The 121,896-nt window shown below is 36.7% G+C and overlaps 21 protein-coding genes and 1 long non-coding RNA gene across 23 annotated transcripts in view; 14 read left to right on the top strand and 8 right to left on the bottom strand.

Moving 5' to 3' along the window:
• Positions 1-4,344: 4,344 nt before the first annotated feature.
• Positions 4,345-19,600, bottom strand: LOC135936247 (Golgi resident protein GCP60). The gene is made up of 10 exons (XM_065479002.1): positions 19,378-19,600; positions 19,100-19,241; positions 18,254-18,394; positions 18,087-18,191; positions 10,792-10,879; positions 9,794-9,992; positions 9,615-9,736; positions 7,994-8,174; positions 7,854-7,874; positions 4,345-5,637 (listed from the first exon to the last, which is right to left on the bottom strand). The coding sequence occupies exons 1-10, from the start codon at positions 19,562-19,564 to the stop codon at positions 5,381-5,383; spliced, it is 1,443 nt and encodes a 480-aa protein (XP_065335074.1). The 5' UTR covers positions 19,565-19,600; the 3' UTR covers positions 4,345-5,380.
• Positions 19,601-20,278: 678 nt separating this feature from the next.
• LOC135936928 (beta-1,4-glucuronyltransferase 1-like) lies at positions 20,279-22,682 on the bottom strand. The gene is made up of 6 exons (XM_065479938.1): positions 22,628-22,682; positions 22,149-22,372; positions 21,571-21,972; positions 20,923-21,246; positions 20,681-20,851; positions 20,279-20,619 (listed from the first exon to the last, which is right to left on the bottom strand). The coding sequence occupies exons 2-6, from the start codon at positions 22,326-22,328 to the stop codon at positions 20,425-20,427; spliced, it is 1,272 nt and encodes a 423-aa protein (XP_065336010.1). The 5' UTR covers positions 22,329-22,372; positions 22,628-22,682; the 3' UTR covers positions 20,279-20,424.
• Positions 22,683-23,232: 550 nt separating this feature from the next.
• On the bottom strand, positions 23,233-25,425 carry Prp38 (pre-mRNA processing factor 38). Its single transcript, XM_065479939.1, has 7 exons — positions 25,183-25,425; positions 24,965-25,124; positions 24,788-24,909; positions 24,552-24,637; positions 24,093-24,277; positions 23,620-23,720; positions 23,233-23,562 (listed from the first exon to the last, which is right to left on the bottom strand). The coding sequence occupies exons 1-7, from the start codon at positions 25,310-25,312 to the stop codon at positions 23,351-23,353; spliced, it is 996 nt and encodes a 331-aa protein (XP_065336011.1). The 5' UTR covers positions 25,313-25,425; the 3' UTR covers positions 23,233-23,350.
• A 341-nt stretch (positions 25,426-25,766) lies between these two features.
• Positions 25,767-32,690, bottom strand: LOC135936371 (cyclin-dependent kinase 9-like). The gene is made up of 8 exons (XM_065479162.1): positions 32,596-32,690; positions 30,541-30,939; positions 30,402-30,486; positions 29,978-30,068; positions 29,753-29,916; positions 29,425-29,543; positions 29,230-29,368; positions 25,767-26,816 (listed from the first exon to the last, which is right to left on the bottom strand). The coding sequence occupies exons 2-8, from the start codon at positions 30,828-30,830 to the stop codon at positions 26,391-26,393; spliced, it is 1,314 nt and encodes a 437-aa protein (XP_065335234.1). The 5' UTR covers positions 30,831-30,939; positions 32,596-32,690; the 3' UTR covers positions 25,767-26,390.
• A 7,962-nt stretch (positions 32,691-40,652) lies between these two features.
• LOC135936249 (uncharacterized) lies at positions 40,653-48,485 on the top strand. Of its 2 annotated transcripts, XM_065479005.1 has the most exons (29): positions 40,653-40,733; positions 40,794-40,874; positions 40,932-40,959; positions 41,022-41,045; positions 41,124-41,212; positions 42,277-42,412; positions 42,473-42,687; positions 43,196-43,246; positions 43,311-43,350; positions 43,421-43,512; positions 43,571-43,694; positions 44,096-44,409; positions 44,510-44,569; positions 44,638-44,683; positions 44,742-44,806; positions 45,028-45,188; positions 45,245-45,324; positions 45,391-45,503; positions 45,562-45,634; positions 45,690-45,745; positions 45,802-45,837; positions 45,885-45,963; positions 46,015-46,182; positions 46,273-46,476; positions 46,535-46,607; positions 46,657-46,724; positions 46,778-46,842; positions 46,900-47,050; positions 47,702-48,485. In XM_065479005.1, the coding sequence occupies exons 1-29, from the start codon at positions 40,686-40,688 to the stop codon at positions 47,953-47,955; spliced, it is 2,994 nt and encodes a 997-aa protein (XP_065335077.1). In that variant the 5' UTR covers positions 40,653-40,685; the 3' UTR covers positions 47,956-48,485. The 2 variants fall into 2 exon arrangements, with proteins under 2 accessions (XP_065335077.1, XP_065335076.1); XM_065479004.1 differs by having other exon boundaries at positions 46,015-46,476.
• A 6,431-nt stretch (positions 48,486-54,916) lies between these two features.
• LOC135937433 (uncharacterized) lies at positions 54,917-55,493 on the top strand. The gene is made up of 2 exons (XM_065480584.1): positions 54,917-55,019; positions 55,120-55,493. Exons 1-2 carry the CDS (start codon positions 54,917-54,919, stop codon positions 55,491-55,493), a joined length of 477 nt encoding a protein of 158 aa, XP_065336656.1.
• Positions 55,494-55,939: 446 nt separating this feature from the next.
• Positions 55,940-58,707, top strand: LOC135937670 (uncharacterized). Its single transcript, XM_065480852.1, has 13 exons — positions 55,940-55,957; positions 56,078-56,238; positions 56,300-56,367; positions 56,416-56,519; positions 56,580-56,652; positions 56,704-56,759; positions 56,819-56,992; positions 57,042-57,209; positions 57,264-57,589; positions 57,975-58,042; positions 58,105-58,166; positions 58,219-58,363; positions 58,413-58,707. The coding sequence occupies exons 2-7, from the start codon at positions 56,120-56,122 to the stop codon at positions 56,873-56,875; spliced, it is 477 nt and encodes a 158-aa protein (XP_065336924.1). The 5' UTR covers positions 55,940-55,957; positions 56,078-56,119; the 3' UTR covers positions 56,876-56,992; positions 57,042-57,209; positions 57,264-57,589; positions 57,975-58,042; positions 58,105-58,166; positions 58,219-58,363; positions 58,413-58,707.
• A 1,628-nt stretch (positions 58,708-60,335) lies between these two features.
• LOC135935925 (uncharacterized) lies at positions 60,336-67,235 on the top strand. The gene is made up of 30 exons (XM_065478556.1): positions 60,336-60,426; positions 60,480-60,566; positions 60,623-60,650; positions 60,709-60,732; positions 60,790-60,878; positions 60,933-61,068; positions 61,125-61,339; positions 61,387-61,437; positions 61,498-61,531; positions 61,596-61,687; positions 61,750-61,870; positions 62,672-62,991; positions 63,045-63,101; positions 63,157-63,205; positions 63,258-63,322; positions 63,381-63,541; positions 63,597-63,652; positions 63,712-63,818; positions 63,878-63,950; positions 64,002-64,060; positions 64,115-64,150; positions 64,203-64,284; positions 64,347-64,514; positions 65,034-65,243; positions 65,300-65,372; positions 65,423-65,490; positions 65,556-65,620; positions 65,671-65,818; positions 65,873-65,989; positions 66,050-67,235. Exons 1-30 carry the CDS (start codon positions 60,367-60,369, stop codon positions 66,301-66,303), a joined length of 3,105 nt encoding a protein of 1,034 aa, XP_065334628.1. The 5' UTR covers positions 60,336-60,366; the 3' UTR covers positions 66,304-67,235.
• A 598-nt stretch (positions 67,236-67,833) lies between these two features.
• LOC135935310 (uncharacterized) lies at positions 67,834-68,529 on the top strand. The gene is made up of 5 exons (XR_010574199.1): positions 67,834-68,015; positions 68,072-68,099; positions 68,159-68,182; positions 68,249-68,325; positions 68,403-68,529. It is a non-coding gene; the product is annotated as an uncharacterized LOC135935310 (long non-coding RNA).
• Positions 68,530-68,584: 55 nt separating this feature from the next.
• Positions 68,585-69,321, top strand: LOC135937432 (uncharacterized). Its single transcript, XM_065480583.1, has 5 exons — positions 68,585-68,794; positions 68,851-68,904; positions 68,960-68,993; positions 69,045-69,136; positions 69,193-69,321. The coding sequence occupies exons 1-5, from the start codon at positions 68,585-68,587 to the stop codon at positions 69,319-69,321; spliced, it is 519 nt and encodes a 172-aa protein (XP_065336655.1).
• An 827-nt stretch (positions 69,322-70,148) lies between these two features.
• On the top strand, positions 70,149-72,784 carry LOC135936695 (uncharacterized). The gene is made up of 16 exons (XM_065479607.1): positions 70,149-70,188; positions 70,251-70,315; positions 70,374-70,537; positions 70,587-70,654; positions 70,705-70,805; positions 70,857-70,929; positions 70,986-71,041; positions 71,094-71,129; positions 71,180-71,258; positions 71,313-71,468; positions 71,532-71,735; positions 71,796-71,868; positions 71,978-72,045; positions 72,098-72,162; positions 72,215-72,374; positions 72,435-72,784. Exons 3-16 carry the CDS (start codon positions 70,416-70,418, stop codon positions 72,701-72,703), a joined length of 1,530 nt encoding a protein of 509 aa, XP_065335679.1. The 5' UTR covers positions 70,149-70,188; positions 70,251-70,315; positions 70,374-70,415; the 3' UTR covers positions 72,704-72,784.
• A 257-nt stretch (positions 72,785-73,041) lies between these two features.
• LOC135937431 (uncharacterized) lies at positions 73,042-76,157 on the bottom strand. Its single transcript, XM_065480581.1, has 5 exons — positions 76,091-76,157; positions 75,004-75,200; positions 74,382-74,951; positions 73,569-73,894; positions 73,042-73,508 (listed from the first exon to the last, which is right to left on the bottom strand). The coding sequence occupies exons 1-5, from the start codon at positions 76,155-76,157 to the stop codon at positions 73,058-73,060; spliced, it is 1,611 nt and encodes a 536-aa protein (XP_065336653.1). The 3' UTR covers positions 73,042-73,057.
• A 2,188-nt stretch (positions 76,158-78,345) lies between these two features.
• On the top strand, positions 78,346-80,673 carry LOC135937430 (putative autophagy-related protein 11). The gene is made up of 3 exons (XM_065480580.1): positions 78,346-80,314; positions 80,406-80,476; positions 80,539-80,673. Exons 1-3 carry the CDS (start codon positions 78,346-78,348, stop codon positions 80,644-80,646), a joined length of 2,148 nt encoding a protein of 715 aa, XP_065336652.1. The 3' UTR covers positions 80,647-80,673.
• Positions 80,674-83,434: 2,761 nt separating this feature from the next.
• On the top strand, positions 83,435-86,316 carry LOC135937229 (serine/threonine-protein kinase 10-like). The gene is made up of 8 exons (XM_065480339.1): positions 83,435-83,956; positions 84,013-84,047; positions 84,153-84,233; positions 84,296-85,250; positions 85,505-85,572; positions 85,625-85,689; positions 85,747-85,906; positions 85,967-86,316. The coding sequence occupies exons 1-4, from the start codon at positions 83,481-83,483 to the stop codon at positions 84,412-84,414; spliced, it is 711 nt and encodes a 236-aa protein (XP_065336411.1). The 5' UTR covers positions 83,435-83,480; the 3' UTR covers positions 84,415-85,250; positions 85,505-85,572; positions 85,625-85,689; positions 85,747-85,906; positions 85,967-86,316.
• A 211-nt stretch (positions 86,317-86,527) lies between these two features.
• On the bottom strand, positions 86,528-89,695 carry LOC135937429 (uncharacterized). The gene is made up of 5 exons (XM_065480579.1): positions 89,629-89,695; positions 88,537-88,733; positions 87,915-88,484; positions 87,101-87,426; positions 86,528-87,040 (listed from the first exon to the last, which is right to left on the bottom strand). The coding sequence occupies exons 1-5, from the start codon at positions 89,693-89,695 to the stop codon at positions 86,590-86,592; spliced, it is 1,611 nt and encodes a 536-aa protein (XP_065336651.1). The 3' UTR covers positions 86,528-86,589.
• Positions 89,696-91,998: 2,303 nt separating this feature from the next.
• LOC135937427 (C-type lectin domain family 4 member F-like) lies at positions 91,999-94,701 on the top strand. The gene is made up of 4 exons (XM_065480578.1): positions 91,999-93,847; positions 93,939-94,009; positions 94,072-94,171; positions 94,223-94,701. Exons 1-4 carry the CDS (start codon positions 91,999-92,001, stop codon positions 94,492-94,494), a joined length of 2,292 nt encoding a protein of 763 aa, XP_065336650.1. The 3' UTR covers positions 94,495-94,701.
• A 2,266-nt stretch (positions 94,702-96,967) lies between these two features.
• LOC135936755 (serine/threonine-protein kinase 10-like) lies at positions 96,968-99,849 on the top strand. The gene is made up of 8 exons (XM_065479693.1): positions 96,968-97,489; positions 97,546-97,580; positions 97,686-97,766; positions 97,829-98,783; positions 99,038-99,105; positions 99,158-99,222; positions 99,280-99,439; positions 99,500-99,849. The coding sequence occupies exons 1-4, from the start codon at positions 97,014-97,016 to the stop codon at positions 97,945-97,947; spliced, it is 711 nt and encodes a 236-aa protein (XP_065335765.1). The 5' UTR covers positions 96,968-97,013; the 3' UTR covers positions 97,948-98,783; positions 99,038-99,105; positions 99,158-99,222; positions 99,280-99,439; positions 99,500-99,849.
• Positions 99,850-100,060: 211 nt separating this feature from the next.
• LOC135937426 (uncharacterized) lies at positions 100,061-103,228 on the bottom strand. Its single transcript, XM_065480577.1, has 5 exons — positions 103,162-103,228; positions 102,070-102,266; positions 101,448-102,017; positions 100,634-100,959; positions 100,061-100,573 (listed from the first exon to the last, which is right to left on the bottom strand). Exons 1-5 carry the CDS (start codon positions 103,226-103,228, stop codon positions 100,123-100,125), a joined length of 1,611 nt encoding a protein of 536 aa, XP_065336649.1. The 3' UTR covers positions 100,061-100,122.
• A 1,736-nt stretch (positions 103,229-104,964) lies between these two features.
• Positions 104,965-108,234, top strand: LOC135937425 (interaptin-like). Its single transcript, XM_065480576.1, has 4 exons — positions 104,965-107,380; positions 107,472-107,542; positions 107,605-107,704; positions 107,756-108,234. The coding sequence occupies exons 1-4, from the start codon at positions 105,310-105,312 to the stop codon at positions 108,025-108,027; spliced, it is 2,514 nt and encodes an 837-aa protein (XP_065336648.1). The 5' UTR covers positions 104,965-105,309; the 3' UTR covers positions 108,028-108,234.
• Positions 108,235-110,500: 2,266 nt separating this feature from the next.
• LOC135936480 (serine/threonine-protein kinase 10-like) lies at positions 110,501-112,756 on the top strand. The gene is made up of 6 exons (XM_065479308.1): positions 110,501-111,022; positions 111,079-111,113; positions 111,219-111,299; positions 111,362-112,316; positions 112,571-112,638; positions 112,691-112,756. The coding sequence occupies exons 1-4, from the start codon at positions 110,547-110,549 to the stop codon at positions 111,478-111,480; spliced, it is 711 nt and encodes a 236-aa protein (XP_065335380.1). The 5' UTR covers positions 110,501-110,546; the 3' UTR covers positions 111,481-112,316; positions 112,571-112,638; positions 112,691-112,756.
• Positions 112,757-113,593: 837 nt separating this feature from the next.
• Positions 113,594-115,735, bottom strand: LOC135936479 (uncharacterized). The gene is made up of 4 exons (XM_065479307.1): positions 115,609-115,735; positions 114,981-115,550; positions 114,167-114,492; positions 113,594-114,106 (listed from the first exon to the last, which is right to left on the bottom strand). Exons 1-4 carry the CDS (start codon positions 115,726-115,728, stop codon positions 113,656-113,658), a joined length of 1,467 nt encoding a protein of 488 aa, XP_065335379.1. The 5' UTR covers positions 115,729-115,735; the 3' UTR covers positions 113,594-113,655.
• A 2,413-nt stretch (positions 115,736-118,148) lies between these two features.
• LOC135937424 (putative leucine-rich repeat-containing protein DDB_G0290503) overlaps positions 118,149-121,896 on the top strand; it is an 8,020-nt gene continuing 4,272 nt past the window's right edge. Inside the window, exons 1-4 of the mRNA XM_065480575.1 lie at positions 118,149-120,819; positions 120,923-120,993; positions 121,057-121,156; positions 121,208-121,478. Of these exons, the coding sequence (XP_065336647.1) occupies positions 119,064-120,819; positions 120,923-120,993; positions 121,057-121,156; positions 121,208-121,478 (2,198 nt within the window). The 5' untranslated portion in view covers positions 118,149-119,063. The remainder of the gene's footprint in view (positions 120,820-120,922; positions 120,994-121,056; positions 121,157-121,207; positions 121,479-121,896) is intronic.

Here is a 121,896-nt window from a genome sequence, read left to right as displayed (position 1 = left end):
CGCTTTTATCTCTCAAAGGGACTTATGCGCCCTCATAGAGCCCGATAAATATCTCTTCGACCTAATCGAGAGCCATGCTCCAATCTTCCAGCCTCCTCCGTGCTCGTCACACAACTCTCACAACGCGGGTCATGCTGATCAGGATTGCAGCAGGTTAAATGACAAACCTTGATGTAGACCCTGTAATGAATCCAATAAAATGTAAAACAGAGAGTAAAACTGACAAGGATGAAACTAACCTGAAATAGAAGCTGCAGATGAGGCAAATTTTTTTCGGATCTTGTGGCTCTTTTAGGTATTTTTTGACAGGGCTACCCTTTGAGAAGTGCATTGAGCACAAATAGGGAATCTTCTTCACCTCTTCTTCTTCCAAGAAGCAGTCAAATTTCTCCAGCTCATTATTGCCGCAGTAGACGCATTTTGGTACGTCTTGTTGGAGCTCAGGCTGAGTCTTACAGGAGGGACCTGGCTGGGATTCAACACAGGGTTCTGGCTGAGCAGGTTGTGTAGAGAATTTAGATTGTCCAGAGACTCCATGATGAATACTGTCAATAAATGTCCTTGGCTGAAATTGCGAATTTTGTCCTGGTTGAGGTTGCCAATAAAATCTTGGCTGAGTAATGCCATTTGGTTGGATTCTAGGTTGAGGTTGGGATCCAGGCCTAAATGGCCTAGAATAGCATCCAGGCTGAGGTTTACCGGGTCGAAACAGAGGATGACCATAAGACCCAAGCCGAAATTGGTGCCCAGACTTAGGATGCGAAGAAAAACCTGACCGAGTCATGCCAGGTTGAACATAAGCAGAAGGCCTGTGCTGAGGCTGTCGAGAGGGTCCTGGCAGAGACGTGCCAGAGGGTCCTTGTTGAGGTTGATCGGAAGCAGAAGGTCTGTGCTGAGGCAGTCCATAGGGCTTAAATGGCCTCGAATAGCGTCGAGACTGCAATTGACCATAAGATCCAAGCCGAAATTGGTGCCCAGCAGACTTAGGATGCGAAGAAAAACCTGGCCGAGTCACGCCAGGTTGAACATAAGCAGAAGGCCTGTGATGAGCCGATTGAGATGGTCCTGTCGGCCGAGTCATGCTAGAGAGTCCTGGCTGATGCGGTTTTTAACTTTTAAAATATGAAACAGAAAAACTAAAATGGAAAGTCAAGATTTCTTTTAGTTTTAATGCTGCGAAACTACTTGACGATGACACCGAGAGGACTATTTTAGTGCTGCTCTTCCCGACGGTTTCCTGTAGAGAAATGATCAGATTCAGAAGCAAATATAATCATGCGGCGTTACATTGTCAACAAAATTTGAACTTTGTAGTGTGTGTATGTTTGTTTGGAACAAACCAATAAAAAGGCCAATTTTTATCTTGACTATATGCCTGAGTTAATACTTTCTAGTACAAAGTTCCTTTTTATATAAATACTAATAAAATTATTTTGTTTTACATAGTGTGCGATGTGCAGATTGCAATCTTTGAATCAGTTTAATTAGTTTTTATATCTCAGGGATTGCTATTCAGTAATAAATCTTGGATTCAATAACGTTTACATTATATTTTATTTTAATAGAACATTTAGTATGTCAATCTTCTCATTCCTCCGTAGTAACTCTGGTTCCATCCACTCAAACAATTCTGTGGCTTCAGCGCACGCTTTTATTTTTCAGAGAACTTGTCCACAGTCTCTGATAACAATCTCGTGAACATAATTAGAAGAGCGACATGCTCCTATCTTCCAGCCTCTACCATGCTCGTCACGCATCTCTCACAATTCGGGTTATCATGATGCTCACCAGGATCGCAGCCGGTGAAATGGCACGCCTTGATGTAGGTTCTGGAATAAATCCAAAAATGTAAAACTAAGATAGTTAAACTAAGAAGGATGAATAAACTCTAACCTTAAATAAACGGTGCAGAACAGGCAAATATTTTTCGGATCTTGAGGCTCTTTTAGGTATTTTTTCTCAGGCGGGCTACCCATTTGGAAGTGTACTGGGCACAAATAGGGAATCTTCTTTGCCTCTTCTTCATCTAAGAAGCAGCCAAAATCCTCCAGCACAATGCTGCAGTAGACGCATTTTGGTACGTCTTGCTGGAGCTCAGGCTCAGTCCTACTGGAGGGACCTGGCCGGGATTCAACACAGGGTTCTTGCTGAGCAGGTTGCGCAGATGAGTTTCTAGACTGTCCAGAGACTCCAGGCTGAGTAGTGTCAAAGGGCCCTGGTTGAGAGCGATCAATGGGTCCAGGCTGGAATCGTGGATAATGTTGAAGCTGCCAAGGAAATCTTGGCTGAATTATGCCAGATGGTCCTAATAATTGAGGTTGGAATCCAGGGCGTTCAGGCAGAAATGGCCAAAAGTATACAGGATGAGGTAGACAAGAGGGTGCGAACAGAGGCTGACCATAGGGTCCAAGCCAAGGAGGGTGCAAGGAAAATCCTGGCCGAGTCATGCCGGATGGTCCTGGCTGAGGTTGATAAGAAGGTCCATGCTGAGTTTGTCCAGAGGGCTGTGGCCTGATCACAAATCTTATCTCCTCACTTGGAAATTCAGAATAAAAATTTATTACAAAATATGAATTTCTAAAATTAGTTTAAAGCTGCGTTTTACATACATGCAGATGGTGCACGGAACTTCATTGTGTTCTTCTCTCGCTTCCATTGTCGACTTAAATTATTGATCAATTTCAACCTTTAAATTTGTGAAACACTAAATATTAGATTGAAATTCAAGCTTTCCTTTTGTTAGATTATACTTAATACTGCTGCGGAACTATACACTTGACGATGACAACGCGAGGAGCGTGTTAATGTGTGCGGCTCTATTCCCGACGGTTTCCTCTATAGAAATGATCAGATTCAGAAGAAACTTTAGGAGTGGGACGTGTTATATTATTTCAACAAAATTTGATCTTTGAAGCCTGTGACAGTGCATTTGTTTGTTTGGAACAAACCAAAAAGGCCGATTTTCGACCTCTGGACTGCCTGATTTAAAAATCTCAAATATATTTATAGTTCCTTTATTATAAAAAAGTGACCTTATGGCTTTATAATTGACAAATTTTATTTAAATGTGCTTCAACCAAAAATCGGTCCAGCCAATTACCGTAGTAACGCGGAAAACAAATTTTCAAAGTAAAAAAATCTTTGCTCACGTTTCTACCGTGATTATAGCTTCTACTGATTTTTGTTTCAAACTCTTAAAAATAAATCATTTTATTATATAGGTATTGAATGAACCGTTACATGATTGAGTTGGAAATCGTAAATAGAGGAATAGGTGTCTTATTTAAATTGTAAAATAATTAAAGCCCTGCATGGTTCTAACTAATATATTATAATTGGTGGCTTTGAAAACTGAAGGCTTTCGCATTCGCAACTGAATTACGAGAAATATTTGAATATTTGAACTTACAAAATCCAGCGGGCCGCATGGAAAACGATGTGTAAAAAGCTCCAGTTTCCACGTTTTGCGATTCTCGTGATCTTTAATTTTACGTTTTCTGCCCTGATACCTTGTTTTGTTTGATCTACCAATGTTTACATTATAATATTTTATTCCAAAGAAGCAAAAGGTTCAAACTTTTCTGTCAAGTTCCCATCGGATCAATCAATTTTGTTTAAACTTGACTGTGATTTTTTCTAAACCTTCAACATTGATTCATTTTTAGTGCTGATCGTAAGCTGTTTATAATAATTGACCGAATTTTGGTGGCTGGCGCAGCTGAAAATATTTTAAACGTGACGTTTGATTCGGCTTAACACGGCCCTAAACGCCGGCAGAAATTTTTTCTCCTGCATTTTTTAATTTTTGATTTTTTCCTCCGGCGACTGGCGGCTGCCCATGAAATCCGAAATTTTCTGGCTGGCGCGGCGCAGCGCGACTGGCTGAGACCTCTAGATATCAATCATGTTGGCGCACCTCTCGAGTTATTGAAATCACCAATATTACATTATTTATGCAAAGAGAATCGCTGTATAAACCGTTTTCTACGCAGAAAATACGTTTAATCAATTTAAGACGGTTTTCAGTGTTGTTCATTAGGAGAAAAATTGAGGGATTCATACCTCCCACCAAAAGTAAGCTAGATAAAGACTAAAAAATTAGTCGAATTTAATTCACAACCTTTTTTGCTAATAACAAGACACAACGCAAGCTAATTTTCTATCATTTTTGGTAATATCATATTTTCAAATGCACTTAATTATTTTGATAATAAAATAAAAACAAAAATTCACCTGATTATTGGTTAATAAGACCTTTTAAAATCCTGTATCAGTTTTTAAGCATCATTCCTCTTTTTTTCTTGTTGAATGAATGTAATGATTTTCCATAAAAAAACACAGCAGTTTTACTTTTGTCCACTTTTTAACTTTTATTTTCACTGAATTTTGCTCGATTTACAGCGAATAATACGAGAGGGAGCATGCGATTTGCGATTAGCATGCTCTGCGCAAATGCAGACACTTATCACACACCTGCGAGTGGGTCAATCGCGCGCGCTCCTCACTTCTTCCTCTTCAGTCTGTCACTCGACACACACCACGAAACACATTTCACGGCTACACAAGTCCACAGTAGCGGCACGGAACCTTTCTAATATCGTTATCTCCGTATATTCTATTATATATGTTATTTTTATATCGCTGAAAGGAGAGATCTAAAACAGGTGCGGGGCGAACACATTTCGACAGGGAATATTATTTTTTCTAAATATATAAAATATCCGGAATAAAATCAACAACGTGAACGAGGTTCAAAAACGGAGAGAAGAGACGCGTTAGGCGTTGGGAAATTTAATATATTTTTGTCGTGAGACTAGTTTTTACGCAACCATGGAACGTTCGATTTGTATTTGATTTTATTTAAAAACCAAGAACGCAAAGCAACAGAATTAAATCTGAAACGGAGGCAGATAAAAATTCCTAAAATATAAATTTAACGGTGGCAACTGCAAACACTTTCAACGATTGGATTTTCAGCAACTTTAAATACTTGCTACGTCAAAAAGCGAAATAATGACCAATTTTAATTCAAATTAATATTTTTAAAGACTATCTTTGACATAGGGAATTAAAAGATCTGCTAAAAATATAAATTTTCAGTGACAAATTTTTTCCTTCTCAAAATCACAACAGTAACTTCCAACCCCAACGAGTTTCAACTCCCAATTGATCAAAAACAAAACAAGTGCAACCGTTCGGACAATTGCAAAGCTTTCTATTCATCTCCTATAGCGTCCACTCAACAGGAAAACGGCAAATAAATATTACACAAAACAGTCAACAGCAGGCAGGGGTTTGCTTCGACGCAAGAAGGGGGTTGAAATGCAGCAGCAGAGGCCGGCGACTCTCTCTAGGTACCCTTGGCGAGCTGGTACTGGCATCATCTGGTGTAGTAGACGCGGTAGTAGAGCGTTTTCGAGCGCCACAGGCTGTACGAGTTGTCGAACTTGAGCAGGTAGACGCCGGCGCCAGGGTACGTGTGGCTGCCGGCGTAAACCTCCTCCTGGCAGTCGCGCCGGTACACCGGCACCACGATCGACATCGGCGCCCGGCTCACGGAGCTTCGGCCGCCGCCGCCGCCAACGCCGACGGTCCCGTCCTGACCGCTGCCGCGCTCCAGGTCGTCGCCCAGCGTCTCTGAAAGGGCGGAATAAAGTGGATTAATGACTGGATGTGCAGAGTGGGCGGATACACATGCGGATCGCGGGCAGCACGGCTCAAATCACCAGAATTTTTAATTTAGTTTTAAAGTGAATAGGTACAGGGTGACAATAATTGTAAGCTATTTAAATTTTTGAGCAGTTATCGAATAAATTATTTGTTCTACAATTTACTACAGTAAAAATTCAAATTTTACAGTGCTTGACCACATTTTCTGGGCAGATTTCGATTCCTCTTGTCAAGATCTATTCAACAGCGTATGAAACCTTTTAGGAAAACTCTTTGTTGTGAAATAAAATAGGATTTCAAGTAGGGAGACTGCAGTCCTCACTGTGTGAAAGGCAAGCTAACTTTACAGACAAATATTATACTCAAATATTAACACTGCTCCTTTGGTCAATTTTGAATTTCACTGAATCCTAAGGAATGATTTCATGCATTGGCAACAACGATTTTCCAGGATAGAGGATGCGCTATCATTCCTCTTTAATTAGAGCTATTTTTTACCGTTCTATCCATTATTTTTAAGAGAATTTTAAACAGGAACACATTTCAAAAGAACAATTTCGGCTCATTTTTAGAAAGAACAACACAAAATTTTCAAACAGATTTTCAGTCTGTATGTACGAGTCGGGGAAAAATGAATAAATTTGCTTGTTTTGCAGAACATTTTTGAGAATTTTTCATCTTGTCACGGAGGAATTTTTTACAGGCGTGCTTTTAATTCTTCTTGTCACGATTAAACGACAAATTAAAGCGGGGCATTTTCTTTAAATTTTATCCTTTTTGTTAATTGCAATTTATATAAAATTTGAAACTATTATCAAAAGGTATACCAAGCAGGCAACTTGTGTTCGATTTTACTAACGAGACATTTCATTAAATTCAAGTTAAGAAAAAATTAACAAAATATGGATATTTTCAAATTCAATTGGTTAACTTCCATTAGTCACAATTTTATTAAGTAATTTTTTATGGATTTTCTAAATGAAAACGACTGCTCAGCAATTTATAAGAAGTGGTGACTTGAGTCGCTGCTTCATGCCTCAAAGCAGGGGTTGCAACTGCAAGGCCTCAGCCAGTGGTATTTTTTTGCGGTTGGCTGAGGCCTCTAGATTGGATGAATAAGCGTTCAGTTGTTTGTATTTGTGAAATTTTGCGTTTGGAACTTTTATCGGAAGCAAATAAGCATGCAATAAATTTGGTTATAACAAAATCTGGTGCCAGTGTAAGCAAAGTCAAAATTACTAAAGAGTCCTTCACGTTTGGAGCCCGCATCAGATGGTGCCAAGTTTCATTTATAATTTTCAGTTAATTTCAGATTCAAGTTATTGCGAATTCACGGTGGCGCCATATGTTTGCGGACTCACCAATTAACGAAATAACCAAAAAATAGTTATTGGTGCTAATTAATCCCTAATAAACCAGTTGCATAAGCCCTTACTTAGTGTTCGAAGCCGGCAACAGATGGCGCCACCGTATGTTTCCGTAATAAATTTAATTTTGAGGCACTTCCGCTGCGATTTCAGACTCAATCCCTGGCACTGTGCATTCTTCACTTGATATGTTTTCTTTTGACGTGCTGAAAACCAAATTCGGTTCAGCCTTTCGCCGTAGAAACGATGGGAAACTATTTTTGATTTAAAAAAAAGTTTTTCGCGATTCTACGGCGCTTGGCTGAACCGATTTTGGTTTTCAGCACGTCAAAATTGTACATATTAAAGGAAGAATGAACAATAGCAGGATTGAGTATGAAATCGTAGCGGAAGTGCCTTAAAATTTAATTTATTACAAAAGTATCCGGTGGCGTCATCTGTTGGCGGCTTCGAACACTAACGGCTAATGCAACTGGTAGATTATTTTACATTAAACTCAGATTATGATAATTAAGTAATGGAACTAAATCGGTATAGTGACTGGCTAGAAATGCGCAAATTCATGCTGAGTGTTGATGAATCTTTCGGCTCGTTCACTGCTCTACGTTGTCGTCGTTTATATATATTATTTTTTCAATAAGAATAATGACAATCAAGAAAGCTGCAGAGGAGATGCAAGATGTGGGCCAGACAGGGCGAATAATGAATGCTCGACAAAGAGAAAGAGAAAACTAATATCTATAAGAGGTGAGTGAAAGAGAGAGAAAGAGATATAGAGAGAAAGAGCAGTGGAACGCTTTGAAGTGGTTATTTTACCTCTCAACAATGCAGAAAAGTCTGCCGCAAACGCAAAAACGGTTTCCAACGGGTTAATCACACACAATTATCAATTCAACCGGCAGCCCCTGCCACACTGACACACAGATCAGTCTGCAGAGGTGCGGAGAAGGGCTCACCCTCGTCATCGTCCTCTTCGTCCTCCTCCTCGTCGTCATCCTCGCTCTCAGAAATGTGCACCGACACCTGGCTGCTCTCGGGTTTGCTCCACTCGAAGAAGACGCCGAATCCGAGGTCGTAGCTGTCCGTCGCGAACTCCCAGAATAGACACGTGCCGTCCTCGTGCGTTGGAACTCGAACCTGATTGGAGAAAATTCAAATTTTGAATAGTTTTCGGCAATATTCAACGGGTTTTAGCCAGAAAAATTGGTTAAATTTAGGGAAGTAACAAAATAAAATAATTCAAGCATAAAACACAATACATTTCTCCACCTTGAATTTAAAAATTCGAGACTTTTCAATTTAAAAATTATAAATTCAACACCAAAAATAAAGTTTCAGCAGTAAACAATTTATTTAAGCCATAAATTTGAACCGATTTTTAAAATAGCCAATTTATTCTGGAAAAAAATCCCTGGTTCAAACCGGTTTTTAACACCCTGGCTAAAACTGAATGATAAAAATCCGGACCATGCAACACGGCAACCTGGGAAATTTAAGCTCTTTTGCAATTTTTGTAAAAAGGTGAAGCGCATTTTACATTCCTTTTTCAGTACAACTTTCATTGAATTAGTGAACTTTTGGGTTTTGCTCCCACTTTCACAAATAAGTGTTTATTTTTCGGGCCAATGCCTGCTTCAAAATACAGTTTTTAAACCAAATTAAATAATAATTTTTTATTTTCCAAGCTTTGAATTTAATTTTTTTTTTTAAGTTCCGTGAGCTATACAAAAATTTATTTTACACTTAACTTTTCTTCCTGGTTTTCCACAACAACAACAAAAAAGGAAAAAGCCGTGGAACAGTACACACTAGACCAGAAAGATAGCAAAATCTAGATTTAAGTGCTTTGAAAAAGCATAAAAAATTGAAAAACCTGGTTGAAATTCGGCTACAAAAGTTGCAGCAAAAAAATGGAATGTGAAGTTGGGAAAAATTAGAAATATTAAGCAATATTACTCTCTCTTTGCAGGTTATTGAAAAATGAAATTTTCCTTGAAAAAAGAAACTTTCTCAACTTTTTCTATCATTAAAAAATAAAATTTTCAAACACAACCAGTTTAATTAGTGCACTGCAATTTACTTAAATTGTCTATTTCGAAAATTGTATAACACAAGCGAGGCTCAGCATTTAGTTCCATTATTTAGTCAGCCTTTTCCCGTTAAAAGGTTAGCTTTTTTCCTTCTAAAAATGTAATTCTCGGTAGTAAAGAGTAAGTATTTGGGCAATTAATTCTTAGGAACGAAAATTTGGCCACACGGGCATATTATGAAGCTTCTAGATTTTGCTTAAATCCACATGAATTGGGAGTGTTCCAAGGAAAGTAATTAGTAATGGATTTTAGTCTATTTAAAGAACAAGAGATCAAAGACCTTGATTCAGTTTTAAAATCCTACTAGAAAGAAATTATAAAATCAGTAAGATAAACGCTATCAAAAACCTTAAAATAAAATTCAAGAGCATATTTTTAACTCTCCCGACTTCCAGTCATGAAACAATTATCGTTATCAGTCCTGGCTAGCTTCAATTTCCTCCACAAAAAATAATCCATTTTCATGCTCAATTAAATCTGAACTCACTGTGACTGTTTCCCCGTGTCCGACTTTGATTATCGAGTCGCCGCCTTCTCGCCTGATGGCGTCTTTGAACTCGCGGATGTCCTTCCGCGTCCACATGTTGGCCGGAGAAATCGGCGAATACTCTGCAATGCCACAAATGCTAGCAACCGAATCCGATTTAAAACCAAATTAACGCGAACCTTGCGAATCCTCGCTCTCGTCAGCGTCCGCGCTTGTCCCGTTCGAGAGGAGCTGGCTCTTCTCGTTGTCGTCGGCGGTGGCCAGGTCGGTGGTCGTTCGGTGGTTTGGCATGTTGTTGTTGGGTGGCGGCCGCTGCAACAGCTGCTGCATGTACTGGTGGTAGTGCTGGTCCTGTAGCTGTCGGATCAGCACGCCCTGCTGTAAACCAAATACACGACCTCAGTTAATTAACAACAAAAACCTCCGGCAACAAATAAAGCATTTAACAGTATTTTTTTGGAGATAAGTAATTTAAATATGGATTAAGTTTAAAATATTTATGGAAAATTGCAAAAAGCACGTTCTCGAACTGCACTGCCGCTGTTTTGACCCTGTGGGCCTCATCAGCAGTAATTGTTTCCTCAAACTATTTAATAATAAGTGGATGATTTTGCCTCTACGGCTCTAATGCACCTTCTAGACACTTTTGGGCGTATTAAGAGGCCAAGACTACTCTAACGATGTGAATTTTATGCATTTCTGACAGTTAGAACACAAGATTTGGCGACGAAAAAAATTAAAAAATAAATTTTTGTGCATATTTTGGATTCCAAAGAGGAATTTCTATAAAAAGAAAGCTAAAGTCTGTAATTTTCACGAAAATTCTTACGAGCCTTGGGACTGTTGCTGAAGGTCTTTAAAGACTTTTAAAAATGACTTTTGGTTCAAAAATTAGGAAAAAACCACCAAAAAGTTTCCAAAAATGCCCCGGAAAAAAACAAGAATTTTCATATTTTTGACTAATTAAATTTCTTAATTCGCTAAAAATAGGCCAAACTGTTGTAAACCTAATTTATGATAATTTATTTTTTAATTTTTGGATGAAACAAAAGAAACCCCACTTTTTCTTATCAGAAAAAAATTGCGGTTCACATTTTGATTTGCATTAACTCAAAAACGCCAGAGTTAACTGGGACCGCAACAGGTTCTGGAGCGTTTTATAAACATAGACACTAACCTGGTCAGGGTTGTCAGGGTACTGCTGCTCGGCGTACGCCTTGAACTGCGTGAACGTCTGCTGGTTCAAAGCGTCCTGGATTTGCCTCCTGAAACAGTCCAATCCACACCCTTTTCAGCACAAGTTTAAAACGCGGCACTTGATTTGTTTTACTGTTGCCGTTTCCTGATATGCGTTATCTCCCTCAAAACAAATTTTGTTGGTTTGTGTGTATATATATAGACGATATAACAAGCGCAACATGAGTTTAGCATCATGCTTCACACGGATAAATATAGACGAAAAATATCAGACATAACAGGAAATGATCGAGTTGTATGTGTTTTCAAATTGAATTTTTGGACGTTATCGGAAAGTTTGGCTTTGTTTTTTGTGATGTGAATTTGAGACGATTTCAAAATTGAATTTAGACTAGGTTTTTCATTGAATTGGTAATTGTTGCTAATAAACCTCACACATTGTTTTTTTTGTATTTATGGTTTCTTTTTCTCCAAATAATTATTCTTATTTCCAATTTTTTTTACATTTTTGAAATAATTTTACTTTATAGCACGGGTGGGCCCACTGAGGTGAACTCTAGATAGTCAGCACTTTAAAGTTAGACAAAACTATTTTTAGTTTTCAACTGTCAGTGATCGTCAATAATTTTTTCACTCAACAATTCATCCCAGTAACAGTCATTCTGTTTTTAGGCGCTTTAGAGGTTTATACGATTTCGGGTATTGATTTAAATTTTCTTATGGTCCCGTGACGGTTGAAAGCTCAGAAAAATATGCTCAATCATCTTATTAAAGCCCTGATGAGATTTTGTAAAAAATGAACGGCATTTTATTTTTTATTTTTACCAATATCTTGCACAGGAGGTGAATTTTAACTCAAATTTACTATGATTTGAGGTTTTTGCATATGTAGCACAACATTTGCTATGGTTAATGCCGAAATTGTGGGAAAGAATTGAGTTTTTAAGTTACAAATTTACAAAGGAGCGCAGGACTTTTCACGTGTATTTTGGATTTCTAGCATTTCTTGCGCAGGAAATTGGTAAAAAAATAGTGGTGGAAAACCCAGATGTATGAAAATTCAAGCCTGTCTTTAATTCAACCCCCTAACAAATTTTTAAATTCTTTTGCGAGTTCTAATTGTTAGGAATTTCCATTGTTTTTTTTTTTTTTTTTTTTTTTTGATTACTGTCCGTCAGTGTCCGTAATTTGCCTTAAAACAATTCAGCAAGGGAAGAGAAGATATTTTGGGACAAAAATTGTTTTTTTTGCAGATTAAAACATTTTTAAAGAGGATAGATACCGCAAACCCTTGGAAAATAATTGTTTCCAATGCATAAACTTGACCCTATAAGGAAACTGACCCTGGTCGCTAGCACTGTATTTTTTTAATCTGCGAGATTGACATTTTTATCAAATGGCGAGGACTGTCTCCATACTTTGAATCTTATTATATTTCGCGACAAATCGAATTTCACCAAAAAGTTTCATGCGCCGTTGGATAGATCACGACGAGAGGGTTCAAAATCTGGTCAAGGAAAAAATTAGTTCTCTTTTAATTATTGCACATTGTAGAGCTAACTGTTATAAACGGTCCATTAGTTACCAAAAAATTCTAATAATTTCCAACCATCCATTTAAAGTGGAATGATACAGGGCAACAGTTGAAATTTATTTGAATTGTTGGATGCCATAAACAATTGATCTATAAACAATTTGTCCCAAAATTTGCAATAGTAAAAAAGGACCTTCCTGCAGTAAAAATTCAAATTTTGCCAATTTTCTACAAAATTTACAGTGCTTGAACATATTTTCTTGGCATATTCCGATTCCTCTCGTCGAGATCTGTCCAACGGTGTATGCCACTTATTGGGGAAACTCTTGGTTTTGAAATAAAATCGGATTTCAAGTAAGGAGACAGCCATTACCATTTGAAAAGCACGCAAACTTTCCAGCCAATTTTCTCAAAAAATTACAGTGCTTCTTAGGTCAATTTAGGCTTTAACTGAATCCTAAGAGATGAGTTCATGCATTGGCAACAAGCATTTTCCGTGATTTTGCAGCATTAATCCTCGTTAAAAGGGTTAAAAATTAAACCAGTAAAAAATAATACGAAAATGCAACCCTGCTGCGATTGCATAGCTGTAATAAGCAAAGATCGATTTAATATATAAATAAACATTTCTGCGTATATATTCCCGACACCCAGGAAGGTCATATCCCTGTGCGCAACTAGATTACAGAGCTAGCTAACCGCTTATATGTATGTATAGTGCACCGTGAAGCAAACAAAAGCGCAAGAGCAAAGTTTAAGCCGCGAGCGTGGCGGCCGGACCGATTTTAATTACCTGCAGCCGCGAGCGCCCTTGACTCTTCACGCACCACCTGCTCGGCGATAACAAAGCGACGAGCGAGCGAGCGACAAGCTCGACGAGACCAAACACTCTGCCAGCGCGCGACTTTTTTCTTTCAGTAGTGAGAGAAAAAAAAGGGAGGAAGTCACTGCTGCCCAACCCAATAAAGCTGCGAGGCGCACGTGACCAAATTTCCATAAGCACCGCACACACCTGATGCTCGCCAGGCTAAGCCATGGAAAACAAAACAATCCACCGCCGCCCCCCCCTCCCGCCCCCTCGCCAGCCGGCGACGCGACCCACATGCGTGATTGAATATTAGATCAGCGTCAATGATTTTACGGCCGACTCTCTGACGTGAATGAAAATCATGCTTGAATTTTTTATTCATTCTTCATGCCCGCCAAGCAGGAGCCTGAATGTTTAATAAAATTTTATGACTGGGAGGGAGCAGATTGGGAGGAAAATCGCCTTTCAGCAACGGAAATCTGGTTTAGATTTTTTTTAGAGTATGGTTTTGAATAATTCAATGCGAGATCTTTTTTTTTTTTAAAAAAAAGAAACCATTCTAGGGAAAAATTTCCGTATTTATGCATGTCAATCTAAAATGACGTAACAATGATAATGCAACAATCGCTGGTACAAGCTTGTTGGTTTGTGATTTTGGAACGTTGAATAACTTAAAGAGGAATGATACTGGAAAAGCCTGGAAAATGCTTGTTGCCAATGTATAAACTCGTCCCTTAGGATTCAGTTAAAGCCTAAATTGATCTAAGAAGCATTGTAATTTTTTTTTTTTTTTTGAGAAAATTAGCTGGAAAGTTAGCGTGCTTTTCAAATGGTAATGGCTGTCTCCTTACTTGAAATCCGATTTAATTTCAAAACCAAGAGTTTTCCCAATAAGTGGCATACACAATTGGACAGATCTCGACCAGAGGAATCGAAATATGCCAAGAAAATATGTTCGAGCAATGTAAATTTTGGAGAAAATTGGAATTTATTCTGTAGTAAGGTCCCGTTTTATTATTGCAAATTGTTGAAAAAATTGTGTCTCGATCTTGCTTGTGGCATCCAACAATTCAAATAATTTTCAATTGTTGTCCTGTATCATACCACTTTAAGACTTAAACAATCAAAACTAACTTTAAAAGAAAAAGAGGGAAAAATATTTTTTAAAGTGAAGAGGAAATCCAAAAATAATATCGGTTCATCTTCCGATTTGTTTTTAAAAGGTATAAATAAGGAAAAGATGAAAAATGATAAAGAAAATATGCCATTAACATAATTTTAAAAATGTAAATTGTAATGATTTGAGGAAATACACTATTAATTGTGTTGTGAAAACTCTATATATGTTATGTTAAACTTAAAATTTAATTTCTTTTAATAAAATAACAAAAATAATTATTTATTATAACTATTCACTTACTGTAAAATTTATTATTTATAAGATGTATTTTCATGTATTTTTTTCTTTGCATTAATTTAGTTTGTATAAAAATCAAATATATAGAACAGCGTATTTTTCATCAAGCGACAGTTACTCATATAGGAAATAATCAATCCATGGTTTGCTCGATCGAATTTTAAGCAAGATAACAAATTTTGATGAAGCATTTGAGAAAATTAAGAAATCTACAAACAACAACATTGTAATTCGTGCTGAATATTTTTTCAACTTGACAGTTACTTGGATTTTTTATTAATTTTTTTAGTTTAATTTGTTATTATAACAGATTAAACAAAAATAGTTTAATTGAAAATAACTACTAGAAACTATATTGGTATAGCTGTAATTTTATTTTTAAAAGGCAACGGTTTAGTAAATATTTGGACGGTTTTTAGACATTTTAACAAGGCAAACAAATAAAATTTCACGTTTTTTCTTTGGTGAATGGTTTTCCATTAATATGATTAAAGTAAATCCAAAATTGACTTTCCCGTGGTGAACAACATTGGAAATGATACCAAAGAACGGAAAGTTCTGACGAAGTTACTTTAATTCAAAAATTCCCCCCGGGGGACAGGGGGTGGGTCTCAGCCCCTGAACATGACCTCCAAAATTCACATAATAAATTATTTTCAATCATATTAGAGTCAACAATCAAAATCTACACGAAAAGTTTGCCTTGCTTAAAAAATTTTGAATATTCAAGATTAATTTGTTTAAACTTTGATTAAAATTTTCTCGAAAAAAACTTTAAACTAAAAATTTATGGATTAAATATGTTATGCCACATATGTGAGCCACCTAATGGTAAACATGATTTTTTTAAACATTTTTTGACTACAAATTTTAACTTTTAATAGCAGAACAATAAAATTTAAATTTAATTAAATGCTAAAAATTCTTAAATATTTGAGATTTTAAAATATATTTAGTCTGTTAAAATTATTTAACAAATTAATAAAATCATAATCTCTAAAACTATAGTCAAGCATCAAATGAAATGCAAATAAGCAAACAATTAATATTATTATTATTATTTCAGCGCCTAATCCGTTGAAAAGACATAAAAAATCAAACATCCTGTGTTAAAACAAAAACTAACAAATTTAATTTGGTCGGTTTCCAGCAGACACGTTTTCCAACGCATGAAGAATATTAAATTTTCAGCATTCTCGTCCCCCTGGCTTATGAAACGTGATACGCGGATTTTTGACTCGCACAGCGAGAGCGTTAGAACGAACAGGCAATAAAGCCGCGTGCGTGTGACATCTGATACATATATGCATGCACATTATTTGAGTGTGGCTTGTCCCCCTCCTCGCGGCACCAATAAACACCCTTTTTGTCACTCTATCTCGCGCACTCTCTGTCTCTGCCAGATAATGTTTTCAACAGCAGTGATAACAACGCTGACCGGAACGATTGTCCCACCGAGAATGTCATTGCGAAAAAACAGTCATCTCCCCAACAGTTTCAGTTCGTTAACTAGAAAAATGTACTGACCAGAAGGAAGCGATGTTTTATTTTTTAATTTTAAAAAGGGTCTTACAAAGAAACTCTCTAGGATTGGACGTAAAGATGTTTAGAGAAAAAAACCAAATAATGAAACCATTTGATTCAACAGAGTTTGAGTTATGGAACTCCGAACTCCAAAGATAAATAATCCAGATGTTATTTAATATACTGAAATAATTCAAAATCGAACTGTGAGGCCACTTTTCAATCAATCGAGATGGTATTTTACAGTTAGACTATATATTTATGTACTTCTGAAGATAAAGATTGATAGGTCATTTTTTCTTTCCAGAAAGTCCCCAATTGTAAGTATTTTACCAGGAAATTGGCTAATCGCAACGGTTTGGAAGAATGTTTTAAAAATTTCTGAGCCGACTTCCAGGTCACTTTTGACGTTAAAAAATACTAATAATGGTATTTCAATTTCCTAAATTTATACGTTTTAACTAATATAATATATTTCGGAAGCAGGGTTGGATTTGCTTAAAATTCGGTTTTTCTCTCAACTGGTTTTACCGCTCAATTTTTACTAATTTCTTGCGCAAAAAATGAATTTATTTCATTTTTCCCTTGGGAAAATCTAAAATTTGCGGTCGTAGTGGTCAAAATTTCCTGTACTTTGCAGATTTTTTCTTTTAAATTGCCATTTGCTGCCTCAATTTCTCCAAAATTTTCTATCAGACAAGTTTTTCAAGTCGAGGGCATCAGCATATATTTAGAAAATCATTGAAAACTGAGGTGCAAACATTGCCTGCATTTTAAAAACTGGTTAAAATAAAAAACGCTTTTTACCACTGCACTGTATTAAAAAAACGAGTTACTTTGGAAGTAACGATGAACCAAGCTTACTTAAATCATCATCATCTTGCAGAATATTTTTAATTTTCGTTAAATTTTAAAAACTTACAAAGCCTGGAATTAATTCTCATGGGAAATCTTTATTTTTTGTGGAACGTAAAAATTTAGCCACAGATCGATTTATCTCATTGATCACTATCTTCGGTACGAAATTCAGCAAAATTGAGCCAAAACTGTTATTTTAAAGCAATTTTAAAATTTGGGGCCATTTTCGTAAAAATCTTGATTGGTGATTTGCATCAGGAAAGACAAAATAAATACAATGGTTTCGCCAACAATTGAAACGTCTAAACCTTAGAGTTTCATCCTTAGATAAAAGATGAGAAAAACCAAAAAATACTTTCAGGACATTTTGTTTCGAAAATAAAACGGAATATTTAAATTTGTTAAGAAAGAGCAACAAATTTCATAATTTAACAGATTTAGCCCAGCTCAACTTGAATTTCTGAACCTGACTGTTTGAAGACAGGTTAACAGGAAAACAGAGAAAGAGAAAATTGATGAAATTAAAATGCCCGAGTTTGAAATTCCTTCGATAATATGGTTTATCCAGGCAGGGAAACATTATTCGAAACAATGTGAACAAAATAAAACATTTATCTCTCCAATATTAAATTTTCTTTGAAATTTAGACGGCATAAGTGTAATAATATCGAAACGAATCAAGAAATTAAAAAATAATGAGACGTTTATTTTTTGTAGCAACCTAATAGCCAAACTTCTGACCATAAATCGGAAATTTACTTTAAAATTTTGATTTTCCTCTAAAGCTGTCAGTAATTATTTTCTTGGCAAATTTATACAGTTAAAATTTCCTGACAGTCCTGGACGTTAACTTTTTTAATCTCGGACCCTCGGAGTCCGGCGTTTGAAAAGCTCGAAACACTTGAGGTTTTGGTTTTAGGAATGTTTTTAAGTCCAAAATAAAAATAATGCCAAAACCTGTGTGTCAGGTTAATTTCTGTTTTATAAAATACTTGATTACACGAAAAAATTATTAACTGTCACCATTTTCATCCCCGAGAATGACAATTTTTAACCGGTAAAAATGACACTTTTGCTATTTATATGCCAAATGAGACTTAAATCCATAAATAGTCGTAAAAAAACGTTGCTAACCTTTGGTATTCCTGCCTGGCCTGCTCCGCCTGCTGCTGCTTGAGTAGTTCCTCCTCGAGAGCCTTGCGCTCCGCCTCGACGATTTGCCGCTCTCGCTCGTTTTGTCTGCGAGGGAGAATACACAGATTGTGATGGATGGTCTAAACACAGAGATAAAGCACACTTACAACTGCCGTTTTTTCTCCTCGCAGTCGCGCTTGTTGGCCTCGACGAACGAGTCAAAGAGCGGACACAGCTCCTGCAGCCGGTTGACGAAAGCCAGCTGCGCGTCCACTTGGGACATGCTGCCCAACGCCTGCCATGCCACTCTGCAACAGACACATACATTTATTTTCATGTAGGGTAAAAAGATTTGAAAAAAAATGTATGAAATTAAAAAAAATAGAAATTAAAAAAAAACAAAATTTTAGAGGATTTTAATTAAGATAAAAATTTGTATGTTTAGTTTAATTTTTGAATATTTTTTAGCTAAACGTTTCTCTTGGATTTTGAGACGCTAAATTTGACCAAATTGAAGACAAGCAAAATTTTTCAGTTCCAAAATTTTTAAAAATGCTTTGGAAATTAAAAAATATTTAAATTTTTTGCTTAAAAATAAGAAATAAATTTTGACAGTAAAACCAGCCGAGATTTTTTTTTTTTCAAAATTTGCAATCTCAAATAATATTTTTTTAAATTTGCGAGAGTTAGAAAACCCGGAAAACCTAATAAGCATTGAATTAATTTAATTTATACGGCAAGAATAAGGCAATTTAACTTAATTTTTAAATTAGTATCTCTTCAAAATTATTAATCAACTGGAAACCACTTCAGAAATAATTTTGATTAATTTTGAAAACATCTGACAAGCCCTTCTTCCTTTTTAGAATCTTGTTATTCTTCAAATTAGTTTTTAAAACAAATGAACAGAAAAAAACAATCACAAAAATATGACTTTGAGTTTTGAATCGCTACGTAAATAAGCAATATCAACTTAAAAAATACAGATGTAAACAAAAAACATAAACAAATACCTCCGATCTCGGCCGATGACGTCTAAGACTCCGAGCTCAGGCTGTTTGTCCGGATTGAACGGACCCTGCACGACCTGCTGGGTGTACGCCACCAGCTTCAACTTGTCGTCATACGATAGATGGACAGCTTTGCCCTCCTTCTCTGTGAAACGCAAATTTCCAACAAAATTTCAAACCCATGTACTCGAAAAAGGTGATATGTATCAGGGGGTCATTGCCCTGGCCAAGGTCGTGTGAGGAGAACCGGCTAAAGGAACATTGAGCAACGTAGCGTTTACCTTTGTAAAACTTGAGGGCCAGTTTGTAGAGGTCGCGGACCTTGAAGCCCCATTTCTGCACGCTGTGTTTGTCCTCGATGCTCAGCTCGTCCTCAGCCTCAATTTTCATGCTTCCAACGTCGGAGATAAAGCTAGTTCGCGACAATTTTCGGTCTATCAATTCGACGTTTTCTCCGTCGACTGCCATTACAGACACGACAATAATGTCAAAATTTTGCTGGCCAGCTGGGAGGGGGCGTGACTACTCCTACTACCGCCCGACAGAGAAGGCGGCAAACGGGAGAATAAAAAATTCTCATGAGGTAGAGGAACAATAAGAATTTAATTTTGTTTGTTTTAAAATCGCTAAGTTTATTTATGCAAAATTATTCGACAATGTTTGAATGTTTGCGTGTATGTGTGTATGCAGTTGAAATTTGACAGTCAGTTTCAGTGCCGGGCCGTTTAAATTTCCGAGAAAATCAGCTCTAAAATTCCTATTTAATCAAGCGGGAGCCTGTCTCTCTATTTAAATTAATGATTTGTTTCCGTCAGAAGGGAAATTTATCTCATTCAACAGATCGTGACGAGAGGAATTAAATTCGTCCTGGTCCCGGCAAAATTGCGCAACTTTCAACAACCAAACGCTAATTTCCTTGTTGCAAGAAAAGGGCAACAATCAATTTGACAATGAAAATTTGGGTGTTTGTTGAACGTTGCGCAATTTTTCCGGGACCAGGACGAATTCATGAATGGCAAGCCAATTTAAAATTTTTCTAAAATTATGTGCCTTTTACTAAATATTTAATTGCTCTACTGATTTTTAAGCTAAATTAAATGTTTTTTAAAGCGATATTTTATGAATATTAAGTTTTAAATATATAAAAACGATTAAACAAACCACATTTTTTACTGTTTTTGTTAGATTAGATTTTTATTATTTTCTAAAATTTAATATCAGTTTGACTAGATATCAATTTTGTTTTGGTATAATTATTTTTCTTATCAAAATTGCATACAATAATATAAGCATATATTTAATGTCGCACACTTTTGGTTAAATTGAAGTTAATAGCATCTTCTTGATGATTCTGGGTAGCGGTCTTTCAGCTCAGATTTAAACTGTCTGAACAAAACTCTGTTTAATTCTTGCTCAGTCTCCTTTGTGTTGTGAAAAGTGGCAGCCGTTTTGAAGCCGTCGTGTACCAGGAAAGCGTTGTCTAGCACAGAAAATTTAAAACCAGCAACGTGAAGTTCACAAACCTAGCAAAGAGTTAATTTATTTTATGATCTATATGCTATTTTAGAATAGTTGCAAAAGTACCTGGCTAATCCGATTAAATCCATACTGTTTGAAGCGCTCGTCATAGAGAGGCGCGGAATTTCTGGATATGAAAAATGGCTCCCACGGATCTTTCCATAGAACTTCAAAAAATGGAGCCAAGTGTTGTTGATTAGTTGATTCCTTCTGCCAGGCCTCATAGTCAGTGTGCATCTGAAGCAAGTTTAAATTATTAAATAAATTTTTTTGAGAAAAATGTAAAATTAAATTAATTTAGAAATTACCTGGCACTTCCAGCACAGTTCGAAATAAAAGGGTCGAATGAAGCCTTCCTTGGCCATCTGCAGGAGCTGCTTTTTTGTCGACGGGGCTTCAGTTCCTTCTTTTGCCTCAAAAGCCGGCACGACATACACAGTCTTGTCATCCCGCTGAGATTTGTCGAATAATTTAGCCTGGGCTGCGAAGGCAAGAAACATTTCCCGCAGCTTGGCAGAGGGCAGCATGTCGACATCGACCACAAACACAAACTCAGTCTGCACGGCCCTGCGAGCAACGTTGCGCGCCAGGTTGACAGGATATGGCACTCTGGAGCGGGCGTAATTTTTGTCCTATCGATAGAGAATTTGATTTTAGTAAAAAGTTACCACGAATAATAATTTTATTTTATTCTACAAGCACTTGCGTGTCTATTGGTGTGGGTTTTGAAAGGAATAAAGTAGGGAAAGCGCCAAAAGGGGCGACGGAGTTGGTTTTTTTCTGGAAAAATGCGAGTTTTTACGAATCCTGTCCAAGGGTTCATCGCCAAAAACCTTCTAGACTTGGTTTAACACCAGGGTATGGGTTCAGAAACCGTCTATTTTTTACTATAACTTTTCCAAAAATACACTCCACCACGCAATGCGTTTTAGTATTTGAAAGAGTTTATTAAATACCTGTCGATGGTCGGTGTCGTCAGGGTGGCAGCCGGCGTCGGCGCCTGGCGGCAGGATGGGCGTTCGATGAACAGCCGCGCCAAGCGGACTGACTAGATGAAATGCCACGTGCTGCCTGATGGCAGGTCGGCAAACCCTGAGACGCGCAATCCCCCAGAGGACGCGTCCCAGGTCCTGCTCCTCGGCGAAGACGGCCACAGAGAGCGGGCCCTGCCAGCGCTCGGCCAGGCGCGCGACCTTGCTCAGGTGCTGCACCGAACACTGCGTGACCAGCGTCAGGTCCAGGGCGGTCGCGTGGCCGTTGGCCGCCGCCAGGGCCGGCACCACGCGGTACTGGCCGCTCGTGTCCAGGACTCCACCCCGCTGGAGCATTCTTAGCAAGTCCGAGAACTCGGATTCAACCTGAAAATGGTTTTTATTTATTTAATTAAGTATGGAATTAATGAAATAAATGTCCTCGACTATTATTAGGGGGAAAAAGCAATGGGACACAGGCTTTGATTTGGTTAATTATATTTTAAGTGAATGAGTAGAAATAAACAAATTATCAAGCGTGCAAAAAAATTAAAATTCGCTACCGTAATAACAGGCCGTTCTTCAAATTCCGCCTGGTAACTTTGGACATTGTTGACGATCTCCACCTCTTGCTGCTGGTGGCCCTCAAGCCGGCTCAGCATAATTAAATGCAAAACTTGAAGCCCAGCAATTATGACGATCAACCCGAGGATCGTACGGCTCCATGCCGACGAAGCATGCATTCTCTTTCACATCATCTCGTCGGTTCAACACGATTCATTATCTCCTGTTTCAAAATTATGAATGATTAAAAACTAGAAATTTTTTCATTATACTGCACCTCATTTTTTGGCTAAGAGGCAGGAAGAATATTCCTTCTCTTAACCATTTATTTTATAAATGAATGTCACATTTCAGCCAACGCTAAATTGTACTGAATTTCTATAAATTCAAGAAATTTAATGCGAAATTTTAGTTCCGGTACTTTTGGTTCTTTTTTAAACTAACCAAAAACTATAAATAATGATCAGAAGGTTCTCACCTGTTTGTTTTTGTTGTGAGACTTTTCTGCTTGTTTGCTTTAAAAGTGGGCGTGGATCTAGCATTCGTGTCTGGCAGGTAAGGTACGGAGTTATCGCTTTGGTGAATTCTCGACTATTTTTACAGTGAAAATATAAGAATTTATGCAAAGCTTTGATGTAATTATATAAATAAGGTAATTATAGGTCAAAACGTTTTCATTTTCATCTTATTTAAGGTGAAGTTCGCCGATAGGCCTCTGCTCCGTTTGTTACTAGCCTTTTTCTGATTGCAATTAAAATCTTTCGAATTTTGCGAAATTTCTCCAAACTTTTGAGTGTTTAACCATATTTTCTTGGCAGTTTTCGAATCCTCTCGTCAAGGTCTATTGATAGGTGTATGAAACCTTTGGAGGCAAACACTTTGTTGAGAAATAAAATCAGATTTCAAGTAGGGAGACAGTTCTGTTCTCTCATCATTTGAAAAGTATGAGAGCTTCACAGCTGAACACTCGTTTTGGCTCTAATTAGCATGAAAATTACATTTCACCGTCAAAAATGAATCAAAATATATTTTGTGCTTCCATTGAAAAAAACATACATGGAAAACAGGAATAAAACCTTTGAGTTCTTCTGAAAATTCAGGACCAAACATTTTATTACAGGTAATTAACTTGCTTGATTTAATCACTAATTATGAGAGGAAATTAAATTTAAAGTTAAAAGATGCACACCCAGGCCCCAGATCATTTCAAGGGAGGCAGGCCGAGCTTGGCCCTGAGTGCGTTCGCCTCGGCAACCTCTTGGTCCACGTTCGTGCTATCCTTGTCTCTGCGGCTGTCCTTGTGCCTACGATCCCGATCCTTTTCCCTGTCCCTGTCTCGGTCGCGCTCCTTGTCCCGCTTCGACTTTTCACTCTTCCTCCTGTGATCAATCTCACGCTGGCTGCGGTGCCGACCTGTGGAGTTAAATGAATTGTTATTTCCAGGAGATTTAATTGGATTTTAGGTCTTACCTGAAGGGGAGGTCGACCTGGATCGCCTTTTGCTCCTTTCTGGACTGCGCCGCCGCTTGTCTCGGTTGTCCCTTTCCCGATCTCTCTCTTTATCCCGACGTCTGGAAATAGATAATTATGTTTTTAAAATTGGTTTTAATTTAATTTAGAAACACATACTTTCATTATGAGACTGTTAAGTGGTGAATTTATTTGATTTAAGACGTTTTCTACAGTTAAATTTTTTTATCAGGGGTAATTAAATATTTTGAACGTTTTTTTTAGTAGAGGAGCTCTTCCGACCCTGATGGACGTTTCTGTCTCTCAAGAAAATACTTAGTTTTTGTCTCGAATTAAATTTTTCAAACTAAAAACGTCGATTTAGGAAAATTTTGAACATAACTCTACATTTGTCAGGTGCATTAATTTCTTTCCCATTACAAAAAGGAACCTTGCGTGTTTGGCCACACAAAAATATGGGTTAGGTCGCTCACCTTCTATCCAATTCTCTGTCTTTTTTGGGTCTTGGTGAGCGAGACCTTGATCTCCTCCGTTCAGCCTCCCTGGCTGGCTTTTTTGGCTTCTCTTCTTCCTCACTCGAGTCGCTGGCTTCCAGGTCCTCGTCCAGGACGCACACCCGCGGATCAAGCTCATTGCTCTCTTCAAGAACGTGGCGTTTCTGTCAAACAGAAAAATATTTGAAATTGTTTAAAATATAAGCCGGTAATAAGACTGCAAGTTGCCTTGGTGCCGTAAAAATTGCGCATGGCTCAACAAACAAACACAACAATTTTCACTGTCGAATTTATTGTTGCCCTATTCTTGCAGCAAGAAAATTGCGTTTGGTTGTTGAGCTATGCTCAATTTTTGTGGCACAAATTTTTGAGGAAAAAAAATATAAAATCTTGAATGAGATAAAAATGCAGCTTTGGCTCAAACAACTAAATTATTACCTGTATTCTAGGCAAAATTACGTCCAGGTATCTCTCCTCACGCAGCAAATTGTCTATGAATTCGTCCATGGTGATCACCACGTATTCTGAGGAATTAGGAAGACATTTTTTTAAATAACATAAGGTTAAATAACCCTGCATAATTTATTATCCGAATTTTTAGGTTTAAATTAGGCTCGTCTGCCGTTCAGCTTAATCATGATTTAATTATTGGAAATAATTTCATGCCAACTCACGGCCTTCTCGGTTCATCATCCGAAGTTTGCGGTAATCATTCAGAAGAGGTTCCATGTACTTGTAAATGTCCTGAGAAGTTCCGGTCAAACGCATGTAATAGGCTCCCAAGGCCCTCACATATCTAAAATAAAAACAAATCAGTCTTCGGTCAACATTCAGATGTTTCTAATCCGTACTTAAACTCCTCGTTCTTTATGAACTCTATGATTATGTCCTTCTCTGGCTGTATCTGCAGCATTTTAAGGACTAGGCAGATGAAGTTGGTTGGCTGAATGTTGCCTCCGAAAACGCCTCCGATGGCCCGCAGCTCAATCGCCTTGTCCACCAGCAGCTCGGCTGAAAACCAAAATTATCATATTATAATTTTTCTTCGAGCGTGCTAAACAAGCCTTACCCGTCAGGGCAAAACATTCTTCCTTCCAATACCGGCAGTCGTAAACCCTCGACCTGATGATTTTTTCGATCAAGTGCTGCGGGTTTTGCCCCTTGATGGACTTGGCGTCTTTTACCGTCCTGTTTGCCATTACGCCGAATAACTGACTCTATTTTCGTTCGTTCTAAAACATTTGCGGTGTTTAAAACACAAACTTTGACTTAGCCAAGAAGAAATAATAATTACTACAGATTGTTTGCGGCAGCTTCTTACTGAATGTAAACAAAATCAAATCGTGCATGGAAGCCACGCCCCCTTTATGAGCGGTAGCCGGTTTCGGCGCGAAAACTGTGTCTATTATATTATCTGTCTGCTGCGACCTACTGCCAGATAATATTATAAGCTAAATTAGTTTTTCATTAATTAAAAAATAATGGTAGTTGAAGTGAAGAATTTTAGTAAAAATTAAAAAAATGGTAAAATTACGGTCAGTGATTTTAGCAATGAAACTAAAACATAATTAATAAACATTTTATATTTCATTCTTTATTAATATAATCTACATAACACATCCTAAAAATATGTTCCAGCTGTGTCTAGTTAACTTGGTGAATTCCCAGTTCATTATCACATAATAAATTGAGGAATACGTTGTATATTTTGAGCTTCAATTACTTTCACCAAGATCAAAAATGCTTTAACAAAGCTTCACAATTAGTACCATGGCATCGAGTAGTGCATAGTTTTAAGCTCAAAATTTGTCTCTTGAAGTCTTGAAATCAAAATCTATCAGGCACATGAGGTAGTTAAATATATATAGTGACAATTCAACAACACCCAATCAGACATTAGCGTGAGCAAATCCATGCACATTTTGTTATATATTAACTGTTTTGTAAGGAAGTGTAAAAGAGTATACAGATAAAAAATCCTATTCAGTTCTTGTACATGAAAGACACGTTTTAAAAATTATGGATAAAATCTCGGACATGGCGAACACATGATTATGCCAGAGATTTATAGAGAAACTATATAAAATCAATAAAAATATTAAAACTAAGTTTATACTGAAAGCAAATTTTCATAATTTGATATCTAATTAATTTTTCTAAGAGAGGGAGGCCAGAGCGCCATGTTCCGTAACGCAAGGACGTCACTTAAAAATCTGGCGCTCTATGTTAAACTATAATTCTTTTCGAGAACATAAAATCTTTTTAGTCACTGCACCATCAATAATGGTGCTTTAATTCCTTAAGGTTCTCAGCCTGGGCGTCTTGCTGCGAATGGGAAGCCCCCCTTTTCCCACGCCTTTGACGTCTAGGTGGCACTTTGCATTCGAACAAGCTCTGCGTGTAATTAGCTAGCATTTTGGACAAGCCAGTTGGCATCGGGTTGGTCGAAAAGAAACCGTGATCCAAAGCAGTTTCAGTGTCTATTCGGTTCTTTGGATCTAGCACCAATAGCTTGTCTATTAAGTCCAATGCGCAAGAGTCCTTTAAGTAAGGTTGTAGGCGTTCAGTGACCTTGCGCTTTTGGTTTCGAGGCAGGTCAAAATTGCCGAACAATTCAAGTTTGTCAACACCAGGCCAGACATCAGGTGTGATGGAGCCGCAGAGAATAGAGATGAGAGTGAGTTGATTTATTTCGGAATGACCCTGTGAATTGAACACCAGAATATTAATGAATATTGAGTACGAAAGACTGTCGATTATATTTTGTGTATGTAAATCTATGCTTATGGTGACACTTTTTTGCCAGAAATTATTTAAAAAAAGTGTTTGTTATCATATCAATTTTATTGTTCAACATGTTTGGATCTCCAAGATGTTTTAAATTGGAATTAAAAAATCTATTCCACAGTCTCTATAGTTTTCACTGCAGTAGTGGAGGCTTTGTGGCCCTTAAGTTGTCACAATGATCCCGCGTAGAAAAATTTAGTCCAGGATTGTTCTAGGATTATACCTCTTTGTTCGAGGATTAATCCTCAGGAACAATTATGGGCTGATATTGGTGACGCTTTTTCGTGTTTTTCGATTAATCCGAGGAACATCCCAAAAAGATAATCCTAGAATGTCCCAGGGATGTTCTTAGGGGGATGTCAGAAAACTCTTGCGTTCCTCCTAAGAATATTCCTGGAACATTCTTCGGTCTTTCTTAGGAACTTCCTCAAATTAATCCAGGATCAATTTCAAACGTGAAAAAAATTAGTCCTTGGCTCTTTATTTTCATAAAATTTAATTTATTATTGTCTTGAATTTTAATTGGGATTTACACAATAATTAAACATATATATTTATTCCAAGAATAATTATTTTATTTTTAATTTCACATACAGGCAGTAGAGCATAATAATTATGGTTTCACAATGACAGAGTGCATAATATACATCCAAACATTTTGGGCACTACACAAATATCAGTATTTAAGATTAAACACAAATCAAAATACTGCTTTTGACTAAATTAATCATACAGTTCATGTCAATAAGAACAAGAATGAAGGACAGGCTGTGCAACAAAATGATTTGGTTCTGGCAAAGGCAGCATGACAAGAACAGATCCAGAAATGCCACCGCGATTTACATAGAAAAATTACACATTTTTCATCACCGACTTACAGTTTCCGCCACCCAAACTTATTTATGGGGTTCTAATTAATAACTTAAGGACTTGCGAGAAGCCCATATCAAAATATTGGTGGCGAAAACTGCATAAGTAGCAGCAAAAAGTTAAATTTTACCATAAAACCGTTGGATTTGAAAGTTGCGCGATCTTTACTAATTTCTTTGGACGCTAATCTATAAAATGAGACTTACCCTGTTAACCGCAAGATCCAGGCCATCCGTCCGAGTCCGCGGGACGTCCGTGTTGTCCCATACTGGCGGCGTCCGGCGTCCTGCGTCCGTTAATAACTTTAACTTTGAACGGCGGTTGACCGTTGACGCGTTAGACAAAGAGAGCGAAGCAGGATTTTGTAAGTCTCTTGCTGCTGCTGCTCGCGAGTCCTGCTGCCAGCGCCCGTCGCCCCTCCCCCGCTCCACAACACAGGCAGGCAGGCAGCAGGCATTCCATGCAAGTGCGTGCATGCATGTGCAGCCGCCGCTACCACGCGCACACTAAAATCGCCCTTTTAACCCTTGTTTGGTCTTCTGACCTTTATTTTCAAATTTGCCCGTTTGTCGGTAGCATTAATTTAAGACTCTTTGTGTTAAGAAATTAATTTATTTAATCGAATTTATGATTTTTACCTTTTTTAATCTGGGCAGATTCTTTGAAAAATAAAGGCATCATAATTTTTTGTTAAGATAATGAAAAATTTGTTAGGTTTTAATATAAAAATTTAATCCATCGCATTAATTAAAAAAAATTGCGAGAAATTTTTTTTTGTGATAATGATTTCAAAATATTTAACAGTATGGCAGTTAATTTTCTTGATTAAATTATGTTTCATATTTAATTTTGTGTTTTTAATTGTAAGAAAAATATCTAAGTTCTTCTCTTTTAGGGTTTTTTAAAGAATATTCTAGGAACATTAAAAAAATATTTTGAATTAATCTCAGAATGATCCATGGAATAATCTGGGGATATTCTATTTAACTTTATTCAAATTTCCCCCTTGGGATTATTCTAGGGATATTCTTGTAGATTAATCTCTAGATTGACTTTAGAACATTTTAAGGTTAATCAGGATTCATTCCAGGAACATTCCAGAAATTATTTTTTTGGATTAATCTTAGATAGATCCAAAGAATAATCAGAGGATATTTCCTGTAGATTGATCTCTAGATTGATCTTAAACTATCTTAGGTTAATCTTGATTAATCCAGGATTAATCCTGGAACATTTTTTTGGATTAATTTTTTCAGATAAATTTAGATTAATCTAGGATTAATCAGGATATTCCTGGGTTATATTTTTTTATGCGGGATATTGATAGTTGGCCTCATTAAGGAATTAAAACAATTTTGGGCACTATTTTTTGTTACCTATCATTGTTCATGACGTAGAAACATATGATGAATAAAGAACCAAAAATTAATAATTTTAATGGCACACATGCATGTTTTACCTGCATTATGGAACTCCTGGTCCACATTTCCGCCATGACACATCCAACTCCCCACATATCCACAGAAGAAGCGTAATTTTGTTCTCCAAGCAGCAGTTCAGGTGGACGATACCAAAGAGTCACAAAAGGATTCTTGTAACTGTAAGTGAAGTTAAGTTTAGAGAGAATTAATTGCTAGGGATAAAGGAATTTTACCTATTTGATTCCATAGGTTCTAGGACACTGAAAGCTCTGGACAAACCAAAATCGGACACTTTGATGCATCCACTTTTGCTCACAAGAATGTTAGACGTCTTCATGTCTCTATGAAGTATCTGAAAAAATAATTTGAGTTTTTCTGTTCTTTAGAATACATATATACTGGAAAAATTGCGCATAATTATAGCTCTCGTACCCTAAACTCGTTTTTCTTCACTAAGAAAAGGGCAACAAAACAATTTAAAATAATGTTTTTTTAAGCGCGCGTCGCGTAATTTCTGCGCTACCAGAAGGAGCACAAAGTGTGGAAATTTGTGATTTATACCTTGTTTAGGTGGAGGTAATGGGTTCCAGTCAGCAATTGTTGCATCACATTTTTAATCTCGCCCAATGTTAACTGGGCATTGGCATTTGAGAGTAGATCGGCAAGGTTGTGCTCGCAGAAGTCAAACACCAAGTAGGTGGATATAAAAGGCGTATTTGGGTGTGCTGAAAGAAAAAAACAAAAAATGACAACAAATAGAAAATATATTATTGTTGAGTAATTTACGTTTCGAGCAACAGATATCGATGAGATTCCCAATATTTTCATGCTTGAGATGTCGCAGAAAAGTCAGCTCTCTCAAGAATGACGTTGGGAACTGCAAGAATAACAATAAGATTAGTAAGAATTACCTTTTTTTTTCAAGAATATGTAAGGCATTATGATATTATTTGTCCAAATGGCAGAAATTGCGCATTGCTCAGCAACCAAACTCAAATTTACCTCCATATTACATGGATCGAGATAATAATCTATTCAACAATTGTGTATATATACATATATTTGTTGGGCAATGTACAAATTTGCCACGACCAGGACGTGTATTGCCAAAAATTTAAAAGGCTAAGTATTATATGTGCATAAAAAGTAAGGACTATATGCGAGAGCAAAATGTCCACAAATGAAGAAATGTACGATAATAATTCCTTACGCCTTCCCCCTCTTTTTCAATCAGCACTCGTTTTATGGCCACATATTTTGTCCAGTCTTTCCAGTCTCTCGCTTTGAAGACCTCACTGAAAGAAAATTTATTTCAACTCTCATGAAATTCGAAAAATTACGCGATTTACCCGAATGTGCCCACTCCGATTTTGGCGATTTTTTTGTACTTCCCCACGTCCATACAAATAGCAGGAGGAAAGTTGTCGATCTCTTGATGGGGGATCAATTTGCTGGGTTGAGTTTGACAAGAGCGAAAAGTTGCCAGCTGATGACCCAAGCTTAAGGTAAGAGTGTCCAAGTAATTTACCATGTTTTCCATGATTTCCGTTGGAAGGCACAATCCCGATATTGGAGGGTCAATATTAATTCTGGACGAGCCGAATGGGAGTTCACTGCTGATAGTACTTGAAGTGGTCATATCAAAAATTTGAAATACGCCTTCTCCTTTCGTCAGTCTTAGTGATTTTCCTCTCAGTCACTTAAGCGATTCTTGGAGCTCAGCAGTTAGTGTGAAAGGCTCTTGCTTCCTGTGTACAGACGCATATAAATAAATAAATGTATATATAGACGATTGACGTTAGCATAAGAGGATATGCATACAATCATTTATGGTATAGTTGGAAAAATTTTGGTCTGAATTATTAAAGAGGCATCATTATTAAGGTAACGTGCGTAACGTGTATGTTAATGAATAGCGGCCATATTGTCTCACGGATAGCACTACTAGGCGCACTTAATGGCTCGCGCGCAGATGCGCAGGCTCGCGTCTCTTCAACTATATAAATGGCATTCACTGTCATACAACGATGCAGTTAATAAAACCCCGAGATTTACCAATAAACCCATATTAAATTTTGGGACCAAAAACCCGGCAAACTCTAAACCTGCCTTTTCAGATTTTCAAAAAACAGGCCAGGCCACTATCCGCGGCAGGGTAAAGTAGTCTTAAGTCCCAAACCCGGAGATATATTTATATCCGATTAAAACCCGAGAGCAGCCCGAACTAGCACAGCGCACAACATTAATTATTTAAAAAAAAACTATATAAGCTGGGGCGAAAGGTTTATAGCTACATAAAACAACGTAAAGACGCCTGACGCCAGTTGCTTACTGCTTAATAATTATTGAGAGCTGTAGACTGCATCACTGCAGGTAGCCAGGTGCAGAGCAGACGCGCACACTGACGCAGAGCAGAGCTGCGTTGACTATGAGTTAGGACTCGTATAACTAGGAACTAGAACTGGCAGACACCGCCATTTTTACAGACGATGAATTCTTTTCCCCTCTCTCGGCTATTTGGCTATCGCACTCTGCGCCGCAGGCCGCATAGCCGTGGCGAGAGGGGAAAATATTCCCGTCTGTAAAAATGGCGGTGTCCGCCAGTCCTCTAGTTTTATCGTCATTAACAATGAGCTTCACTACTACGTGACTCATTTTACGGATTAGGGAGTGCGACTTCCGCTACGAACATTAAGGGATTATTTTCTTCGAATTTTTGCACCGGGATTTTTTTGTATTAAACAAAGATTTTTTATGCGTAAGGAACCGAAATGTCAGGCGTGAAAACGGCTGAAATAGAAATATGACGCCGAAGAGGGGGGCGTAACCAAGATAAACAATAAATATGGCGGCGCTCAATAAATCGGCTTAAAAGTTTATTTAGTATTTTTTCCAGAGCCCGCCTGCCACCTCATCCTTCTTTGGCGTGGACGTGATGTCCAAGAATCGTTTGCTTCATTTGAAACCCATGATCATTGCTGCTGCTACACGAATCTGTTTGGCGACCACTCTCGCTTTTTAATCCGCCACCCGGTGGTTGTCTGTGCTTAAATTGGCAGTGGTCAGGTTTTAACTATTAAAATTTGGATTACTCCCAGATGAACAGCATTAAATTTAATTTTCTTAATTTCAATATATTTATTAATTTTAAATTTACCATCTTAACTATAGTATGTATTGAAAAGTTATAGCAAAAAAGTTTGGCAAGAAAAGCAACACACATTTTACAATAATTATTGAATACCCTATTCCAAGCATTCAATTCTTGTAATATTCAATGTTCTGGTTTACACACAAAGTGTTCCAAGTTCCAATAAAGCTGGTAAAAAAATGTCTGGATTTTTTACTGTTCAAACTTGCAAAAATTGGCTTAAATGAGTAAATTTAATTGCATATAAAATTACCAATTTAAAGAGGCTGAATAGTCCAGTAGTTTTATATCCCATCCGAGAGTCCGAACTCCGAACACCGATCGACGTTCACTAAGCAGCGAAAATTTCCTACAAAAAATGATTTTCCTTAGGAAAAAGACACCTCTTGAAACGGGAAAACAACAGAAAGAGTACCATTCATGCGTTATACATTTGAGAAAAATTATTTCTTAATTATGCTCAAAATATTATGGGTTAGTGGGGTTTTTAAATATATATGTAGCCTAATTAAATTTTACCTACTTGGAAGACTTTCCAGGGAAAGTCTCGGCTCAGTTGCGAATGAAAACTTCCCACGCTGCGGGTTTCCATATCAAACTCTATAAAGAGTACTGAAAGAAAAAACGTGCTATCAGCGATAGTTTGCCAACATAAAACAGATGGACAACAGTTAATTTGACCGAAGAAATAAAAAATAATGTTAAGCAAAATCGGCGGCCACAGGCCTCACGCGCGCCTGGTACGCATAATTATGTATTATACATATATTTATTTACAAAGATTTCCAAGCAAAATTATTCAAATTTCATGTGTAACCAATGTAGTGTACATAATGTACATCATGTTAAAACATAATTTTCTATGAAAAGCTTTGCGATTGCACAATAAAACACTAGATACATACGCGATATTAATGAATGTTATGTAATAATTAATACATAAGGTATGTATGTACTTACATGTCCGATGTATGGTAGATAATCTGGAGATGCTGCATCGAGCCAAATCATTGTAAAATTCGATGAACGCAGGTACTCGAACCGCACTACACATATTCAAAAACGACTTATCCTCTATCAACTGGAACTAAGAATGCGAGCGAAATAGCGAAATGAGCAAAAATGCACTCGCACTCTGCTGTAGTGCTTTGCGCGGGTACAAATTTTCAACCCAAACCCGCACCGAACCCGCTTATTTCGTACCGCACCCAAACCGCACCCATATTTTTTTCAAAATTTGAACCCGCACCCGCACCAAACCGCACAACACCAACCCGCACCCGCAATCCGCCATATTGGATTTGCAAAATCTGGACCCGCACCCGCGGGTTTGGTGCGGGTTTTGCGGGTTCAACCCTCAAACCCGCGACCCGCGCAAAACAGTTGAGAAAACACCGACTTTCCAATTTTTGCGGGTTTTGCGGGAAAAATTTCAATATATTCATTTTCAAATTTGAGTTTAAAATCTAAAAATTAATTTTTTTACCTTGACCTTTGACCTACCACTTTGAGGTCACGATAAAAGTTGTTTGTCTTGTTAAGACGAGTTTACGGGGTTTTTAATTTTTGTTCTAGGACCACCCTGAGCAAAGTTATGAAATACTCAAAATTCCCAGATTTTGATCTTTGAACGCTCGCAAAACCCGCAAAAATTGAAAAGTCGGGTTTTTCTCAACTAATTTTTAGTTCAATTAGGGCAAATTTAAAGCAAAAAAATTCATCAAAATCCATCGACCCCTGGACAACAATTTGTTGAGTTCAGAGATTTGGCTCAATTCACCAGTTGCATAAACCCTAAGTGTTTGAAGCCACCAATAGATGGCGCCACCGTAGACTTTCGATTTTAAGGCACTTCCACTGCGATTTCAGACTCAATCTAGCTACCGTGCATTCTTCAATTAATTTGCTTTTTTTTGACGTGCTGAAAACCAAAATCAGTTCAGCCAATCGCCGTAGAATCGTGAAAAACTATTATTTGTAATAAAAAAATATGTTTCAACGTTTCTACGGCGAATGGCTGAAATGATTTTGGTTTTCAGCACGTCAAAAAAAGCAAATAATTTAAAAAAGCAAAATAGCTAGATTGTGTCTGAACTCGCAGCAAAAAAATGCCTTAAAACCGCTTATAACAAAATTTTTTTTAAAAAAAGTCTGTGGTTGCGCCATCTGTTGGCGGCTTCAATAACTAAAGGTTTATGCAACTGGTCAATTACATAAAAGTTGCGGGTTTGCCGAGTCAACCCGCACCCGCACCAAACCGCACAACACCAACCCGCACCCGCAATCCGCCATATTGGATTTGCAAAATCTGGACCCGCAACCGCGGGTTTGGTGCGGGTTTTGCGGGTTCAACCCTCAAACCCGCGACCCGCGCAAAGCACTACTCTGCTGCTGCGAGTGCCGAGTTCGTCCGCGCTGTTGCCATTTCACACTGTGCGCTTGTGGATTGGAATGAAGTGAAGCCAGCCTGCGCGCGAAGCTGGCAACTCTGGTTGAGCGGGTGTGGATGCGTTGTGTGCGGTTCGGTGCGGTTTCAGGACGAAAAATATTGCAGCTCATTCGCACGCGTTTCATGACTTTGAATTAAACGCGCTTTTGCGGCGTGTTGCTCTGAATGAGTCGCACGCGCTTATCTTAAAATTCTCTTTACTCTTTCTTCTCATTTCATTTGATTGGAAATATTATTTAAAAATATAGGAAACACGATAGTTAATATTATTATGATATAAAATGTATTAAAGGACAAAGGCAATTTTAATCAATTCAAAATAATATTATATAAATTATATAATTCTATTTTCCTGGAATTAAATAAAAATTTTAAATTGCATGAGAGATCCGTGTGTACTTGTATAGTATTATTTTTCATTTTAAATTCTTAATTTTAATAAGTTTTGTACTTTTCTTGAAAGAATAAGGAAATAATGTGTCATACAATTTTTTTGATCCAATTTTTCTAAGTTCATCGTCCGCCATTGGATATCCGATGGATATCCATCAGATATCCAATTTTGGATACAAATATTTTCGAATAAAAATATTAAAAATGACGTAATTAAGCATTTTTAATTTTGTGCAAAATGCTATCCAAAATTGGTCACAATTTGGACTTGATCGCTATTGGATATCCAATTGATATCCATCAGATATCCAATTTGGGATACAAATATTTTTGATTTAAAATACAACATGACGGAAAAAAGCATTTTTAAGGTTGTGCAAAATGCTATCCAAAATTAGTCCAATTTTGGATGACCGTAATTCGTCACTTATCTTCTGATGATATCCAAAAGATATGCAAAATTCTATCCGAATAGGATAAACGCGTTTTAAAGGGTGATCTGATAATTTGTGAGCATTGGGGGTTGAAGGGAATTAAAATGTACTTCATCAGGAAACTTAAATTAACTCTAACTCAAACTTTGAAATTTTGGACAGTTATCCGCGGATATCCGATTTCTTGGCGGGCTTATTCGGCTCAAAATCAGCCTCGACGACGTTCATCGCGGTTATGGCTCGAATGCGACCACCGGCGTTTTTTTCGGTGCCGCATTATTTTCGTTAATTTGCAGTGCAACATGTCTGCAAAGGCGATCTTCACTCATGAATCTGCAATTAAGGCGTTTTAATCAAGCCACTTGCTAGTCCGAAGAACACTGTGCGCGGAATTTGGTCCTTGCTGACGAGACGGTTGAAATACGGAGTCTGCATATGTTTCCAAAATCAATTTTGCTCGCATGGGCGCGAGAAAGGAGTCGAAAAACAACCACGCACAGTCATATTTCTCTCGTTTCGCCCTCAGGAGGCGGTTGCATTGCTCAGGGAGGATTTAGGGGTTGGCGGCAAACGTGCGTGCAGCCACACTGTTCGTAAAAACCTTAGATTTTGCTAAGGAATGCAATTTAATAAAAAAAATCATTTGATTTATTTTACTTAAAAACACAGTATTTATTAGTTTTCGGAACCCTTATTGCGTCAAGAATTAAATTTCAATGTGTTATTATTCCAAATTACGGAGAATACTGGACATCAGGGACTAGAACGAGAGTCGCTCTATGTATGTCGTGAAATTACTCGGCCCGAACTGCCCTAACATGCGCCTATGCAGACCTAAGGGGCTTTATTTTCAAAAGTTAGCACTTAATCTCATATGTTTTAACACGACACTGAAGGAAAAAATTTTTTTCTAGGTTACGCTACGCATCATTAAATCAAAACTCCGCATGAGGGATAACTTTTTTAACCTGGAATTTTGTGACTTTATTTTTTGCATTATAAATTGATATTAATTTTGAAAGGGATGAAATTGTTTTAACACCAATGACAGCTGAGTAAAAATAACATTTTTTACAATAAAGGAAATAAGATTTAATTTTGAAATGTTTTTAACAGCATGTGCGGTTGTTAAAAGATTAGTAGGTAATTAAGCCATTATTAAATACAACCTTCGGAAAGCACAATTGTAAACAATCAATTGCTTTACCGCAAATTGAAAAACAAAAAGGTGCAGCCCAATAAAAGTAATAATTATTGTTAGGATAAAAATTAAATTGCATATATCCATGAATATTTATTTGAGCTACAGTTTTGATCGCATTTAATCCATTAACATGGAATCAAATTGTTACCATTTGTTATGGCAAGTTGAATTAAAAAAAAAAACAGTCGGTGCATGCTTTATTGAGTTTGTGCATATTATATAAGAACAATTTTAATATGATTCATATATTTTAAGTTTAGTACAGTTCAGACCATTAACGCTGAGATAAAATATATAAAGATAATAAATGAGTAAAAATCGCGCTTTTGCCTCTCGGAATTGCGTAAAACTTTTTAATTTACGTGGATATTTAGTGGGTGATAAATTAGACAATGGGAAAAATAGCCATAAAACCACACCATATGATGTTATCACCGTTTTTGAGCGGTATATATATTAGGCGAGAGCTTCCACTACCAGGCACAATCACCTCAAAAGTCAGCGAGAGTCATGGCTAATCTCAAGTTCACCGCGGGTGTCCTTCTCCTTTGCATCGTCGCTTTTTCGTCCACAGAAAGGGTAAAATTTTTTTTTTATCTGTCGTTTATTGTCTGTTGTTTATTTGCATTTTATCTCATTTAATCTAATTCAAACAGAAGGAAAATTATTTTATTTTTTCATTGATGACAACTTTTATGTTTTTTTTTTTAATATAAGTCTTCATAATAGCCAATGTTTGTACCAATTTTATTTTAATCTTCAATTTTTATTTGATATCAGCGGGGGCCAGATGTGCGATTAAATTGGTTCGCACTGCGCAGATCCAAGGTGGCGTCTGAATGTGGGGAACAAAAAGCTCTCTTTGGATTGCCGTGCGAGTATCAAGAGTTTGTTTTTACGATCCAAAAGACAGTAATGCAAATTATGTCACAATATTGATCAAAACTTGGTTCTTTTCGCGTACCGTTTATTCACGCCATCCTCCACCGGACGCCATGACTGCGCGTCGCACGAATCTGGTCCCCGCTGGAAATTTATTTCATGATGTGACAGTTTCATTTTATAAATTGATGAAATTTGGTTGTATAGAATTACCGAAGTTACAGTTGTGAAAAACCTGCTTGGACAAAGTTAAAAATGCTTCTTGAATTTTTAAAAATAACAAGATCTCTAAACTGCACCACCGAGGGTGTGTTCCCACTGCCCGGCTGTGTTGGCTTTTACAAGTGCTACAAGACAGAGTTCGGTTTTGAGAGCGCTAATTTCTTCTGCGCCAGTGGATTCCTCTACCACGAACTCAGCCAAACGTGTGAGCCAGCCTCGAAGGTCACCCGGTGCTCCGTTCCGGGTAAGACAAATATATTTTTTTATTATAGCTTCTCGAATAAAATGTTTCTATTTTTTCAAGCCACCACCGAAGAAGTTTGTGAATCCCTTATTGCACCAATAAAGGATTGCATTCGAAAATGCTTAACGCTCTAGAGTAAGATTATTCTTCATTACACAAGTTATGTTTTGGGTAACAAAAGAAAAGCCCAAACTAATCTCTTAATAATCCTCGGCCCTCTGTATTTCATTTCGTTACTTGGCTTGGCTGATAAGAAAATGTAAGCTTCATATCGCTACGAAATGTTGTAGTTTAAAAATAAATTTGTTTACAATTTACAACAGTATCAAGTTTCAAATATTCTCGAAAAATAAAATTAAACCTGCGTTCTAAAATGATAATATTTTTGGTTAAATGACCCTCAACAAATAATTTTAAATTATTTTATCAATAGACAAAGCTGGGAAAATCCACGGCCATTGCAATCCAGATTGGATAATACGCAAAAAAATGTTCTCGTTATGAAAAATCATTTTAAAATTAAATTTTCTCACCCTTTAAACTACTAGAAAAATTTGCTTTTTAATGATATTTAAATTAAATTAGTTTTAAAAATACCTTGTTTAAACATATCATATGGCAGATACTGTGAGAAATAATTTATTAAATTAGTAAGAACTTTAATAAATAAATAAATACTAGGTTAAAGCAAAACTCAAAATTAGGCGACCCTTATTTTATAAAGTTCATCCGACAACTTTTTCATCACTCATTCTCAAATATACATATACTAATTTTAAGCTAGTTTTGCAGTTTAACTGAAGGTTTCTCACAGCGTTCTTTCTTTGGTTGGAAAAAAGAAGAGTGAGAAGTGAGAAAAGTCACTAAACAACATGTTAAATACAGAAAAATATGCAAACAAGTGTTCGCCTAGCAAAAGAAGGGAAACTGTGCCGCCGAACAAGACTACAGCGCGGGTTGCATAATTTCATTGTTTCATCTGCGGAGAATAATTTGTAGAATAATTTGTTCACCATAAAATTAGGGTTGTGAATTTTGGACAGTTGTATTTTTTTCTGACATTCCAATCGTCATTAGATGGTCAAATGAGCCCAAATTATGCAATTTAAAGAAATTATTAACTGTCAAAAAGCGTGAAATTATGAGAAAAAGTACAAAATTTCGTTTCAAATCAGCAATATTTTTTTAATTTTTGTAGAAATTTTGGATCAAGTTATTAATGATTGGATTTCAAGCCAGTTTTTTCATTTTCATTAGAGGATTAAATTTATATTTTTTAATAATTCGTACATCTCTCGAATATAAATTAAAAACCCATGCCTTTTGTTATTTCTGTTCCCTTCCACCTAATTAAATTTTGTTCTCCGTTTCCATAAAAATTAAAAATTGGTAGTTGAAGTGAAGAATTATCGAAAAATTGAAATACAATAACAAAAATCATTCGTAATTTATGAGTTCCGTGCAAAATGTTTCATTGCAACATCGTCTATGGCGGCGGTAGTTAATAATTACAGTAAAGCGTGCCACGCTTGAGGACGTTTCAACGAGAGACTGTACGGAAAATGGTTATTAACTAGACAATAGAGCAGACGAGGACGAGAACCAGTGCGACGTGCGCATTTTATGAAATGAAAATTATTTTGCTGACGCAAGTGGCGGTATATCAATTTTGCAATTTAACTCTACTGCTGAAACATAATTCAATGAAAGAATTGCAACATCTAAAATTCAAATGAAATTAAATGAAGAGTTTTAGTGCGAATAGATAGGTCTAACAATAAGAAATAAAATAAACTTCTTTGTTTTATTATAATCCTATTCAAGTTTTTAAATTCAAATCAAAATTTTGATTAAAAAATATGGTTCTTTGAGTTATAAAATGCCGCTTAAAATTATTAATATTTTAAGTGGACTGTGAATTTTAGACGACCATAGTTTTTCCAAGCTTATTCCTATCGTCAAGGAACCATAAAATGAGCTCACATCATGCAATTTGATTTACTTATAACATGGTTAAAATAATCTAAAACCTTCAACCGCTGGCCAAACAATCTAAATCTAAATTGGCAAAGAAATCCGTTCTAATTAAGGTGCAAAATTCAGGTCCAAGTGATTTTTTTTTAATTTATAAAACTGGAGGAATTATTTTCCATGACAAAAATATTATTTTTTCCTATTTTCCAGTTAAAAGTATTTTGGTTATTAGAAAAAGCTCCATTGCAAATTACAAGTTTTCTTTTTGGAGTATAAAAAGTGAATGTGACATCTGGGAAGTATATTTTCAGTTAAATTTTGTAACCCAAATCAACTGCAGATCCATGCTCGCATTTCAAAAGATGAACTGCCAGCGGTTTACGCTGCAAACTAGAATAATTAAAATTAAATTGCTCAATAAGCGAGTGACGCCACTTGGGTGGAATCAGCGGAAAACGGGGAAATGGCAAATACGCGGAGTTGAAATTAATGGAAAATACAAGTCATAGACGTGCGTTTGCTGAGTACAATATCACTCGCGATGATTCTCTTTGATTTGTTGATTGGTTTTTTCTTATTCTTACCAGTTGTAAATTCATATATATTATTTAAAAAAAATTGAAGAATTATGTCTTAATTTTTATACAAGGATGCATTGTCTACAACAAGAGCACCTAAATTGCAAGAATGCACGGCTGGAAATTGCGCTCTGCACGATATGAAGTTGAAGGTAATAAGTTATAATGGTATTTGTGCAGGAAAATTCTGCAAATACTTTAATTTTTAGAGTTTTTTAAGCACTGCGATTGAAACAGGTATTTTTTAAGGTGGAAATGGTGCATTTTAAATACTAAATTTTTGTATAAATATGTAACAGATTATACTTCATTTCTAAAAACCTGTGAGTTGAAAAAAATTATAAAATTCTACATAGTTTTATTTAATCAAACTACTTATTTTCCTCGTTTTTTTTCTTTAGCTTCATTATCTACATTTACCTCTGGAAACATGGAGCTAGGGGAGGTTATCAGCAAATGCGGACGACTTTTTTACAGAGGCCATTTCAAAGTATGTGCGCTATATAATAATAATAATATAATTTAACTAAGAGCTTTTTGGAATTGGAAATAATAATGGCCTCTTGAAAATCCCACATTAAGAATCTCTGATAAAATTAATCCATTTTTGAGCAAGTGTATTCAGATATAAGACAATTATGTAATTCAACTTTTTATAAACCTACGCGAACAATTTAAAGTAGAGCTAAATCCTTCCCAAAAGTTACGGAATTTTCCCGGAAATTTTTGATTTTACTTCTGGTCGCATCTGAGAGTGTTTAAATAAATTTAGGAATTGTTTGATACCAAACGTTGGCTTAACAATTAACTTTATTATTTTTTATGAAATAATGAAATCATTCCCAGCATTAGTAAGCCGATTTTGCAAATTTTAAAATATTTTTAAGCAAGAAGATAAAAAAGCTAATTTTAAAAAAACAAGAATTAAAATAAATTTTAGAAACAAATGCCAACACTGAAATAATACTTTATTACAGTAGAGTCAAACTTTGCAACATATGAAAGATTTAGAAAAAAAGGAAAATATTAAAGAGGAATGATACTGGAAAAGCCTGTAAAATGCTTGTTGCCAATGCGTAAACTCATCCCTTAGGATTCAGTTAAAGCCTAAATTGACCTAATGAGCGCTGTAATTTTTTGAGAAAATTGGCTGGAAAGTTACCGTGCTTTTTAAATGGCAATGGCTGTCTCCTTACTTGAAATCCGATTTAATTTCAAAACCAAGAGTTTCCCCAATAACACCGTTGGACAGATCTCGACGAGAGGAATCGGAATCTGCCAAGAAAATATGTTCAAGCACTGTAAATTTTGGAGAAAATTGGCAAAATTTGAATTTTTATTATTGCAAATTGTTGAACAAATTGTTTATCGGTCAATTGTTTAAGGCATCCAACAATTTAAATCATTTTCAATTGTTGCCCAGTATCATTCCACTTTAACTATTTTCCATCCAGGAGTTATTTTCAGTATTTCTTATTTAAACAGATATAAGTAAGGAATTTCAATACCTGCGGCTGATTTTATCAGGATTTTATTTATTTTTCGTTTAAAAAGGTAAAATATTCTGATGCTGTTCTCATTTGCGCCAAACGAAAAATGCAACTGGTAACAATTGACGGCGGAGGAAAAAACCTGAACTGTCTAGCCCCCCACTTTGACCAGATGACACTCGAGGAGCAAGAGAACATGAGTAAGCTGAAATTCTCTTTTCTTATACCCAGAATCAAATACAGGTGTATGTACCGATCAGAATATATTTTTATTTGGACGAGTGGCATTTCCGAGGGGAAGAACTGCAGCAACGTTGCGTATTCGTGGTGTGCGGGCAGCAGGGCCAACATCAGGCCCGCCGATTTTGATCTGCCCTTGGAGGTGAATCGCAAGGAGCGATGCCTGGCGCTGTCAATGATGACCAAGACGCTCGTCCGCATGAACTGCAATGACACCAATCATTTTTACTGCGAAGTACGCGTAATTTAGAAACGAACATTTCTGCAAGGACAATAAGGAGTAATACATATCTTTAAAAAGGTGTTCCCTAATTAAAAAAAAATCTAGGGGTTGGATATTTTTTGTTGATTGCTCAAAGGAGGCATTTTATAAATAGCTGATATTCCACCGTTTTATTGGAAAAATTGCTAATAACTTTAAAATTGATTTTAAAACAGAAATTTCTTAATTATTTTGAAATTTATTCCATGAACATAGTGTTTAAAGAGACAAATCTATTAGTTGGTAATTTTTAACAGTCTGAGAAAATCTTCTACTGGACTTTGAAAGTTTTTATTGGTTATAGAAAAAAGTACACATTTTCACATTCTGTAAGCTGATAAATTTCCTTTTTTTATTATCAGGTGTATTTATGAAGTCCAGAATTTGAGAAAAAAATTCCTAAGATATTAAACACACTCGATCCATTGCAAATGTTCACATATTGAGGTTTGTTAAAAAAACGCTTATAAATAATCTAAAGTTTAAGTGCAAGACTGCAATCTGCATGAAGAAAGAGGAGTGTATACAAAATGTATACTGATAAACTATCTAGAACGATCTAAAACTCCAGATTAATTTTTGAAAATGCATTATAGAAAATATATTTTGACAACAATGCCACAGCTAAATTGGACCGTAATATTCTGTTTTAATTTATTTATTTATAAAGAAATCAAATTAAGAAACTCATCCCTGCTTTAAAAAGGCGATAAGCTGATTGGTGTTTGGGCAGAATGGCAGAAAGACTTGGGAATCAACAGGATGTCTTACACGACGTACATATTTGGCTACAAAAAGGTAGCTAAATTATGAAAATCATACATGTAGAAATCAAAAAGATGATTCATTTTTTAAGATAACGTGGATGGAAAACACGAGGCTGTGTTGCAGCATTGGAATGAAGCCCGTCAAAGTCACAGATGCGCTTCTCGCTGCTCTCAATTCAAACAGCAGCTTTAGTATTATTTACAACAATCAAGGTTGGGGATAAATATTTCTCTTATACAATAATCGATTAAAAAATACCTGCTAAAATTAAAATATATTAGACAATAACTTCAAATACAATAATGTAAAAATTTGTGGTTCTTAGTGAGAAATTTTAACTTGCAAATTGAATTTTTAAATTAAAAATGTATTGTCTAATTTGTGGAAATTTACAATCAAGAAAATGATTCGACAGCCAACCCCGTCATTCTATTTTAAACAAATTTATTGCATTCTTCAAGAATAATTCTAAAAGGTGAAAAATAAAGATGTTTTGGTTAAAGCCTGAATGTTGCTATAAACTATTCCTAAATCACCCAAGAACACATTTAAACAGGACTAATTAGCCCAAAACATCTTAACTATCCTATTTCTTTTACTATGTTTCCTGTAGCAAATGCATCGGATGACCGCGAGCTGATTAAAACGAGTTTCTGGACGGCCGCGACTCGCCAAGGGTGCGCAGGCCAATTCCGATTCTGCTTGCACGACGAATTGGGTCCTTGGGACTCGACGGACGACTTCTGGGAGATGATAAACCCGCGGGACGACGGCTCGTGTTTGGTCGTCGATAGGCAGTACGCGAAGGAAGGGGCGCCTTTCGGGGTGCGGCAGGTGCAGTGCTCGGCGCCCACTGCAAATTTCGCCTGCCAAATGGAAAACAAAAGGATCGACGACTTGGTCAATGCGGGATCAAATAAAAATAATGTAAATATCCAAGATAAAAATTATTAGCCTTATATATATTTATTAGAAATAATCGACTACTTTCTTTCATTTTAATATTTTGATTTTTTTAATTTGACAGACTTCTCTGGCTTGTGAGCAGCCGCATTGTTCACTTGGGAGTGCGCTATGTGATATTAATGTATTTTTTTTGTACCGTTCTGGACATTTCAAATAATGCATTTTCATGCACTTATTTCAATTATACAGAAGGATGTCGCGTTAACAATGGAGAGAGGCGAAAGAGTATTGATAAGTACAGTTAAAATTCCCCTCATTAAAATTTTTTCTAAATAAATTAATCAAATTTAAAGAGCCATCTCGTTTGGGCGAGTGGAAGACCTCTTGCGGTGTCAGCTTTTTGATACATAACAAAGACGTAGGTTGTTGAAAATAAATTATTTGATGGTAAAGCCAAAAAGTCAGGAAATTTAATATCCATTCGATTTTTTTAAGCGCTGATCAAAAAGAGCTGGAATTTAATTAAATTGTTACGTTTTCAGTGCTGATAATATTATTTTCTCGACATTTGTCATTAAATTAAAAAACAAGAAAATAATTAGATTTAGAATTGACTCTGAAATAATTTTGATTTCGCAGATGGTCTGGGAAAAAGCTATCGAGTTTTGTTGTACTTTAGGAATGCGTCTGCTGTCGGTTCAGTCTTTTGAAAAACTAGCTTGCCTGGACAGAGTAATTCCAAAGCACGGATTTTACTGGACATCGGCTACCGACGATAAATGCCAGAATTATCGTTTCCGGTGATTTATAATTATAGAACTCAATCAATTGAATATTTTGTTACACAAACAATCAGGTGGTGCTCTCCCGAATTCAGAGATTTTGTGAAACCAAGCGTATTAAAAAATGACACCGCAGAGAAATACAAGAAATACAGTCAGACCCAATGCGGAAGGACTATAATTATATAATTTAATATTATTCAAATTTGACTGATTGTAGAGGATTCCCGTCGATACAAGTTCGAGGCTTGTTTGAAAATAAATAACTCGGTCGCTGACGGTCCCACTCTGGCCCCGGTTGAATGCTTTGAAAATTTTCAACCAATTTGTGAAGTAAATTAAAACAGTTAGCGACCTTTGACCTTTGATTAAATTTTGACTTTAAATAAAGGCTCGCGGTTTCGGCGGATCACATCTGCAGGAGGTTTTTAATGAATGCAAATCGACTCACCGCGTCTCGCAACGTATGATTTTATGTTTTTACGCAGTTCGTGTGATTCTGAAACTCAATAATTGTAGGGGAAATCGATAAATTTAACTCCGCTGGTATAAATAGTTTCACGGTCAAAATGAAAGTATAAAAATCCCACGAAAAATGGTTATCGAGAAATTTTAAACAATTTATTTTAAGTGCCTCTCAACATGCATGGCTGAACTTCTTGGATTTGTAATATTTTTAAATTTTTATTTTCTAAACTCAAGCAATTTTTACAGATGTATGATGGCGGGAAATTTTGGGAGGACGTTGTGGAAAAAACAATTAAAAAAGTTAAATCAGCTGAAGGCCTTGAAGGTTGAAAGCCATTCATTTGGAGATAAATTCAAATGTTAATTATTATTTTAGATTTCCGTTCCATTGTGAAAAAGTACCCCGCCAGTTTATTCAAGAAGGCAGCCGACAATATCGATGCTCTGAGAATGATGTTGCAAGAAGAAAGTCAGAAACGGGATTGGAAATCCACTCTTCTCGTGAATACGGCGCTGGACCGGTTCTGGGAATGCAACCGCATCGGTTTGCCATTTTTTCAAATTATTTCACTCAATCTAATAATTAATTCCATCATTGTAATTTTCAAAAAATATTTGCATTTCATGCTCACAGTTGAATTCAAACCTACAAAAACCGAGTGTTCTTTCATTTACGATTTCATCAAATGTTTCACGAATGGATCTACTTTGCTTGAAAAATTCTGGAACATGGACTTGCGCAACCTCTTCAATCCCAGAGATTATTCGAATAGCATGCGAATCGAGGTGGGATACTATGAGTTTCAAGATTTACAACGTTACATGAAGTTTGAAGGAGGTTAATATTATTTTAAATAATAAATAGACCAAGTAACACATAAATTAATCAATTTTAGAATATCTCAATCCCGACCCTCGTACTTACATAGACGTTGTGAATAAAGTGTCGTTTTTGAAGGAGATGGTCAGGTATTTCGCCAATTAAAACTTGAGTAATCTCTAATAATATGTAAAAAAGTTCACCTTGCACCTTTCCACACTTTCGCCCACAAAATTTGACCACAAAAGATGCTTGTTTTGAAATAGGTAATAAATTAATTATAAAATAAATCCCAAAGCTAGGAATTAAAAATTTTCAGTGGAGAAATTCGATCCAACTCCTGTGGCAGGTGTCTTTATGAGTAAAATCGTCGACTACAAAAAGGCAGTGAACGCAAAATAAATTAAATTCCTAGCTAATAATTATAATTTCATCTCGTAGCTTTATTCTCCTGCGCTTGCAGCGACCATGTGCGCCCGAGCAAACGGAAGTTTGCTTTCAGTAACGGAATCTAACGTCGCAGATTTAAAAATTTTGAACGCTATCCTGAAAAATATTACCCGCAATCTTGATCAAGTTACGCTTGCTGAATGTAAATTCCTCTATATTAGTGTTTAATAGCGCCACCGGTTACTTGCAATTCCTGACTTAATCGTGCCACTATGTGAATTTTAAATATATTTTTTAACGCGCTAGACACAAAAATCAGCCGGTGAAATTCCAAAGATTTTTAGTATTCAATGGCGCTTGGTTGAACCGATTATGTTTTTTCAACCCATCAAAATAAATAAAAGCAGGATTAAGACCGAATTCAAAGCGGAAAATTCCTAAATACACCAGTTGCATAAGCCACCTACAGATGGCGCCACCGAATACTTTGGTAATAAATTTAATTTTAAGGCACTTCCGCTGCGATTTCAGACTCAATCCTGCTGATGAGCATTCTTCACTACATGTGTTTTCTTTTGACGTGCTGAAAACCAAAATCAGTCCAGCAATTCGCCGTAGAAACGTTGGAAAAGATTTAATATTTCAAAAACTAGTTTTTCACGATTCTACGGCGAATGGCTAAACCGATTTTGGTTTTCAGCACGTCAAAAGACAGAAAATTAAGTGAAGAATGCACAGTGGCAGAATTGAGTCTAAAATCACAGCGGAAGTGCCTTAAAATGAAATTCATTAAGAAAGTATACGGTGGCTCCATCTGTTTGAACACAAAAAAAATGACTTATTGCTTTTTCAGTTCTTTTGGACGAAACGTATGTTGACTCTGAAGGAAAGTTTCGCTGGTGCAGCACCTCCCAAGAGGTGTACGCGCCCGACGGTTTGGACGAATATTCCCTTAATGCTCTTGATGCATTTTTTTACTACACCGAAGAAGAGGGAACACCCGGTTACATCTTCGGCAAATACATATCGAGTGAATTTTATAATGTGCCGCTGGTTTACTGTAAATTTGACATGGCCTTTATATCGATTTGCAAACAGAAATATTGAATATTGAGTTTTAAGTTTTATTAGTTTCATATAAGCATATTTGGCTTTTTTCTTTTCGCGGAATGTTTTGTTTCATCAGTTTTAATTTAGATTATTAAAAATTAATCAACATTTTTCTCTTTACGTTGTGGGATCACGACACAGAGATTTTTAGTTATGCGAGCGACCTAATCAACGGTTGCAGATTCAATATTCGCTGCAACTACACTTAGCTCTATTTTGATTTTTTTTTTGTTTTGCTAGCGAGGCTGAAACAGCTGCTGCACAGTTTGAGAGTGTGTGATTCTGCTGATTTTATTTAACTTTGAGAATTTGTCAATATCCATTAATAATGTTCTTTGCTGATATTGGAATATCCCTTTTGTTAAGTTCATTTTATAAAAAAACGTATAGTTTTATGTCTTAGTATATGATGTGCCACACTGGTATTTTGTGTATGAATATAAATTTAAATTTTAGTCACAATAGATAACAGTAAAAATTTATTGTTTAAATTAAATCGTTTTATGCCTTCTCTAAATAAAGGACATTCTAAATATTTCTGGATATTAATTTTTGGTAACGCATTCAGGTCGTCTTAACCTGAATTTTGGGTCTCCTGGTCCACATTTCAGCCATAATCCCCATAGATCCACAGAAGGACCGTGATCTTCTGATAGCTGATTTGTAGTTGATGCATTGACTTGCTGAAAGAGAAACAATCCATCAGCACCCTTTTTAGGGCCACAAATTTCCTCTCGGGTCTTTCCTGTCTCTTCCTTTAATATAGATCTCAATGAAAAAGGAGTAAATTTCAACTGTCATGAAATTCGAGAAACTACTCGACTTTCCCAAAGGTGCCCTATCCAATTTTTGCCATCTATAACTGAAAAAGGCAGCGGGAGCCAGATGTGCGATAAAATTGGTTCGCACTGCGCAGATCCAAGATGGCGTCTGATTGTGGGAAGCAAAAAGCTCTCTTTGGATTCCCGTACGAGTGTCAAGAGTTTGTTTTTACGATCCAAAAGATACAATTAGTTAAGAGTAATGCAAATAATGTCACAATATTGACCAAAACTTGGTTCTTTTCGCGCATTTTCAAGATACCGTTTTTCGCGCCATACTTCACTGGACGCCATATCTGCGCGTCGCACGAATCTGGCCCCCGCTGGTAAAAATATTTTATTTTGCTAAAAGGAATGCAATTTAACACACTTTGGGTACAACGTCATCTTTGTGTCGAGCGTTTTTTTTCTGAGAGCATCCCTTTTCCCGCACCGTTTTTACTTTAAAGCCTGCGAGAGTAATGGAAACACCCTGTCCGCCACCTGAAGGTTCGGGGAGGTAACTACACCACTGTTGTTTCCCTCCCATCAGCTGACATCAACTGCTGGATAGCCTCTCGTACGGTGTTGTGAATGACGTGCGTGATATATGTGTGCGAAGTGCGTGATGTGTATGAAGTGCGTGTGTGTTTCGTGAAACCTTTCCTTGATTTGAGTGAGAAAATACCGCGAATTTTACGCGTTACGAACGTAAACCCACGAAAATATTGTGGCCATGGACTTCAAACTGGATTTATTGAAAGTGGCCGAGCACCAGCGGCACAGAGAAATTGCCGCGGAAAAAATCAGACAAGTCGCGTGGCACTTTGGAGTTTCTCTCGAGCGCGGCTTTCAAGCCCATCATATTGTGGACTTGCGTGAGTATTTCTTCCAGTAAAAACATTTCCATTCAATTTTGTAATATCCTGAGAGGGAGGCAATATTAAAAACAAATTAGGCAATTTTTAGATGTGATTAGAGGTCTGAGCTGCCAATAATTTTTGCCGAATGCGCTGCATTTATAGATCTCGCGGCGACGGCGGCTCTCCTATCAGCTATTATAGGTTTCTGATGGCTCACGGCGCGGCTCGAGTCACTCACAAAATTCCCGTTTCTGAATTGATTTTTCCCAAACTTATTTTCGAAGTTACATTACATTACACGATCGAAGAATTAATAAATTTATTTGTGTGCTTCTCATCAGTCAACAAGAGCGGATATCTATCAAGAAGTCATTTTATTCGTACAGGTGGTCAAGCCAGGATCTCATGTAGTACTATCAAAAATCTATAGCCTTGGAAATAATGTTGTGCGAACCACGCGATTTTATATTTTAGTTTCAAGCTTTTATTCAATTTATAATATTTGTTGGGATATTTTTGATTCATATAATTATTTGACAAAATTAATTATTAAATTAAAAATTAAAACTATGCAGCTCCAAGTACGATATTTAATTTTTGTAATTTTTTCTTTTGGCAGCATTGGACTTAATTTTGAAGGTGGTCGGCCACTTGATGACCAAGAACTGCACCAGTCTGGATCGCAGTGTTGAAGATATGAACATTGTTATGATGCCTGCTTTACAACTGTGGCTCGCCAACATGCCAAAAGTGATCGACTTGACGGCGTTCATGTCATATTCTCCCAATAACCATAAATCTCGTTTCTTCATAGAGGTAAAAAATTTGTTGGTATAAATGTGACACATTTTTTAAGAAATACAGACATTTAATTCCTGGATTCGTGCCAAATTACAAAACAAAATCTTATTTTTTATTTAGGAAAAAAAATACTTATTTAACACTAAGTTAAAAGTTAATCAGGCACAAAGAGAGGTATGATTTTTCAGCCCGAAATAAAATCTTGATATGCAAATAAATGGTGAATGGTATCAAAAGCTGAGGGCGATAATTATATAATTTTTTCAATGCTTTATGCTAATTTCCCTTCTTTGTCCATTCTACAGGCATTGACTGAAATATCAAAAACTGTTCCGCGAGTAGAGGAACTGCTGTGGGAAGTTTACAAACCTACTAGAAGATTCGATGATTACATCTTCCTGGACAGTGAAATATTTAAGGCGCTGGGCAAACTAACTCGGTTAAAAACTCTGAGTATCAGGGAAACGTTCAAGTTCAGTCTGAAAGACTTGATTAAACTTGGCAATCAACTACCGAAACTTCGGAGTCTCTTTATTGCCTTGGAGGATGAATCTGTTTTGGTTCAATCCAATGGACGAGACCCTATTGGCGAACAATTGCAGAGAAGCTTACGAAACTTGAAAATGCTCGTATATGATGCACTAAGTTTTGAACAATCATTCTCTCTTTACCGGTATTTCGTGCTGCATCTGCCCGATGTTCATTTTATTGACTTTGCCGATGACAAAAATAGCAAAAATTTATCAAGTTGGATCAATGAAGTCGTAGCGATGACGCAGGACAACTTTCGGCTAATGTTCTACGATAGACGAAGAATAGGCCGCTTCTTCAAAGCCTTTGCGAGGGACCCTGAGGCACCTCACGACGATCGCTTTCTTTTGATACATCCTTTCCTTCGTCACCTTGAGGTAATTACCATAAATTATAAAGAATGTAGTAGCTTTTTACAAATGCTGCCGCCGCAATTTTTTTTCGCATTTTCGGCCAATTCTCCAGATTGATTTCAGATTCGATCCGCTAATGCGGTTGGTTTTTAATTGACTTATTATGACGAGCTAGAAACTAAAACCAGACAAATTTTGAATCTTTGTACGCAAATTCCCCAAAAAACAATTTTTCGAGACGATAAAATCTTTTCGCGATAGGCTGATTTGATTATTTAAGTTATATACAAGCGCGTAAACGACAATTTAGAAGATCAAATCTCAATAAATCACACGTTAGTCTATACCTGAAAATTTCAAGTGTATGACACTTATCATAAAAATATGTGCGTGACGGAGAAAAAGTCTAATTTTTTATCAAAAGTATTTTTAGCTCTTAGGTACTATGTTGCGACTTTTATTTGTATAAAATTGAAAATATTTTCCCAGGTTATCCAGATTGATGAAGGCATGGAGGTCAACGTACCTGGAAGCGGGCAGGACATACACAACATATCTATGCTTTTTGAACACATCACTAGTTTGTCACTCTTCAGTTTACCTGCACCCATTGCCATGCTCTTCATACAAAAATACGGACCTGCCCTAAAAACACTGACCATCGTAAACGCGCCTACGAGCGTTTCTACCCATTTGTCTCCCCATCAGATAGTGACTATCTGTCCAAGACTGGAAAAACTTTTGCTAACAGGAGGTTCCTACATTGACCGATTATTGCCCTGTTCTTTTTTACCCCAATTAAAAGAGCTGCAACTGCTGACGTTGTGAGTATTTCAACTAATAAATTGGCAGGTGTCATCTAAATATATACCTTTTGTTTTAGCCCGGGAATGATCGTTTTTCCAGAAACAGCTATGCTGCAAGCACCAAACCTAGAGGATCTGACTGTGGTTGCGACTTTAAGTATGCCGGATATCCTTGTAATTTGGCACTTGGGCGCTTTGATCAACAGAAAAAAAATCCTGCAACGACTAAAAACTCTTAGAATTGTCTCTAATGTCCGCTCTTTCCACGAAGTCAATTTCAATTATTTTAGAGAAATGGCTTGGTTCATCAAAAGTGCTGTTGCTTCACTGCCAGCATTGACAATGGTCAAATATGACCTGGACTCCCTCGATTGTGGCTACTCGTTGCTAGCCAAAAGCTTGCGGCATGGGAGGCTGACAAATGTGGAAATTCCAAAAATTACACACTTTTTTCAAAATGTTCAACTGCAAAATATTCCTGAAAATAATATAAAACAGTTTGTGGATGAGGAACTGATCAGCATTCTCGACAAGTATGTCTGATTGTGTAATGCTGGATGTATAGATATTTTAAATAAAAAAGGTAGGGAAATATATTTTTCTACTTTTCCTAACATTCTCTTATAAAATAATTTATCGTCCTATATTATTTAAAGTTATAAAACTGATAGTTTACTTATGCACAATGTGTTGATATATAAATCACAATTGACCAGCTGCATAAACCCCTAGTGTTCGAAGCTGCCAACAGATGGCGCAACTACAGACTTTCTTAAAAAATTGTGTTTTAAGGCATTTCCGCTGCGATTTCAGTCACAATCTAGCTATTTAGCATTTTTCTTTTAATTTGCTTTCTTTTGATGCGCTGAAAACCAAAATCGGTTCAGCCTTTCGCCGTAGAAACGTTGGAAAAGATTTTTTTATTTCAAAAATAGTTTTTTACGATTCTGCGGCGATTGGCTGAACCGATTTTGGTTTTCAACACGTCAAAAAAGCATATTAATTGAATTTTAATTAATTGAGTCTGAAATCGTAGCAGAAGTGCCTTAAAATCTAAAGTCTAAGGTGGCGCCATCTGTTGGCGGCTTCAAACACTTAGGGTTTATGCAACTGGTGAATTTAACGAATTTAATATCAAAAATTGATAACTAAAGATCATTGGATTTATTTTACTTAAAACACATTGTTCAGGTTTCGGAACTCTCACAATGCGTCAAGAAAAATTAAAATTTAATATTTTATTCCAAATTACGGATGGGAAAATTATTGAAGCAATTATCTGTTACTGACGCACGCACTGTGCAGGCAAAATATAATTGCTCCTATTTCCGTTTGGTCGCAATACCCGTCAACGTGAGCTTAGGCAGAATAGTGGAAATTTCCGTGGAAGCAGAAAATTTTCTGTTTAAAATCAAATACTGCGATAGGATCATGATTCTGCATGCAATTTATGTATTTAGCCTCTTATTTTTGCTGCCAATCGTAAGCGTAACATGTGGCGTGAAATTTGCTTGTTTTTTAATTTTCTTCTCCTTGCAAAAAAAAAATGCAACTGGAAGAATGCCTTTAAAACTACAAATTCTACAAAAGGGCGAAAGTGCACGGCAGGTGACTGCTCTTTGCTCGATTTGAAAATCAAAGTATTTAAATTTTATTTGCAAGTAGTAATTTATTTATGAAGTGTTATACTTTATTTTAGAATTTCCTTAGTTCTGCGATTGCGGAAGGTAAATGTATTGCATGATTCTTAATATTGCTCGTTGAAACGTTAAATTTAACAGAGTTCACGTCAGTACTGCAAGAGTGTGAGTTAAAATTTGTATGTATTTAAATGAAATTAAGATTTTTGGATCTTTCTCAGCCGCTCTCTCAGCTTTGGTCTCGACAAATAATGTGGAGCTAGGGGAAATATTTTTCAAGTGCGGCCGCCTTTTCTACAGGAGCCACAATCAAGTAAATAATAGCAATAGTTATTGTAGTTTTTATATTTTAACAGGCATTATTTACTGACGCCATTCTCACTTGCGCCAAGCGGAAAATGCAACTGGTTGCGGTAGAAAGTGGAGCGAAAAATATGGATTGTCTGGTTCCCAACCTTGAGAAAATGACGCTTGAGGAGCAGAAATACCTGAGTGAGGAAATATTTTGGGATTTCAACTCTAGGCGTAAATTTTAGAATACATTTATATGTGGACGAGTGGAATGGCGGAATCGAAAAGCTGCGATAATGCCGTGTACTCGTGGTGCGCGGGCAACAGGAGTCGCATCAGGGCGAAGGATTTCGACCTTCCTTTGCAAGTAAATCGCAAGGAAAGGTGTTTGGCGCTCTCCTTGTTGACCAGGACACTCATCCGCATGAGCTGCAATGAGCGAAATCATTTCTACTGCGAAGTACGCTGCTTTAAAAGTTGGATTTTAAAATAATAACTCTTCTCTCATTGTCGGTCAGTACAAATGCCAAACGATCTCCTGCATAAAGGCCGAAGCCTGCGTGCAAAATGTAAAAAATATATTGATCAACTCCGTAAAGAGATTTATAGAGTTAAATTGGTAGAAATCTTATTTTGACGCAACAAATAAGCTGGATCGTAATTTATAATGTTTTAATTTATTTTTAAAATCTTTAAATAACTTTTAAAGGGAACAAATTGAATGGCGTTTGGGCGGAATGGAAGAAAACATCTGGGATGAGCAAAACGTTTTATAAAACTTTTATTTTTGGAAAACAGAAGGTGCAAATTTGTTTAAATAGATCTTTATACGTCTTATAGCAGTAAGAATTTTAGGTAACTTGGGCGGAGAACATGAAGCTGTGTTGCAGTTTAAGAATGAAGCCAATTAGAGTCACGGATGAACTTTTAAACACGCTCAACTCGAATGACAGCATCAATATTTTCAACAATCCTGGTGAATTGTCATTTTTTTAATAATTATTTATCCTTGATAGCTCATTTAGACATGTTGAAAAACTCTTTAATCTCAAAAATAATAATCTCTTTTTATCCAGAGAAGGCATCAACCGACCGCGAGCTGATAAAAACCAGCTTCTGGATGGCCGCGACGCGCCAAGGGTGCGCCGGCCAATACCGATTCTGCTTGCACGACGACGTGGGTCCTTGGGACTCGACGGACGACTTCTGGGACATGGTCAACCCGCGGGACGACGGCTCGTGTTTGGTCGTCGACCGGCAGTACGCGAAGGAAGGGGCGCCGTTCGGGGTGCGCCAGGTGCAGTGCTCGGCATCCACGGCCAATTTCGCCTGTCAGGTGGACGGCAAGAGGATCAACGACCTGGTCAATGCAGGATCAGCAGACAAATCTGAGGTTTTAATCATGATATTGATAGCAACCAGATCCTTTTTTAAGTTTATAGGGAAATAAATTCATAAAAAAGAGTGTGATCTGCATTTTCACATTTAAGACGAGTAAAAATCTGATACAAATTGTCAGATTGCTATTGGAACGAGATCACTAGAAACATGAAAAATCAGAAATTTACTTTTCGATCTTTCAGAACTCTCTCTCATGTGATCTTCCTCACTGTTCAACATTGAATTATTGCGGACTAAGCGTAAGTTCTGAAATTTAACAAAATTACGCTATAGTTTCAACATCTATTTATTTTCTTTATCGCAGTGGGAAAACACTGTATACATTGAAAACGGCGAACGAGTTTTGCTAAGTAATTATTTAATTACATTTTTGCCAGAAAATAAATTTTATTCGTCGCGCATTCAAACCTAATGAATTAACTTTTATAATTAATGCACAAAATTAAAGAGGCCTATCGTTTTGGTGAGTGGAAGACGTCTTGTGGGGTTCGCTTTTTGATCGCTAATACTACAGTGAGTTTTACAAAAAAAAAAAAACACACATATTTGATATTTATACGTGATATTTCAGCAGAATGAACCACGCTAAAATCTCAAATATGCAAAAATCAAAATTATAAATTTTTTTTACAGCGAAGATGGATATTTGCTGCGGATTACTGTTGTTCCTTGGGAATGCGTCTCTTGTCAATCCAGTCGATTGAAAAGCTGAACTGTTTGGACAATGTGATTCCAAATTACGGAGAATACTGGACATCTGGCACCAACGATGGCTGTAAGAATAATCGCTACAGGTAATTATAATTATTTTGATTAGTTTTTTGGATATTTGCATGCCTTATTAACAAAATTAAGGTGGTGCTCACACGAATTCAAGGACTTTGTGAAGCCGGACGTCAATTTAAACACCACTTACACGGGGAGTGCGTATTTAAAAAATAGTTTTCAATGAATAGCAATAATTTTTAAAGATTCTCAAAATGCGACATACTGCGTGAAAGCGAGAAACACGTTTGAGGGTGTCAAATTGAGCGTTACTGATTGCTACGAAACGCTTCTCCAACCTATTTGCGAGGTAAAATCAAACACCTTGACAAGGAATTCACTTTATTTCCATTAAAATATATGATTTAAGACCCGCGTAATGGCAGAATCACACGTGCAAGAGGTTTTTAACGAATGCAAACTGACACACCGCGTCTCACAACGTAAATAAAATATAAAAGAGGTTATTTCTTAAATGTCAAATAATTTAACAGGTGAAGTAGAAAAGTTCAACACCTCTGAGATTGACAGATTTTCGTTCAAAATGAAAGTATTTTCTACATTCTAAAAATGTACACCACGTTTTTACAATGAAATAATCTTAATCAGTGCTTAATGACGTGCATGGCTGAACTCCTGGGATTTGTAAAAACTATAAATTTATAAAAGTTTACCTAATTTTAGGAGAAAAATAAATTTTTTAGATTTATGACGGTGGCAAAATATGGGAGGACAACGTAGAAAAAGCGATGAGGAAAGTCAAAGTGCCTGAAGCTATCGCCGGTACAACTTAATGGAGCGTGAATACAAAATTTTAACTCAAATCTTTCAGATTTCCAATCTTTATTGAAGAAATATTCAATTGACATATTAAAAAAGGCTACTGATAAGATGGATGCTCTGAGACTACTGTTTTTAGAACAGAGAAAGCAACTGGCATGGAAATCTACTCTACTTGTAAACAAAGCGCTTGACCGGTTCTGGGAATGTAACCGAATTGGTTTGTTTATTTTTTCAATTAGTTGCAAACAAATTAATTTTTGTACACTTGCAGTTCAAGCCAGCGACGCAGAATGTTCTTTCGTACAAAATTTCATTAAATGTTTTACCAACGATAGTTCACTGGAAAATCTCTGGAGCTCAAATTTGCACAACATTGTCGAGCGAAGAGATGTCTCATATGCATTACAATTTCCCATTGAAATTTACAATAAATACGTTAAGGGAAATATGCCCTTCCGTGAAGGCTGTAGCTATAATTATATTTATAAATCGGTTTTGAAAATAATAACGATAAATTAAACTAGCACCCCTCAATCCGAATATCCGGACGTACGTCGAAAGTGTGAATAAAATTTCGTACCAGGAAGACGTGGTCAGGTAATGCGTGTGTATTTATTTATTATTATATTTCTTCAATAAATGCTAAAGCTCTGAAGGAATTGGTAGAACGATGAATTTTTATCCTTTTTAAACAGTAAATTTTCAGATTTAACGTTTGGAAAGCACATTAGAATTTAAAATCGACAAAAAACACCAAATTAAAAATACTTACTCAGTCTTAAATTTGCTTAGCTAACCATTTGAAAGATCTATATCAAAAGGAACAAGTTTTTAATACTTTAACATCTATTCCTGTTTAAATTTTAAAAAAATCAAAACCAGTTAAAAATTTGAAATATGCAACGCCATTTCATTAAATTGGTTTTTGTGTTAGCATTATAATTTGATTGTTTTCACCATTTTGCATAATTTAAATTTTCAGTTCACGTTGCCTATTTCGTTATTTGCGACCGAAAAATTTATCTCTTAGAGATGCTTGCATGAAATTAGGTATAATTCAATTTTACGGAGAAAAAAAAATTAAATACAAAATGAATTTATTTCCCTCGCAGTGGCAAACTTCATACCTACCCCAGTAGACGAAATTTTAGCAAAAAAAGCAGTCAATAAACAAGTATTCGAGGTATCTGGGAAATGTTACTTGTAAATAACTAATTTAATTGCAGACGTTTTCCCCGGTGCTCGCAGCATTAATGTGCGCCCAAGCGAACGGGAGTTTAGTTACAGTGACAGAAGCCACTCTCGATAGTTTCGCCATTCTTCGTAATTTAGCCAGTGACCCAAACTCTTTGCATAGCCTGTTTTTTGATGGTGATTAAAACTGAAATATTTAAATCAAGCTTTAAATCTTATTTTGCAGCTAAAAATTCTGTTTTACTGGATGAAACCTTCGAGGATTCGCAAGGGGTGTTTCGCTGGTGCAGCACTCTGGAAGAAGTTCCTGCTTTTGTCAAATTGAACGAAACTAGACGTGACAATGTTCTGTTTCACTTCTACTATATGTCACGCACAAATGAACACCGTTTTGAATCTATAGGAGGCGATTATTACAACTTAGATTATGCATATGTATCGGCATTTTTGTGTAAATTTGACCATGATTTCCTATCGCTGTGCAAACTGAATTATTAATAAATTCATATTTTAAATTTTAATCCGTTCTTATTAGTTTTCTAGAATTGATCCCATTGAATTATAAAACCAATTTAATATTTCTAAATTATCTAAAAAATTGTATTAAATTGATAGTTTGATAGCTGGTTTATTCCGATTTTTTTTACATTTTTCCAAAGAGAAAATTAATTTTGAAAAGTGGCTTAGTTAAGTATTGTTCCGGTCAGCGGGGTCCAGATTCGTGCGACGCGCAGATATGGCATCCGGAGGAGTATGGCGCGGAAAAAACGGCCACGTGAAAATGCGCGAAAAGAAGCAAGTTTTTTTTTTCAAAATTGTGACTTATAATTTGCATTAATTTTACTAATTGTGTCTTTTGGATCGTAAAAACAAACTTTTACACTCGTACGGCAATCCAAAGAGAGCTTTTTCTTTCCCACATTCAGACGCCATCTTGGATCTGCGCAGTGCGAACCAATTTTATCGCACATCTCTGACCCCCGCTGGTTCCGGCAATGATATTTTTTATTTAAAACCATCCATTAAGCTCCGGTATTTTCTTTTCGCCATTCTAGAGACCTGTATAAAATTCAATGGTTTCGTAAAATTTATTAAATTTTACAGGTGTTGGAATAAACCGTAACTTGTACTATATGCAACCTGCAAAAACGCTCTGCTCAGCGGCACAGCGTGCACGTCCAGTGTGACATAAATTTTCGAACCAGCGCGTAGCCAAAGCGACGAGTATAATGAGGCAACAATGTTGACGCCTCATTTCCGTTATGGTGCAGTCCTGGTGGAGCCGAATGTAGGCAAAATGAAAGAAATTAAAAAATAATAAAACATCAGTTAGGTAATTAAGCCAAAAACTCTTTAATTATCATGTTCCTCCTTTCGGATAATGCCTCGCATCCAGACATTAAATGGCGAGAAAAATAAAATAAATAAATCATGTTTAAATTTTAACAAATACTAATTAATTTCGTTAACATTAATTGTCTGACGCACAACTTTGAAAAGATGAGCAGAAATTAATTAATTAATTTTTGTATCGTAACGTTTGAAATACTCGTTTCAAGATTGACCAGGCGGTTTAATTTCAGCCTAAAATAATTCAATCTCTCTAAAATATCCCCTGATTATATTAATTGGTTTGAGAGGGCCCATTAAATCAGGAACTGTGATAAAAACGGATAAAAACTGTTCGATCTGGACTGACACATATGCAACCCGCGCAGAAGGTCTGCTCGCCGGCACAGTCTCTCTTTCTGTAAGTTAAAAAAATAAATCGCTTAAGTTTTGATACCAAGCGGCCAATTTTCCCCGTCCAGATTAACCAATATTTTGCAATTTTTTGCGGGAAAATTTTAACAAAATATAACTGATTTTACTGCTAAAAGAGTGGCATTGGTATTTTATTTCCTATTTAAAAAAAATAATATTTATAACTCATTGTTAGTTTCGTTGAATATGTTTTCTGCAAGAGAAAGAAATCATCGAATATTATATTCAGTGACTCAAAACTCAAACTGAAAATGTATGGACTGAATTCCCGTCTGTGCTTGAAAAATGAACTGACTGTGATAGTCATTGACATCCTGCCAAACGTCCTCGTTTCCGTTGAAGCGAAACGTTGGCTTTGTAAGCAGAATCGAATGTGAAATATTTTTGCGCTTAGCTCTACCATTCGAAAGAGCGGAATGGCGGCGTTTCCAGCAGCAGCAGCAGCTTTCATTTTTCTGTTACTTTTCCAGTCGATTGTAAGAAATAAAAAATTTCCTTGATTTATATCATGAATTTTTGCCGTTGACAGAGAGCATTGGAAATATTAACAAATAAAACTACCAAACCAAGAAAATGCACTGCGGGTGACTGTTCTTTACACAATGCAAAACTCAAGGTAGAAATATTATTAATAATGCTCCAGGGAAGAATTTATCAGGATTAATTTTTTAGAATTTTCTGAGCTCCGCAATAACGGAGGGTAAAAAATTTGATTTAAATTAATTGTGAAATTTCTAACCGTAACATTTATGAGGCAGATTTTACATCAGTGCTTGCAACTTGTTAGTTGATTATTTTTAAATTTAGAATTTATCCGAAACCCCTTTTTCTCTTTCTAGCCGCACTTTCAGCATTTATTTCCAGCAACGTAGAGATTGGCGAAATTTTTTACAGGTGCGGACGCCTTTTCTACAGAAGCCACAATCAAGTATGTTGAAAATTTAAACAAAGTGATACTGCAGGAGATTATCTATTTTAACAGGCAAGTTTTGCTGATGCCGCTCTAATTTGCACCAAACGAAAAATGCAACTGGTCACAGCAGAAGGAGGAGCGAACAACATGAATTGTCTTGTGCCCAATTTGAAAAAAATGTCTCTCGAGGATCAAAATAGCTACAGTAAATCGCTGGACATATTTGTTTTAGTTAATTAGCAATATTAAATTATCTTTCAGAGTATGCGTACATCTGGACGAGTGGAATGGCAGAAGGGAGGAGCTGCAGCAACGTGGCGTATTCGTGGTGTGCGGGAAACAGAACCGTCATCAGGCCCGAAGAATTTAATCTGCCCTTGGAGGTGAATCGCAAGGAAAGATGCCTGGTGCTGTCCATGATGACCAAGACACTCATCCGCATGGACTGCAAAAGGCAAAATTATTTCTACTGCGAGGTATGCCAAATTACGAGAGGAGTTTTTTGTAATATTTGCATTTGAAGTACAATTGCAAGACCGTCTCCTGCTTGAAGGAACAAATCTGTGTTAAAAATGTATGATTTTTGCTCTAATAAAAATTGAATATGTACAAGTCAGTATTTTAAAACTGGCAGAGCTTGTATTTTGACGGCTCAAAAAGGTTGGAGCGTAGGTGGAAATAATTTATAAATTTTGTTGAAATGGATGCGTGTAAAGAGATTTATTAAAAAAGGTGATAAGTTAAATGGCGTCTGGGCGGAGTGGCAGAAAAACTTCTGGATCAGTGAGTTTTCATTCACGACTTTCATATTTGGGAACAAAAAGGTGAGCAATCCTCATCCAAAACTAATCAATATTAAATATACAATACTATGTACATATTTAAGGTAACCTGGACGGAAAACGTGAAGTTCTGCTGCAGCATTGGAATGAGTCCCGTCAGGGTCACAGATAAATTTCTAGCGGCCCTCAACTCCAACAATGACATCACCATTTTCGAAAATCCTGGTAAGTTAACAAATAAATAATGTTTGGGGATGAGAAAAGGGTAGAAATAATACTGATGAATTATATGAAGAATTTTGTTGATGCAAAATGGTTTTACAGTCTAAATCTGATCGGACACTCAGAACTGAAATTGTTTTACAATAAAATTAATGGAACCTAAACTGACGGTTGAACTCACCCCTTTGAATCGGATTCTGCACAATTAAAGTGGAATGATACTGGGCAACAATTGAAAACTATTTAAATTGTTGGATGCCTTAAACAATTGACCGATAAACAATTTGTTCAACAATTTGCAATAATAAAAATGACCTTCCTACAGTAAAAATTCAAATTTTGCCATTTTTCTCCAAAATTTAGAGTGCTTGAACATATTTTCTTGGCATATTCCGATTCCTCTCGTAGAGATCTGTCCAACGGTGTATGCCACGTATTGGGGAAACTCTTGGTTTTGAATTTAACTCGGATTTCAAGTAAGGAGACAGCCATTACCATTTGAAAAGCACGGTAACTTCCCAGCCAATTTTCTCAAAAAATTACAGTACTTCTTAGGTCAATTTAGGCTTCAACTGAATCCTAAGGGATGAGTTTATGCATTGGCAACAAGCATTTTCCAGGCTTTTCCAGTATCATTCCTCTTTTTAACAATAGAGCAAAATTACAATTAAATTATTCAATTGTTGGCTCACAACAAAGCTCCTGAACTGCTACAAGTTCTTTGGCTTACTTTTAGACATTTTTAGATTATTTCCTTTTCACAAACAGAAACAGTTTAAAAAAAGAGCTGATTAATCCGTACAGTGAATGCCTCGGAAGACCGGGAGCTGATTAAAACGAGCTTCTGGACGGCAGCGACTCGCCAAGGGTGCGCTGGACAATACAGATTCTGCTCTCACGACGACGTGGGTCCGTGGGACTCGACGGACGACTTCTGGGACATGGTCAACCCGCGAGACGACGGCTCGTGTTTGGTCGTCGACAGGCAATATGCGAAAAAAGGGGTGCCGTTCGGGGTGCGCCAGGTGCAGTGCTCGTCACCTACAGGAAATTTCGCTTGTCAGACGGACGGCAAAAGGGTCGATGACGTAGTCAATTCAGGATCGGGGAAAACTGATCAACAGGTTTTAGTTGGATTGGAGAAAGATTTAATTTAAAATATTAATTAATCTGACAGATTAATATTGCTTGTGATCAACCCAATTGTTCCAAAATGAAGTTTTGCGAAATAAATGTAATTATCTTGTGATTAAATGATACATTTGACATTTTTTATTTTGTAATTGCAGGGAAATTATGCGGTTCCATTCGAGAACAAGGATGAGAGAGTTTTTTTGAGTAAGAGCTTTTCTATATTACGTGATTTATCAAGAATTTTCAATTTTTATAGAGCCTAACCGTCTGGGGGAGTGGAGGACGTCTTGCGGAGTGCGTTATTTGTTTTACAAAGAAAAAGTTAGAGGTTTAAATTTAATCTTTGGGTGTTAATGCTGCATTAAATATTTTATTAAAGTTGTCTTGGAAAGATTCTCTCGAATTTTGTTGTTCCTTGGGAATGCGTCTCGTGTCTGTTCAGTCTTATGAAAAGACAATTTGCCTTGCCGACATAATACCGAAGAAAAGAGAATTTTGGACATCAGGGACAGACGATGAATGTAGCAATGGCCGTTTCAGGTGATTTTTTTTTCAAGATAATAATACATCAATTATTGCATCTTTGAACTGGTAGGTGGTGTTCTCCTGAGTTCAAGGACTGGGTTAAACTCAGTTTCAACTACTCTGACAGTCAGAGTGCACATAATTATAAAATACAGGATTTAAAATTAAATTTTAAAATTGTTTAGACAAAAACCAGGCACAGTTTTGTTTAAAACTGATAAACACAGATGAAAAAGGGCCAACTCTGCACGCTGTCAATTGCGCAAGTAACTTATTGCAACCTATTTGCGAGGTAATAAAATAGATAATTTTTAATGGCATTTTAAATTAATTCCCGCCTTTGATCCATAGACTCGTTTACCGGCTGAATCCTATCTGAAAGAGATTTTTAACGAATGCAAATTGACCCATCGCGTCTCGGAACGTAAGGTTTGAAAAATCGATTTTAACATTAAAATGTAATTGAAAACCGCAGGTGAACTCGAAAAATTCAAGAGTACAGGTTTGCTGGATAGGCTCTCGTACAAAATGAAAGTAAAATTGAAACGGGGAAATATAATTTTAAACTATAATTTGATAAATATCTAGTGCTTTGCAACGTGCATTGCCGAACTCTTAGGATTGGTGAGAATAGTTAAAAATTCGAATTTAATCGCAGAAATCCATTGAAACATAGATGTACGAAGGAGGAAAATTTTGGGAGGACGATGTAGAGAAAGCGATGAGAAGATATAAAGGGTCTCAAGCTATTGAAGAGGGTTAAATAGTCTAGAAAATTCTGGAATAGAGTGCTTTTCTATGATTTCTTTTTTTATTTCAGACTTTCGATCGGTCGTGAAAAAATATCCGACCAGTCTTTTTAAAAAGGCAGCCGATAATTTGGACGCTCTAAGGATAATTATGATGGAAAATAATCAACAAGAGGCGTGGAAATCCACTCTTCTCGTTAATCAGGCGCTCGACAGATTCTGGGAGTGTAACCGAATGGGTAATTGGCAGAAAATTTTCAAAATAATACAGTTCTAATTATCTCTAAATGAATATTTTTGGAATAAGTCAAAAGAAAGAAACGTCTTTTTATTGTTAAAAAACAGGTTTCGCCAAGAAAAACGCACCACTGGTTTTTTTTCGCGAAAAACCAGCTGGGGGAAACCGCCAATTTTGGGTTTTTCCGAATTTGTCCCTGAAAAAGTCAGATTACACGCCAAATATGCCAGGAACTTTGGAAAATTACTTTGAGTGTAAAGTTTTCGGTCTTTTGGTGAAACCAGTGGCTTTAATAAAGAGTTTGCTAAATTCATATTTAAGCACATTTTGGGAAAAAATCGCAAAATTGCAGAAAAACTCCAAAAACAGTTTTTGGCAATGCAGTCGGTTTTTACGGGAAATTCGGGTTTTTGGCAAACCCTATTAAACAAGAACGAAATTAAAAACATTAATAATTGTTTTTATCAAATACATTTTAGATTTTTAATCCTAAAATTGCTTCTTTTTTATTTTTTTCCAGTTCAGTCCAACCAGAAGCAAGGAGAATGTACTTTCATACACGATTTCATAAAGTGCTTCACCAGCGGACCTCCTTCATTGGCAAAATTCTGGGAAATGGACTTGCGCAACCTATTTGACTGGAGAGACTACGCTCTCAGCTTGCGAATACCGAGCGGTTATTACTATAACGATTCACTGAAGACAGGCAAAAACGTGTTATTTGAAGGAGGTTTTAAATTTTCTCTTTGAAAAAAAAAACATTTAAATTAAAAACAAACCATGCAGCCCCGGTTGATCCAAACCCCCGGAGTTACGCAGTGTACGTGAATAAACTGTCAAACTCTGAAGAATTCGTCAGGTAATCTCCCTGGAAGATATCGATATTAAACTATCTTAAACAAAATTCAGTTCTTCTTGTAACTTCAAATATTTCCGTCCTGAAAATTTTACTCTTGAAGATGCATGCTCCCAAATAGGTAAGAAAACACCCTGAGATTATTAATAAATAAATTAATAAATAAATAAATAAAAAATCCTCCAGCGGAAAACTTTGAACAGACTCCCGTGGAAGGTTTTTATGCGAATAAAATCACCGATCCAAAAAAGGCAATTAATTCTTCCCCCACATATTCCCGGTATATTAATTTTGTTCGTAGCGAATTCACCCGGCGGTTGCAGCTGCTATGTGCGCCCGAGCAAACGGGACCTTGCCAGTAGTAACACTGTCCAGCCTCGCTTATATCAGAATTTTAAAGGAAATCTTGAGCAAAGTAACAACAAACTTTGTAGGATCTATGATAAACCGTATGTTAATTATAAAAGTGTGCTTATTAAAATAATAATTTTATTGTTTTGCAGCCTATGTTGTTATGTCTGAGATTTCTTTGAGTGATGTTGACCTGGATTCTTATGACAGTGTCGTGCAAAATATCGGAAAAGCATCTGTAATCCTCGATAATTACTCTTTAAAATACAGTAAACAACAAAATTCAAGTTTAGAATTTATTAAATTAATTGAGAGTTATTGTTCTGCAGCCTCCGTTCTGTTGGATGAAACTTTCACTGACTCAAGAGGAGTTGTTCGCTGGTGTAGCACATCAGAGGAATTACTCGAGTTTGCTGGTCAGGCAACAAGTGGAGCAACAGATCGCTTTCTTTACTATTCTTCTCAGGATTATAAAGAAGCTTATTTATATTTTAGCTACAAAGAATCAGCTCAGTATCCTTTACTGATGTTTTTCTGTCAATTTGATACTGATTTCTTATCGCTGTGCAAACATAAATTTTGATTTTTTTTTTGTCTATGAACCACCTAAATATTTTACTCGATCACTTGTGAATAAAAACAAATTCGTTTTAAAATTCCTGACGTAAAGGACTTGACACTCATTATGAGAGCAAAAATCGGCTCTTAATTGAAAGCGAGAAGCGGCCGGCCACTTTTGCTTCTCATTTAGAGAGCAGAACTTCATTTTCAAAGTCATTTTCAGTCCGTTTGATGATCCGCTTCGCAGAAAAACTTGAAATGTTGATTGCGCACAACATTATTTTAGAAAAGAGCATTCTTTTCAATACTTTTGGGCAATGCACTTGATAAAAACCCTCCTCAAAACCGACTAAAAACGCCAGCGTGAGCCCTTGCCGCGGAAAACAGAGTTCGGACCAGCTGAAACACAAGCTTTAAAATGTAAAAATGACATTGATAGGCCGATTTAAATTACAAGTGAAAAGCAGCTTGCCAAATCAAAAAGGATGAAAATTACTTAAAGGGAAAAGTGGCAGAACACACGCCGAGGACGGCTTTTTGCCGCTCCTGCCTTTTATTTACTAAAATGTCACAAAAATTCGATTTGGTTTATTCCACAAATTCTATTCGTTGTTTTCATGGTAATGTTGGATGCAAAATAATTCTGTCACCACAGCTTTTGTGCAGTGTAAACAGCAGCAGAGAGCAGGGAATTGCCGAGCACTGCTACCTTGAACCTGGGTTATGTGATTCGAATGCCCCAGGACAAGAATTAATTAACCAGTCTGTTTTCTTTATGCGCGTAATAAGTCGCGGGGACGATCGCATAGCTTGGTCGCAGTTACAAACGAAGTGCTCGATAGTTGTCGTTTTCGCTTCTTCAGGTGTTTAAATTCCTTTTTGTTTTTTAAAATTTATTAAGGAACTTTTGCCTAAATGTTAAGTAATAAAATTTGATTGATCTAAAATTTGAAAATAAATCTGTATGACGAACAATTTTTTAATTACTTGTTTATTACCTCGTAATTAAGATATTTTTAAACCCTGATTTTCATTATGCAATTGAATTTCACTAAATGATATTATTTAAATAATTCTACATAATAGAAAATTTCAATGTGGCATGGATTACAACGTTGGAGAAGAGAATTCCGCTGTACAGGAAATAAAATTGAAAAATGAGTCGCCATCACGTTTTGCAACGAGCAACATTCCTCTGCTGCTGCATCATTAGCAAGCGAATTTCGCAATCCTCCTATCACTGATATACCGCGAATCTCTGGCAGGATGATGTGTCCCGCGAATACGTGGAAAATAAAATTTAATGCACACTCTTTTTGCACATTTAATTTAAGAACTTATATAATTTCTATTCTCGAAAATTGTGGATTTTGAAAATTTAGGATTTAATTCAAACATCAAGGAGTAAACTACAAAATAAGTAGTTTTAATGAGGGCATATACAGTATATGGCCTTGAAAAAGAGCGAGCGGAAAAGCAGGCATGACGATGCAGCAGAAAAATAATAAATTCAGTACCTCAGCCGTGCTCTAAATCATATGTTGCAATAGCGAGACAGTCATGAATCCGACAAAAATATTGATATTGCTCTTGTTTAATGAAGCAATTGTATATATTATGTATTTAATTTTGTACTTATAAATTTAATTAATTTTTATCTTTTGCAAGAATGCGTTAGTGACCCCAAAAGCCTGCACGGCGGGTGACTGCTCTCTGCACGACTCAAAACTCAGTGTTTGTTTTTTTTAAATAAATTTTACAAACTATAAACATTGTTTTTTTTATTTTAGAATTTCCTCAGCACCGCCATTAAGGACGGTAATTATTATTTTAATAAAAAACTAACCCATTTAATTATCAGGCTAAAATTTTCACAGATTTTACATCCGTTTTTGAGTCTTGTAGGTTAATCTAATTAAAAAACAGAGATCTTAATATTTCTTCTGTTTTTTCTTTATACCATGCAGCTTTCGCTTCATCGAGTTTGGAGATTGGAGAAATTTTTTACAAATGCGGCCGGCTCTTCTTCAGAAGCAATAATCAAGTACGCTTACACTCAGTTCCATACATTTTTTTTTAATTTAATCTAAAATCCACTCTGGAATTTAAACGATTAATTAGGGATCATTTTCTGAGGCGGTTCTCGTTTGCGCCAAAAGGAAAATGCAACTTGTTGCAATGGAAGACGGCGAGAACAACATGAATTGTCTGGCGCACAATTTCGAGAAAATGACCATCGAGAAGCAAAGTAACCCTCGCGATTTTTAAAGGAACAATTTTGATGATTTTGGTGATCAGAATACATGTTCATGTGGACGAGTGGAATGGCTGAGGCGAGAAGTTGCGGCAACGCGGCGTATTCTTGGTGTTCGGGAAATAGGAGCAGCATCAGGACCGCGGAATTCGATCTCCCTGCCGAGGTGAGTCGAGAGGAAAGATGCCTGGTGCTGTCCATGATGACCAAGACGCTCGTCCGAATGAACTGCAACGACCGCAATTATTTCCTCTGCGAAGTAAGCTGGCAATAGTTTATAGTAAAAAATACATTTTATTAATTTTACTTTCGCAGTACAAATGTAAAAGCAGGGTCTCCTGCGTAAACAGAGAAGCCTGTATTCGAAATGTGGGATTTTCTCTACCTTTTCCTAGTTATAAATTTTAATTTAAATAATTTACAGATAACCTACTTTGATGCTGCGGGAAAATTAGACCGTATTTCACTTCACACTGAATGTTGAATGAATTAAAATAAATCTTTTAAAGGGGATTCCCTCAATGGCGTTTGGGCGGAGTGGCAGCAAACGCCAAAACTGCGAAAAATCTCCGTTACGAAATACATATTCGGCTACCAAAAGGTATGTTTGGCTTGAATATTTAGGAATTAATTTATTTTTAAAACGAAATTCAATAGACTTCTTGGGCGGAGAGCGTGAAGCTGTGCTGCAGCATTGGAATGAAGCCAATAAGAGTCACAGACAAGCTCCTCGCTGCTCTCAACTCTAAAGATTCAATTACATTTTTTAAAAATTCCGGTCAGTGAAATATTTTTATTTGCTATGGTGTTTATGGCTCCGTTTGTATTTATTTATTCTTGGTAAAAACTGTGCCTGAACATTTTTTTTTTCATCAGTGAAACAATTTAATTTCTTCAAATCCTCAGAATCATTCCTATTTGCAGTTAATTCAACTGACCGCGAGCTGATTAAAACGAGTTTCTGGACGGCCGCGACTCGCCAAGGGTGCGCTGGACAATACCGATTCTGCTTGCACGACGAATTGGGTCCTTGGGACTCGACGGACGACTTCTGGGACATGATAAACCCGCGGGACGACGGCTCGTGTTTGGTCGTCGACCGGCAGTACGCGAAGGAAGGGGCGCCTTTCGGGGTGCGCCAGGTGCAGTGCTCGGCGCCCACGGCCAATTTCGCCTGCCAAATGGATGAAGTATTGGTCAATGAAGCAGAATCATCATCAGCGGCAGCACAAAAAGCAGATCAACAAGTTTTCTCGAGCTCAACCAGAAAACCTTTACTGCAAGTGATCAGGGAAGATCATCTCGGAATTTATGTGTTTCTAGGCATTGATATCTCTGCTCCTACTCCAGCTCCAATTATTGAGCGAGTAAGAGCGTGTTAATTTCATTTATATTTTATTTTAAACATTTTATGTCAGAAATGATCAAATTAATTAAAAGTAAAAACTTGATTAATTTAAGGATCTTTGGCACTTTTTATTTTTTTCCAGGATCCGCTTCTGTGTGAGACCCCAATTTGTTTAAGCCTGAATTATTGTCAACTAAATGTAAGTTTTACAAATCTTTAAATTGGGTCATTTTTTAATTTTTTTTTCTCTTTATTCCAGTTGGATTACGCCATACTAATTGAGAACGGCGAACGAATTTTATCGAGTATGTGTTCCTTGCTTTTAATTAACTTTTAAAAATTAAATATAATATTCAACAAATTAAAGAGGCCTATCGGCTGGGTGAGTGGAAGACCTCTTGCGGCGTTCGATTTTTGATATCAAAAAGCAAGGTTAGTTTTTTTCACAACACAGATCACAGCGTAATTTTTATCATTTTATTCTACATAGCTGTGTTGGAAAGATTCGCTCGACTTTTGTTGTTCTCTGGGAATGCGTCTTGTGTCGATCCAGTCTTTTGAGAAGCTGATGTGCTTGGAGAGCGTTGTACCAAATGAAGAATTAGAGTTCTGGACATCAGGCACCGACGACTACTGCGCAAATCGACGATACCGGTAACTATTATTAATTGGAATTAACTCTCATTAATCTAATTTTATTTAGATGGTGCTCCGCCGAATTCAAAGACTTTGTGAAACTGAGTGTCAACCTCAACAGCACCTATTCAGGCAGTTAGTAAACTTTGCCTTTTATTTCTAATTAATTCACGTATTTGTGTCAGAGGAGGTTCCTCAGAGATGCGTGAAAGCGAAAAATTCAAAGGCTGAAGGCGTTCGTCTGAGTGTTGATGATTGCGAGATTAAACTGTATGCTCTTTGCGAGGTAACGGAATCCTTTTTTTAATATTTTAATGCTCAATATGACTTTCACAAGGCTCGACTGCCGGCAGAGTCTCATTTGCAAGAGGTTTTTAACGAATGCAAATTAACTCATCGCGTGTGGCAGCGTATGATTTATTATATTATAAAAATAAAAATTAATTGTTCCTTACTTATAATTAAGGGGAAATCGACAAATTGAGATCTATGAATTTGGATAGTTCCTCCTTCAAAATGAAAGTATTTTAACATCTCCTGCCAGAATATCTTCACCCAAAAATTATTTTTATAGTGCTTACTGACGTGCATGGCTGAGCTCTTGGGATTTGTAAGAAAAATTATCACGCATTTCCGTAATAAAACATGAAATTCTCTAAGCTTTATGAAGGTGGAAAATTTTGGGTGGAAAATGTAGAAAGAGCGATTAAAAAAATAAAATCACCTGGAGCCAGCGAAGGTCAATAGCATTTTTGCAGTTGAATCTATTTTTGTTTTAAATACACTCTTTCAGATTTTCGATCCATTGTGAAAAAATACTCCAGCAGTTCATTAAAAAAGGAAGCTGCTGGAAGAATGATGTTGCGAGAAAAGAGCAAACAAGAAGCCTGGAAATCCACACTTCACGTAAACCAGGCTCTCGATAGATTTGAGGAATGTAACAAAAGAGGTTGGTCTTTTTAATCAAAATCATCTTTATGCACGATTTATAAATTTTGTATCATGCTTGCAGATAATTTGAGCAACCAGAAAGGAAAATGCTCCTTCATTCACGATTTTATCAAATGTTTGACCAACGGATCTGCTTCTTTCCTAGACCAATTCTGGAATCTGAACTTAAATAACGCATTTGGACCTAAAGACTTCTCCTACAGCATGAAATTTTCATTACTTGCATACAACTATTACAAGAAAACTAATATTCCATATGATGGAGGTATTTTCTTATGATCAATTTCAGAAATAAGAAAACGAAAATAATTAATTAATTATTTAGTTCTCCTCGATGATAACATTCGGACCTACGTAGAGTATGTGAATAAAGTGTCATACACGGAGGAGGCTGTTAGGTATGCAATGAAATTTAAAATTAAAACAGTTGAATTGAAACAACCAATTAAAAAAAAATAATTCTGTTCTTTCATTATTCTCTTTATAAGTATTTTGGTAATTCAACAGCTCTCGATGCATCTTTAAATATTTGCAACCGAAAAATTTGACTTGGAAGGAAGCTTGCATGGAACTGAGTAATATTAAAATTAGAAAAAATTCTTTATCATTTTATTTGATTCCTCGCAGTGGAAAATTTTAAACCAACCCCCTTGAACGACGTGTTTACGAATAAAATCACTGATGATAAAAAGGCAATTAGTCCCGTTTTTTTTAAACTAGAATTTTTCACAGCTTTTGTCACAGGGCTTCCCTCCTGCGGGCGCTGCCTCCAAGTGTGCGGCAGCAAACGGAACCTTGGTGACAGTGACGCAATCCACGCTCGACAGAATGAAAATGCTCCATCAATTTGTCAAAAAGAAATCTTTATTCATGGAAAACAAAGATGGCGTCCTAGTTCCTTGGAGTACGCATTAGAACAAAATTGATTTAAGACCAGATTAAACACGCGGTTTATTCGCAACAGATGAAAATTTTGTTCTCTTGGATGAAACTTTCCAAGACTCGAAAGGAGCAGTGCGCTGGTGCAGCACTTCAGAAGAGGTTCCTGCCTATATGAAGCCAATAAACCAATCCGAAGAGATGAGCTCCCAATATTTCCAACAGTTCGGCAGCGAAGAACCGAGTCCTGTTCGTGTCTCCCACAATGATTATTTTGATAAAGCTAAAGTGCCCATTTTTTTCTGCAAATTCGATCATTCATTCCTAACGCTATGCAAGCAGATTAACTTTTAAATATTAAAAGTCTAACTTTATCCGAGTTTGTTTGAAATTTCGCATTGTTATTTTTTGGCTTATAAAGTTGGATAATTTTGTGTGAACTAAAACATGTTTATTTCCTATTTCCAAAGACCTCAAAAATCAGCTGTGCTTTCATTATTCATCTTTTTTTACACATTTCTTTTAGTATTAAATAAAACATTTATAAATCACATTGAAATCAACTGTCTAGCTATGAGACCTCTACTCAAAACCATCGCAATTTAGAGGTATATTTTATTATCAATTAAACTATGAATGGTTCGTATTTCTTTCGAAAATTTTATTAAAAACCATAAAAAACTAACATATGAAAGCGCATGGCAACCATTAAAAAAATTTATCAAGCATTTGAATCAACTCTTCATCCACGTACAAATTCAATAGTTCGTCATCGATGGTTTGACCCGCGAAAAATTGGGTGACGCCAGGAACATCATTATTTTGAGTTTTTCCATCCCTGATGCTCCTTGCCAGCACTGAGTAGCCACTGCACAGATTATTAACGTCAAATTTTACATCTTTTAAACCGGGAATCGATGTCACGGCACATTTGATGAACTTGGAAATTTCTTGGAAATATTCAGCTTTCAAGCCACTGAATGAACGCCAATTATCACTAACATGGAGAGTTTTTAATCCTCTCAATATTGTCTTGTCGGCTATTAAAGCGGTGGTTTTCTGCAGATCTTCAAAGTCCAAACAGGATCCTTCAAAGGTGATTTTTTCCAAGAGGGGCGCTCGCAGAATTTCACTCAGTTTAATTCGGTTGTTAAACTTCCTACGCGAATTCAAATTATATAAATAGTGTCAATGAAGGGAGTAAATTAATTTTCGTTACCGAAAAAATTCCAATCCGAGTTCTCTGAGGTGGCTGAAAGTCGTGAGAGGTGCCGCGTCCTCAAGGATGTTCCCGCCCAAGTGGAGGCGCTCCAACTTCGGGCAGAGAGCGAAAATATCGCTGAACGATAAATTCGTTTCGTTGGGATCGTCGATGCAGTATATAATATTCAGGGCTTTCAAACTCGGTCCAAATTTTTCCAGAAACCGGCGAATTACGTCTGGCGGGACACAAAATTCAATCTGCAAACTTTCCAAGTTTGTCAACTGCGAAAGCCAAGATTCCAAGTAGTGCTCCTCAACGCCATCGTCCGGCCAAGTGCTGATCTGATTAAATTAGAAAATAAGGGTTTTAATTAATATACGAAGAAAATTAAATTTAACTATTGATTAGGAAAAATTATTAAAGACTTAAAGTTTGACGAAATTTCTGAGCACACCAATCGATTTTTGAAGGTCAAATTCGGTAAAATGGACCTTTTACCTCCAGAACATGCGTATGTGAGATTATGTGAGATCTGGGCATGCGTCAAATATGGCTTAATCTGACAAAAGAATTCATTCGTCGTTCATGTACAGGTTGTTCTCTCTGCAAGTGCTCAAACTAGCTTTGACGCATGCGCAATTCACGCATTCGTATTGTTTTAGCAGGAAAAATGTTGTATACTTATGTGAGACGCATGTCGCGCTCGACGTTTTGGTCGGAAAAATTATCTACATTAACCTAATTCGACCCTCAAAAATAGTAGATAGATGTGCTCAAAATTTTCGTCAAAGATGGGTCTTTAATAATAATTTAAAAAAAATACTTTACCTTGAGATGACGAGCCAAAGGAAACTTAGCAATCTGTATTTCATCGCAGCATTCAATGGCATAAAAATCTAACAGCAAATGGCGTAGATTAGAGGTTCCAGGATCGGCGGCGATGTCAGCCATCATGTTGCAGTCGTCAAAACTGCTGAATCCGTCCGAAAAGTCGCCAATGACTCGCAAATTGGGCAGATGTTCAGCGCAAAGATTGATCAGGCTGGTATTGATGTTGATCCCACGCGTGTCAAACATGAAAACCTTTAGCTTTGACATAGCAGTTTTCATTTTCTGGGCGATCTTCGGTTTTTTAAGAATGAGGCGCGTCGTTTGTTTTTCCAGCACTATTTTGATGTTTTCAAGATGCGGGAGGTTTTTGCATAGATCAATCACGTCGACCAATCGAAATTCAAAAATTTCCTCAATTCTCAGAGATTTAAGCCGGGTTAATTTTCCCAGAGCTTCCAACAGCTCAGCATCGGCTACTTTATGAATTGTGAGGAAGAATCGATTTGCAAGGGTGGCCAGAGACAACTCTTCCACCTCCGGGTTCTTCGTAGAGATTTGAATCACCGCCTAAAACATTATTTTAAATTTAAAGATGAATTTATTATTTTGTTACAGTTACCTCTTTGAAATACCGACATTTCAGACGCATCGGACAAAATGTAAGAAAAGCGGTTAGATCAATTTTAGCAGGCCTCATGGCGAGGAAGAGGCTAAGGGCTGGGAGCATCAGAACTTCCATTTCCTCTTTCTCCCTCACAAGCTTGGTGCATTTTTTTGCCATCAGTTTGAGCACAATCTTCGCAATCAGGTCTGTTGCTACAAAATAAAAATTAGAGAATTAGAATTTAGTGTAATATTCATAATTTTTAAAATTTCTTTGCCAAGAAAATAAATTTATCAAAATACCAAAAGAAATCTACGACCTGTGATGAAAAAAAATTCGAAAAACCCCCCAAAACCCACTAAAATGTGATGATCCCAGGTAAGAATATAATTTTAATACTTACGCAACTGAGGAAAATGATTAAGCTCGAAGTTGGGCTCGAGTTTCACTTCCCAATCCGCGGCTGCGGCTCGAATGCGATCCGAGGCGAATTTTCGGTGCCGTATTATTTTCGTTATTTTATCGTACATGTCTGCAAAGGTGATCTGAACTCACGAATCTGTTAATTGGGCGTTTGATTCAGCCACTTGTCCGTCCAACAACTAATTTGTGCGCGAAATTCGGGCCGAAATTGACGAGACTATTGAATTTTGTTTGTTGTTCACGTGGCCACGATGCGAGAGTGGAAAACAACAACAAAAACCCAGTTCTCTCCCTTCGCCGTCAGGTGGAGGGAGAGAATGGTCGCATTGCTCAGGGAAGATTTTTTTAAGGGTTGGTGGCGGCAAAAATACGCGTGCAGCTACAATTCGAATATATATTTTTTTCTCATTGTGTATAAAAAGGATCAAATATGATTGCTTTAAATTTATTTTAATAAAAAACACATTTTGAAGGGTTCAGAATGTATTTAAAAGTATAAAATCTGAATGTATTTTTGAAAAATAGAAAATGTTTTTAAATACTGTCCCATGTTTGAACTTTGCGGAAAATTTCATAGGCGGTTTTTTTGTTATCAAGAAATTCCGTGCATCAAAATTAAAAAATTTATTTTTCAAAATTGGAAATTTTTGGTCCTTATCATCAGAATTGCAAAATCCACCCATCGTTGGACTCGTCTCAAATCTCCCCTGACCAGCTAAAGGGTCATCATCCACTTTAATCCCCATTATGATCCAATTTTGATGATAAAAGCGAACGCCGGTATTCCCCACTTAAGGGTGGAAATTAAGAATCCCTAAACTTCAGCTGCTAAGAGAAGGTCAAAGAGATTACAACGGTGGGTATACGGGTGCTATTAATTTGCAATTGCTGATAATGCATTTAGAATCCGAAATTAGGAGGTGCAAAAACCTGAAAAACTTGAAAAAAATAGTAATTTTAGCTGGTTATTGCAATTCAAGATGATGATGATGTTTCAATGTCTCGACTGTGTGAAGACGTTCCGCGAGGAAAGCCGGCTCATTCAACGCCTCAAGACGAAACACAAAAAGCATAGAACAAAAGACAGTTTAAAATGTCGGATTTGTGGCATTTATTTGAGGACAATAAACCTGATCCGTCATCACCTTCGCGATGGCCGGCATGGAGAGAAGAGCAGAAATAAGAAGGCCTTTTTCTTCTCACAACAAAGCCGCCAAGAGGATGATGATAAAAAATGCCAAGCTTAATCGCAATTGTCACAGCTATAATGCAGAAATATTTTGAATGTACAATTTTGGTCCTATAAAATTATTAATAGAGAGGAATTTATCTAATTTTAACAGAGTTTCCTAACGCACCATGTGTGCTTATTTTTTATACTAACCCTTTAACTATTTTTTCTCAAAGAAAGTGATTATTTTTTAGCTGTTTTGAACTTTACACTTACAGAATTTTCGCAAACTTTCCTCCTCTCGGCTGTTAGACTTTTTGGTGTCGCAACCCGAGTTGATAAAAAATTTATTCGTCACGAGAGCACAGCGTCATCGGAATTTTATTAATAAAATAGCAGAAAGTTCTTCAATGGGACGGCTATTTGAAGTCTCTTCACTATCTTCTTCATTGATTTAATTAAATTTTTAAATTATTTGACCAAGAAATGTTTTCCATATCAATTCACATTATAAATAATTTCAGCTGTTACTTTTTAAGAGTGGCATTATTCGGGACGTCAAAAGGTCACTGATAAGATGTTGTTACAGACGCACAGCATATATAAAGCGAAACGATAAAGACGCTCGTTTGCTAGTCTGAAAAAAGCTCTTGTTCGTTTGTAGTCCAGCTACAGGATGGACAGGAAAAGCATTATTTTGCTGGTGCTTCTGTCTTTCAGCCACGCATTGACGGCTAAGCAGCAGCAACCCGAGGAAAGTGATGCGGCTGCATTTCCAAACTACGACGAGGTATATATACGCATTATTAGACTTTTTGTCTTGGATTCGAAAAGAATGAAACGTTCGCACAATATACAATGTTAGCTATACTATGGAAATACTAAATAAGTGTCAGGGTTTCTTATTTGCGGTGAAAACCATCCAGGATCGATACACAAATTACAATATTTAGGAGCGCAATTATAATTATTAAAAAAATAGATTTTGATTTTAAAAAATTTGTATATTAGTTTTCTGGTTAACATTTTTGTATATCTGGCTTGCTTGATGTGTTTCTAAACTTAGAATATTTATTTAAAATTAAAATTCCTTTATTATTTCATGAAAATTTTCTAGCCAAAATATTTTTACAGCCGAATTATTTATGAGTTTCCTGCTTTTGTGAAGTAATCGAGGATCCTTTCGCCCTGCAGACGCAGACCTACAAATTTGCTGAAATAAGCTCTTGTCATTTTTAAAACAGTACCCATCGGATCGAGTTTTGTGTACTTTTAGGATTGCATTATTAACAACTTTTTGTGATACAGCTTTTGAAAACTATAATGAGGATCGTTAAAATTTAAAAGCTATAAAATTAACGGAAAATCCAAGCGGCCTCGTGGCGCAGTGGATAGTAAACATTTTTTAAGTAAATAACATTATATAAAAAATTCAATGCTACTGTAGGACTGAGTAATTTCCGCGTACGAGTTTCAACTTCATGATCATTTAGCCTTTAAATCAACTAAAAGATGTGTAGAAAAAAAAATAATTATTTTATTTTCAAAGGAGTATTTATCTGATGGTGAACATGATGTTCCAATCTATGATTATGATGATATTGTTGGTCCTGTTAGTACTGTTGGTCCTGTCGAGTAAGTACCTTAATTGGCTCGAAAATGCGGACTCTTTTAACTGCGTGCTAACAATTTACAGTTCATGTGCAGACTTAAGGAAAGAACTGGATGATTTGAAGGAAGAACAGACATTTCTGAATACCACGATGGAGCAAGACAAAACGTTGTTAAAAAATAAGGAGGAAGAACTGAAGGACCTGAAGGAACAATTAGTCCAGAAAAATAAAACGATCGACAACTTGAGGGAAAACCTGGACAATGCAACGATGCAAATGAACCTGAAAATTGAGCTTAATATAGCCGTAAAGGAAGACCTGAAAAACGTGACGGAGCAATTAGACAATAACAAAGAGTTGTTAGAAGAAAAAGAGAAACAATTGAAGGACCTGACGGAACAATTAGTCCAGAAAAATGAAACGATTGACAACTTGAGGGAAAACCTGAACAATGCAACGGTGCAAATGATCCAGTACAAAGAGTTGTTCGAAATCGTGGAGGAAAAGCTGAAAAACTCAACGGTAGATAAAAAAGACTTGACAGCAAAACTGGAAGACGCACTGGAGGAACTGAGTAGAGAAAAAGAATTGGCAAAAGCCACTGAGGGAAACCTGGAAAACGCGGTGGCTCAGGAAAAATTGTTGTTAGAAGAAAAGAAGGAAAAACTGAATAATGTGACGATACAATTAAACCAGGAAAAGAAATTGGTTGAAGACTTGAAGGAAAAATTAAAGAACAGGACGGAACAATTAGACCAGAAAAATGAATTGATTGACAACTTGAGGGAAAACCTGAACAATGCAACGGTGCAAATGATCCAGTACAAAGAGTTGTTCGAAATCGTGGAGGAAAAGCTGAAAAACTCAACGAAAGAAAAAAACGACTTGACAGCAAAACTGGACAACGCAACGATGCAAATAACTCAGCAAAACGCGTCATTAACAATCAAAGACGAAAAGCTGATGAACCTGACGGAAGATTTAAACCAGAAAATTAAGCTTTTGGGAGACACGGAGGAAAAAATAAAGAACGCGACGGAACAATTAGGCCAAGTCGAACCGTTGTTAAAAGACAAAGATAAACAATTGAAGGACCTGACGGAACAGTTAGACCAGAAAAATAAATTGATTGACAACTGGAAGGACAACCTGGACAATGCAACGGTGCAAATGAGCCAGGACAAAGAGTTGCTCAAAATCGTGGAGGAAAAGCTGAAAAACTCAACGGTAGAAGTAAACAACTTGACAGCAATACTGGAAGAACTGAATAATATGACGATGCAATTAAAACAGGTAAAGGAATTGGTTGAAGGCTTGAAGGAAAATCTAAAGAACGCGACGGAACAATTAAGCCAAGTCGAAGCGTTGTTAAAAGAAAAAGATGAAGAACTGAAGGACCTGACGGAACAATTAGACCAGAAAAATGAATCGATTGACAACTTGAGGGAAAACCTGGAAAATGCAACGGTGCAAATGATCCAGGACAAAGAGTTGTTCAAAATCGTGGATGAAAAGCTGAAAAACTCAACGGTAGAAGTAAACAACTTGACAGCAAAACTGGAAGAAAAGAAGGAAGAACTGAATAATGTGACGATGCAATTCAAACAGGAAAAGGAATTAGTTGAAGACTTGACGGCAAAACTGGAAAATGCAACGGTGGAAATGATTCAGGTCAAAGAGATGATAATCATCAAAGACAATAACAACCTGACGAACCTGACTGAGAAATTAAACCAGAAAATTAAGCTTTTGGGAGACATGGAGGAAGAACTGAAGCACTTGAAGGAACAATTAAATCAGAATGTTAAACTTTTGGAAGTCGTGGAGGAAAAACTAAAGAATTCAACGCTACAAATTGCCCAGAAGAGTGCGTTGTTAGAAGACAAGGAGAAAAAATTGAAGGAGCTGACGGCCCAATTGAGCCAGGAAAAAAGGTTACTAGAAGTCACGCAGATACAACTCGAAAACACAACAGCGCAGGTGAAATTGAAAGATGATTCATTGCAGTTCGTGAAGAAAAAACTGGAGAACGCAAATGTTCAATTGATCCGGGAACAAAATTTGTCAGTAAAACTGAAGAACGAAATCGTACAATTAACCTGTACCAATAATACGAAAAGTGAGTGATTGATCATCTATTTAAATGCAAATTGAGGCAATAATTTGATTTTCCCTCGTCACTCATTAAAAATTACCAAATTGATTTTCAGATGATTCAAGAATTTCTTCAAGCTTATTGCCCCTTTTCCCGGGATCAAAATATTACCTGAGCAAACAGAAGGTGCGTGCATGAACTCTTCGATATTTTTATAATAATTTTTGCTTTACGTTTTTATTCCTTAGTTGAGCTGGCACATGGCAGGACAGTTTTGCAAATTATTCGGCATGGAGTTGGCTATCATCGAGTCAAGGGATGAAAATACTGCACTCCATGAATTTATCAGTGAGTGAAATTTCGTCATCTAAATGATTTATTAATTTAATTTTAATGTAGGTAAGAATATCCTTCCCTCAAGCTACTATTGGATTTCTGGCACAGATTTGGGCGCAGAAGGGAGGTTTTATTGGTCTGGAACAGGAAAACCTATTCAGGGATTCACTAAATTTAACATCGGAGAGCCAAATAATGCTGGAGATAAGGAGCACTGTCTTGAAGTCGAATTTCGTTCACATCGATATGATCTTTATTGGAATGACTATCATTGTGAAAAGAAAAACTTGTTTATTTGCGAGATGAAAGTTTGTGGTGAACTTTTAAATAAGTAAAACTGCATTCAATTCGCTCAGAAATTAATAAATTTAACGCTTTTGAAGTCAGTACAATTTTTGGTTACATAAGAGGATCAAAAATTTAATTATGTGTTTAAAATTGTTGAATATATAAATATACATAATGGATTTGATTAGTCACAGAATTTCAAAACCAAGGTTAATTAGAAAATAAAATAAAAACCTTCTTTGCTCTTTGTTCCTTTTAAATTAATTACTTTTATTAAAATTCCTTGTGCTTTACACAAAATGTAATCATTCCAGAAATCAATTTGGATGCAATTTATGCATTTTTGATAGCAATAAAAATTCTGCAACCTCAACAAGTTCTTCTGCTGCGACACCACAAACAGGAGCCCGAAATATGCACAGCCATTTTTACCTTCTTGACTGAAAATTGCCGAGGATCTGTGACTGTACAAAGCAAGTTTAAGGCTTCACTCACAATCAGTTTAAAAAGAGCAGCTCAGTTTTACCTTAATAATTCATAATTAACTGCGGATAGAACCTATATAATTACAGGAAAATACATTTTTCTGTCTTATGCGCCTTGTCAAGAGAGGGAAACTGTGCCGCCAAGCAGCATTCCAGTGCAGGTTGCATATGCATCGGTTTAGACTTTCAAGTTATTCGTTTTTGCTGGCTGTTGAAAATATCATTCTGCGCACCTCTATTTTTATAAGTATTTCCTCGCCAATTTTTGTGAATTTCGGAGGTTATTCAAAATTTAAATTTACTTTCTGTCAAACAAAAAATTATCATACATGAATTTACAAAAATTAGCCAACCTTACAGGAAGAGAGACGTATTTTATTTTTTAATTTCACATGGAGGATTTTATTTAATTTTAACAAAATTTCCCAACGCTATTTGAAATCTTTTAACCGTCTTCTTCGTAGTTTTGTAAATTATTTGACCAAGAAAATGTTTCCCACATTTTTGTTTATTTTTTTTTTTTTTGCTCTTTTCATCCCTGTCCTCTCGGACCGGGGAGGGCGCGCACTGCACTAGCACGAGTGCCAATAACACCGCGAACGGATAACATGGGCGCACCAGGCCGCACATTTCAGGGACCCAGCCCACTCAAGGGCTACTTGCCTCCGCACCGAGGACTGACATTGAAAACGCCAGACATTTGTCCATAAAGCCGCTGGAAAGATGCGAAAACCAGCAAGTGGCGAGTCGGCGCCGGTGCGCCTCCCAGCCCGTTGAGCAATTTGAGCATTTCGAGTCACTAAACTAACCACTTTTTGCCATCTCTAACGTTGGGTAGCCAGTAGATCTCCCAACTGCTCAAATACCTCCCCAATTGCTTTGACACTCCTGACAATGCCTTAACAATGCGAGCCAACAGGCTGAACAGGCTGGTATATATTTCATGTTATAAAATAGTTTAAGCAGCTAGTATTTACTTTTAATTTTTAAGAATGACGCATCATTCGGGATGTCAAAGGGTCACTGATAAGATGTTGTAACAGACGCAGAGCATGTAAAGCGAAAACGATAAAGGCGCTCGTTTGCTAGTCTGAAAAAGCTCTTGCTCGTTTGTAGTCCTACTAAAGCATGGACAGGAAAAGCATTATTTTGCTAGTGCTTCTGTCCTTCAGCCATGACGCATTGACGGCTAAGCAGCAGCCTGAGGGTAGTGCGGCTGCATTTCCAAACTCCGACGAGGTATTTATATTAGTAGACTTTATGTCTTCGATTTGAAACAAATGAAACTGTTCACATTGCTTCATATAATAGCTGTACTATGGAAATACTATTTATTTGTTGTGAAAATCATCCAGGATTGTAGGATTGATATCGATAAAAAAATTAAAATATTAAGAGACGGTTGTAATTTAAAACAAAAGATAAATAAATAAATAAATAAATAAATAGAGATGGGATTTTAAGTGACCATAATTTTTAGATTATTTTTTTAATAACATTTTTGTAAATCTGGCTTGCTTGATTTATTTCTTAGTTAAGAATCGTATTTAAAATTAAAATTCCATTCTTATTCCATGAAAATTTGATTGCCTGAATATTTAGACAGTCGAAATTTTAATCAGTTTCCTGATTTTATGAAGTAAACAAGGATCCTTTCGACTTGCAGACCCACAAATTTTCTAAACCCCCCAAAAATTAACAAAAAATCCAAGCGGCCTTCTCGTAAATGCGAAGTGGATACTGGATAGTACAATATTTTTAGTAAGTAAAATTATATAAAAAAATGCTACTATCGTGTGACTGATTGTGAGTCAAAGCATTCACATCTGCGTACGAGTGTCGACTTCATGCACATCGTTGCCTTTAAATGTACTATAAGTGCGTATAATAAATTTAATTACTATTTTCAGAAGTATTTATCTGATGATGATGAACACACAGCTCCAAACTATGATTATGATGATTCTGCTGAGTAAGTGCCTTTCGGCTTAAAAATGCAGACTCTTTTAACTGTGCTAAAAATTCGCAGTCCATGTGCAGACGTAAAGAAAGAACTGAATGATTTGAAGGAAAAACTCGACATGGCAATGGTGCAATTGAGTCTAATAAAAGAAAAACTGGATAATGCGACAGAGAAAATTGGCCTAGACAAGGTTTTGTTGGAAGAAAAGGAGGAAAAACTAAGTGAGCTGACGGCGCAATTGAACCTGAGAAATGAGCCTTACATAGCCGTGAAGAAAGATGTGAAAAACGCAACGGAACAATTAGGCCAAGAAGATAAAAAGGAAGAACTGAAGGACCTGACGCAACAATTAGAACAGAAAAATGAATTGATGGACAACTTGAAGGAAAAACTGGAAAATGCAACGGTGCAAATTAACCAGGACAACGAATTGGTTGAAGTCATAAGGAAAAAACTGAAGAATGTTAGGGCCCAACTGATTCGGGAAAGAAATTTGGTACTAAATCTGAAGAACGAAATTGCACAAATAAACCGTACCAAAGATGGATGTGAAAATGAACTCAGAGCCATTCGTAAAAGTTATGCTCAGCTGAGGTAAAGGCAAAATTTTACCTAATTTTAATAAATGAATAATTACGTCTTTTTTACAGCGATGAGTGCCAACCTTGTCCCAAAACTACGAAAAGTGAGTGTTGACATTTATGCATAATTTAGAAGCAAATTAAGGCAACAATTTGATTTTTACCTCGTCATTGACTAATTTAAGACTACAAAATTACATTAATTTTAGATGATGGGCCTGTCACCGAAAGAATTATTTATTCGGGATTACCGCCCGGGACCACAAAATCACCTAAGAAGGGACCGGGACGTGCGTGCACGAATTGTAGGATATTTATATTATATTTTGTTTCACGTTTTTATTCCTTATAGTTGAGCCGTTCCTGATCATCCCAGAGAGGCCTGAAGATTGCTATTCACGAATCAAGGCACGATGTCAGCGAGGTCGAGCAAGGGCCGCCAGCGGTGTGCAAGTGGTCAGCACGTCATAGGTCTCTCGTCACGAGTGTCGGTCCTTTTCCCTTAGCCCAATTTATAGATAGGGGGATTGACGAATTTAATTAGCCCGTCGGATAAGAAAAGAGTTGACTTCGTTTCCATACCTATGTCATGATTTTTCCTGACGAGATTACGATTGCTTTTTATAATTTTTGTGTACCGATATGTAACGACGTGAATTTTCAGGCACCCACAGGGTAGAGCAGAGAGAGAAACTCAAGTATCAATCAAGGCAACGCCAGAGCCTCCCTCCCGCGAGCGCACAACCTGCTCACACACACACACACACACATTCGCTCTCCTGACGACGCGTGAGCAATAGGGCAATTCTCTCGATTGTCTCGCTCCGCCGCTCTTCCCTCAGGGTAGCCAAGCACGAACTGTTCGCCGCTATCATCAATAAACTGGTGTGGTGTAGTAACCAGGACGCTTTTGTCCACCCCGCACCCTTTTTTATGGCCCATCGGCTGGAGAGTCCTGTCCAGAGCGAGCGCGAGTCCTCTCCGTTAGAGGTTTTTTTAATATCTGAGACTCTCCCTCCTCTCTGCCCTTTGGGCACTAAAATATTTTACATTACATAATGTAACATAATATATCGGTACCAATATTATTGATCGTAAAACCCTGACAGACGAAAACTCTGCGCACTCTTTGAATTTATCCGTGAGTGAAATTTCGTTATCTAAATGATTTATTAATTTAATTTTAATGTAGGGCAGAATCTTCCCGCAAGCTACTATTGGATTTCTTAGGCGCAGAAGGGAGGTTTTACTGGTCTGGAACATGAAAACCTATTCAGGAATTCACTAACTTGAAAACTTGATTATTTGTGAGATTGAACTTTTAAACTATTAAAATTGCATTCAATTCGCTCAGAAATTAAAAAATTTAATGCTTTTATTATCGTAAACATTAAATTTTTGGTTATATAAAATTTAATAATGTAATGGTTCAAAATTATTGAATAAATCAATGCAATGAAATTTAAAATTAAAACAGTTGAATTGAAATAACCAATTTTGTAAAAAAAAATAATTATGTTCTTTTATTATTCCCTTTCTAAGTATTTTGGTAATTCAACAGCTCTCGTTGTATCTTTAAATATTTGCAACCGAAAAATTTGACTTGGAAGGAAGCTTGCATGGAACTGAGTAATATTTAAATTAGAAAAAATTCTTTATCATTTTATTTGATTCCTCGCAGTGGAAAATTTTAAACCAACCCCCTTGAACGACGTGTTTACGAATAAAATCACTGATGATAAAAAGGCAATTAGTCCCCCCATTTTTTTTAAACTAGAATTTTTCAGAGCTTTATTGTCACAGGGCTTCCCTCCTGCGGGCGCTGCCTCCAAGTGTGCGGCAGCAAACGGAACCTTGGTGACAGTGACGCAATCCACGCTCGACAGAATGAAAATGCTCCATCAATTTGTCAAAAAGAAATCTTTATTCATGGAAAACAAAGATGGCGTCCTAGTTCCTTGGAGTACGCATTAGAACAAAATTGATTTGAGACCAGATTAAACACGCGGTTTATTCGCAACAGATGAAAATTTTGTTCTCTTGGATGAAACTTTCCAAGACTCGAAAGGAGCAGTGCGCTGGTGCAGCACTTCAGAAGAGGTTCCTGCCTATATGAAGCCAATAAACCAATCCGAAGAGATGAGCTCCCAATATTTCCAACAGTTCGGCAGCGAAGAACCGAGTCCTGTTCGTGTCTCCCACAATGATTATTTTGATAAAGCTAAAGTGCCCATTTTTTTCTGCAAATTCGATCATTCATTCCTAACGCTATGCAAGCAGATTAACTTTTAAATATTAAAAGTCTAACTTTATCCGAGTTTGTTTGAAATTTCGCATTGTTATTTTTTGGCTTATAAAGTTGGATAATTTTGTGTGAACTAAAACATGTTTATTTCCTATTTCCAAAGACCTCAAAAATCAGCTGTGCTTTCATTATTCATCTTTTTTTACACATTTCTTTTAGTATTAAATAAAACATTTATAAATCACATTGAAATCAACTGTCTAGCTATGAGACCTCTACTCAAAACCATCGCAATTTAGAGGTATATTTTATTATCAATTAAACTATGAATGGTTCGTATTTCTTTCGAAAATTTTATTAAAAACCATAAAAAACTAACATATGAAAGCGCATGGCAACCATTAAAAAAATTTATCAAGCATTTGAATCAACTCTTCATCCACGTACAAATTCAATAGTTCGTCATCGATGGTTTGACCCGCGAAAAATTGGGTGACGCCAGGAACATCATTATTTTGAGTTTTTCCATCCCTGATGCTCCTTGCCAGCACTGAGTAGCCACTGCACAGATTATTAACGTCAAATTTTACATCTTTTAAACCGGGAATCGATGTCACGGCACATTTGATGAACTTGGAAATTTCTTGGAAATATTCAGCTTTCAAGCCACTGAATGAACGCCAATTATCACTAACATGGAGAGTTTTTAATCCTCTCAATATTGTCTTGTCGGCTATTAAAGCGGTGGTTTTCTGCAGATCTTCAAAGTCCAAACAGGATCCTTCAAAGGTGATTTTTTCCAAGAGGGGCGCTCGCAGAATTTCACTCAGTTTAATTCGGTTGTTAAACTTCCTACGCGAATTCAAATTATATAAATAGTGTCAATGAAGGGAGTAAATTAATTTTCGTTACCGAAAAAATTCCAATCCGAGTTCTCTGAGGTGGCTGAAAGTCGTGAGAGGTGCCGCGTCCTCAAGGATGTTCCCGCCCAAGTGGAGGCGCTCCAACTTCGGGCAGAGAGCGAAAATATCGCTGAACGATAAATTCGTTTCGTTGGGATCGTCGATGCAGTATATAATATTCAGGGCTTTCAAACTCGGTCCAAATTTTTCCAGAAACCGGCGAATTACGTCTGGCGGGACACAAAATTCAATCTGCAAACTTTCCAAGTTTGTCAACTGCGAAAGCCAAGATTCCAAGTAGTGCTCCTCAACGCCATCGTCCGGCCAAGTGCTGATCTGATTAAATTAGAAAATAAGGGTTTTAATTAATATACGAAGAAAATTAAATTTAACTATTGATTAGGAAAAAATTATTAAAGACTAAAAGTTTGACGAAATTTCTGAGCACACCAATCGATTTTTGAAGGTCAAATTCGGTAAAATGGACCTTTTACCTCCAGAACATGCGTATGTGAGATTATGTGAGATCTGGGCATGCGTCAAATATGGCTTAATCTGACAAAAGAATTCATTCGTCGTTCATGTACAGGTTGTTCTCTCTGCAAGTGCTCAAACTAGCTTTGACGCATGCGCAATTCACGCATTCGTATTGTTTTAGCAGGAAAAATGTTGTATACTTATGTGAGACGCATGTCGCGCTCGACGTTTTGGTCGGAAAAATTATCTACATTAACCTAATTCGACCCTCAAAAATAGTAGATAGATGTGCTCAAAATTTTCGTCAAAGATGGGTCTTTAATAATAATTTAAAAAAAATACTTTACCTTGAGATGACGAGCCAAAGGAAACTTAGCAATCTGTATTTCATCGCAGCATTCAATGGCATAAAAATCTAACAGCAAATGGCGTAGATTAGAGGTTCCAGGATCGGCGGCGATGTCAGCCATCATGTTGCAGTCGTCAAAACTGCTGAATCCGTCCGAAAAGTCGCCAATGACTCGCAAATTGGGCAGATGTTCAGCGCAAAGATTGATCAGGCTGGTATTGATGTTGATCCCACGCGTGTCAAACATGAAAACCTTTAGCTTTGACATAGCAGTTTTCATTTTCTGGGCGATCTTCGGTTTTTTAAGAATGAGGCGCGTCGTTTGTTTTTCCAGCACTATTTTGATGTTTTCAAGATGCGGGAGGTTTTTGCATAGATCAATCACGTCGACCAATCGAAATTCAAAAATTTCCTCAATTCTCAGAGATTTAAGCCGGGTTAATTTTCCCAGAGCTTCCAACAGCTCAGCATCGGCTACTTTATGAATTGTGAGGAAGAATCGATTTGCAAGGGTGGCCAGAGACAACTCTTCCACCTCCGGGTTCTTCGTAGAGATTTGAATCACCGCCTAAAACATTATTTTAAATTTAAAGATGAATTTATTATTTTGTTACAGTTACCTCTTTGAAATACCGACATTTCAGACGCATCGGACAAAATGTAAGAAAAGCGGTTAGATCAATTTTAGCAGGCCTCATGGCGAGGAAGAGGCTAAGGGCTGGGAGCATCAGAACTTCCATTTCCTCTTTCTCCCTCACAAGCTTGGTGCATTTTTTTGCCATCAGTTTGAGCACAATCTTCGCAATCAGGTCTGTTGCTACAAAATAAAAATTAGAGAATTAGAATTTAGTGTAATATTCATAATTTTTAAAATTTCTTTGCCAAGAAAATAAATTTATCAAAATACCAAAAGAAATCTACGACCTGTGATGAAAAAAAATTCGAAAAACCCCCCAAAACCCACTAAAATGTGATGATCCCAGGTAAGAATATAATTTTAATACTTACGCAACTGAGGAAAATGATTAAGCTCGAAGTTGGGCTCGAGTTTCACTTCCCAATCCGCGGCTGCGGCTCGAATGCGATCCGAGGCGAATTTTCGGTGCCGTATTATTTTCGTTATTTTATCGTACATGTCTGCAAAGGTGATCTGAACTCACGAATCTGTTACTTGGGCGTTTGATTCAGCCACTTGTCCGTCCAACAACTACTTTGTGCGCGAAATTCGGGCCGAAATTGACGAGACTATTGAATTTTGTTTGTTGTTCACGTGGCCACGATGCGAGAGTGGAAAGGAAAACAACAACAAAAACCCAGTTCTCTCCCTTCGCCGTCAGGTGGAGGGAGAGAATGGTCGCATTGCTCAGGGAAGATTTTTTTAAGGGTTGGTGGCGGCAAAAATACGCGTGCAGCTACAATTCGAATATATATTTTTTTCTCATTGTGTATAAAAAGGATCAAATATGATTGCTTTAAATTTATTTTAATAAAAAACACATTTTGAAGGGTTCAGAATGTATTTAAAAGTATAAAATCTGAATGTATTTTTGAAAAATAGAAAATGTTTTTAAATACTGTCCCATGTTTGAACTTTGCAGAAAATTTCATAGGCGGTTTTTTTGCTATCAAGAAATTCCGTGCATCAAAATTAAAAAATTTATTTTTCAAAATTGGAAATTTTTGGTCCTTATCATCAGAATTGCAAAATCCACCCATCGTTGGACTCGTCTCAAATCTCCCCTGACCAGCTAAAGGGCCATCATCCACTTTCATCCCCATTATGCTCCAATTTTGATGATAAAAGCGAACGCCGTTATTCCCCACTTAGGGGTGGAAATTAAGAATCCCTAAACTTCAGCTGCTAAGAGAAGGTCAAAGAGATTACAACGGTGGGTATACGGGTGCTATTAATTTGCTATTGCTGAGAATGCATTTAGAATCCGAAATTAGGAGGTGCAAAAACCTGAAAAACTTGAAAAAAATAGTAATTTTAGCTGGTTATTGCAAGTCAAGATGATGATGATGTTTCAATGTCTCGACTGTGTGAAGACGTTCCGCGAGGAAAGCCGGCTCATTCAACACCTCAAGACGAAACACAAAAAGCAGAACACAAGACAGTTTAAAATGTCGGATTTGTGGCATTTATTTGAGGACAATAAACCTGCTCCGTTATCACCTTCGCGATGGCCGGCATGGAGAGAAGAGCAGAAATAAGAAGACCTTTTTCTTTCACACAACAAAGCCGCCAAGAGGATTGATGATAAAAAATGCCAAGCTTAATCGCAATTGTCACAGCTATAATGCAAAAATATTTTGAATGTACAATTTCGGTTCTATAAAATTATTAATAGAGAGGAATTTATCTAATTTTAACAGAGTTTCCTAACGCACCATGTGTGCTTATTTTTTATACTAACCCTTTAACTATTTTTTCTCAAAGAAAGTGATTATTTTTTAGCTGTTTTGAACTTTACACTTACAGAATTTTCGCAAACTTTCCTCCTCTCGGCTGTTAGACTTTTTGGTGTCGCAACCCGAGTTGATAAAAAATTTATTCGTCACGAGAGCACAGCGTCATCGGAATTTTATTAATAAAATAGCAGAAAGTTCTTCAATGGGACGGCTATTTGAAGTCTCTTCACTATCTTCTTCATTGATTTAATTAAATTTTTAAATTATTTGACCAAGAAATGTTTCCCATATCAATTCATATTATAAATAATTTCAGCTGTTACTTTTTAAGAGTGGCATTATTCGGGACGTCAAAAGGTCACTGATAAGATGTTGTTACAGACGCACAGCATATATAAAGCGAAACGATAAAGACGCTCGTTTGCTAGTCTGAAAAAAGCTCTTGTTCGTTTGTAGTCCAGCTACAGGATGGACAGGAAAAGCATTATTTTGCTGGTGCTTCTGTCTTTCAGCCACGCATTGACGGCTAAGCAGCAGCAACCCGAGGAAAGTGATGCGGCTGCATTTCCAAACTACGACGAGGTATATATACGCATTATTAGACTTTTTGTCTTGGATTCGAAAAGAATGAAACGTTCGCACAATATACAATGTTAGCTATACTATGGAAATACTAAATAAGTGTCAGGGTTTCTTATTTGCGGTGAAAACCATCCAGGATCGATACACAAATTACAATATTTAGGAGCGCAATTATAATTATTAAAAAAATAGATTTTGATTTTAAAAAATTTGTATATTAGTTTTCTGGTTAACATTTTTGTATATCTGGCTTGCTTGATGTGTTTCTAAACTTAGAATATTTATTTAAAATTAAAATTCCTTTATTATTTCATGAAAATTTTCTAGCCAAAATATTTTTACAGCCGAATTATTTATGAGTTTCCTGCTTTTGTGAAGTAATCGAGGATCCTTTCGCCCTGCAGACGCAGACCTACAAATTTGCTGAAATAAGCTCTTGTCATTTTTAAAACAGTACCCATCGGATCGAGTTTTGTGTACTTTTAGGATTGCATTATTAACAACTTTTTGTGATACAGCTTTTGAAAACTATAATGAGGATCGTTAAAATTTAAAAGCTATAAAATTAACGGAAAATCCAAGCGGCCTCGTGGCGCAGTGGATAGTAAACATTTTTTAAGTAAATAACATTATATAAAAAATTCAATGCTACTGTAGGACTGAGTAATTTCCGCGTACGAGTTTCAACTTCATGATCATTTAGCCTTTAAATCAACTAAAAGATATGTAGAAAAAAATAATTATTTTTTTTCAAAGGAGTATTTATCTGATGGTGAACATGATGTTCCAATCTATGATTAAGATGATATTGTTGGTACTGTTAGTACTGTTGGTCCTGTCGAGTAAGTACCTTAATTGGCTCGAAAATGCGGACTCTTTTAACTGTGCTAACAATTTACAGTTCATGTGCAGACTTAACGAAAGAACGGGATGATTTGAAGGAAGAACAGAAAAAACTGAATACCACGATGGAGCAAGACAAAACGTTGTTAAAAAATAAGGAGGAAGAACTTAAGGACCTGAAGGAACAATTAGTCCAGAAAAATAAAACGATCGACAACTTGAGGGAAAACCTGGACAATGCAACGATGCAAATGAACCTGAAAATTGAGCTTAATATAGCCGTAAAGGAAGACCTGAAAAACGTGACGGAGCAATTAGACAATAACAAAGAGTTGTTAGAAGAAAAAGAGAAACAATTGAAGGACCTGACGGAACAATTAGTCCAGAAAAATGAAACGATTGACAACTTGAGGGAAAACCTGAACAATGCAACGGTGCAAATGATCCAGTACAAAGAGTTGTTCGAAATCGTGGAGGAAAAGCTGAAAAACTCAACGGTAGATAAAAAAGACTTGACAGCAAAACTGGAAGACGCACTGGAGGAACTGAGTAGAGAAAAAGAATTGGCAAAAGCCACTGAGGGAAACCTTGAAAACGCGTTGGCTCAGGAAAAATTGTTGTTAGAAGAAAAGAAGGAAAAACTGAATAATGTGACGATACAATTAAACCAGGAAAAGAAATTGGTTGAAGACTTGAAGGAAAAATTAAAGAACAGGACGGAACAATTAGACCAGAAAAATGAATTGATTGACAACTTGAGGGAAAACCTGAACAATGCAACGGTGCAAATGATCCAGTACAAAGAGTTGTTCGAAATCGTGGAGGAAAAGCTGAAAAACTCAACGAAAGAAAAAAACGACTTGACAGCAAAACTGGACAACGCAACGATGCAAATAACTCAGCAAAACGCGTCATTAACAATCAAAGACGAAAAGCTGATGAACCTGACGGAAGATTTAAACCAGAAAATTAAGCTTTTGGGAGACACGGAGGAAAAAATAAAGAACGCGACGGAACAATTAGGCCAAGTCGAACCGTTGTTAAAAGACAAAGATAAACAATTGAAGGACCTGACGGAACAGTTAGACCAGAAAAATAAATTGATTGACAACTGGAAGGACAACCTGGACAATGCAACGGTGCAAATGAGCCAGGACAAAGAGTTGCTCAAAATCGTGGAGGAAAAGCTGAAAAACTCAACGGTAGAAGTAAACAACTTGACAGCAATACTGGAAGAACTGAATAATATGACGATGCAATTAAAACAGGTAAAGGAATTGGTTGAAGGCTTGAAGGAAAATCTAAAGAACGCGACGGAACAATTAAGCCAAGTCGAAGCGTTGTTAAAAGAAAAAGATGAAGAACTGAAGGACCTGACGGAACAATTAGACCAGAAAAATGAATCGATTGACAACTTGAGGGAAAACCTGGAAAATGCAACGGTGCAAATGATCCAGGACAAAGAGTTGTTCAAAATCGTGGATGAAAAGCTGAAAAACTCAACGGTAGAAGTAAACAACTTGACAGCAAAACTGGAAGAAAAGAAGGAAGAACTGAATAATGTGACGATGCAATTCAAACAGGAAAAGGAATTAGTTGAAGACTTGACGGCAAAACTGGAAAATGCAACGGTGGAAATGATTCAGGTCAAAGAGATGATAATCATCAAAGACAATAACAACCTGACGAACCTGACTGAGAAATTAAACCAGAAAATTAAGCTTTTGGGAGACATGGAGGAAGAACTGAAGCACTTGAAGGAACAATTAAATCAGAATGTTAAACTTTTGGAAGTCGTGGAGGAAAAACTAAAGAATTCAACGCTACAAATTGCCCAGAAGAGTGCGTTGTTAGAAGACAAGGAGAAAAAATTGAAGGAGCTGACGGCCCAATTGAGCCAGGAAAAAAGGTTACTAGAAGTCACGCAGATACAACTCGAAAACACAACAGCGCAGGTGAAATTGAAAGATGATTCATTGCAGTTCGTGAAGAAAAAACTGGAGAACGCAAATGTTCAATTGATCCGGGAACAAAATTTGTCAGTAAAACTGAAGAACGAAATCGCACAATTAACCTGTACCAGTAATACGAAAAGTGAGTGATTGATCATCTATTTAAATGCAAATTGAGGCAATAATTTGATTTTCCCTCGTCACTCATTAAAAATTACCAAATTGATTTTCAGATGATTCAAGAATTTCTTCAAGCTTATTGCCCCTTTTCCCGGGATCAAAATATTACCTGAGCAAACAGAAGGTGCGTGCATGAACTCTTCGATATTTTTATAATAATTTTTGCTTTACGTTTTTATTCCTTAGTTGAGCTGGCACATGGCAGGACAGTTTTGCAAATTATTCGGCATGGAGTTGGCTATCATCGAGTCAAGGGATGAAAATACTGCACTCCATGAATTTATCAGTGAGTGAAATTTCGTCATCTAAATGATTTATTAATTTAATTTTAATGTAGGTAAGAATATCCTTCCCTCAAGCTACTATTGGATTTCTGGCACAGATTTGGGCGCAGAAGGGAGGTTTTATTGGTCTGGAACAGGAAAACCTATTCAGGGATTCACTAAATTTAACATCGGAGAGCCAAATAATGCTGGAGATAAGGAGCACTGTCTTGAAGTCGAATTTCGTTCACATCGATATGATCTTTATTGGAATGACTATCATTGTGAAAAGAAAAACTTGTTTATTTGCGAGATGAAAGTTTGTGGTGAACTTTTAAATAAGTAAAACTGCATTCAATTCGCTCAGAAATTAATAAATTTAACGCTTTTGAAGTCAGTACAATTTTTGGTTACATAAGAGGATCAAAAATTTAATTATGTGTTTAAAATTGTTGAATATATAAATATACATAATGGATTTGATTAGTCACAGAATTTCAAAACCAAGGTTAATTAGAAAATAAAATAAAAACCTTCTTTGCTCTTTGTTCCTTTTAAATTAATTACTTTTATTAAAATTCCTTGTGCTTTACACAAAATGTAATCATTCCAGAAATCAATTTGGATGCAATTTATGCATTTTTGATAGCAATAAAAATTCTGCAACCTCAACAAGTTCTTCTGCTGCGACACCACAAACAGGAGCCCGAAATATGCACAGCCATTTTTACCTTCTTGACTGAAAATTGCCGAGGATCTGTGACTGTACAAAGCAAGTTTAAGGCTTCACTCACAATCAGTTTAAAAAGAGCAGCTCAGTTTTACCTTAATAATTCATAATTAACTGCGGATAGAACCTATATAATTACAGGAAAATACATTTTTCTGTCTTATGCGCCTTGTCAAGAGAGGGAAACTGTGCCGCCAAGCAGCATTCCAGTGCAGGTTGCATATGCATCGGTTTAGACTTTCAAGTTATTCGTTTTTGCTGGCTGTTGAAAATATCATTCTGCGCACCTCTATTTTTATAAGTATTTCCTCGCCAATTTTTGTGAATTTCGGAGGTTATTCAAAATTTAAATTTACTTTCTGTCAAACAAAAAATTATCATACATGAATTTACAAAAATTAGCCAACCTTACAGGAAGAGAGACGTATTTTATTTTTTAATTTCACATGGAGGATTTTATTTAATTTTAACAAAATTTCCCAACGCTATTTGAAATCTTTTAACCGTCTTCTTCGTAGTTTTGTAAATTATTTGACCAAGAAAATGTTTCCCACATTTTTGTTTATTTTTTTTTTTTTTGCTCTTTTCATCCCTGTCCTCTCGGACCGGGGAGGGCGCGCACTGCACTAGCACGAGTGCCAATAACACCGCGAACGGATAACATGGGCGCACCAGGCCGCACATTTCAGGGACCCAGCCCACTCAAGGGCTACTTGCCTCCGCACCGAGGACTGACATTGAAAACGCCAGACATTTGTCCATAAAGCCGCTGGAAAGATGCGAAAACCAGCAAGTGGCGAGTCGGCGCCGGTGCGCCTCCCAGCCCGTTGAGCAATTTGAGCATTTCGAGTCACTAAACTAACCACTTTTTGCCATCTCTAACGTTGGGTAGCCAGTAGATCTCCCAACTGCTCAAATACCTCCCCAATTGCTTTGACACTCCTGACAATGCCTTAACAATGCGAGCCAACAGGCTGAACAGGCTGGTATATATTTCATGTTATAAAATAGTTTAAGCAGCTAGTATTTACTTTTAATTTTTAAGAATGACGCATCATTCGGGATGTCAAAGGGTCACTGATAAGATGTTGTAACAGACGCAGAGCATGTAAAGCGAAAACGATAAAGGCGCTCGTTTGCTAGTCTGAAAAAGCTCTTGCTCGTTTGTAGTCCTACTAAAGCATGGACAGGAAAAGCATTATTTTGCTAGTGCTTCTGTCCTTCAGCCATGACGCATTGACGGCTAAGCAGCAGCCTGAGGGTAGTGCGGCTGCATTTCCAAACTCCGACGAGGTATTTATATTAGTAGACTTTATGTCTTCGATTTGAAACAAATGAAACTGTTCACATTGCTTCATATAATAGCTGTACTATGGAAATACTATTTATTTGTTGTGAAAATCATCCAGGATTGTAGGATTGATATCGATAAAAAAATTAAAATATTAAGAGACGGTTGTAATTTAAAACAAAAGATAAATAAATAAATAAATAAATAAATAGAGATGGGATTTTAAGTGACCATAATTTTTAGATTATTTTTTTAATAACATTTTTGTAAATCTGGCTTGCTTGATTTATTTCTTAGTTAAGAATCGTATTTAAAATTAAAATTCCATTCTTATTCCATGAAAATTTGATTGCCTGAATATTTAGACAGTCGAAATTTTAATCAGTTTCCTGATTTTATGAAGTAAACAAGGATCCTTTCGACTTGCAGACCCACAAATTTTCTAAACCCCCCAAAAATTAACAAAAAATCCAAGCGGCCTTCTCGTAAATGCGAAGTGGATACTGGATAGTACAATATTTTTAGTAAGTAAAATTATATAAAAAAATGCTACTATCGTGTGACTGATTGTGAGTCAAAGCATTCACATCTGCGTACGAGTGTCGACTTCATGCACATCGTTGCCTTTAAATGTACTATAAGTGCGTATAATAAATTTAATTACTATTTTCAGAAGTATTTATCTGATGATGATGAACACACAGCTCCAAACTATGATTATGATGATTCTGCTGAGTAAGTGCCTTTCGGCTTAAAAATGCAGACTCTTTTAACTGTGCTAAAAATTCGCAGTCCATGTGCAGACGTAAAGAAAGAACTGAATGATTTGAAGGAAAAACTCGACATGGCAATGGTGCAATTGAGTCTAATAAAAGAAAAACTGGATAATGCGACAGAGAAAATTGGCCTAGACAAGGTTTTGTTGGAAGAAAAGGAGGAAAAACTAAGTGAGCTGACGGCGCAATTGAACCTGAGAAATGAGCCTTACATAGCCGTGAAGAAAGATGTGAAAAACGCAACGGAACAATTAGGCCAAGAAGATAAAAAGGAAGAACTGAAGGACCTGACGCAACAATTAGAACAGAAAAATGAATTGATGGACAACTTGAAGGAAAAACTGGAAAATGCAACGGTGCAAATTAACCAGGACAACGAATTGGTTGAAGTCATAAGGAAAAAACTGAAGAATGTTAGGGCCCAACTGATTCGGGAAAGAAATTTGGTACTAAATCTGAAGAACGAAATTGCACAAATAAACCGTACCAAAGATGGATGTGAAAATGAACTCAGAGCCATTCGTAAAAGTTATGCTCAGCTGAGGTAAAGGCAAAATTTTACCTAATTTTAATAAATGAATAATTACGTCTTTTTTACAGCGATGAGTGCCAACCTTGTCCCAAAACTACGAAAAGTGAGTGTTGACATTTATGCATAATTTAGAAGCAAATTAAGGCAACAATTTGATTTTTACCTCGTCATTGACTAATTTAAGACTACAAAATTACATTAATTTTAGATGATGGGCCTGTCACCGAAAGAATTATTTATTCGGGATTACCGCCCGGGACCACAAAATCACCTAAGAAGGGACCGGGACGTGCGTGCACGAATTGTAGGATATTTATATTATATTTTGTTTCACGTTTTTATTCCTTATAGTTGAGCCGTTCCTGATCATCCCAGAGAGGCCTGAAGATTGCTATTCACGAATCAAGGCACGATGTCAGCGAGGTCGAGCAAGGGCCGCCAGCGGTGTGCAAGTGGTCAGCACGTCATAGGTCTCTCGTCACGAGTGTCGGTCCTTTTCCCTTAGCCCAATTTATAGATAGGGGGATTGACGAATTTAATTAGCCCGTCGGATAAGAAAAGAGTTGACTTCGTTTCCATACCTATGTCATGATTTTTCCTGACGAGATTACGATTGCTTTTTATAATTTTTGTGTACCGATATGTAACGACGTGAATTTTCAGGCACCCACAGGGTAGAGCAGAGAGAGAAACTCAAGTATCAATCAAGGCAACGCCAGAGCCTCCCTCCCGCGAGCGCACAACCTGCTCACACACACACACACACACATTCGCTCTCCTGACGACGCGTGAGCAATAGGGCAATTCTCTCGATTGTCTCGCTCCGCCGCTCTTCCCTCAGGGTAGCCAAGCACGAACTGTTCGCCGCTATCATCAATAAACTGGTGTGGTGTAGTAACCAGGACGCTTTTGTCCACCCCGCACCCTTTTTTATGGCCCATCGGCTGGAGAGTCCTGTCCAGAGCGAGCGCGAGTCCTCTCCGTTAGAGGTTTTTTTAATATCTGAGACTCTCCCTCCTCTCTGCCCTTTGGGCACTAAAATATTTTACATTACATAATGTAACATAATATATCGGTACCAATATTATTGATCGTAAAACCCTGACAGACGAAAACTCTGCGCACTCTTTGAATTTATCCGTGAGTGAAATTTCGTTATCTAAATGATTTATTAATTTAATTTTAATGTAGGGCAGAATCTTCCCGCAAGCTACTATTGGATTTCTTAGGCGCAGAAGGGAGGTTTTACTGGTCTGGAACATGAAAACCTATTCAGGAATTCACTAACTTGAAAACTTGATTATTTGTGAGATTGAACTTTTAAACTATTAAAATTGCATTCAATTCGCTCAGAAATTAAAAAATTTAATGCTTTTATTATCGTAAACATTAAATTTTTGGTTATATAAAATTTAATAATGTAATGGTTCAAAATTATTGAATAAATCAATGCAATGAAATTTAAAATTAAAACAGTTGAATTGAAATAACCAATTTTGTAAAAAAAAATAATTATGTTCTTTTATTATTCCCTTTCTAAGTATTTTGGTAATTCAACAGCTCTCGTTGTATCTTTAAATATTTGCAACCGAAAAATTTGACTTGGAAGGAAGCTTGCATGGAACTGAGTAATATTTAAATTAGAAAAAATTCTTTATCATTTTATTTGATTCCTCGCAGTGGAAAATTTTAAACCAACCCCCTTGAACGACGTGTTTACGAATAAAATCACTGATGATAAAAAGGCAATTAGTCCCCCCATTTTTTTTAAACTAGAATTTTTCAGAGCTTTATTGTCACAGGGCTTCCCTCCTGCGGGCGCTGCCTCCAAGTGTGCGGCAGCAAACGGAACCTTGGTGACAGTGACGCAATCCACGCTCGACAGAATGAAAATGCTCCATCAATTTGTCAAAAAGAAATCTTTATTCATGGAAAACAAAGATGGCGTCCTAGTTCCTTGGAGTACGCATTAGAACAAAATTGATTTGAGACCAGATTAAACACGCGGTTTATTCGCAACAGATGAAAATTTTGTTCTCTTGGATGAAACTTTCCAAGACTCGAAAGGAGCAGTGCGCTGGTGCAGCACTTCAGAAGAGGTTCCTGCCTATATGAAGCCAATAAACCAATCCGAAGAGATGAGCTCCCAATATTTCCAACAGTTCGGCAGCGAAGAACCGAGTCCTGTTCGTGTCTCCCACAATGATTATTTTGATAAAGCTAAAGTGCCCATTTTTTTCTGCAAATTCGATCATTCATTCCTAACGCTATGCAAGCAGATTAACTTTTAAATATTAAAAGTCTAACTTTATCCGAGTTTGTTTGAAATTTCGCATTGTTATTTTTTGGCTTATAAAGTTGGATAATTTTGTGTGAACTAAAACATGTTTATTTCCTATTTCCAAAGACCTCAAAAATCAGCTGTGCTTTCATTATTCATCTTTTTTTACACATTTCTTTTAGTATTAAATAAAACATTTATAAATCACATTGAAATCAACTGTCTAGCTATGAGACCTCTACTCAAAACCATCGCAATTTAGAGGTATATTTTATTATCAATTAAACTATGAATGGTTCGTATTTCTTTCGAAAATTTTATTAAAAACCATAAAAAACTAACATATGAAAGCGCATGGCAACCATTAAAAAAATTTATCAAGCATTTGAATCAACTCTTCATCCACGTACAAATTCAATAGTTCGTCATCGATGGTTTGACCCGCGAAAAATTGGGTGACGCCAGGAACATCATTATTTTGAGTTTTTCCATCCCTGATGCTCCTTGCCAGCACTGAGTAGCCACTGCACAGATTATTAACGTCAAATTTTACATCTTTTAAACCGGGAATCGATGTCACGGCACATTTGATGAACTTGGAAATTTCTTGGAAATATTCAGCTTTCAAGCCACTGAATGAACGCCAATTATCACTAACATGGAGAGTTTTTAATCCTCTCAATATTGTCTTGTCGGCTATTAAAGCGGTGGTTTTCTGCAGATCTTCAAAGTCCAAACAGGATCCTTCAAAGGTGATTTTTTCCAAGAGGGGCGCTCGCAGAATTTCACTCAGTTTAATTCGGTTGTTAAACTTCCTACGCGAATTCAAATTATATAAATAGTGTCAATGAAGGGAGTAAATTAATTTTCGTTACCGAAAAAATTCCAATCCGAGTTCTCTGAGGTGGCTGAAAGTCGTGAGAGGTGCCGCGTCCTCAAGGATGTTCCCGCCCAAGTGGAGGCGCTCCAACTTCGGGCAGAGAGCGAAAATATCGCTGAACGATAAATTCGTTTCGTTGGGATCGTCGATGCAGTATATAATATTCAGGGCTTTCAAACTCGGTCCAAATTTTTCCAGAAACCGGCGAATTACGTCTGGCGGGACACAAAATTCAATCTGCAAACTTTCCAAGTTTGTCAACTGCGAAAGCCAAGATTCCAAGTAGTGCTCCTCAACGCCATCGTCCGGCCAAGTGCTGATCTGATTAAATTAGAAAATAAGGGTTTTAATTAATATACGAAGAAAATTAAATTTAACTATTGATTAGGAAAAAATTATTAAAGACTAAAAGTTTGACGAAATTTCTGAGCACACCAATCGATTTTTGAAGGTCAAATTCGGTAAAATGGACCTTTTACCTCCAGAACATGCGTATGTGAGATTATGTGAGATCTGGGCATGCGTCAAATATGGCTTAATCTGACAAAAGAATTCATTCGTCGTTCATGTACAGGTTGTTCTCTCTGCAAGTGCTCAAACTAGCTTTGACGCATGCGCAATTCACGCATTCGTATTGTTTTAGCAGGAAAAATGTTGTATACTTATGTGAGACGCATGTCGCGCTCGACGTTTTGGTCGGAAAAATTATCTACATTAACCTAATTCGACCCTCAAAAATAGTAGATAGATGTGCTCAAAATTTTCGTCAAAGATGGGTCTTTAATAATAATTTAAAAAAAATACTTTACCTTGAGATGACGAGCCAAAGGAAACTTAGCAATCTGTATTTCATCGCAGCATTCAATGGCATAAAAATCTAACAGCAAATGGCGTAGATTAGAGGTTCCAGGATCGGCGGCGATGTCAGCCATCATGTTGCAGTCGTCAAAACTGCTGAATCCGTCCGAAAAGTCGCCAATGACTCGCAAATTGGGCAGATGTTCAGCGCAAAGATTGATCAGGCTGGTATTGATGTTGATCCCACGCGTGTCAAACATGAAAACCTTTAGCTTTGACATAGCAGTTTTCATTTTCTGGGCGATCTTCGGTTTTTTAAGAATGAGGCGCGTCGTTTGTTTTTCCAGCACTATTTTGATGTTTTCAAGATGCGGGAGGTTTTTGCATAGATCAATCACGTCGACCAATCGAAATTCAAAAATTTCCTCAATTCTCAGAGATTTAAGCCGGGTTAATTTTCCCAGAGCTTCCAACAGCTCAGCATCGGCTACTTTATGAATTGTGAGGAAGAATCGATTTGCAAGGGTGGCCAGAGACAACTCTTCCACCTCCGGGTTCTTCGTAGAGATTTGAATCACCGCCTAAAACATTATTTTAAATTTAAAGATGAATTTATTATTTTGTTACAGTTACCTCTTTGAAATACCGACATTTCAGACGCATCGGACAAAATGTAAGAAAAGCGGTTAGATCAATTTTAGCAGGCCTCATGGCGAGGAAGAGGCTAAGGGCTGGGAGCATCAGAACTTCCATTTCCTCTTTCTCCCTCACAAGCTTGGTGCATTTTTTTGCCATCAGTTTGAGCACAATCTTCGCAATCAGGTCTGTTGCTACAAAATAAAAATTAGAGAATTAGAATTTAGTGTAATATTCATAATTTTTAAAATTTCTTTGCCAAGAAAATAAATTTATCAAAATACCAAAAGAAATCTACGACCTGTGATGAAAAAAAATTCGAAAAACCCCCCAAAACCCACTAAAATGTGATGATCCCAGGTAAGAATATAATTTTAATACTTACGCAACTGAGGAAAATGATTAAGCTCGAAGTTGGGCTCGAGTTTCACTTCCCAATCCGCGGCTGCGGCTCGAATGCGATCCGAGGCGAATTTTCGGTGCCGTATTATTTTCGTTATTTTATCGTACATGTCTGCAAAGGTGATCTGAACTCACGAATCTGTTACTTGGGCGTTTGATTCAGCCACTTGTCCGTCCAACAACTACTTTGTGCGCGAAATTCGGGCCGAAATTGACGAGACTATTGAATTTTGTTTGTTGTTCACGTGGCCACGATGCGAGAGTGGAAAGGAAAACAACAACAAAAACCCAGTTCTCTCCCTTCGCCGTCAGGTGGAGGGAGAGAATGGTCGCATTGCTCAGGGAAGATTTTTTTAAGGGTTGGTGGCGGCAAAAATACGCGTGCAGCTACAATTCGAATATATATTTTTTTCTCATTGTGTATAAAAAGGATCAAATATGATTGCTTTAAATTTATTTTAATAAAAAACACATTTTGAAGGGTTCAGAATGTATTTAAAAGTATAAAATCTGAATGTATTTTTGAAAAATAGAAAATGTTTTTAAATACTGTCCCATGTTTGAACTTTGCAGAAAATTTCATAGGCGGTTTTTTTGCTATCAAGAAATTCCGTGCATCAAAATTAAAAAATTTATTTTTCAAAATTGGAAATTTTTGGTCCTTATCATCAGAATTGCAAAATCCACCCATCGTTGGACTCGTCTCAAATCTCCCCTGACCAGCTAAAGGGCCATCATCCACTTTCATCCCCATTATGCTCCAATTTTGATGATAAAAGCGAACGCCGTTATTCCCCACTTAGGGGTGGAAATTAAGAATCCCTAAACTTCAGCTGCTAAGAGAAGGTCAAAGAGATTACAACGGTGGGTATACGGGTGCTATTAATTTGCTATTGCTGAGAATGCATTTAGAATCCGAAATTAGGAGGTGCAAAAACCTGAAAAACTTGAAAAAAATAGTAATTTTAGCTGGTTATTGCAAGTCAAGATGATGATGATGTTTCAATGTCTCGACTGTGTGAAGACGTTCCGCGAGGAAAGCCGGCTCATTCAACACCTCAAGACGAAACACAAAAAGCAGAACACAAGACAGTTTAAAATGTCGGATTTGTGGCATTTATTTGAGGACAATAAACCTGCTCCGTTATCACCTTCGCGATGGCCGGCATGGAGAGAAGAGCAGAAATAAGAAGACCTTTTTCTTTCACACAACAAAGCCGCCAAGAGGATTGATGATAAAAAATGCCAAGCTTAATCGCAATTGTCACAGCTATAATGCAAAAATATTTTGAATGTACAATTTCGGTTCTATAAAATTATTAATAGAGAGGAATTTATCTAATTTTAACAGAGTTTCCTAACGCACCATGTGTGCTTATTTTTTATACTAACCCTTTAACTATTTTTTCTCAAAGAAAGTGATTATTTTTTAGCTGTTTTGAACTTTACACTTACAGAATTTTCGCAAACTTTCCTCCTCTCGGCTGTTAGACTTTTTGGTGTCGCAACCCGAGTTGATAAAAAATTTATTCGTCACGAGAGCACAGCGTCATCGGAATTTTATTAATAAAATAGCAGAAAGTTCTTCAATGGGACGGCTATTTGAAGTCTCTTCACTATCTTCTTCATTGATTTAATTAAATTTTTAAATTATTTGACCAAGAAATGTTTCCCATATCAATTCATATTATAAATAATTTCAGCTGTTACTTTTTAAGAGTGGCATTATTCGGGACGTCAAAAGGTCACTGATAAGATGTTGTTACAGACGCACAGCATATATAAAGCGAAACGATAAAGACGCTCGTTTGCTAGTCTGAAAAAAGCTCTTGTTCGTTTGTAGTCCAGCTACAGGATGGACAGGAAAAGCATTATTTTGCTGGTGCTTCTGTCTTTCAGCCACGCATTGACGGCTAAGCAGCAGCAACCCGAGGAAAGTGATGCGGCTGCATTTCCAAACTACGACGAGGTATATATACGCATTATTAGACTTTTTGTCTTGGATTCGAAAAGAATGAAACGTTCGCACAATATACAATGTTAGCTATACTATGGAAATACTAAATAAGTGTCAGGGTTTCTTATTTGCGGTGAAAACCATCCAGGATCGATACACAAATTACAATATTTAGGAGCGCAATTATAATTATTAAAAAAATAGATTTTGATTTTAAAAAATTTGTATATTAGTTTTCTGGTTAACATTTTTGTATATCTGGCTTGCTTGATGTGTTTCTAAACTTAGAATATTTATTTAAAATTAAAATTCCTTTATTATTTCATGAAAATTTTCTAGCCAAAATATTTTTACAGCCGAATTATTTATGAGTTTCCTGCTTTTGTGAAGTAATCGAGGATCCTTTCGCCCTGCAGACGCAGACCTACAAATTTGCTGAAATAAGCTCTTGTCATTTTTAAAACAGTACCCATCGGATCGAGTTTTGTGTACTTTTAGGATTGCATTATTAACAACTTTTTGTGATACAGCTTTTGAAAACTATAATGAGGATCGTTAAAATTTAAAAGCTATAAAATTAACGGAAAATCCAAGCGGCCTCGTGGCGCAGTGGATAGTAAACATTTTTTAAGTAAATAACATTATATAAAAAATTCAATGCTACTGTAGGACTGAGTAATTTCCGCGTACGAGTTTCAACTTCATGATCATTTAGCCTTTAAATCAACTAAAAGATATGTAGAAAAAAATAATTATTTTTTTTCAAAGGAGTATTTATCTGATGGTGAACATGATGTTCCAATCTATGATTAAGATGATATTGTTGGTACTGTTAGTACTGTTGGTCCTGTCGAGTAAGTACCTTAATTGGCTCGAAAATGCGGACTCTTTTAACTGTGCTAACAATTTACAGTTCATGTGCAGACTTAACGAAAGAACGGGATGATTTGAAGGAAGAACAGAAAAAACTGAATACCACGATGGAGCAAGACAAAACGTTGTTAAAAAATAAGGAGGAAGAACTTAAGGACCTGAAGGAACAATTAGTCCAGAAAAATAAAACGATCGACAACTTGAGGGAAAACCTGGACAATGCAACGATGCAAATGAACCTGAAAATTGAGCTTAATATAGCCGTAAAGGAAGACCTGAAAAACGTGACGGAGCAATTAGACAATAACAAAGAGTTGTTAGAAGAAAAAGAGAAACAATTGAAGGACCTGACGGAACAATTAGTCCAGAAAAATGAAACGATTGACAACTTGAGGGAAAACCTGAACAATGCAACGGTGCAAATGATCCAGTACAAAGAGTTGTTCGAAATCGTGGAGGAAAAGCTGAAAAACTCAACGGTAGATAAAAAAGACTTGACAGCAAAACTGGAAGACGCACTGGAGGAACTGAGTAGAGAAAAAGAATTGGCAAAAGCCACTGAGGGAAACCTGGAAAACGCGGTGGCTCAGGAAAAATTGTTGTTAGAAGAAAAGAAGGAAAAACTGAATAATGTTACGATACAATTAAACCAGGAAAAGAAATTGGTTGTAGACTTGAAGGAAAAATTAAAGAACAGGACGGAACAATTAGACCAGAAAAATGAATTGATTGACAACTTGAGGGAAAACCTGAACAATGCAACGGTGCAAATGAGCCAGGACAAAGAGTTGCTCAAAATCGTGGAGGAAAAGCTGAAAAACTCAACGAAAGAAAAAAACGACTTGACAGCAAAACTGGACAACGCAACGATGCAAATAACTCAGCAAAACGCGTCATTAACAATCAAAGACGAAAAGCTGATGAACCTGACGGAAGATTTAAACCAGAAAATTAAGCTTTTGGGAGACACGGAGGAAAAAATAAAGAACGCGACGGAACAATTAGGCCAAGTCGAACCGTTGTTAAAAGACAAAGATAAACAATTGAAGGACCTGACGGAACAGTTAGACCAGAAAAATAAATTGATTGACAACTGGAAGGACAACCTGGACAATGCAACGGTGCAAATGAGCCAGGACAAAGAGTTGCTCAAAATCGTGGAGGAAAAGCTGAAAAACTCAACGGTAGAAGTAAACAACTTGACAGCAATACTGGAAGAACTGAATAATATGACGATGCAATTAAAACAGGTAAAGGAATTGGTTGAAGGCTTGAAGGAAAATCTAAAGAACGCGACGGAACAATTAAGCCAAGTCGAAGCGTTGTTAAAAGAAAAAGATGAAGAACTGAAGGACCTGACGGAACAATTAGACCAGAAAAATGAATCGATTGACAACTTGAGGGAAAACCTGGAAAATGCAACGGTGCAAATGATCCAGGACAAAGAGTTGTTCAAAATCGTGGATGAAAAGCTGAAAAACTCAACGGTAGAAGTAAACAACTTGACAGCAAAACTGGAAGAAAAGAAGGAAGAACTGAATAATGTGACGATGCAATTCAAACAGGAAAAGGAATTAGTTGAAGACTTGACGGCAAAACTGGAAAATGCAACGGTGGAAATGATTCAGGTCAAAGAGATGATAATCATCAAAGACAATAACAACCTGACGAACCTGACTGAGAAATTAAACCAGAAAATTAAGCTTTTGGGAGACATGGAGGAAGAACTGAAGCACTTGAAGGAACAATTAAATCAGAATGTTAAACTTTTGGAAGTCGTGGAGGAAAAACTAAAGAATTCAACGCTACAAATTGCCCAGAAGAGTGCGTTGTTAGAAGACAAGGAGAAAAAATTGAAGGAGCTGACGGCCCAATTGAGCCAGGAAAAAAGGTTACTAGAAGTCACGCAGATACAACTCGAAAACACAACAGCGCAGGTGAAATTGAAAGATGATTCATTGCAGTTCGTGAAGAAAAAACTGGAGAACGCAAATGTTCAATTGATCCGGGAACAAAATTTGTCAGTAAAACTGAAGAACGAAATCGCACAATTAACCTGTACCAGTAATACGAAAAGTGAGTGATTGATCATCTATTTAAATGCAAATTGAGGCAATAATTTGATTTTCCCTCGTCACTCATTAAAAATTACCAAATTGATTTTCAGATGATTCAAGAATTTCTTCAAGCTTATTGCCCCTTTTCCCGGGATCAAAATATTACCTGAGCAAACAGAAGGTGCGTGCATGAACTCTTCGATATTTTTATAATAATTTTTGCTTTACGTTTTTATTCCTTAGTTGAGCTGGCACATGGCAGGACAGTTTTGCAAATTATTCGGCATGGAGTTGGCTATCATCGAGTCAAGGGATGAAAATACTGCACTCCATGAATTTATCAGTGAGTGAAATTTCGTCATCTAAATGATTTATTAATTTAATTTTAATGTAGGTAAGAATATCCTTCCCTCAAGCTACTATTGGATTTCTGGCACAGATTTGGGCGCAGAAGGGAGGTTTTATTGGTCTGGAACAGGAAAACCTATTCAGGGATTCACTAAATTTAACATCGGAGAGCCAAATAATGCTGGAGATAAGGAGCACTGTCTTGAAGTCGAATTTCGTTCACATCGATATGATCTTTATTGGAATGACTATCATTGTGAAAAGAAAAACTTGTTTATTTGCGAGATGAAAGTTTGTGGTGAACTTTTAAATAAGTAAAACTGCATTCAATTCGCTCAGAAATTAATAAATTTAACGCTTTTGAAGTCAGTACAATTTTTGGTTACATAAGAGGATCAAAAATTTAATTATGTGTTTAAAATTGTTGAATATATAAATATACATAATGGATTTGATTAGTCACAGAATTTCAAAACCAAGGTTAATTAGAAAATAAAATAAAAACCTTCTTTGCTCTTTGTTCCTTTTAAATTAATTACTTTTATTAAAATTCCTTGTGCTTTACACAAAATGTAATCATTCCAGAAATCAATTTGGATGCAATTTATGCATTTTTGATAGCAATAAAAATTCTGCAACCTCAACAAGTTCTTCTGCTGCGACACCACAAACAGGAGCCCGAAATATGCACAGCCATTTTTACCTTCTTGACTGAAAATTGCCGAGGATCTGTGACTGTACAAAGCAAGTTTAAGGCTTCACTCACAATCAGTTTAAAAAGAGCAGCTCAGTTTTACCTTAATAATTCATAATTAACTGCGGATAGAACCTATATAATTACAGGAAAATACATTTTTCTGTCTTATGCGCCTTGTCAAGAGAGGGAAACTGTGCCGCCAAGCAGCATTCCAGTGCAGGTTGCATATGCATCGGTTTAGACTTTCAAGTTATTCGTTTTTGCTGGCTGTTGAAAATATCATTCTGCGCACCTCTATTTTTATAAGTATTTCCTCGCCAATTTTTGTGAATTTCGGAGGTTATTCAAAATTTAAATTTACTTTCTGTCAAACAAAAAATTATCATACATGAATTTACAAAAATTAGCCAACCTTACAGGAAGAGAGACGTATTTTATTTTTTAATTTCACATGGAGGATTTTATTTAATTTTAACAAAATTTCCCAACGCTATTTGAAATCTTTTAACCGTCTTCTTCGTAGTTTTGTAAATTATTTGACCAAGAAAATGTTTCCCACATTTTTGTTTATTTTTTTTTTTTTTGCTCTTTTCATCCCTGTCCTCTCGGACCGGGGAGGGCGCGCACTGCACTAGCACGAGTGCCAATAACACCGCGAACGGATAACATGGGCGCACCAGGCCGCACATTTCAGGGACCCAGCCCACTCAAGGGCTACTTGCCTCCGCACCGAGGACTGACATTGAAAACGCCAGACATTTGTCCATAAAGCCGCTGGAAAGATGCGAAAACCAGCAAGTGGCGAGTCGGCGCCGGTGCGCCTCCCAGCCCGTTGAGCAATTTGAGCATTTCGAGTCACTAAACTAACCACTTTTTGCCATCTCTAACGTTGGGTAGCCAGTAGATCTCCCAACTGCTCAAATACCTCCCCAATTGCTTTGACACTCCTGACAATGCCTTAACAATGCGAGCCAACAGGCTGAACAGGCTGGTATATATTTCATGTTATAAAATAGTTTAAGCAGCTAGTATTTACTTTTAATTTTTAAGAATGACGCATCATTCGGGATGTCAAAGGGTCACTGATAAGATGTTGTAACAGACGCAGAGCATGTAAAGCGAAAACGATAAAGGCGCTCGTTTGCTAGTCTGAAAAAGCTCTTGCTCGTTTGTAGTCCTACTAAAGCATGGACAGGAAAAGCATTATTTTGCTAGTGCTTCTGTCCTTCAGCCATGACGCATTGACGGCTAAGCAGCAGCCTGAGGGTAGTGCGGCTGCATTTCCAAACTCCGACGAGGTATTTATATTAGTAGACTTTATGTCTTCGATTTGAAACAAATGAAACTGTTCACATTGCTTCATATAATAGCTGTACTATGGAAATACTATTTATTTGTTGTGAAAATCATCCAGGATTGTAGGATTGATATCGATAAAAAAATTAAAATATTAAGAGACGGTTGTAATTTAAAACAAAAGATAAATAAATAAATAAATAAATAAATAGAGATGGGATTTTAAGTGACCATAATTTTTAGATTATTTTTTTAATAACATTTTTGTAAATCTGGCTTGCTTGATTTATTTCTTAGTTAAGAATCGTATTTAAAATTAAAATTCCATTCTTATTCCATGAAAATTTGATTGCCTGAATATTTAGACAGTCGAAATTTTAATCAGTTTCCTGATTTTATGAAGTAAACAAGGATCCTTTCGACTTGCAGACCCACAAATTTTCTAAACCCCCCAAAAATTAACAAAAAATCCAAGCGGCCTTCTCGTAAATGCGAAGTGGATACTGGATAGTACAATATTTTTAGTAAGTAAAATTATATAAAAAAATGCTACTATCGTGTGACTGATTGTGAGTCAAAGCATTCACATCTGCGTACGAGTGTCGACTTCATGCACATCGTTGCCTTTAAATGTACTATAAGTGCGTATAATAAATTTAATTACTATTTTCAGAAGTATTTATCTGATGATGATGAACACACAGCTCCAAACTATGATTATGATGATTCTGCTGAGTAAGTGCCTTTCGGCTTAAAAATGCAGACTCTTTTAACTGTGCTAAAAATTCGCAGTCCATGTGCAGACGTAAAGAAAGAACTGAATGATTTGAAGGAAAAACTCGACATGGCAATGGTGCAATTGAGTCTAATAAAAGAAAAACTGGATAATGCGACAGAGAAAATTGGCCTAGACAAGGTTTTGTTGGAAGAAAAGGAGGAAAAACTAAGTGAGCTGACGGCGCAATTGAACCTGAGAAATGAGCCTTACATAGCCGTGAAGAAAGATGTGAAAAACGCAACGGAACAATTAGGCCAAGAAGATAAAAAGGAAGAACTGAAGGACCTGACGCAACAATTAGAACAGAAAAATGAATTGATGGACAACTTGAAGGAAAAACTGGAAAATGCAACGGTGCAAATTAACCAGGACAACGAATTGGTTGAAGTCATAAGGAAAAAACTGAAGAATGTTAGGGCCCAACTGATTCGGGAAAGAAATTTGGTACTAAATCTGAAGAACGAAATTGCACAAATAAACCGTACCAAAGATGGATGTGAAAATGAACTCAGAGCCATTCGTAAAAGTTATGCTCAGCTGAGGTAAAGGCAAAATTTTACCTAATTTTAATAAATGAATAATTACGTCTTTTTTACAGCGATGAGTGCCAACCTTGTCCCAAAACTACGAAAAGTGAGTGTTGACATTTATGCATAATTTAGAAGCAAATTAAGGCAACAATTTGATTTTTACCTCGTCATTGACTAATTTAAGACTACAAAATTACATTAATTTTAGATGATGGGCCTGTCACCGAAAGAATTATTTATTCGGGATTACCGCCCGGGACCACAAAATCACCTAAGAAGGGACCGGGACGTGCGTGCACGAATTGTAGGATATTTATATTATATTTTGTTTCACGTTTTTATTCCTTATAGTTGAGCCGTTCCTGATCATCCCAGAGAGGCCTGAAGATTGCTATTCACGAATCAAGGCACGATGTCAGCGAGGTCGAGCAAGGGCCGCCAGCGGTGTGCAAGTGGTCAGCACGTCATAGGTCTCTCGTCACGAGTGTCGGTCCTTTTCCCTTAGCCCAATTTATAGATAGGGGGATTGACGAATTTAATTAGCCCGTCGGATAAGAAAAGAGTTGACTTCGTTTCCATACCTATGTCATGATTTTTCCTGACGAGATTACGATTGCTTTTTATAATTTTTGTGTACCGATATGTAACGACGTGAATTTTCAGGCACCCACAGGGTAGAGCAGAGAGAGAAACTCAAGTATCAATCAAGGCAACGCCAGAGCCTCCCTCCCGCGAGCGCACAACCTGCTCACACACACACACACACACATTCGCTCTCCTGACGACGCGTGAGCAATAGGGCAATTCTCTCGATTGTCTCGCTCCGCCGCTCTTCCCTCAGGGTAGCCAAGCACGAACTGTTCGCCGCTATCATCAATAAACTGGTGTGGTGTAGTAACCAGGACGCTTTTGTCCACCCCGCACCCTTTTTTATGGCCCATCGGCTGGAGAGTCCTGTCCAGAGCGAGCGCGAGTCCTCTCCGTTAGAGGTTTTTTTAATATCTGAGACTCTCCCTCCTCTCTGCCCTTTGGGCACTAAAATATTTTACATTACATAATGTAACATAATATATCGGTACCAATATTATTGATCGTAAAACCCTGACAGACGAAAACTCTGCGCACTCTTTGAATTTATCCGTGAGTGAAATTTCGTTATCTAAATGATTTATTAATTTAATTTTAATGTAGGGCAGAATCTTCCCGCAAGCTACTATTGGATTTCTTAGGCGCAGAAGGGAGGTTTTACTGGTCTGGAACATGAAAACCTATTCAGGAATTCACTAACTTGAAAACTTGATTATTTGTGAGATTGAACTTTTAAACTATTAAAATTGCATTCAATTCGCTCAGAAATTAAAAAATTTAATGCTTTTATTATCGTAAACATTAAATTTTTGGTTATATAAAATTTAATAATGTAATGGTTCAAAATTATTGAATAAATCAATGCAATGAAATTTAAAATTAAAACAGTTGAATTGAAATAACCAATTTTGTAAAAAAAAATAATTATGTTCTTTTATTATTCCCTTTCTAAGTATTTTGGTAATTCAACAGCTCTCGTTGTATCTTTAAATATTTGCAACCGAAAAATTTGACTTGGAAGGAAGCTTGCATGGAACTGAGTAATATTTAAATTAGAAAAAATTCTTTATCATTTTATTTGATTCCTCGCAGTGGAAAATTTTAAACCAACCCCCTTGAACGACGTGTTTACGAATAAAATCACTGATGATAAAAAGGCAATTAGTCCCCCCATTTTTTTTAAACTAGAATTTTTCAGAGCTTTATTGTCACAGGGCTTCCCTCCTGCGGGCGCTGCCTCCAAGTGTGCGGCAGCAAACGGAACCTTGGTGACAGTGACGCAATCCACGCTCGACAGAATGAAAATGCTCCATCAATTTGTCAAAAAGAAATCTTTATTCATGGAAAACAAAGATGGCGTCCTAGTTCCTTGGAGTACGCATTAGAACAAAATTGATTTGAGACCAGATTAAACACGCGGTTTATTCGCAACAGATGAAAATTTTGTTCTCTTGGATGAAACTTTCCAAGACTCGAAAGGAGCAGTGCGCTGGTGCAGCACTTCAGAAGAGGTTCCTGCCTATATGAAGCCAATAAACCAATCCGAAGAGATGAGCTCCCAATATTTCCAACAGTTCGGCAGCGAAGAACCGAGTCCTGTTCGTGTCTCCCACAATGATTATTTTGATAAAGCTAAAGTGCCCATTTTTTTCTGCAAATTCGATCATTCATTCCTAACGCTATGCAAGCAGATTAACTTTTAAATATTAAAAGTCTAACTTTATCCGAGTTTGTTTGAAATTTCGCATTGTTATTTTTTGGCTTATAAAGTTGGATAATTTTGTGTGAACTAAAACATGTTTATTTCCTATTTCCAAAGACCTCAAAAATCAGCTGTGCTTTCATTATTCATCTTTTTTTACACATTTCTTTTAGTATTAAATAAAACATTTATAAATCACATTGAAATCAACTGTCTAGCTATGAGACCTCTACTCAAAACCATCGCAATTTAGAGGTATATTTTATTATCAATTAAACTATGAATGGTTCGTATTTCTTTCGAAAATTTTATTAAAAACCATAAAAAACTAACATATGAAAGCGCATGGCAACCATTAAAAAAATTTATCAAGCATTTGAATCAACTCTTCATCCACGTACAAATTCAATAGTTCGTCATCGATGGTTTGACCCGCGAAAAATTGGGTGACGCCAGGAACATCATTATTTTGAGTTTTTCCATCCCTGATGCTCCTTGCCAGCACTGAGTAGCCACTGCACAGATTATTAACGTCAAATTTTACATCTTTTAAACCGGGAATCGATGTCACGGCACATTTGATGAACTTGGAAATTTCTTGGAAATATTCAGCTTTCAAGCCACTGAATGAACGCCAATTATCACTAACATGGAGAGTTTTTAATCCTCTCAATATTGTCTTGTCGGCTATTAAAGCGGTGGTTTTCTGCAGATCTTCAAAGTCCAAACAGGATCCTTCAAAGGTGATTTTTTCCAAGAGGGGCGCTCGCAGAATTTCACTCAGTTTAATTCGGTTGTTAAACTTCCTACGCGAATTCAAATTATATAAATAGTGTCAATGAAGGGAGTAAATTAATTTTCGTTACCGAAAAAATTCCAATCCGAGTTCTCTGAGGTGGCTGAAAGTCGTGAGAGGTGCCGCGTCCTCAAGGATGTTCCCGCCCAAGTGGAGGCGCTCCAACTTCGGGCAGAGAGCGAAAATATCGCTGAACGATAAATTCGTTTCGTTGGGATCGTCGATGCAGTATATAATATTCAGGGCTTTCAAACTCGGTCCAAATTTTTCCAGAAACCGGCGAATTACGTCTGGCGGGACACAAAATTCAATCTGCAAACTTTCCAAGTTTGTCAACTGCGAAAGCCAAGATTCCAAGTAGTGCTCCTCAACGCCATCGTCCGGCCAAGTGCTGATCTGATTAAATTAGAAAATAAGGGTTTTAATTAATATACGAAGAAAATTAAATTTAACTATTGATTAGGAAAAAATTATTAAAGACTAAAAGTTTGACGAAATTTCTGAGCACACCAATCGATTTTTGAAGGTCAAATTCGGTAAAATGGACCTTTTACCTCCAGAACATGCGTATGTGAGATTATGTGAGATCTGGGCATGCGTCAAATATGGCTTAATCTGACAAAAGAATTCATTCGTCGTTCATGTACAGGTTGTTCTCTCTGCAAGTGCTCAAACTAGCTTTGACGCATGCGCAATTCACGCATTCGTATTGTTTTAGCAGGAAAAATGTTGTATACTTATGTGAGACGCATGTCGCGCTCGACGTTTTGGTCGGAAAAATTATCTACATTAACCTAATTCGACCCTCAAAAATAGTAGATAGATGTGCTCAAAATTTTCGTCAAAGATGGGTCTTTAATAATAATTTAAAAAAAATACTTTACCTTGAGATGACGAGCCAAAGGAAACTTAGCAATCTGTATTTCATCGCAGCATTCAATGGCATAAAAATCTAACAGCAAATGGCGTAGATTAGAGGTTCCAGGATCGGCGGCGATGTCAGCCATCATGTTGCAGTCGTCAAAACTGCTGAATCCGTCCGAAAAGTCGCCAATGACTCGCAAATTGGGCAGATGTTCAGCGCAAAGATTGATCAGGCTGGTATTGATGTTGATCCCACGCGTGTCAAACATGAAAACCTTTAGCTTTGACATAGCAGTTTTCATTTTCTGGGCGATCTTCGGTTTTTTAAGAATGAGGCGCGTCGTTTGTTTTTCCAGCACTATTTTGATGTTTTCAAGATGCGGGAGGTTTTTGCATAGATCAATCACGTCGACCAATCGAAATTCAAATATTTCCTCAATTCTCAGAGATTTTAGGCGGGTTAATTTTCCCAGAGCTTCCAACAGCTCAGCATCGGCTACTTTATGAATTGTGAGGAAGAATCGATTTGCAAGGGTGGCCAGAGACAACTCTTCCACCTCCGGGTTCTTCGTAGCGATTCGAATCACAGCCTAAAACATTATTTTTTAAATTTAAAAATGAATTTATTAATTTTATTTCTTTAGTTACCTCTTTGAAATACCGACATTTCAGACGCATCGGACAAAACGTAAGAAAGGCGGTTAGATCAATTTTTGCGGGCCTCATGGCGAGGAAGAGGCTAAGGACTGGGAGCATCAGAACTTCCATTTCCTCTTTCTCCCTCACAAGCTTGGTGCATTTTTTCGCCATCAGTTTGAGCACAATTTTCGCAATCACGTCTGTTGCTACAAAATAAAAATTAGAGAATTAGAATTTAGTGTAATATTCATAATTTTTAAAATTTCTTTGCCAAGAAAATAAATTTATCAAAATACCAAAAGAAATCTACGACCTGTGATGAAAAAAATTCGAAAAAAACCCCCAAAACCCACTAAAATGTGATGGTCCCAGGTAAGAATATAATTTTAATACTTACGCAACTGAGGAAAATGATTAAGCTCGAAGTTGGGCTCGAGTTTCACTTCCCAATCCGCGGCTGCGGCTCGAATGCGATCCGAGGCGAATTTTCGGTGCCGTATTATTTTCGTTATTTTATCGTACATGTCTGCAAAGGTGATCTGAACTCACGAATCTGTTAATTGGGCGTTTGATTCAGCCACTTGTCCGTCCAACAACTAATTTGTGCGCGAAATTCGGGCCGAAATTGACGAGACTATTGAATTTTGTTTGTTGTTCACGTGGCCACGATGCGAGAGTGGAAAACAACAACAAAAACCCAGTTCTCTCCCTTCGCCGTCAGGTGGAGGGAGAGAATGGTCGCATTGCTCAGGGAAGATTTTTTTAAGGGTTGGTGGCGGCAAAAATACGCGTGCAGCTACAATTCGAATATATATATTTTTTTCTCATTGTGTATAAAAAGGATCAAATATGATTGCTTTAAATTTGTTTTAGTAAAAAGCACATTTTGAAGGGTTCAGAATGTATTTAAAAGTATAAAATCTAAATGTATTTTTGAAAAATAGAAAATGTTTTTAAATACTGTCCCATGTTTGAACTTTGCAGAAAATTTCATAGGCGGTTTTTTTGCTATCAAGAAATTCCGTGCATCAAAATTAAAAAATTTATTTTTCAAAATTGGAAATTTTTGGTCCTTATCATCAGAATTGCAAAATCCACCCATCATTGGACTCGTCTCAATCTCCCCTGACCAGCTAAAGGGCCATCATCCACTTTCATCCCCATTATGCTCCAATTTTGATGATAAAAGCGAACGCCGGTATTCCCCACTTAGGGGTGGAAATTAAGAATCCCTAAACTTCAGCTGCTAGGAGAAGGTCAAAGAGATTACAACGGTGGGTATACGGGTGCTATTAATTTGCAATTGCTGATCATGCATTTAGAATCCGAAATTAGGGGGTGCAACAACCTGAAAAACTTGAAAAAAATAGTAATTTTAGCTGGTTATTGCAAGTCAAGATGATGATGATGTTTCAATGTCCCGACTGTGTGAAGACGTTCCGCGAGGAAAGCCGGCTCATTCAACACCTCAAGACGAAACACAAAAAGCAGAACACAAGACAGTTTAAAATGTCGGATTTGTGGAATTTATTTGAGGACAATAAACCTGCTCCGTCATCACCTTCGCGATGGCCGGCATGGAGAAGAGCAGAAATAAGAAGACCTTTTTCTTCTCACAACAAAGCCGCCAAGAGGATGATGATAAATAATGCCAAGCTTAATCGCAATTGTCACAGCTATAGTGCAGAAATATTTTGAATGTACAATTTCGGTCCTATAAAATTATTAATAGAGAGGAATTTATCTAATTTTAACAGAGTTTCCTAACGCACCATTTGGCTTATTTTTTATACTAACCCTTTAACTATTTTTTCTCAAAGAAAGTGAATATTTTTTAGCTGTTTTGAACTTTACACTTACAGAATTTTCGCAAACTTTCCTCCTCTCGGCTGTTAGACTTTTTGGTGTCGCAACCCGAGTTGATAAAAAATTTATTCGTCCCGAGAGCACAGCGTCATCGGAATTTTATTAAAAAAAATAGCAGAAAGTTCTTCAATGGGACGGCTATTTGAGGTCTCTTCACTGTCTTCTTCATTGATTTAATTAAATTTTTGTAAATTATTTGACCAAGAAATGTTTCCCATATCAATTCATATTATAAATAATTTCAGCTGTTACTTTTTAAGAGTGGCATTATTCGGGACGTCAAAAGGTCACTGATAAGATGTTGTTACAGACGCACAGCATATATAAAGCGAAACGATAAAGACGCTCGTTTGCTAGTCTGAAAAAAGCTCTTGTTCGTTTGTAGTCCAGCTACAGGATGGACAGGAAAAGCATTATTTTGCTGGTGCTTCTGTCTTTCAGCCACGCATTGACGGCTAAGCAGCAGCAACCCGAGGAAAGTGATGCGGCTGCATTTCCAAACTACGACGAGGTATATATACGCATTATTAGACTTTTTGTCTTGGATTCGAAAAGAATGAAACGTTCGCACAATATATAATGTTAGCTATACTATATAAGTGTCAGGGTTTCTTATTTGCGGTGAAAACCATCCAGGATCGATACACAAATTACAATATTTAGAAGCGCAATTAATATAATTACTAAAAAAAATTAGATTTTGATTTTAAAAAATTTGTAACATTTTTGTATATTATCTGGCTTGCTTGATCTGTTTCTAAACTTAGAATATTTATTTAAAATTAAAATTCCTTTATTATTTCATGAAAATTTGCTGGCCAATACTTTCACAGCCGAATTGCTGGCTTGCACCTTTGCAGCATGCGTGGTTTGGCTTCACGGGACGAATGTGTAGCGTTTCAATGCAGTCCTCGGTGCGGAGGCAAGTGGCCCTTGAGTGGGCTGGGTCCCTGTGCGGCCTGGTGCGCCCATTCATTCCGTTCGCGGTGTTATTGGGACCCGAGTTTCAGCATTCGTGCTAGTGCAGTGCGCGCCCTTCCCGGTCCGAGAGAACAGGGATAAAAAGAGAAAAAAGAATTATTTATGAGTTTCCTGCTTTTGTGAAGTAATCGAGGATCCTTCCGCCCTGCAGACGCAGACCTACAAATTTGCTGAAATAAGCTCTTGTCATTTTTAAAACAGTATATATCCATCGGATCGAGTTTTGTGTTCTTTTAGGATTGCATTATTAACAACTTTTTGTGATACAGCTTTTGAAAACTATAATGAGGATCGTTAAAATTTAAAAGCTATAAAATTAACGGAAAATCCAAGCGGCCTCGTGGCGCAGTGGATAGTAAACATTTTTTAAGTAAATAACATTATATAAAAAATTCAATGCTACTGTAGGACTGAGTAATTTCCGCGTACGAGTTTCAACTTCATGATCATTTAGCCTTTAAATCAACTAAAAGATATGTAGAAAAAAATAATTATTTTTTTTCAAAGGAGTATTTATCTGATGGTGAACATGATGTTCCAATCTATGATTAAGATGATATTGTTGGTACTGTTAGTACTGTTGGTCCTGTCGAGTAAGTACCTTAATTGGCTCGAAAATGCGGACTCTTTTAACTGTGCTAACAATTTACAGTTCATGTGCAGACTTAACGAAAGAACGGGATGATTTGAAGGAAGAACAGAAAAAACTGAATACCACGATGGAGCAAGACAAAACGTTGTTAAAAAATAAGGAGGAAGAACTTAAGGACCTGAAGGAACAATTAGTCCAGAAAAATAAAACGATCGACAACTTGAGGGAAAACCTGGACAATGCAACGATGCAAATGAACCTGAAAATTGAGCTTAATATAGCCGTGAAGGAAGACCTGAAAAACGTGACGGAGCAATTAGACAATAACAAAGAGTTGTTAGAAGAAAAAGAGAAACAATTGAAGGACCTGACGGAACAATTAGTCCAGAAAAATGAAACGATTGACAACTTGAGGGAAAACCTGGACAATGCAACGGTGCAAATGATCCAGTACAAAGAGTTGTTCGAAATCGTGGAGGAAAAGCTGAAAAACTCAACGGTAGATAAAAAAGACTTGACAGCAAAACTGGAAGACGCACTGGAGGAACTGAGTAGAGAAAAAGAATTGGCAAAAGCCACTGAGGGAAACCTGGAAAACGCGGTGGCTCAGGAAAAATTGTTGTTAGAAGAAAAGAAGGAAAAACTGAATAATGTTACGATACAATTAAACCAGGAAAAGAAATTGGTTGTAGACTTGAAGGAAAAATTAAAGAACAGGACGGAACAATTAGACCAGAAAAATGAATTGATTGACAACTTGAGGGAAAACCTGAACAATGCAACGGTGCAAATGAGCCAGGACAAAGAGTTGCTCAAAATCGTGGAGGAAAAGCTGAAAAACTCAACGGTAGAAATAAACAACTTGACAGCAAAACTGGACAACGCAACGACCCAATTGATCCTGAAAAATGATTTGAGAGAAAAACTGGAAGAAAAGAAGGAAGAACTGAATAATGTGACGATGCAATTAAAACAGGTAAAGGAATTGGTTGAAGGCTTGAAGGAAAATCTAAAGAACGCGACGGAACAATTAAGCCAAGTCGAAGCGTTGTTAAAAGAAAAAGATGAAGAACTGAAGGACCTGACGGAACAATTAGACCAGAAAAATGAATCGATTGACAGCTTGAGGGAAAACCTGGAAAATGCAACGGTGCAAATGATCCAGGACAAAGAGTTGTTCAAAATCGTGGAGGAAAAGCTGAAAAACTCAACGGTAGAAATAAACAACTTGACAGCAAAACTGGAAGAAAAGAAGGAAGAACTGAATAATGTGACGATGCAATTCAAACAGGAAAAGGAATTGGTTGAAGTCTTGACGGCAAAACTGGAAAATGCAACGGTGGAAATGATTCAGGTCAAAGAGATGTTAATCATCAAAGATAATAACAACCTGACGAACCTGACTGAGAAATTAAACCAGAAAATTAAGCTTTTGGGAGACATGGAGGAAGAACTGAAGGACTTGAAGGAACAATTAAATCAGAATGTTAAACTTTTGGAAGTCGTGGAGGAAAAACTAAAGAATTCAACGCTACAAACTGCCCAGAAGAGTGCGTTGTTGAAGGACAAGGAGAAAAAATTGAAGGAGTTGACGGCCCAATTGAGCCAGGAAAAAATATTACTAGATGTCACGCAGATACAGGTGAAATTGAAAGATGATTCATTGCAGTTCGTGAAGAAAAAACTGGAGAACGCAAATGTTCAATTGATCCGGGAACAAAATTTGTCAGTAAAACTGAAGAACGAAATCGCACAATTAACCTGTACCAGTAATACGAAAAGTGAGTGATTGATCATCTATTTATATATATTTTTAAATGCAAATTAAGGCAATAATTTGATTTTCCATCGTCACTCATTAAAAATTACCAAATTGATTTTCAGATGATTCAAGAATTTCTTCAAGTTTATTGCCCCTTTTTCCGGGATCAAAATATTACCTGAGCAAACAGAAGGTGCGTGCATGAACTCTTCGATATTTTTATAATAATTTTTGCTTTACGTTTTTTATTCCTTAGTTGAGCTGGCACATGGCTGGACAGTTTTGCAAATTATTCGGCATGGAGTTGGCTATCATCGAGTCAAGGGATGAAAATACTGCACTCCATGAATTTATCAGTGAGTGAAATTTCGTCATCTAAATGATTTATTAATTTAATTTTAATGTAGGTAAGAATATCCTTCCCTCAAGCTACTATTGGATTTCTGGCACAGATTTGGGCGCAGAAGGGAGGTTTTATTGGTCTGGAACAGGAAAACCTATTCAGGGATTCACTAAATTTAACATCGGAGAGCCAAATAATGCTGGAGATAAGGAGCACTGTCTTGAAGTCGAATTTCGTTCACATCGATATGATCTTTATTGGAATGACTATCATTGTGAAAAGAAAAACTTGTTTATTTGCGAGATGAAAATTTGTGATGAAATTTTAAATAAGTAAAACTTGCTCAGAAATTAATAAATTTTGAACTCGGTACAATTTTTGGTTACATAAGAGGATCAAAAATTTAATTATGAAAGTGTTTGAAATTGTTGAATATATAAATATATACACATATGGATTTGATTAGGCACATATTACGTGCACTGAAAAAAAACTAGTAAATCCTATAGAATTTCAAAACCAAGGTTTGTTAGAAAATAAAATAAAAACCTTCTTTGCTCTTTGTTCCTTTTAAATTAATTACTTTTATTAAAATTCCTTGTGCTTTACACAAAATGTAATCATTCCAGAAATCAATTTGGATGCAATTTATGCATTTTTGATAGCAATAAAAATTCTGCAACCTCAACAAGTTCTTCTGCTGCGACACCACAAACAGGAGCCCGAAATATGCACAGCCATTTTTACCTTCTT

Source organism: Cloeon dipterum, chromosome 2 (assembly GCF_949628265.1).
Source record: "Cloeon dipterum chromosome 2, ieCloDipt1.1, whole genome shotgun sequence".
NCBI classification, from domain to species: Eukaryota; Metazoa; Arthropoda; class Insecta; order Ephemeroptera; family Baetidae; genus Cloeon; species Cloeon dipterum.
The sequence above is the reverse complement of the archived record's forward strand: the minus strand, read 5'-3'. Positions and strand labels throughout refer to the sequence as shown.

Coding starts and splice junctions, on each gene's coding strand:
- LOC135937431 (XM_065480581.1), bottom strand. CDS start 76,157: ATGGGGATTAAAGTGGATGATGACCCTTTAGCTGGTCAGGGGAGATTT. Junction 73,895..74,381: donor CTTTGGCTCGTCATCTCAAG/GTAAAGTATTTT, acceptor TAATTTAATCAG/ATCAGCACTTGGCCGGACGA. Junction 73,509..73,568: donor CTCGGATTGGAATTTTTTCG/GTAACGAAAATT, acceptor GAATTCGCGTAG/GAAGTTTAACAACCGAATTA.
- LOC135937670 (XM_065480852.1), top strand. CDS start 56,120: ATGCGTCTCTTGTCAATCCAGTCGATTGAAAAGCTGAACTGTTTGGAC. Junction 56,653..56,703: donor GACACACCGCGTCTCACAAC/GTAAATAAAATA, acceptor ATAATTTAACAG/GTGAAGTAGAAAAGTTCAAC. Junction 56,760..56,818: donor GATTTTCGTTCAAAATGAAA/GTATTTTCTACA, acceptor AATCTTAATCAG/TGCTTAATGACGTGCATGGC.
- LOC135936249 (XM_065479004.1), top strand. CDS start 40,686: ATGATTCTCTTTGATTTGTTGATTGGTTTTTTCTTATTCTTACCAGTT. Junction 43,513..43,570: donor ACATATTTGGCTACAAAAAG/GTAGCTAAATTA, acceptor TCATTTTTTAAG/ATAACGTGGATGGAAAACAC. Junction 44,807..45,027: donor TTTTGATACATAACAAAGAC/GTAGGTTGTTGA, acceptor TTGATTTCGCAG/ATGGTCTGGGAAAAAGCTAT.
- Prp38 (XM_065479939.1), bottom strand. CDS start 25,312: ATGGCAAACAGGACGGTAAAAGACGCCAAGTCCATCAAGGGGCAAAAC. Junction 25,125..25,182: donor AGAATGTTTTGCCCTGACGG/GTAAGGCTTGTT, acceptor TTTGGTTTTCAG/CCGAGCTGCTGGTGGACAAG. Junction 24,910..24,964: donor ATAAAGAACGAGGAGTTTAA/GTACGGATTAGA, acceptor TTTTTATTTTAG/ATATGTGAGGGCCTTGGGAG.
- LOC135935925 (XM_065478556.1), top strand. CDS start 60,367: ATGGCGGCGTTTCCAGCAGCAGCAGCAGCTTTCATTTTTCTGTTACTT. Junction 61,069..61,124: donor CGAGGATCAAAATAGCTACA/GTAAATCGCTGG, acceptor ATTATCTTTCAG/AGTATGCGTACATCTGGACG. Junction 63,102..63,156: donor TGAAGTTTTGCGAAATAAAT/GTAATTATCTTG, acceptor TTGTAATTGCAG/GGAAATTATGCGGTTCCATT.
- LOC135937430 (XM_065480580.1), top strand. CDS start 78,346: ATGGAGCAAGACAAAACGTTGTTAAAAAATAAGGAGGAAGAACTGAAG. Junction 80,315..80,405: donor CTGTACCAATAATACGAAAA/GTGAGTGATTGA, acceptor ATTGATTTTCAG/ATGATTCAAGAATTTCTTCA. Junction 80,477..80,538: donor ATTACCTGAGCAAACAGAAG/GTGCGTGCATGA, acceptor TTTATTCCTTAG/TTGAGCTGGCACATGGCAGG.
- LOC135937432 (XM_065480583.1), top strand. CDS start 68,585: ATGTTCATGTGGACGAGTGGAATGGCTGAGGCGAGAAGTTGCGGCAAC. Junction 68,795..68,850: donor GCAATTATTTCCTCTGCGAA/GTAAGCTGGCAA, acceptor TTACTTTCGCAG/TACAAATGTAAAAGCAGGGT. Junction 68,994..69,044: donor TGCTGCGGGAAAATTAGACC/GTATTTCACTTC, acceptor AATCTTTTAAAG/GGGATTCCCTCAATGGCGTT.
- LOC135936479 (XM_065479307.1), bottom strand. CDS start 115,728: ATGGAAGTTCTGATGCTCCCAGTCCTTAGCCTCTTCCTCGCCATGAGG. Junction 114,493..114,980: donor CTTTGGCTCGTCATCTCAAG/GTAAAGTATTTT, acceptor TAATTTAATCAG/ATCAGCACTTGGCCGGACGA. Junction 114,107..114,166: donor CTCGGATTGGAATTTTTTCG/GTAACGAAAATT, acceptor GAATTCGCGTAG/GAAGTTTAACAACCGAATTA.
- LOC135937426 (XM_065480577.1), bottom strand. CDS start 103,228: ATGGGGATGAAAGTGGATGATGGCCCTTTAGCTGGTCAGGGGAGATTT. Junction 102,267..103,161: donor TGAGACGAGTCCAACGATGG/GTGGATTTTGCA, acceptor TTTATTTTGTAG/CAACAGACCTGATTGCGAAG. Junction 102,018..102,069: donor AATGTCGGTATTTCAAAGAG/GTAACTGTAACA, acceptor ATAATGTTTTAG/GCGGTGATTCAAATCTCTAC.
- LOC135936371 (XM_065479162.1), bottom strand. CDS start 30,830: ATGACCACTTCAAGTACTATCAGCAGTGAACTCCCATTCGGCTCGTCC. Junction 30,069..30,401: donor TTGAAAAAGAGGGGGAAGGC/GTAAGGAATTAT, acceptor TTATTCTTGCAG/TTCCCAACGTCATTCTTGAG. Junction 29,369..29,424: donor GAACCTATGGAATCAAATAG/GTAAAATTCCTT, acceptor CTTCACTTACAG/TTACAAGAATCCTTTTGTGA.
- LOC135936755 (XM_065479693.1), top strand. CDS start 97,014: ATGGCAATGGTGCAATTGAGTCTAATAAAAGAAAAACTGGATAATGCG. Junction 97,581..97,685: donor TTGTCCCAAAACTACGAAAA/GTGAGTGTTGAC, acceptor CATTAATTTTAG/ATGATGGGCCTGTCACCGAA. Junction 97,767..97,828: donor ACCTAAGAAGGGACCGGGAC/GTGCGTGCACGA, acceptor TATTCCTTATAG/TTGAGCCGTTCCTGATCATC.
- LOC135937433 (XM_065480584.1), top strand. CDS start 54,917: ATGAAGCTGTGTTGCAGTTTAAGAATGAAGCCAATTAGAGTCACGGAT. Junction 55,020..55,119: donor CAATATTTTCAACAATCCTG/GTGAATTGTCAT, acceptor CTTTTTATCCAG/AGAAGGCATCAACCGACCGC.
- LOC135937429 (XM_065480579.1), bottom strand. CDS start 89,695: ATGGGGATGAAAGTGGATGATGGCCCTTTAGCTGGTCAGGGGAGATTT. Junction 88,734..89,628: donor TGAGACGAGTCCAACGATGG/GTGGATTTTGCA, acceptor TTTATTTTGTAG/CAACAGACCTGATTGCGAAG. Junction 87,041..87,100: donor CTCGGATTGGAATTTTTTCG/GTAACGAAAATT, acceptor GAATTCGCGTAG/GAAGTTTAACAACCGAATTA.
- LOC135937229 (XM_065480339.1), top strand. CDS start 83,481: ATGGCAATGGTGCAATTGAGTCTAATAAAAGAAAAACTGGATAATGCG. Junction 84,048..84,152: donor TTGTCCCAAAACTACGAAAA/GTGAGTGTTGAC, acceptor CATTAATTTTAG/ATGATGGGCCTGTCACCGAA. Junction 84,234..84,295: donor ACCTAAGAAGGGACCGGGAC/GTGCGTGCACGA, acceptor TATTCCTTATAG/TTGAGCCGTTCCTGATCATC.
- LOC135936247 (XM_065479002.1), bottom strand. CDS start 19,564: ATGGCAGTCGACGGAGAAAACGTCGAATTGATAGACCGAAAATTGTCG. Junction 10,880..18,086: donor GCCAGGCAGGAATACCAAAG/GTTAGCAACGTT, acceptor GGACTGTTTCAG/GAGGCAAATCCAGGACGCTT. Junction 9,737..9,793: donor CGAGAGCGAGGATTCGCAAG/GTTCGCGTTAAT, acceptor GTGGCATTGCAG/AGTATTCGCCGATTTCTCCG.
- LOC135937427 (XM_065480578.1), top strand. CDS start 91,999: ATGCAAATGAACCTGAAAATTGAGCTTAATATAGCCGTAAAGGAAGAC. Junction 93,848..93,938: donor CTGTACCAGTAATACGAAAA/GTGAGTGATTGA, acceptor ATTGATTTTCAG/ATGATTCAAGAATTTCTTCA. Junction 94,172..94,222: donor TGCACTCCATGAATTTATCA/GTGAGTGAAATT, acceptor ATTTTAATGTAG/GTAAGAATATCCTTCCCTCA.
- LOC135937425 (XM_065480576.1), top strand. CDS start 105,310: ATGCGGACTCTTTTAACTGTGCTAACAATTTACAGTTCATGTGCAGAC. Junction 107,381..107,471: donor CTGTACCAGTAATACGAAAA/GTGAGTGATTGA, acceptor ATTGATTTTCAG/ATGATTCAAGAATTTCTTCA. Junction 107,705..107,755: donor TGCACTCCATGAATTTATCA/GTGAGTGAAATT, acceptor ATTTTAATGTAG/GTAAGAATATCCTTCCCTCA.
- LOC135936480 (XM_065479308.1), top strand. CDS start 110,547: ATGGCAATGGTGCAATTGAGTCTAATAAAAGAAAAACTGGATAATGCG. Junction 111,114..111,218: donor TTGTCCCAAAACTACGAAAA/GTGAGTGTTGAC, acceptor CATTAATTTTAG/ATGATGGGCCTGTCACCGAA. Junction 111,300..111,361: donor ACCTAAGAAGGGACCGGGAC/GTGCGTGCACGA, acceptor TATTCCTTATAG/TTGAGCCGTTCCTGATCATC.
- LOC135936695 (XM_065479607.1), top strand. CDS start 70,416: ATGCGTCTTGTGTCGATCCAGTCTTTTGAGAAGCTGATGTGCTTGGAG. Junction 70,806..70,856: donor AACTGTATGCTCTTTGCGAG/GTAACGGAATCC, acceptor GACTTTCACAAG/GCTCGACTGCCGGCAGAGTC. Junction 70,930..70,985: donor AACTCATCGCGTGTGGCAGC/GTATGATTTATT, acceptor CTTATAATTAAG/GGGAAATCGACAAATTGAGA.
- LOC135936928 (XM_065479938.1), bottom strand. CDS start 22,328: ATGCATGCTTCGTCGGCATGGAGCCGTACGATCCTCGGGTTGATCGTC. Junction 21,247..21,570: donor ACGACACCGACCATCGACAG/GTATTTAATAAA, acceptor CTCTATCGATAG/GACAAAAATTACGCCCGCTC. Junction 20,852..20,922: donor AACTGTGCTGGAAGTGCCAG/GTAATTTCTAAA, acceptor AACTTGCTTCAG/ATGCACACTGACTATGAGGC.